The following is a 144,179-nucleotide window of genomic DNA, read 5'->3' on the forward strand; positions in this document are numbered from 1 at the left end:
ACATAAATAAATTTTTTAAAAGCACACACACAAATAAAATTCTTTTCTTGTGACTGTTACAGTTGAACTATTGCAAATTCTTCTTCACATAATCAAATATTATTATTAATTTTTGATGGAAATTTTGGTCTAGTTTCTGTAAAGGCAGGAGTATCAGTCACCAAATTGTTTTACAGGTCCTATTGTATGAATTCCCTTAATATTTGCTCAGATATTTCGCCCACCTTTGTTAACAATTACAGGTTTCCAGATGTCTCTTTTTATTCATTCATTCATGCTTATAAAAAGGTTTAAAATGTATTGATTACCACTACTGCAGTTTTAATTAATGACCTGCTCTCACCATTCTTCTTCCAGTATCATCAACATATCTGCTAACAGTTTTGTTTTATCCAAAGGACTGTATTTGTCCATAGAATTAGATCTGGATGTGCCCTTGTATTTACACACAGATCTGTGCTCGTTGGTAAACTGTGTTATACTTCACTTGCTTGGATTTTTTAACTTCTTTGGATATATTTAAACTCAGGGAACTCAACATGAACTAGTAAATATTGGTGACTTATTTCTCTTTCAAATGGTTTTTGAGATCAAAAATCAAGTTAAAGGGTACAGAAGAAAACCAGCTCAATGTGGTGGTCCCTCATAGCCTTCTTAAATCCAGCTTTAAATCTAAACATGCAATGAACTGCTTTGAGCATCTGGACTGGAGTCTGTCAGTGCAACAGCACAGATCCATTACCTGGGTTAAAGCAGGAGCAGACTATAATTCTCTGCTTAGACCAGCCACTATGGAAAAAACCAGCACACTGGATGCACTGGGCAAAGAGACTTTTTGTGTAACCCAAATCAAAGGATGTGACAGAAAATTCTGGTGGAGAGGCCTCCTCAGCTCCAAGGCAAACTTAGAGTTCAACCTGAAGGCAACTGAGCACCTCAGATAAACGAGGGAAAAATGAATAAAGGCAAATTAGTAGGTAAGAGGATGGATAGCAAAGAGACAGAAAGTGCTGCTAATGCAGCTGTACCAAACAAAGTGATAAAATTAGGATTTAAAAATTATATGACAGTCATTACATATAGCAAGAGGATAACCTAAAATATTCTTTCAGCATTGCATGGATTCTGGAGAACGGGAGGACCCAGAAGTACTGATGCAGAATATGTCAGCTTGCCAAGCCTTGCCTGGGGAAACAATGCTACTGATAGTCCTGAATGGACCTGAGGAAAATAATTATTTATTGGAATAAAGAAAAATAGGAAGCTGAAACAAGCTTGTTTGCTTAGTGTGCAGGTAAGATATTTAGAGCAACCAGTCATAGAAAATCAAACTGTAATGATTTAAAAAAACCCAACAACTTCACACATTTTAAATTAAATTAATGGATAAATAAAAATAGGCTTCCAACTTGGGTTCCTAATGTCTCAGTGCCAAGTGTACTAGGCCTAACTAGATAAAAATTAGCTTAATATTTAAAGATAAGAACAGACCACAAAAAAAAAAGGCAAAATATGGATAATCAAAGCTAGTGTATTTATAAGAGGCCAGAAAGTGTAATAATGTAAGATTCATAAAAAAATCACGTGAAAAAGTACCAAGACTCTTCAACCTCATCCAAAAGTATATGGAAATTAAAAAACCCAAGGCACCCTGTTTTTGGAAAAAAATTAATCTCCCTCAAATAAATTTCCTACTTTAGTTTTCAATATGAATGAAGATTCTGAATATCAGGGTGAATATAACTAATCAAAGGGCAGGAGAAAATGGAAGTGGAAGTTACAACACCCCCAGTAAAATCAAAGGCTGATAGGATCAGACAAGTGTAGATGCAGAAGTGGTGGTGGACAATCTTCACTCCAGAACCCTGAAATAACCAATGTGGTTGGGATATAACCAACTGCAAGTCAGACAGAAGAGATCTGTAAAAAAGCCATAGAATCAGGAATGGTTTATATGAGAACAGCAAATGCAAATCTTATCCCTAAGAATATGAAGAGAAACACAGCATCAGCAAATATGAGCTTTAGAAATATGCAAAGCCACTGAAAGTAAGCTGAAGGAGGAGAAAAAGGCTTGGAAACATGGATAAATAGAAAATGGGATAAATTTATCCGGGTTTTGGTTTAGTTTAAGGGATTTTTTTGAGAAAGGTAGATTATTCCAGGATGGCAAATATTTCATTACCTGCCTTTGATTAGGCTGCTAATTTCCTAGACAAATGAAATAGAGTCTTCTATCAGCACTTCAGTCAAAATGTGATTGTGTGTCGTGCAGGAAAAATAGATAGGCAGGAGAAGGTGACTGGGAAAAAAGTTGTGGAGAGGGTAAGGCATGGTTAAACAGGTTGTGTTCAGGGTCTGGAAAGAAATAACTAATGGGGTTCATCAAAGATTCATCTTGGGGCCACTATTATTCAATAAATTAATTAGCAATTCCAACATTAAATGTAGGACCTTGCTGCTGACACAGAACCAGCAGGCAGACAGTAGTGTGAAGGATCTGCATAACACACTGGAATAACACAGACAAAATATAATTGTGATGTATTCTTGACAAGGAGAATACAGTAACACCCTGTATGAGAGGCTATATTTCAAACACAGATAGATTAGGCATTAATGATGTTCCACATGACTTCCAGCATCTAAATTTGGATGTTCACCCACTTTAAAAAAAATATTCATTCCAATGGGAATAGACAAAAGAGAAGTTTACTAGATAACACAGGAAATGGAGTGCTATTGCCTGAGAGAGACTGTCTGGCTCACATAATTAATAAAATTTGAGAGGGAATGTGTACCTATACAATGTCAGAAGGAGGAATAGGAGCTCATTAAGATATAGCAGTGACTGTAAAAGGGCAAATGAGTATAAAATCAGATATCAAATACAGTAAATCTGAAAATTAGAGGTTAGAAAAAGGTTTTCAAGTGGTAGAGGACTGAATTTTTGGAACAGCTTCCTAATGTAGCATGAAACTCCCCCTAGTCCTAATTTAAAGATGGATTTGCAGAGTTTCCAAAACAAACCTATATTTCACTGTCTGCAGTTAAGGGAGATGGGCTGAATGACACAGGCAGCTCTTTCCAGTCCAGTGTCCCCAGTATTTGGAAACAGAGTGAAGAGTCTGAGGATTAAGGAGAGCAAAGGTTGATGTCAATGTTTTCAAGTAACTCAGAGGAATGAGACTTGAGACTTGAATTGAGCTTGGACAACAGGTTGGTTTGGTGCTAACTAAAGGTTTTACATGTTTGTGCTTACAAATTACTTTATAAAGAAATTAAAAAAGTACTACTGACTTTGTGCACAAGCATTAGAGATCATGTGTTAATTGGATATTTTTCATTGTCTTGTAGCAGCCAAGAAAGTTTAGTAGGACCTTGAGCTCTTAGCTTAGTTTTTCTACAGCTGGGTCATCAATCCATTTCTGGAGAGATTATTTCCTGAAGCAGACAACAATTATTTCCCAAGATTAACCAACTATTTGTTATTGTGCCTTAAAATTAGACCAGAAAATTTTCCTGTCCCCATTTAAATGATGTTTGAAGATCATGCTAACATGACAAAGCAAGGGAATGCAAAGCACAGGGCTCACATTCTGTTCTTACCCAGCACTACAGTGACTTTTTTGGCAAGTAATGCAAATAATAATAATACTTATCACTTGCTCTGCACAGTGCTTCAAAGCGCTTTACAAATATTTATTGCTAGTTAATCTGGAAAAAGTATGATTTAAGGCCAGCTTCTGGTAGCTTGTGTGACAAACTTAACGTCATTTGAATCGACTCCGTTTGTATTTAATAGGATAGAACTGCAGCACTTTAGTTTAAACGCTATTGTTCCATTAAAAGCCAATTACAGAAATTCAGCTTTCCCTGAACTCATAGAGGACGGCTTTTCATTTAGTTAAAAAAAAAAAAAAAAAAAATCTATTAAATGCTTCATCCGAATTTAGCGCTCATAATTCCGACCGAAGCTTTAAGAGCCTTTTCAGGCGCGGCACAAAGCGATTCGCCCCGAGGCGGTGCCGCAGTTCCACCCGCGGGCGGCAGAGGGAGCCCGAGACGCGTCCATTCGCCACGAGGCGCCGGGACCGCAAGAAATGCCAGAGAAAAGTGTCACCTTTCCATGCTGAACACGCGCAGAGAGGCGTTCGGCTGGTTTCCCGCGCAGGCAGATGTGAAAGGCAACTTTTCGGATTTAAATTTTGTGCGGGTAAATCTTGACGTCTTTAATCGTTCTGTATCAAAAGTCAGATCAGATGGTGGCACAGCAGGTTGGAGATCACTAAAATAAACTCGGGGCAAACCCAAGCACAGAGACAAGGTGAGTGAAGAATGGGTTGAGAGCAGCCCCAAGGAGGAGGACTTGTGGGTGTTGGTTGATGGAAAGCTCAACATGACCCAGCAATACGTTTGCAGCCCAGAAACCCAACCATATGCTGGGCTGTATCCTTCTGCCAGCGTGGGCAGAAGGCTGAGGGAGGTGAACCTTCACCCCTTCCATGCTGGTGAGACCCCCACCTGGAGCACTGCATCCAGCTCTGTGTTTTCCCAATATACAAAGGACATGTTGGAGCAAGTCCAGAGGAGTACATGAAGATGCCCAGAGGGCTGGAGATCCTAGTGTGGAGACAGGCTGAGAGCTGGAGCTGTTCAGTCTGGAGAAGAGAAGGCTCTGGGAAGATCTTAAAGCCCCTTCCAATGCCTAAGGGTGCTCCAAGAGAGGGAGAGGGTTTTGGGGCAGGTAGCAATAGGAGCAGGCGGAATGGCCTTAAACCAAAAGAGGACAGGGTTAGAGATTAGGAAGTAATTCTTCCCTGTGAGGGTGGTGAGGCCCTGGCACAGGCTGCCCAGAGAAGCTGTGGCTGCCCCATCCCTGGAAGTGTCCAAGGCAACACTTGGATTAAAGCAACCTGGTCTAGTGGAAGTTGTCCATGCCATTGCCACCGACTTGGAATGGGATGGTCTTCCATGTCCCTTCCAACCCAAACTATTCTACAAATCTCTGATTCCATGAAAAAGAACTTTTGAATACTGCTACAAGAAGTAACCACAGGAATCACATCATAATACGTTGACTCAGTGACCATCACTGCTTCAGTTTTCTCCAAATCTTTGAATGTGCTGCAAATGAGCCCATTTTAGAGTGGTTTCCTCTATATGTAGTTTCCTTTGCTATAGAATAAGCATCTTTTCTGAACCCAAACGAGAGATAGTGATTTGTGGCTCCATCACATCCACACAATACATTTTGCAAGATACCTTGCGACAGAGCTAGGAAAGGAACCAGTGGGATATAACAACTAAACAACTGTAATTATTATCTGGTAAAATCATGGATGCTATCAAGTGCAATGAGGGGGCTTGCAAAGCTGTTTCCATCGACAAGGATTTTAGTGGTTGAAAATACAAAAGTGGTCAAAAGGTAACCTGAATGCAGACCTAGTAAGAAGATGAGACTGAGAATTAAGAGGAAAGTAATCTGCAAATGACAGGCAGGGTTTGGAAACCGAAACCACTACCTGCCAGTGGCAGAGAGCTTGCATGTCACATCACCTCTGAATTACTGATGAGCAAACACAGGCACTGCCAGGCTGGACACAGGTGTACCTGTTATGGTTCATGGTGGTACCACTTCAGCCGTAGGCCATGTGGGAGGCACGTGTGCCAAACATGGGGTCACCCTCCAACCCAGCCTACTGCATTCAAAACTTTATTTCCCTTTTCAAGGTCACCACATTACAAGCTCAAAAGCACAGGGACAAGTGTTTCAGGCTTCTCATGCCCACCTCAAAATTGTGTCCAGACAGTGTTCATTAAATTACATTATAAAATGAATCTAATCTCAGTGACTTCAGTACAGGAGATGGGTCCTGCAGCCCTCTGGGCTCCCAGGAGGCTCATGTGTCATTACCCCAACCCTACTGCCTTGCACAGCTCGAGCCCTACACAAGGAGCCCACTTGGACACAACCCTGTCCCTGTGCCCACTCGAGGGGACGCCATGCCCAGGCGACAGATGCGTGGTATCCCCAGGACACACTGTGTCCCAAGAGCAAACTGAGTGTACTCAGAGCAGACTGAGGGTTCCCAGGATGGGCTGCAGGACCCAGACGTCTTGCAGCGTCTCCTCACAGCTGGGGAGAAGAAACACGTCGGGTTTCCCCACAAGGACAGTGCCTGCCCATCCATGTGTGGGTATCCGGGGGGCCAATCCACCCTAAAGAAAGGGACCTGTGACAGGAGTGTCCTATAAAACCGGGACTGGGGCCGTCGAGTCCGACTCTTCGCCTATCTCCCTTTCCACACCAGCGGTCGGACAGCCCGTGCTTGCTCCGAGAGGCGCATCCCGGCTCGGGCTGGGCGGCTGCGGGCGGAGGAGGGGCCGCCGCCTCTTTAAACTTGCCGGGAGGGCCGGGCTGCCCCGCCCGGGGCAGCGGGGGCTCCTCATCGCCCGGCGGGGACGCGCCGCCCCCCGCCAAGGCTCTGCTCCACTCCGGCCCGGGCGGGCGGTCCCCGGTGCCCGGCAGCGCCATGCGGGGCAGCGGGGCGGCGGGGCCCGGCCGCGGGCTGTGAGGGGACCCCGCTCTGCCCCCGGGGGGAGCCGGGCAGCGCCACCACCTCCCGCCTCCCTCATCCCGCCTCCCTCATCCCGCCCGCCATGGCCGCCCGCGGAGCCGGGCGGCGCGGAGCCGAGAGGAGCGGCAGTGCCGGGGTCTGGCCGCTGCCTGGCAGCGCCCCGTGAGCGGGGACAGCGCCCCGTGAGCGGGGACAGCGCCCCAGGAGCGAGGACAGCGGGCGGCGTGTCCCTGCGCCCGGTCCTGCCCCCCCCCGTCCTCCTCCCGGAGCGGGGATGAGCGAGACCCGCGCCAGGGGAGTCGCCGCCTAGACCGGCAGCCAGGATGGGGCCCCTGCAGCCCCTGCCCCTCGTCGTGGTCCAGGGCGTCCTCCAGCTCGTAAGTCTCCAACCCTGCGGCACCCGGGCTCTCCCGGGGGGGCTTCGGGGGCACCGGTGCCCTTACACCGGGTAGCGCGGTCCCCTCGGGCTGGCTCCGAGCAGCCCCCCAAACCATCCTTCCTGCAGCCCGCGACCGATTCTTATTCTTTTTTTTCCTTTTTATTTTCTTTTTCTCTCTTTTTTTTTTTCTTCTTTTAATTAAGCGAGCTTACTTCTCGCCGGGCCGTTCTGGGATATGGGACGCTCGCGTGCCCGAGCCCAGCGCGGCCGCGGGGACCGGGATGCGCCGGGAGCCGCCGGGTACCGCGGGCAGGGACGGGGGGATGTGTGTGTGTGTGTGTGTGTGCCGAGCATCACCCGAACTGTCCGCTCCCGAAAAGTTTTCTGCTCGCCTCAAGCGCCTCTTTTCGTGTGCGAGACATAGCGGGTTGTGCAGGTAGAGCCACCTGCGCTTAGGAAGCTCCCCCGTTAGTCTCGGCTTGCTGCAGCGCAAGCCAGGTGTTTCTTTAATTTTTATCAGAAACTGTGCGACCTGCCGGTGTTACGCTAAATATTCCTCTGTATGCGGTGGGGGAATGCGGGGACTGACGTGGTGGCAAGGTGAGATGCAGACTGTGAAATTCAGGGCTCTGAAGGGAGGGAGGCAAAACGAGGTGTGCGGCTGGAGGCGGGCGAGGAGCTCAACTTCTCCCACGCCGGCAGTGCCTCGTTCGTGGAGCACTGATGGTGGGAAACATGGATTAATGCTTGTGTTCAGGCGGCAGGAGAGGTTAAAAAGAGGAAAAAAATGTATTTGTAGAAGAGTTTGGCCATCTTCACTTTAATTTCGAAATCCCATTTTAACTTGGGGTGAGTTTTGGTTTTACTGCCATATACCTCCGCTGCAAAGTTATGCCTCTCTTCCCCAGCTGCCTTGGACCCGAAAGTTTGTCACCGTAGTCAATAGGGAGTGTGTAATAAACCTTGAAGGGATTAAACACCCTCCTTAAGAACTGGAGTCTAGTATTACAGCGTGAGGTGATTGATTAGTTTTTGAGGAAGCTTATGTCAAATTCTAATCCGGTTCTGGATTGTGCTTGTCGTGTAATGTTTTTTGCTCCAGCACTTTATCATAGCAATGAAGTAGCGAGCTGCAGCCCTGCGATAAGGCACACATTTCTTTCACACTCCCATCCTTTTGGACAATAAAAGGCTGTTTACATTCTTCACATTCCTGCAGCCCAGTTTCCAGCTAAACAACACGCAGGGGTGAGAGATGGGAAAGCAGAGCAGCAAATGGATTACAAAGTTGCTGAGCAGAAGGGAACTGAATAAAAACGCTCCCTCCTCATACCTGCAACCTCTCTCAACCCCTCTCACACCTTCCTCTTTATTTTTTTTCTTTAAGAGATATCAAAAGGGATCGATTGCAACCTGAATCATCAGGGATCGGGTCTGTTACACAATGTCTTATGGATGATGTTGGGAAGTTTCTTGCTGTGGTTTTACATGCTGTAAGTGAAGGCTGGCTAAAAGAAGCAAAGTTGCTGCCTTGAATCAAACAAAAATCATAGTCACTGAAGGTTCCCAGGTGGATGTGGCACTCAGCTCACCCAGGAAGATTCATTTTTTTCTGCATTCTTTATATACAAACCAACCAGGTTTTGAACTCAATTAGTTATATAGCTTATATAAATTAGCTTAAATAGCAAATTAAAGCAAAATGAGAATGTGTGAGATTTTTTGATGCACTTTAGGCTTACCTTGTAATGTTAACCCACTGCTAAAAAGTTGTGTAAATACCTTTTGGCATGCTCTTACGAGAACATCTGATTAACATCTGGTTAAAGTTTTTGCTTACTATAAATTAAAAAATATTTGATATTGGTGGTAATGCATTGAATACAAATCTCTGCTGTTCTTTTTTCTCTGGCCAGTATTTGTAGGAACTGGTGGCTTCCTGGAGTCTAATTAGGAGCTTTACTAGGCAGGCATTGGTGTTACTGGTTCCTGACTTTTTCTTTCTATTTTTAACCAAAGATCAACATGGTTAATATTATTCAAGAGTAAAGGCTCAGCATTTCAGCCAAGAAATAAAAAAAATCATTGGTTTCAGTGTTGCAGTACAGCAGCATTCTAGTAAGCCATAAATGCTATCAGCAAACCCTTCCTGGTGGGGCAATCTTAGTTTTTTATAAAACATGGAAGAGGTGTCAGAATGTGAAATATTTTGGCACTGTATTTCAGTGAAGATAGAAGTACTTTTTATTTAATAAATTGAATTTCAAATGGTACCTTGCCTTTCAAATACCAAAATGTGCTGTCTGCTTACCTACTTCCTGAAGATGCATAAATTAGGATGAAATCCATGTGAAACTTCATAAATTTGAGGACATTATGGCAGAGAGTCTCACTGAATTTCTGAAAGCAGTGTTAGATGATTTTTTTTATGTGCTATTCTGTCAGAAGTTCGTGTTTAGTACCTTTAATAGAGTGTAGACATATTTTTGTAACATGTTCCTGGATTATTATTTTGATTAATAGTTGGTGTGCCAGTATCCATGCAGCATAAGCACATATATATTTCCTCAAATATTTTGCATATTTGGGCATATGTAACAGTAAGGAAGCCTACTGTAGTCAGGTTAAGGTGCTAACTTGCTCCTGTATAAATGCATTGATTTTAAAAGTCAAGTTTACCTTATGTTGACTGTATGGTGCAAAACAACAATTTGCAATGCACAGCCAGTACATGTCTGGGCTGCTATTGATAAGAAGATGAAGAATTGTTGTGTTGTGTTATCACTAATAGGTACTCTTGCTTTACCATTAATTTTCACTAAGCTTTTCCAATTGTCACGTAATTGCTGAATGCCCTGTTAGTTACCTCTTCACAAATAATAGAGTTCTACATGTTGAATATTGAAGAGAGTGAAGTATTAGGATAATATAGTGTATAGTATGCCTGATAGTGTTTTATTAAGTTAGCTTTAAATACCTTAAAGGAAAGGGGGCTTCTCCTACTTGCCTGGGAATATTACTTGTCATTTTAAAGAAATCTTGTTGAAAAAAAAAATAAAATGCTGTCAGTGTCCATTATTTCCTTTTCATGTTATTAGTTTGCACATTTAATGCGTCATGTTTCATAACATTGTTTAAAATAGCTTAGGGTCTTCAAAATGCATGATATTTCCCTCTTTCCTTTAGGAAAGAAAAGAAATAAAAGCGGTATGCTGGGTTTGAATCGAGCAGCGGAGTTAGTTACTACTTTGTCTTGGCGAGATAGTTACAGACATGCACTCAGGCAGGACCTGTGGTTCTGTAGGGTCGTCAGGCACCGTAACCATTTGCACAGTTTTGCATCTTTGAGGTCTGAAATTAAGGAAGGATCACAGCAGCATTTTCCAGTGCCTACAGTTAAAGTTGCACCAGCATTTCTATCAAGAAACTCCCTTCTAACATTATCATTGGGCAGAGTTGTAGCTGTGTTAGAAATCCAGAAATCAATCATTTTACAAACCCTTAAAAGCAGTTGATTTTTTTTTTCCCCCAGTAGTCTTTGCATAGATAAGAAATAATTGGGAAAAAATGACGAAGGGTGTTATTTTAAGACTTTTCTCCACCAACTTTGAGAGTACAGTGTTTGATATGAGGGAAATTCAATGATAGATTGTTTGTCTTGGAATTTCAAGGGCTGAAATTGTCTAACTGGTTTTTGTTAAAGTTAATGAAACAAAATTTTACAGAAGTTTTTTTTAACAGAATTTAAGGTTCTTAATGACTTTAAGCTGAAAAGAATATTTGCTACAGTAGAAGACATTGCTTCGTAAGAAGAAATTACTTGAAAACTGAGATAACACTGCCTTTCCATTTAAAATATGTATACCCTGTAAGGCGTAGAAATACCAGAGGTATGTTCCTCCTGGCTACTTTAATTTTGTCTTCTAGCCCTGCAAACACATTCCAGGTAATGTGCCCTTGCAGTGAGAATCAGAAATAGGCACCATGCAAAACTCTCAACTCCATTTCAGAAAGGTAAATGCTTCCCTCTGGTCATCTTGAAGCACACGGCTGAAATTCCATCCCCTTTAATTTCAGGGGGAAATTTGTCATGAAATATATTGGGCCCAACCTTTCATTTGGTTTATTTTGTTATTTTTCTCCATGCTGTGGGCATTCTAAGCCTATGTTTCATTTTTGTGTATTAAAGTAATGTGAGTAACCCAAGGAATGCAGGCAGTTTGCAGTTGAAGACAGATCAACAAATGCTGGTTTCGGAAGTTTGAGAATTTATTGCCCTGAATGAGAAGTTGTGTCTTAAGGTGGAGGGGGCCAGGTTTAGTTTACACAGGAGGTTCACAACTCAACCTGTCCTCACATCATGTCTTTTGACCTAGTTCTGTGGAATTGGTGGCTGATGTTTTTCAATTTGACTGAAAATTGTAGGTTGACTGGGGCACAGAAAGGTTAAGGATCCTACTTAAAATCTGTAGAGAAAGTCTGTTTGATGTCCAGTAGACCACAAGACACTCCAGGCTTCCCTAGCACAGGGCAAGTAAAATCCATGTCTCAATCTTTCCACGCGTAATATGCAAGAAGTTTTTCTGCCATTGTAAAGCACTTTGAGAGATGTCAGAGATGTGCTGTAAGTGTAACCGACAGGGAAGTGAAATGGAAAGATCAGTGGAGCCCAAATGCTAAATTGGGGTGCACTGATCACTCCCACCTTCCTGGTTTTCCTCCTGCACCTTGGTTTCTGCAAGAAAGGAACTCAGATGTGGGAGTCAAAAAGGAGCAGCAGAAACCCCTCACTAGAGGGACATTCAGGGCATCAGAGAGATACAATTCTGCTCTAGTTGCACCAATTTTCTCCTGTACTGTTGAAAATTTTACCTTTAATCAGCACTTTATAAGCCAAACTGTATGAGAAGAACCAAGAGTTGCTCAGCATCTCGTGGGAAATGAGCACTGGGATGTCAGCAATGCATGGTCTGTGGATGAGGTGTTAGCCCGTATTTGGCCCAAGTGTTTAAGGCATGGTAGTTCTTGGGCATATCTGGTAAAGAACTGAAATCAGGAAAGATCAGTGCTAGTCCAGAATGGTTTTAAAGCAAAAGCTGCAATTCCATAGCTGTGGGTTGCATCTTGGTCAGAGACAGAGCAAGCCCTCCTGGTGCTGAGGAAAACCTGTCGCTTTGGATCTTTCCCATGTACTTGTCAATGTAGCAAAATCAAAAGCAGTGAGGAAAAAGGAAGATTTTTTTTTTTTCCCTTTTTGTGCCTGCATGCTTCACAGGACAGTACATTTGCTCTGTTAATCCATCTTCTAGTCCTGATTTTTGCCGACTTCTTTAACATACCACTTCACTATACCGATTATAAAGCACAAATAGCAGCCTTAAACTTTTTACCACATCAAATCTTGGAGAACTGAGTGAAATCTAGCAGAACTGGAAAAGAGGAAAGTTCCCCTTCACATGACTATTAAAAATTCATCCTGAACTTGATTTCCAAACATCCTATTTTGAGGCAGCTCTGACCATTCACTTTGAATCTTAAATATGTGTATGTTTATTTGTCCAACCCCATTCTTCATTCCCATTCGGTTTCCATTTGCTCAATTTCCCACTGTGTTTGTAGCTATAGTTCCTCTAGTTTGTTTAGGTAGTTAAAGACTCAGAGTTAAAGAAAATCAGGGTTGGACCTGCTATTTAGGTTCTGCTTCCAGCAGAGCATCACTACTGCAAAGTAAGTCCATGAGAGACACATTTCAGCCTCTTAGAGACCCTTTCCTCAACTGAGGACTGTTTACGCTTGCAGGTTTTATCTGGTACTCTTATCTGTAAAAAAATCCATTTATCAGTTGTTTCCTTGTGGTTCAGAAACTCTTACTGTAGTGTTGTAGCATTGAAAATGTGATAACATCCATGCAGTCACGCAACACAGTTGTGCCTGCAGCTGAGTCACGCACCTGGGTTACACCCTGAGTAATCTGAGCTGATGGAGGACCCTCAATACAAAGATGCACCCCAGGGGTCTGCATCTTGCAGGAGGAACACAGGCTGCAGTCCTAATGTATGTGGAGTCTGGGAGCAGAGGAACAAGGCAGTTGGGATGCTGGAAAACCTACAGGTCCTGTGCAGAAATACGGGAGTTGTCAGCACTCCGCCAGGTGAGCAAGAGATGGAATGGAAGGGGCGGGTGTGGATGAGTTTCTGGGTGAATCTCACACAAAATATGTAAGGTCTGCAGGTCAGGAGTTGGAAAACAATGTTAGTTCCTTTCCTGCAAGGAATCTCCTCGTGGGCTGGTGTTCTGTGTCAGCTTTAAGCTCAGTTGCAGTTAACAAAGAGGTTCAAGGAAACAAGAGTGGGGAGGAAATAAAGGGCTGTGAAGTTGGGTCTGCAGTTCAGACTAAGTAGTTCTGTCCTTGCAGCAGAGATTTCAGTGCTGGTGTGATGCTCTGCTCTTCCTGGAATGGCAGTACTTGCTGTAAATACAGAATTTGAATGATTGACTATAATTTGATGTAGAATTAAAGAGCTGTTAGAGCTGTAGTTCTTGAGATAGGTTTTCTCTTTGTTCCAAATGATTGGTAGTAACAGAAGCTATTATTAGCTGGGAAGTGAAAATGAAAGAATAGGGAGAAATAAAAAAGAAAATGAAGAATCTACTGTCTCTAAAATCGGGGTTTATGTGTATTGGGGGCAATTATGGTTATTGTATCATTGCAGTGCAGATTTGAGGCTACTTTAAAAGCACTAATTCTGCTTTTCCAGATCCAGCATATTTCTTTTATGTTTACAATCAGCTGAGAATTTCTTTACTTGTTTTTTGGTGATGACCAGGTATTTCTAATATCACAAATCATCAGTAGAAACACGACCTTAATTTCATCTGACTTTATCCGTTATCTAGGAAAATAAACCACTTGTGCATAGAAGTGCTTCTGTATTTATTCTGTTATTAAGTAGATTTAAGGGCTTTTTATGGTTTTGATGGAGAAGAAGCTGGCTGTGCTTGAGGGTGACCTGGAGGAAAAAAGCCGTGGGATTTTGCTGAGAGAGAAAGAGATAAATACAAGAAAGAGGAAGATGATGGAAATAAAACAATGCCTTCAGCAGCTGAATTGAGCCTGGGCACTTAATGCAGGAGGAAAAGGACAGACAGACTGACAGTAACCAGGAATATTCCCACAATTACACCGAGTTCTACCTGTGTATGAACCTCAGGAGGGTGAAATATGGGACCTCTAGTGCTGTCTGGTTCTTTTCTCCTTACAAGCACCTGCTGGTTGTGTCTGTTGTTCGCTACATATCTCTGGAAAGTTGGAATTTCTATTTCTTGTGGGGCTTCAAGGGTCTCGTGGCCAGTGCTTTTTTTTCTTGAGTCTTTAGTTGTAACTGTTACTAGTGAGTGTGTTCTTCCACCACTGGGAGCCTAAGACAGATAAAGTATTCCCATGAATACTTTGAGTATGAATTTTCTCCTTACCCCAGGTGATTGTTAGAAGAAGAAACCTCCAAAAATTGTAGTACAGGTATAGGTATATAACAGTAATTTTATAGTGTGCTGTAGTCAGATTTCATGACACTTTTTAGTCAAGGTGTCTTACACGTGTGCCATTATTGTTTTGGGAAATCGAAGAAACAAAATAGAGCCTCAAGGCACATGTCTCAGCTTCGCCTCCAGTAGACTAGAAGAATATTCTGCATAGCTGACCCTTTCCTTCACTGGCCCATCTCCATACAAAGGCAAAAAGCTGCTGAATCTGATCTTAACTGGCTGACAACAGGGGCATTTTCAGAGTGGCATAATATGGATCAAGGCAGGAGGGAAGCCCAGCCCTTCAGTCTCTTGAGCAAAGTGTACCAGGGAGAAGGCTAAAGCCTGTGTTGTTTTCCACTCATTAAACTAATAAAATGCTAATCAGCTCTGTGGAAAGATTCACAGTAGATAATGTTACTTCTGTGGCTGTGGCACCACTGAGTTATCAGGTGTGTTAGCCTCGGCCACTTTAAATTAGGTGATTGAAACACCTCATTTTCTTTTGAAGCCTATTCAATTTTGTCTACTTTTTGGACTCCTTTCAATTCTGTCACTGCTAAAGGCAAGGAAAAGACTGATGTTAAACTCTTTACCAGGTTAGGACAAATCCTATGATACAGCTGCTGTTGTATTCCAGGCTCTGCTTCATCCCACTGCTGAACCTCTGTGTAGTTTACATTAAAGTAGTCTTCCTGTATTGGAAACATTCATTTTTTTAGTTAATTTTGAATCAAATTGCACTCTGTTCTGTGCTGAATGACAAATCCATCAGTCTTCTTTGCATTCCCCTGGCTTGGGTCTGCTCCCTGCTATAAGGAAGTTTCTGGCCCTCCAGGGAGCTTTTCCAAACTGCTGTGAGCTGCCTGCTTGCTAACTCTCTTTCTCCCTCCCTCCATGCTCCATCTTCCTAAAGGTTTTTTTTTTTCCAAGCAGAGAATGCTCAGTTCCTCTGGGAGAAGCAGCAGCTTCCTTGCTTTCCTCTTCCTTCTGGAGATGCTCACCCAATCCAAAGTACAGTAGCCAGCAGCAGGTAGAAAGACTATATTCCTTTCTACTGCTTAGCTTCAATTTTTTTTACTTAAAGATTTTTAAAAATTATTTTTTTTTATAATTGTATTTAATTTTTGTACAGGAAACTGGTAGTTAGAACCACCTTTCCAGAATCTATTAGTGGTCATCATTCAGCCTTCACTGACAGCTTCTGTCCAAGCTCTCTGGTAGCGGATCAATCCAAAGGTTTATTGGCTCTGAGTTGTAGATTGTATAATGTAGTTCCAGAATGTTTCCATTTCAAATGGTCAATTTTTAAACCCATTTGTCATAATTCAAAATCTGAGTGGATATCCACTATTATAACACATGACTGGAATGTGATACTTTTTTTTTTTTCAGAAGAGCAAGTTTTACAGAACTTCAGATCCTGTATACTCTGCCCTCAAAAGCATTTGTCTCTAAAAAGCATATTTTTCCCCTTTGACACCCTTTACCTGTGAAGGTCTTGCTGTGACAGTGAGCTGTGGTGTGTAACATTTAGACTCAGACCAAGAGATACAACAAACTGCATTTCTTTCACATTAACATCCTGGGGGCACAGAAGGTATTTGGTTTCTTTACACTCTCTCTTTTTCCTCCTAGAACCCGAAATCCTGGATATTTTTTTTTCTATAGCAGTTCTGGTGAAATCACAGCTGATGCTTTTCCTTACAGTTCTTAAAAAGTGGGAAAGTCATTCTCATCCATCTCACTCTTCGAGCCTTTTCTTATTTTTCTTCTCACTGGAATTCAGTATCCAGTTCCTGGCACCAAACTGAAGTTAGCTAAAATAATACCAATGTGTTGAGTGTCTGACAGGAGAATAAATGCATTGTGAGTTAGGACCTATTTGATTTAAATTAAATTAAATGCCTCTAAATGTAAGAATGAGAAAACACGACATACCTCATACTCAGATCCATTTTATGGTGTTCACCCTATAATCCTTTTATTCAAACACGCATGACCTATGTGTTATCAGCAATGGACAGCTTAAGACTGCTGTGACTAGGGAATTTAAACTCCATATTTTATTTAATAAAACCTTTTTGTGGATATTGGATGGGATCTGTTACTCTGCTTGCTTAGACTGAAGGTTCAGTGTTGCTGCCTTTAATACTTGATGTTGAATAATGGGGGAAAGAATGAATTTAAAATAGCTAACTTTGTATTTATGATGACTAAGAATACCAATCTGCAGAAATTTGCCTTCTGGAGAGTTTCCAATATTCTTCCAATCAACAGCAGAGTTATATTTTTGGTGGAACAAAAAGATTAATATGGTGGAAAATAGAAATATAATGGCAATTGTATCTTTCTTGTACTTTGACGGATTGAATTGTCTTGTCCAGTTCAGATTTATTTTTATTTTTTTCAATGAAGCTGGTAATTGTAAAGGAGATTCAATTCTTTTTCTGTTTAGGTATTAAAACTGTAGTCCTGATAACACAGCCTACTAGTCACTTAACTGACTTGTCCCATACCAGTGACTTTGACATCCTTCTGTGATTTCAGGGAGTGTTGAGATAAACTGTCTGTGACTAGGGGTTAATAAAGCCTGCTCTTTTATGAACATGTGCCCCATGCCCCAATTTCTGTCTTACCTACTACAGTTATGTAACAGAAATCTAGTTATCCTTGGGATCACCAGCTCTGATCCAACTAAAGTGCACAGAATGGTTGAACAGTTATTTCAGTGGGACTTCCTCGGTTTGAGAATAACATCTTAACTAAATGTGGTTAGGAATTTTTCTATGTTTCTGGAAAATTCAAAATCACTGAAAGATAGCACAGAAGTTATCAATGTCACAGCTTTGAATCACACACCTGCAGAATGGTGCCTGAGAATGAAATTTAGCAAGTTCCCCACACAGAAAGGAGATGCCTGTAAGGTCCAGAACCCTCTCATGGGTCACAAGGATGCCCACTTTCACCTAGACTAGGAGGCTTTTTAGGGGTAGCTGGGCGGGCAGCCTAAGGTAGAACAGCTATTAATGACTAACAAATAAATAGGTGATAATATCTCCATTCTCTCTGAGCAAATAAGGCCGTGCTTATCCCCTAATTAGGATAGCAGAAGTGAAAGTGAGCCTGCATCTCTCAAGGCAGTATCAAATTTATCAAGGGAGACAGGATTCTGCAGGAGGGTGCTCAGTCCCTGCCCTCGACAGGACTAAAAGCTGCTTGGATCTACCTTTTGGAGGAAGAGAGAGAACAGGTACAAATTTGTTCATTTATTTTGGTGGGAGGTCAGATATGAACAAATTCAGTGAGAGCAGGAAGCTGACTCTTCTCACATCTGTCTTGCTTCTGCACAGAGACACTAGAAAATGAACTGTGATGGAGGCATCACTGCAAGCATTCTTACCTCATTCTGTGACCTTAGTCAAAGGTGCATGAAAACCACATCCTGGATTGGATCCTTCAACAGAAATTAATGAAGAAATGCCTGGATTTGTATCCTAAGAGAGCCATACATGGATTAGAAGATCAGGTCCTCAGTGAGGCATGCTCCAAAACAAACTAAATGGAATTTGCAACATTAAAACTCAAGGACTACTTGGGTCATGTGTCTTCCTGTGTCATTTCAGAAATTATAGATTTAAGCATCTGTTACAAACCTGGGGGAAAACTGCACTAGCTCTCTGTCAAGCTCTCCCTGCTTTTGTTGTTATCTTTATCAGATGGATACCAGGAAAAGCTATCCAATATCCTGTGATGTTGGCTTGCTCATGCTGAACACTTCCTAGTTTTCTTCCTTAATGTTTTTTTAGAAGGTCCCATGATAATCCCTAGGAAGTCTCACACCTGATGGTATCATATTGTTCAGTAAGTTTTTTCTAATACTATGCACAAAGTTTCCCTAATTCATTCCCTTTATGCTTAGCTATCTCCTTTTCTATCACTCTTGAGACACTTTGTTCAGGCTGCATTATTTGCCTGTTCCTGGGGACCTTTTTCTCAAAGAACTGCAACATTAGCACTATGAGTCATGAAGAGTTTTGCCTCTTTATTCATCTTTTCTACTGATTCTGAGTGTTTAGAGTAATATACACTTTTTTTCTTCCCTCTTCCCTGTTGGTTTTCACAAAACATCTTAAAGGAAAGATATCCCATGTGCTGAACAAATTTGCTTAGATGATGTCTTTTAACCCGTTAGGGATAATATAGGAGTCTTGGAGAATTTGGCAATTTTTCAGATTAAGACAATGGGCTAGATTCAGGAGGAAGACATTATATATTGCATAATTCTCTTGGAATATTTTTTCTACTTCAAACCGTGATGCTTCCACTACCAATTTTTTTTTTTTTTTTAATGGGCATGTGATCTAGACAGGTTGGATTTTTTTGGGACATCTGCAGCCAGCCCATGAGGATGGGACACTGTGTGTGTTCTGAAGATGTGAACTACGTGACTGTATTAGCACTATGCATGAGTTAACAAGCACAGCACCAAAAAGTAGGATTAGTGTAGGATTCATACAGTTATAAGGTTTTGGTCAGCTCAGAGCTCAGGGGGAACACTCTTGTATCTAGCCAGAAACATTACCAATCTCCCTGATGTGATATTTCCACTGCAAGATCTTCTGGGGTGTCTTCTGCTTTGTGTACAGAGCACACATCAGTGCTCTGAGTAAAAATTAGAGTGTCTGAAAAGAAAAATAACAGCAGGAATTACACATAAACAGATTGTACACATAAACAGATTGTGTACCTAAATGTTTTACTCACTCTAATTTCTGATTAAAGAAATATCCCACAAATTCCCAAGGGACACTTTTCTTTGCAAGCAGCGACAACCTTTATAGTTGTCAGTGTATAAGAAAAGCTTCTGTTGAAGGATGTTATTAAAAGAATCACATGTTTTGTTGATATAAACCTAATACTGCTTCAAATTTCCTATTCCTGAAAGAAATACATTTAGAGTAGTCTGTAAAATAGTTTTTTTGCCTGGAACCACCACCTTTTCTCATACAAGCCATCATCTTTAATAGATAAACTTTCCATTAAGAGCTAGACAAGATGCTAGTTTTTCTTTCAGCAGTTAGAAACAAGAACAATAAATGTGTGGGAGAAATGCATCAATTTGGTTAGGAACATCAAAGTGTGTTCTTATCTGAAATATAGACAAATCAGTTCAGAGAAGGCTCCAAGTATAGAATTATTGACCCTGGAGGATAAGAAACAGAATAACCTTCCTAGGTTGCGCTTTGTCGATTTTAAGTAGTGTTTGCAAGGTGAATAGTTTAAAAGTCTCATCCCCCTCAGCAAAATATTAATAGTAGATGCATCAGGCTTTTTCCTAAAAGTTTTTTCACTTTATAAATTACACTGCTATAAAAGTATATTAATGTTCTGTGCATCTATTAATCTTCTGTACGACAATATGAATAAATCCAACTGATTGATGTAACTCATAAAAGTACATAATTGTGTCTCTCTGATCTGGTTGTTAATTTTCTGATGTGGTCTCAATCTGAGACTAACTGGTTGAGCCCTCTCTGTAGTGTGTCACAATCCTGGAAGCGATGGGGTCTGCAGTCCTACATCCCTGTAGGGTGAAAGATTAACTCAGTAGATCATAATGGATATTTATTTAATAATTGTAAATATAAATACAATTCTCACAAGTTAACTTATGGGATAAATTCTTCTTCCACATGGTGCTAATTGTGATATATTTAAACCTATCAGGCAAAAAAATTATTCTGTTTTATTCAAAATGCTTTTGAGCCATCTATTCAAGAGGTGAACTGTCTTCCAGACAACCCAGATAGGAAGCAGTCCTCGTTACATTATCAAGAAAGAAAACCTCATCCTATGACACATTCTGTGTGTGTGTGCATGTTTGTATAAATATATATATATATATATACGTAAGACAGTGTCCTGGGGAAGTTAGCAGGTGAAAGCTGTCCTTTAAATCAAGCCCACAACACAAATATGACTTTTTTTCAAGGAATATGTAGATTAAAAACAAGGAAAAAAAATTGGTAAACACCTTTGATCCGATATCAACAACTGTCAATGGCATATTTTGAAAATAACTTTATAATGAAATCTGAAGCAAACAAGATTGTTTAAATCATCTTCTTTGGGTAGATTAGTTATCGGGGGTGGTGGTGTTTATACTGTGATTTCTGGCAAACCACGTCAAAACTTTTCGGTAATGATAGCGATTATGAACATTTAAGCCTCCAAAATCCCTCTGTGAATTCAGTCTATAGTCTTAGGGAAGAACAGGACCCATTTGTTACCAATGTCTGGTTAGAGTGTGACACATTAACCGTGGCCTTCTGAGCCTCAGCCCAGCAGCTTTTCACCCACTTTTAGTCCACTCCTCAGGGCACCAATGTTCCAACCTGGAGACAGAAATGCTTGGGAGACTGTGTCAAAAACCTTGACAAAGTAGATGACGCTCCTCTACTCTCTCCTCATTCACAGATCTAGTAATTTGATAAATATTTGGCAACCAGTTTAGTCAAGCATGGTAAATTTAGTAAATCCTTGGTAAATCTATGTTGTTTATTTCCAGTCATCATCTTCCCCTTCATGTGTCCACATATGACTTTAGAAAGGATTTACTCTGTGATTTCCCTGAGGGCTGAAGTGAGTCTGAGCAGCTGATAATCTCCCAGATTGTTTTTAGCCTTTTTAAAAACAGTTGCTACCTCTGGGGTCTTTCATGGTCATCAGGATCCTCCCCCAGTCTTCAAAACCTTTCAAACTAGATAGCAAAGAGCCTCACAATAACATCGACCAGCTCTTTCAGCACATTTGAATGACACCCATGCATCCCTCTGGGCAATGTATGGGTTCAGATTGCTCAGGAGACCCTTGCCTCAATTGTCTCTGTGACTGATAGTAAGGATTTACATAGGGAAAAGAATCAAACTTCAGAGGACTTGAATTAGAGTTACTTAATTGGTGCAAGAGTCAAATGGATCCCTTGGAGTTCAATACAGTATAATTGAGACAGTTTAGTGATGTTGTTTAGTGATGGATGCTAAATGATTGTTAAGCCATAATTTAAATAATCATCTGCAAAGGAATGGTTTTCAATCCAGTTTTGTCTCTAAATCAGCTAGAAGGACATGATGGTTCACTCCAGGTCTCTTTAGGAGATCTAAGCTTTACTTCCAGATCTTAAGTTTGGTCTTCCAGTATCAATGCAAATAGCCTTGTAGAGGCAGAAGTAAATGTTCCTTGTGGATGAGGATGCTCCAGGTGAAGCAGCAATGTGCACTCACTTCATGACTCTGGAGCAGTCCTGTAAGAACTGCCTTCATTTTCCCCCTTCTCTAGGGTTTGAACATGGGATACTTTTGCCTGAAATCTATACTAGCATTGTATAAGATTCAACAAAATTTTCAAGATCATCATTAGTGTGGGTTAGCCCCACTTTCTGGAGCTAAAAACTCAAGACCATCTTGCTTAAAATACTGATTATTATATTCTTTGCTGTGTTACATTTTAGCAATGCCCATAGAAATAATATATGCTTAAGGCAGACACAAGACGATTTGTAATTCTTTGTAAGCCTCATCCTTCTGAATTCAGTGTTTCATGGAGACTAAGCACAGAGGTAGAACTGTCAACCTGTGCTTCAACTCAGACTAACAACTTTTGCTCCTGCAAAAACGATTCACATTTTTAATCATCCGTTAGGTTGTGTTCTACATATTGAGGACTTGTAGATAAATAATTAAATTGAGAAATTCTGGATAGGCAAATGAACCTCGAAGCAATTATAACACCATAGAATTTATCAAGTGTAGTGATATTTTTCAGCTATGGAAAGAAATGATCATTAACCATTGTCAAGCACTTGCAGTTTTCTACCATAGGGGAACTTGGTTCTCCCTCAGTTTGTGAGCTGATGTAGTGACAAGCTGCAGAGAGATGACAGATTTCACTAAGGATTCGGAGTCTGAACACCTGTGCAGTGTCATGCTTTTAAAAATAGAATGTGACAGCAAAACACATCAACCCTCTAATGTCCAAATGGAAACCACAGGGGTTTTTCCTTCAACTTTTATCCGGAGAAATCACTTTCAGTCATCACTGGCCAAGTGAAAACACAAAGCAAAAGCTGTTTTGTTGCGGTCCAAAATTAAGAGCAACAAATCGGGATGGTAGGCACAGGTGCACAGAAAACATTCAGTAATCCCCATTTCTTTCTTCTCAGTGCTGTTCTGACATCCTGCATCTCCAAGGGGTGCAGATTACTAATGGTCAGTAGCATTTTCTTCAGGAAACCCTTGGACGATGGTTAGGAGAGGACCGTCACCCAAAGCTTGGCTTTTGTGTGACTCATTCAACCCTCCAATGAAGCTATCAAAAAACAACCAACACATTTTTTGTTTTCTATAATCTTCTCTCTGGAAGAAAAAAGAAAAAAGAGCATTAACCAAGGGCAGAAGGATAAAGCCAGGCTTGCTTGATTACTGTGTTAGAAGTGTGCAGTATGCTCTTCTCTGGAGGAGCCGATGTCACTGGCAGCATTTGAAGGGAACATCTCCACTGCCCATCTCCTTTAATAGTATCCTTGAAACGTTAATCAAATCTAAAGCATGTAATCTTTTCCTTTTTTTGTTTTTTTTTTACAGAGGGAACTAGGTTTCCCAGTCTGCCAGAGACTCTGAGCCCACTGTCAGCCTGCTCTGCTCTCCTTCAGGGCTGAGCACAATTACTGGGCAGCACTATGGGCTGGCCAGGAACCCACTTCATTACATTTTTCCCATTACACAGTGCTAACCTTTCAGTATATTCTCTTTCTTCAGCAAAAGCTTTGTTTTCAAAGATCATATGTTTTTTCTACACATCTGGTACAATTATTTTGAGATGTGGTTTCGGCCTCTTTTCTGTTGCAATCCTATTAACTGTCTTAAAAAGGACATTTATTCAGTATTTTTTAGACAAGATTTTTATGTGATTGTGTGATGGAGAATTAAGGAGTGTCCATATTTAGCTCTTGTGTGCTCTCATTTATGTATGAGAGAGACAGAAATCTACTTTAAACTCAAATAAGAATTAGCATTTTGGATGACAAAATCTATCACACATGAATGAGTCGCTTCTTAAAATCAACCAAATAAATTAGACTCCCTGTTTAGGAGCATCTGGCACCCTTAGAACCCAGTTCGCATAATGACATCTCTCTTTGTTAAGAAGAATTATGTAACAATATGGTTGATTTATTTCAAGATGATTGGCTTAGCAACTTAATTGGACTATGCAGTATAGCAAACCAAAAAAAAAAAAAAAAATTTAATTAGCTCATTCATTTGTGGATGACTGGAAGCACTGAGCATCATGCTCAGCTTCTTTAGAGGTGTGCAGCCATTTGGTCCTGCAAGGAACCAAACCTTTTCAGCTTCCCCAGAACCCAAGCTGATGTTCAGGCATTGGGCCCCAGACAAAGCCCACAGAAACCAGCAAGAAGTTTCCTCTGAATCCAAAGAGCACTTGGTGACTCCTGGAAGGTAAAGAAACTTTCTTGGAGAAACGTCAAGACAAAAATGTGCCTTGAAGAATAAGGCTCATTTTCTTCCTCCGTGGCCTCCCTTTTCCCTTCAGCTTAAACTCTCACCTTCCAAGCTCCCAAATGCTGTTAACATACCAGAAAATTACCATGCTGTATCCAAGTTTTCTATTCATCCTGGTGCAAAGTTTTATTTCCTCTATTTCCTGGATGATTACTTATATATGAAAAACGTGCATTTGCAACATCATTTGACTGCTTTATGGGGTCACCACCTCTCAGCTGAGACAGAACATTATTATAATTATTATTATTATTGAACATCTTAGTAACACAAAAGTAGCAGTGTTATTTATTGTAATGTGTTCAAATTACTTAATATCCAAATAGTATTTTTAGAATGGTACTTGACAGTTGTTCAAATTTTTAAGATCTCTCCATTTTATTTCAGTTCCAAATGCAGCTTGTGCCAGCCAAGAGACTGCTTTCTTGTGGGCAAATTCCTCTTAAGTGGAGTTAATCACGTCAGCTTGTTTCTACACTCTAGTTTTACACCAATTTAAATAAAATTAGAGGTGTGAGAGCTGATTTCTCTTGTGTTGTTAAGCTAAAATACTCTGAGTCCCCAATGATTTCTTTTTCCATTTCTGTAATTGAGCACCAAACTCCCCACTTCTGTCCCACCCCCCAAAGCACTCAGAAAACAAGACAAAACCCTAAATTAAAATCAGAGTAAGGATTTGACTTACAACATAAAAGAAGAAATAGGGCTGAAATTCCACACTTATCACACCCTGTAGTACCTAGATACTGCTGCACATCTGGTGTGTGAGATAATGTGCTGTTTAGAGACCACAGTATGAACAGAGAAAATTGGAAATGAGTTTCAAGTCTTAACACTACATTTCCTCACTTCTGGGAGCAAGCAAGGCCCTGTTTTTCACTCTTTTTGTAGGTCGTGTGATTTGATTACCCGGAGTTTTTTTTGCTCTGAAAATAATGTAGGCACTAAGGAAATCAGAAAAGGAATAGTTCCGTAAGAAGTATTTTGTGCAGCACAGCTGAGAAGGTTTTTTATACATTCCCAGACCATATAGCAAGGTTTAATTGTAATATTAGCAGCAGCAAAAAAAAATAAGAGATGCTCACATGAAGTCATGGGTGGAGCAATAAAAACCACATGTACCTTGTTCATTCACTTATCACATAATGTAAATAATCAAAGCCAAAGGCAGTGTTTAGCCATTCTCTGCAACACAGCATATTCTCTCAGGACTACCTGGTCTTACAATTGTCACAATCACATGTATCAGTTATTTGCACGTTTTTAGACTGTAGCTATCAGACAGGAGAAGTTAAATCTGCAGCCAAGGTGCTTTCCAGTTATTTCTTACTGGAACCTATGGATGTTTGCATTGGTCTGACTTCTGGCAGGGAATATTTTCCTGGTACAAATCTTGTCATGTAAAAGACAAGATTTTTATTACTAAAAATGACCCAAACATAGTGCATTTAGCTTTGGACTTAACATAGAGGAAATCAAGTATATCTCTTAACGCAGAACATCAGACTTGATCTGACCTTTTAATACTCACATGTTTCCAAACTGAATGCTTTCCCTCAGTTTTGTGTGTGTGTGGCTGAATGCCAGTTCACCTGGGGAAGGAGAGGGTTTCCATGGCAAGCCAGGGCACAGAAGAGGAGACTGGCTGTCTTTAATGCAGAGCCTGGTATTAGTGATGTGCTCCCAGTGTACAGCACTAGGTGGGACGGCATCGGGGAGGAATACAATGAGCAGGGAACCTGCTGGCATGTCATGGACACCCTGTTCCCAAATCTAGACCAGAGCAGGAGCAGTTCTCATACTGAACAGTGGTGGGAGCATCACGGCCTGGCTACAAGGCCAGGAAATCAGCACCCCAATCCAGATAGAGGTGCAAACAAGAAGCGTAGTGACCCTCCTCCTCCCTCCAATCTGTTCTGCATTTTTCCTGTGTGCTGACCATGAAGATAAATGGAGAAGAGCAGCTGAGGGAAGCATGCTGTTGGCACTCCAGAGAAAACATCTCCTGCTGAGTATTGAGCAGCAATGAACTGAACATCAAAATTGTTTAGACATTTCAATCCATATTCAGCTCTAAGAGTTTCTGCTGAAGTTCATCTGAACCCTAAGTGAAGTCGAGCACGAGCCATGTACATCTTATCTACACTTAATGAGGTGTTGCCCTTTGCTGGCTGGAAGGACATCTGCCAAGATTTTCTCTTCTGGAGCTTGTTATGGAAATATTAGCTCTCTGTTCAGTGAAGTAACATATCCAAGCTTCTTGTTCTCTGAACATAGGTGATAGCGATCCTTGTTTCTACTGTGAGTCCATGCCCTCCTCCATGCGTGGCTTGTGAACAGGAGAAGCTGCTATGCCTCCAACAGGAGCTGGAAGGTTCCCAGCTTCAAACCCAGCCAAGAACAGGGAAACCAGACTTATGCACAAATTTCTGAGCCAAAATCTGTAACAGACTACTGTGCATATACTCTAGTGAATTTGATGGTCATGTCCGGTCCAGATTAAGTTTGTACCAGTGGACGATCCAGACACACAAGGAATTGGCACAGGGCTGAGCTCCCTTCATCCTTATCCCTGCAGCATTGCAGGCAGGTAGAACAGACAAACAAACCCTTCCTGAAATGGTTCATCACAAGCAACTGGCTCTTCCATAGGTATCAGAAGTTGTAATGCTATTTGATGTAACAAGTTTGCTGGCCTGAACATGGAGACTCAGAGATTTATAAAATCACATTTTTATTACTGATTCAGTCATGCACATACATATTTATAGGCTTTGTAATTGATCACATAGGGCAACACATTAAATTTTAATACAGGGGATTACTTCCTGTCCCTGTAGAACCACCTTTTGTATCCACAGGAGGCACTTTAAAACATTTACAGCAGAGCTGCTTTTATGTCTGTCACAAGCCTATTACCAGCTTTGGTCTAGGCAGCAGTTACATTTAGATTTGTTTCCTTCTTTGATCTCCACAATCCGTGTGAAAACACACATTAGAGACAAGAAGGATTGTGTGGCTTTTTAAGCCTGGCATCACTTAGGCATCACAAGTTCTTGTAGCTTCTCCTTATCAGCTCACATCTCATATCTCCTGCTCTAAAAGCCTGCTCTTCCTACCCCCAGTGTGTTTGGGTTTTGAGATTACTCAGGGCACCTGTTAACACTCATTCCCAAACCCATTCATGGCCAGTGATTAGGTTTCTCATACAGACTCAGAATTTGGCAATTTGATGAAAAAGATTTTATTTTGTGTTACATCTGTTCAGTCAGTGCATGAATGAAGCAGTGAATACAGGTCTTATTAGCAATCATGAATCCTTCTGAACTGGTTTATTCTGCTTTTTAAAACATAGTGAGTGACTACCCACTACATAGTGACTACTACAGAGTGGATATTTTCAGAGTAAACCTTAAATTAGAAAAGTCTATTTTGGAAGCAGATTCATTACCTGCAAGGGAGGTCAAGACTGTGGTCAACTGAAAAAGAAAAATCTCCAAAGAAATTTGAACACCAAGGTGCATAAGGAACATTTTGGTTTTGTTACCCTGCGTGGTCAAGTCCTGGAGCAGGGAAGTCTAATGAGTTCTTAGTAGAGGAATGTGGACAGTAGTACCCCTGGAACCATCCTGATCCAGCAAAGGTGTCCTTGATCATGGCAAGGGGTTTTGGAACTAGATGATCTTTAAAGTCCTCTCCAACCTCATCAACCATTCTGTGATTCTATGATTATCTAAACTTTTGGGAAAAGAATGTCTGCTGTGAGTAAAGACAAATAAGTCAACGGAGCTGAGATTTCTCACAGAATGCTTATCTAAACCAACCTCATATCAAGGCCTCTGGGGGGGTTTGCAGGTTTGGGATCCAGCTGGCTGTTACAGCCTATGAATCCACTGATACTTGCATTCTAGTTTGCATTATTTGCATTTAAGGGAAGACTTTTCAGGTTATGCTTTTATATAGCCTTTCTTCTAAGACCCCTTTAGTCTGCATCCAAAGAGAACACTTCCTTCTATCTTGTTTCTAGGATTGTACATTTTCTAGGGTGTGTGTTTCAGACGTGTGCCTTAAAACCAACATGCTAAAGTCCCATTTCCCTCATCCCCAGCCCTCCTGCAGGTGATTTATCTGCCATCAGTGCTTGTTTCACCAACTGCAAGCACCCTGCTAGTACAGTTCTTTTCCACAACCTGGAAATGTTATTCTTTATATGCCAATTGGAATGCATCAAATGCATCGTGGAATGAGACCAAATTAATACTTGGGGTTATGTGCAAAGTAATTCACAGTGAAAGAGAGACTGTAAGATGTAAAGATGTGTTGAATGTGCTCCCTTCTTGTTTGATACAGATACAGTGCGTGTGGAGCAAATAGGTTTGAAATTATATTTTTGCATGCAAATGACAGCAATTTGTATTAACTCCTATTGTGCTAGGACATAACATTTTCATCTGATCTGTGCCTTTCTGTCTTCAGATCCTGTTTCTGTTCTTACAGTGCATATACAAAGATCCTAGATATTAAATATCTTGTTAAATTCCTGCAGGGGAACAAACCAGGCCTGTGTTATGACATTCTTCCAGGCAAACTAGATATCAAACTCATCTCTTCTCCCTTTTGTAAACCCAAGTCACAGATTTATTATGTCAGGATAGATGACTGACCAATTTCTAATTAAGCCCTGTTAAAACTTACATGGTGATCGAATTTCAAATTTAAACCTTGTCATTTTTAAAGTGTTTCAAACCTATCATTTCATTTTGGAATTAACATTTCATGTACCACTCACTGGTATTGAATGGGAATAATGGTGGGGGGTTTTTGTTTTAAAAATAAGTCAGAAATCCTGAGTTTTTTAATTGATAAATAGCTAAAAAAAAAAAAAAAAAAAAAAAGCTAAGAAAGATCTTGGTATTTTAGGAAGCTTTGACCAACTAATCTCAAACTGTTCTCCCAATCTTTGAAGTACAACCAAATTCAAGCTGAAAGGAATTCTGTTTTTCCTTTTCTTGGGGACACAAAGATGGCTGAATAAATTAAAAGGGATTAAAACTGGGTTTCAATAGGACCTTACAGTATGAAGTCACTGTTAGTACACCATTATGCAGTACACAATGGCTGCAGGCGTGGCTGGCTGCTGTTAGGCAAAGGCTAATATTGTTTCACCTTAAAACTTAATAATCAGGCAGCTTCAGTCAATGACTTTCTCTTCTTTAAGAGAGTAATTCATTTAGGAAAGCAGCATGCATGCGTTTGTGTAGGCAGCAGTGAAATATCTCCAAGTGCCCCAGTGTGCTACCCCATGCTAAGTAGTTTGAAAAGGAAAAAGATTTTAATTTAATTTAGAAAACTGCCGTGGCCTTCCACACGTAAGGCGGGGAGGGGAGAAGCTGTGAACCAGCATGGCACTGCTCCCCTGGCAGCCATGGGGGGGACAGGCAGCTCCAGCCCAGCCCCAGCTTCCACACTGGCTGGGGAGGAGGACAAACCTCAGCCTTGCCTTCATCCCAAACTGGTGCGATGGTGTCGTCCGGAGCAGGAGGGGAAAGGCAGCGAGAAGGGGCTGCCTGGACCTCCCAGCAAGGGATGGGTTTCGTCACAGTCCTGGGAAGATGCTCACCTCCAGGCTTTTCCCAAAGGGCCTCCACCTCATTGAAAAGGCACAAGTGGAGGAGCTTCTCCCCAGTGTGTGACCCCCACATCTCCAAAGCAGCCTCAGCCCTGGCCCTCCCCAGGCAGCCTGACCCCACGACACAGCACTTCTTGGTGAGGGGTAACTCGCCTCTTCCCTCTGTATCCGCAGCAATCCAGTGTACTCGTGCACTTCCCACGTGTTTCTGTCACAAAGCTTATAAGCAGAAATATTTTTCTTAGTGAGATGCCAAGAATGTACCCAGCAGCTCCCACAGCTTGGGTACATTAACAAAAGCACACGTGGGCAGTAGGATTTCCAGGAAGGAACACTATCCTTGAAGTAAGCTGCAAAATGTGTTTTCTGGAAGAAAGCTTTTAACTTGAGACTACTAGTCAATCCCCCCCCGTCCAGCTGATGGACTCTTGGATACATTCATACACAAAGAGCACGAGGAGTCAGGAGAAATCACCAAGAGCCACTGGATAACCCAGCTAACAGGTTCTTCAGCAGGAACGTGCCCAGGAACTTGGAGTGAGCACAGCTTTCCTGATATGTCAGTGATAATCACTAGGGGCAGCTCTTTTCCAATGGGAGCTTCCCATGCTGAGCTCTGTGGTGACCCTGCCTGAGCCAAGAGTGGTGCCAGGAAAATACCTGCAACTTTAATGCTTTAAACAGAGCATTTCTAACAGCATTTCTAGCATTTTTATTTCATAAATACCATAGGGTTAACAGAGGGTTAGGGAGGAAACATGCCTTCTGACAAGGTGCACTTAACAGTGAAAGCTGAGGCAAAGTTCAGAAACTAGGGATTTGTTTCTGCTCTCTCCCCTTGTTACAGTTGTTTCCCATTAAAGGCAGCGGAGTCTGGAAGCACACACATTGTTCTTCAGGAATGGGCTCTTTATCTCCATCGTGTCACTGGCAGGTTGTTAGGAAATGCAGCCTGCAGTGAAGCAACACAAAAATCTTATGCCTTATTTAAATAATGGTGTTCATTGCCTATTAAAATGTAACTTCCTGCTTTAAAACAGGATTAATTAAAATGTACAAGAATGCAATTCAGTTACATTTTATGCTTCAGCCCAGCACATACTTTTCATCACTCATTCCCAGAAGAAGTATTAAGGGTAGCACAGCATTTTCAGTTCTACCATTAAAATCACAAATGAGTATCAAGCCTGTTCTTTTCAAAATCTTGGCTCGAGTATCACCATTGTTAGATTTTTCATAACATATTACTTTGGCCATTACTGTTTTGCAAGATAATTGTATCAGTGATCTAACTTTTGACAGGATCCAAAGTGGCTGAAAATAGTTCACTGCAGCACCTTTGTCTTTTAAAGGCCATTTGGGGCTTGTTATTTTAATCCTTGTGCAGTCTGATTTATCACTTCAAACATCTGTCAGCTGTGCTTTGTCTTGAAATTGATAGTGATAGTGTTACTGATTTTTCAACAGCAGCTGGTAGAGGTTCATTAGTTAGGCTCTCAAAGGGAGTAGATAACTGTAATATTTTTCTTTGTTAATCATCTCTTACATGTTGTAATAATACTGAGTTTGAAATCTGCTAGAAATGCACAGCCTCTCTCTGTTTGTAACTCGTCAGAAGCATCCTTTTATTCTTTTAATCTGGCTCGATTATTAAAACTCTCCTCTTCATAATGCAGTAAAAAATTGAATAATGGCACGTGAGTAGGAAGAGAGAAAATCCAGCCTTTGCTGTGCCATACTGAGCGAGGAGGGAGGTCATGGGGGTCTCAGAGTCCACATCCAAATATGAATCAACTCCAAAGAGGAGATTAAGGGCTGTTCCGTAATTGATTTTTAGTTTAAACTCTACAAGGCATACAAAACCTCATGACACCTTCAGTAAAATTAGGTTCATTTCTAACAGATACAGCAGTTTTCTGTAAATGCACTTTCCCTGCCACATAAAATAGCCCTAATGGTTAACTATGATTCTTAAAACATTTCCCCCCCAAAAAAAATCCTTGCCAGCCTGCCTCCAGCTGAGCACCACAGTGACTCCTGCTCAGAGCTTCCAGGGACCTGAGCATCTGTGAACTCTCCTGCAGCTGAGAGCGTATCAGTGCTACCGCTGGTTCCACCGGCAGCGCTCACCAACAGATAATTACCGCTTGAAATTAGTATTTTAATGAACTGATCTCAGCAAACGTAAAGTGAAATCTCCCAGGCATTAAAGAAATAAGCAGGAGGGGAAATTATTAACTGTAAAGTTCAACAGACGGCTGGTCAGCAGGCACTGTCTTGGCAAAGGGGTTGAGTGTTCCCGTTTCCATCTGCAGGAAGAGGCTGGTTTGGGTTTTGCCCCTACAAGCTGCCTCAGTTCTTAGGGACAGGGTTTAGTGGGGCTTGGCAGTGCTGGGTTAATGTTTGGACTTGATGATCTTAAAGGTCTTTTCCAACTTAAATGATTCCATGAGCAGCACCTGCAAGTGGAAGAGTGACTTCAGGGGAGATTGAAAACACCTGGGACATCTCACAGGCTTTCCAGGTGAATAGGAATGTCTTCTAAATGTCTGCTAAAAGTAACTAAATGCCAGACCTTCATCCTAAAAGGACAAGTCTCAGTCCCATTAAGATAATGCATGTACTAGATAATAAAAAATAGTAGTGAAGCTCAGTTCAAAATAGATTGCAAGAGCACAGCCTGAATTTCAAGGAAATGTGTAGGGTGACTGAAAAAACACCTGAGAATCAATGGGGTTTATATATGTTAACAGAGCATGAACTGTGTTTTCTTCTTAAATATAGACAAGTAACTTGGGGTGGTCTGCATCAAACACCACGGTCATGCCAGGCCTAGGGAGAGGAGTGTGTGGAGAGCAGGAACAGGCACCTAGAGGTGAAGCCCCCTGCCAAAAGAAATGTGACCCCCACACCAGGCTTAACATGTGCTCAGGCAGCCAGTAGACACAGGCCATCACCTAACAGGAACCCGTATGCTCAGCTCAGGTTTCATCCTCTCCCTCTCAGTTCCCAGTGTCAGAAACTACACTGGAAATAAATGCATAATGATTTTTGAAGTCAGAGTTTCTAAACGTCTCTGTGGAGAAGTCCTTCAGAAGTCCCTCCTGGCTAGAACACTCCATTTGTATGTCACAGATTCGAAGACCTGTTTATTTACTGAAGGACAGTTGATCACTAACATAGTTCAGGACACTGTGTAGCCAGGCAGGTGGATACTCACCCACCCCACCACAGCATTGCCTTGCCTGTCCTGTTAGGAACCAAAAATTCTTCTTGAACATTTCATATAGATTTATATATACATATATTTATATGTACATATATTTTTATTTTTATATATATATATATAATCTAAGCTTTCTGTATCTACCATAACTGAATTAGATATTTTTATACAAGACTTTTTTCAGAATTTCACAGAAAGGTTTACATTTAAATTACTTCCCCACCCTTAAAGAATTAATGTCTCATATATAGTAAAGGAGTAAAACTACTTAGTGATATCAGAAAAAAATTATAAGACTTACTCCTACACAAACATAAAGAAAAGATACCTATTTTTTATCTCAAATATCTCTGTTTTAGATTTAAGGGGGAAAAACCCTAAGAGTTTAAGTCTTCAAGAATAGAACTGGTACACATTTTTTGGCAAGAAACATTTCTCAGAACAAATTTTCTGTTCTCTCAGCAAAAAGGTAGATCAATTCAATTCATGGATATAATTTAAAAGCTATCTATGCTCTAAGCAATTTATCCAATTGAGGCTGGAGGGAACACTTCAGATAACCTAAAACTACTCATCAGGGCTGTGAGAAAGACAGCACATACTTCCCACAAATACATTTTTGAAACAGGAAATCTTTGGACGCTTTATTTTTAATTTTCACTCTTTTCTTCTGCTGCTTCTTCCTCCCAATTTTATTTCTTTACTGAAGTGCTGTTTTAGTAAAATACTATTTTGCTTAGTTGTACAAATTGGAGAATTTTCAAGTGATTTTTTTTTTCTGTAAAATACAATACTGAGTTTGAAGTCTAAGTTTTGTTTAAAAAATATGCAAATAAATTGTATCCAGAATTGGATATTTCTCCCAGCATATCTCTTTTAGATCTGTATGTTTGTCTGTGGGTTATTTGGATGTTATCATCTCATATTCTCATTAAACTAAAGATTTCTACCTGCACCCTCCCCAGCCTTTAGGCGTATATAGATACAGACAGATCTTTCTCTCTCAGATCTTTTGAGGAGCCCCTTTCAGCCATGCACCACAAACTGCCCTTCATCAGCTTCCTGCTCATCTACCTGGAGAGCAGAGGGGAAATTCACCATATTATAGAGTGGGAAAATAGTGCTGAGTCAAACACTGGCTCTCATGCTTCCAGTTTATGTTTTCTGACTTACCTTCTAGGACAGTTTGAATCTCTTGAAAGGCTAAAAGCGAGGGAAAGCTTCAGGCTCACCCTTATTGTCGTGTCTGGCTGAACATGAGCAGCCAGTATGTGCCAGGGTGGCCAAGAAGGCCAGTGGCATCCTGGCCTGGATCAGGAATAGTGTGGCCAGCAGGATTAAGGAAGTGATTCCTCCTCTGTACTTGGCACTGGTGAGGCCACACCTCGAATGCTGTGTCCAGGTCTGGACCTCTCAATTCAGGAAGGACACTGAGGTGCTGGAGAGAGTCCAGAGAAGGGCAATGGAGCTGGTGAAGGGTCTGGAGCACAGGTCCTGTGAGGAGCAGCTGAGGGAACTGGGGGTGTTTAGCCTGGAGAAAAGGAGGCTCAGGAGTGACCTTATCACACTGTAGAACCACCTGAAAGGAGGTTGTAGCCAGGTGGGGGTCAGTCTTTTCTCCCAGGTAACAAGTGGTAGGAAAGAGGACATAGTATTAGGCTGCACCAGGAGAGGTTTAGGTTGGATATTAGGAGGAATTTTTTCAGAGAAAGGGTGATTAGACTTTGGAATGTGCTGCCCAGGGAGATGGTAAATTCACCGTTCCTGGAGGTGTTTTAGGAAAGACTGGATGTGGCACTTGGCACCACGGTCTGGTTGACATTGGTCAAACAAATCAGTGATCAGTGAATGGTCATAGGTTGAACTTGATGATCTCAGAGGGGTTTTCCAACCTAATCGGTTCTGTGATTCTGTGTTACTGTGTTGTGTCTCTCAGGTATTTAATCTGTACTCTTGTTTAGCGGTATTAGTTGACTTTCAGACAACATGTCAGAGAATATTAACACTGATACACAGTTTAGTCTGTCATTTCTTCTCTTTCCATCACTTTCCTGTTGCACCACTTGGACACTTCCCCAGCAACGCTTTGGAGGACACCCTGTCACCAGTCATGGGTAGCAGGACATGGTACAGGAATGATCACTTCCCTTCCATCGGCGGAGATGCCAGTACAGCATCCCTCTGCAGAGGGGGAATTACTTTGTAGGATGCATTAGCAGGATTACTGCTGTGGTTTAGTTGACGTGGTGGTATTGGGTCAAAGGTTGGACTCAATGATCTTGGAGGTCTTTTCCAACCTTAATGATTCTATGATTCTATTTACAAGCAGAAAATTTAATGGGCTGCAAGGTTCAATCATGAAGGCTTTCTTTTCTGCTGAAGCAGCTTGTCATAGTTTTAACTACAGGAGACAGGGCAAAGTTGTTAAAGTAATCCAATTATATTAGTCATTGAACAAGGGGTTTCTGAGTGAAAAAAAAAAAAAGGTAGCAATAGCTGTATGAGCCTTTAAAACTTTTCAAATTACAACCTCACTAATATATTTGGAGGACTTCAAGAAGTCTGAGTACCCTGCCACCATCCGTCCAGAGATCAGCACTCCTGACTCCCTGTTCTGTTTTCCCCCCATATGGATATCTTTGCTCAGTTTGTCATGCTGAACTATACAGTCCCTCTTTATCACCTGTTTCGAAATGAGACAGAAATCAAGCAAGTGGACTCTGAATTTCTGACTTAATTTTATCTTTGCACCAGAGTATTTTAAACAGTCCATCATTGCCCACAGGAGAGAGAAAGCCAGGCACAACAACCTGCTGGTGTTTATTTACAGTTTAGCAAGGGAGAGGTTGTGCAAGTGCAGGAAAGTGTTTCAGTTGCCTGGAGTGAGGGCATCCTTAGTTACAAGGTTCAGTCTCTCTTCTGGATATTCACATCCCACCACCCCCATCAGCATGAATATGACCAGTAGTCATATTCCAATCCCATTTGTGCCTGTGTGCTGCTCACAGCTCTCCTTTCTTCCAGGTTGCAAGCTGGAAGCACTGCTTCCAGAGCCAGGTAGGGCACACAGACCCTGTGCTCAGCCCCCATTTGAGATGTCTTTTGTCATTTCTTTTGTTTTTCAAACTTGATCAAAAGTAAATCCCTGCTCACTCTGTCCTTCCCCACAGCCCAGCTCTCAGTGGATTATGGAATCATAGAATAGTTTGTGTTGGAAGGGATCTTAAAGCTCATCTCATTCCAACCCCCTGCCATGGGCAGGGACACCTTCCACTAGATCAGGTTGCTCAAAGCCCCATGAAACCTGTCCTTTTTGCTTCATTGAAAAGCAGCTTCTTGATATTGGGGCAGGCTGACCCACACAATTTTGTTTTCTCAGGGGAAATCCATAAGCTTCCCAGCAGAATTTTGGGGAGACAGGATCAAAAATTAAAAATTTCCAAGCAAAATCCAGAGGATGTGTTTGGGCAGCTGAAGATTGAGGATTATTAAGGATTTTTCTGCGTGGTAGCCTAAGTTGTTAATTCACAGCTTCTACTCCTAGCAGAAGCAGCAGTGGTAAATGAAAGTTAATCCATCTTTCAATCATGAAAGCACACAGGCTGATAACATCCTGAAAAATAGGGCTGTGACTTGATGGAACAAACATGTTTCTTTTATACAGTTCTGCTGAAAGATGTTGCTTAACTCCCAAATTCCTCGAAGCATCCCTGACAGCAATCACATCTGCTGCCATAAAACCCACCACGGCCTCTGTCTTTGGAAAAAAAAAGTATTTAATAATCAGTAAAGTTCAAGCTCAGCTTTTTGTGATGAATTATTAGAACCTGTCATCATTTTCTTGGGGGAAAAAAAAAAGGCTAAGAGGCTATAATGGAACACAATTTTATGTTTTTTTCCATTTAATTGATGATGGGCTGAGTTTTTATTAATATTTCTGGGCTCCAGCATAAGATGCTGAAAAAGCTAATATGAGATCATTGTATCTGGTTAATGTGTGTGCTTTGCAAAATTGATAAGGCCTGTCAAGACATAAATTATTTAATATTTGATAAATGTGTGGAAATCACTGAATTTTCAAACAGATAAAGCAGAATTATTTCTCTCCCCCTCCGTGCACCTCCTTCAAACTGGGGCTTTTGTGCAGCTGCTTGATGATGCTGCATTATCCTCATGGCCTGTGAGGCTCCAAAATCACCACGGGGAAGCCAGAGAAGGGTCCTCTGCTGCTGCAGAGGGGACACAAGTATAAACCCATGGGACACTCAGGCACAGAAGCAGCAGAGGAATCGTCCCCCAGTATGAATTGTTCACTGGTGTAACTGGGAGCAAGAGGAGGTGACTGAACACCACCTCACTCCCACCACCCCCTTCCTCTCCAGCGGTGGGATAAAAAGCTCCGGGCAGCACCAGTGAGTGGCCAAATGGTGCTTCAGAGCTGTTTATTCCAACAGACTGGTTCATTTCAGCTAATTGCCAAGAGTTTTTAAATGGTTCCTGGCAGGGGTGAAGCCAGAGGAATAATTGCTGGTGATTGATGAATAACCTGGATAAAATTCCCAAAGCATCAAAACTATTAACTCTTGCACAGGGACACCTGCTTTTATTTAGAGCCTTGCCCACAGAGAAGGACATGGGACTGAGTTCCAAATGAACCCAAATTTGGGCAAATAGAGAAAATAGAGCATTTATAGATACCAGTGTCTCAACAATGCAGGCTCATTTCTCAAAAAATATCTCATGGCAAATGTTATTTAACCCTGTGTGGCTTAGCCATGGTCAGGATCATGCATGGAAGAGGGAGGTTTTGAAGAGTAATCACCACCTTTCAGAGAAGGGCACAGCAAGAAACAAAGGTTTAAAGTTTAAAACTCCATAAACATAAACCACATCACAGTGGTTTGAGCTGTTCTCGTGGCTTACATAGCAAAAGAAAACAGCAAGGCACGCTGTGGATACAGTGCATCTGGATGGGTCCCAGAATGTGCTTCTTACTGGAAAACATCTGTGGGCTAATGGAAATTTTAGGGTAACTGGGTACCCTTTTACAGCCTCTGTAATAGGGGAAAAGATTAGGTGATTTCTTCTGTTTGGAAATTGATGGTTTGGAAGGAATGGGAAAATGCAGGTGCAGCAGAGGAGAACTCCAGCAGTAGCCATCTATTTAAATGGACACACTAACCTCCCTGAGCTAGTATTTTTCAAATACCCTACCAGCAATATTTTTCACTATAGAGATGCATTATAGTGAAATGGAAAGATGCTGAGGAAGTATTTTTTTTTCCAGGATGTGCTGCATTCTTTTAATACAGATTTTTTTTTATTGTCCGGAAATTGCTAAAGCAACGTGAATAAACATATGAACAAAGCGCATAGGCCTGTCCTTGCTAGGAGCAAAACCTGACCATCAAGGCCTTTGGGTTCTCTTATACTGCAGAAAGGTTTATTCAAAACAGGGAAAAAAAAAATCTGCACACCACAAAGGTTTTACATCACAAAAGCACAATTATTACTCACATTTCTGAACAATGCCCCCTCCTTCCTGCTCCTGCATCAGTCACTGAGCAGAACAGGGCGGTTCTTTGTTAGGCACCTGTTTACTAAACATTTGCAAAACACAACTAATGTACCACCGGAGCCCACAAGGTCCCTTCCCTGCAGCCCACTGAGCTGACAGCTCTGTCAGCCTCGGAATCTCGCTCCTCTAATGAAATCAGTGAAACAAGACAGCACCAGGATGGATCAGAGTCAAGAATTAAGGCTGCGCAACATTGGAGAATCCCATAGCCTGAAAAGTAGTTCAAAGAGGAGGAGGAAAAAAATACTTAAGTGTAAGATACAACTTTTAGCAGTGGCTGGTGATTGCTGTCTGGGCTTTAAACAGGAGTATTACGTCCTTATAATTCAACTTATCAATGATTTCATGTTCCCCTCTTATGAAAGCTGTTGTATTGCCATGTGAAATAGCCCAGGTCACTGTAGCTCCGGGGGTGTGTTTCATTATCCCATGAGTACACCTCATTTGGTGTAACACATACATAAATAAAAGTAGTAGTAGCCTAGCACAATGCAACTCTGCAATTTCACCATCACGGTTTTGAAATACTTGTGTCCTAATACGTTATTGACGTGGCAAACCCACCTGCTTGTAGCATGCATTGATGTTTCCCACCCTTCCGCCATCCCAGACCTTATACCCACATATTTCTTCTTTTTCTATCAGAGCCTTCAGCAAAGCACCGTCGGGAAAGCAATGCCCTGCTTTCTCATTTGGAGTGAGAGCCCCCTGAAGAGACATACATTGAGCATTAGCCGTAGCACATGACTCAGTATCCTCTAGATCTCCTCATAAAAGGCGAGAGGAGAAAAGCCAAAGAGCCATTGCAGGGATTTCAATAAACATTGCAGAAGACAAGTAGCCCAGAAGGACAACTGAGTGTGTTCCTGTGCCCTTGCCAGAGGACAGTCAGTGCTGGGTACAGACACAAGCAAAGCCAGAACCTCCTGTGAATCAAACAGCTTCATTTCTACATCATTTCACCTTAAAAATTTCCAATCACTTTTCCTATGGCTCAGTTACTAACAGCAATACCAGCTATAGGTGCCCATGGTTTGAATGGCATTTTAAGTAGCACATCATTTAGCTGTGCAAACAAGGAGGAAAGTTTCTGATATTCCAGCACTGCCAGGCCCCTGGTCCCAACTGCAATTTGGAAATGCAGCAGAAAAGTCTCTTTTCTGTGCTTCTCAAGGCCTCAGGTCAGATTTGGGGTGAAGGATGGGTGAATGATGGGTGAAGCACTTCTTTCTTCATCTGAGCAGTCACTGCTTTGCAGCAGAGAAGTGGTTTTCCTAGTAGTGGGGGTGGCCAGCTGTCCTCAGCATCACCAGGCTGATTTTGGGCTTGTGCAGGCTTAAGAGTGGCTGAAAAAACAGAAATAAACACGGCAGAGCTTCACCAGGAGTTTACCATCACAGTGGAAGTGATGCTTCCCCCAGCATCATTATGACAGTGCTATTTGGGCCGGTACAGATCAGCATCTATCACTGTTTCCTTTAGAATCTCCTATTTTCCCAGGTTCATAGCTCAGCCATAAAAAAATATAGGATAGAGGCAGAAAGTTGACATACAAGGTCTCAGGCTGAGAGTGATCACTGTTGTCTTTTCTTCCCTCCTTTTTAATCTGAGGAATGAAATAACATATTTCTGCAGAGACGCACCTGACCGCTGCATTTCCATCCAGCCATGGATTTATTTATAGTGATAAATAAGTGAGAGGACAAGTGGAATAACCTTAAGCTGAAGGAGAACAGGTTTAGATTAGATATTAGGAAGAAATTCTTTACTGTGAGAGTGCTGAGACCGTGGCACAGGTTGCCCAGAGGTGTGGCTGCCCCATCCCTGGAAGTGTCCAAGGCCAGGTTGGATGGGGCTTGGAGCAACCTGGGATAGCAGACTGTGTCCCTGCCCATGGCAGGGGTTCGAATGAGGTATATTTATGATCCCTTCTGGCCCAAACCATTCTGTGATTCTATGATTTAGCAACAGCAATTGCTGCCTTTCAACATTCCAGCTGTGAACGTTGCCACTGTTCTTAATTTAATCTTAATTACTGCATTAGGGGTGATCAGGAAGGACATGTGGTAAGTGGATTGGGGCTCTGGTTTGGAGTCTATTGCTGGAGAACAGGCCCCAGTGAAGATTAAAGGCTTTGGAGTTTCTGATCTTTTCCAGATAACTAAATGAAAAACTGCAATTTATAGAAATAAGAGTTGGATATTATAGAAATGGAACACTTCTAGGAACTAGAGGCGCAGAAGATCCCTTTGGGATCAGGAGCAGAGGGAAAAGCAAGCCCAGCATTGCAGTTTCCCTAGTGAGACAGGAAGCACAAAATCCCACCCCATGTAATTCAGCGTCTGTGCTCAATGCTTCGACTGCTTTAGGCAAACTTCCACCTCGTAATCTTGCTACTGGATACTGAAAACCCCATCCTGTGTGTTACTTATATTGGGATCCACCACCTGGATCCTGGCACTGCCAGATCGATGATGAAGCAAGAGCAGCATTTTGCCGGAGGAAGGGGCAGTAGCAGTTTATCATGAAGGACATGAGCAGGACAACACTGTCCTTTTTTCTTTCCATTTTAAGCATCTCTTTGTTCTGTTCACATATTTTATAATAGTTGCGGATGAAAGAGTTTTTCTTTGTCCATTAGGATGATGGTGTAGGACAGTCCTGAAGACAACAAACCCTGAAAACACATTCTCCAAAGCTTCCATTTCAACCTAAAAAGTTAGATGATTATTTCAAGCCCGTTGAAACACAGATCCTGCTTCTGACCTCTTAAACATATGCTCCAGTTCTGCATTTTCAACAGGACTTCTCTGCCAGAGTGAACAGGAAGAATATACTTGGGAAATGTGCCTCTACATTCAGTTGGGAATTTGTTGTTGCATGTTTAACTCTGAAATCTAAGGCCATTCTGTTGCTACCAGAAGGAATTTTTTGCTTTCTAATTGCAGACTTAGCTTAGCCTAGTCACGGTTCCCAAAACTGAGCTGTTCTGCGCGCCTGGGATTGCTCTGCACCTCTGGAAGGCTGGGCCTTGCTAAACACAGGCAGATGAGCAGCTGAAATCAGCACACCAAAAATATGATTATTTTTATTGTGTCAAGCTGCGAGCACAAACACGCAGGCTAAGTTTGGAAAAAATGGAGAAGGCAACACCAGAAAGACAAATGTACACTAAACAGTTCAGGACACAATTATTCCAGCAGAACAGGATTTTAAGCCTGAAGCAGTTGGGAGATTAAGTGGGGAGAAAAACAAAGGGGAATGGAAAATCCCACTTTTCTATTTCACTCCATCTTTTAGGAGATGGGCCACTTTGCTCTTCAGGTTTTCCACCTTCTTCAGGCATGTTTTCATCTAACAAATCTGTGAGCAGAGGGTGTCTGTCTGCTGTTGCACATCACAGCCATCAGCCTGTCCAGAGGTTTATTCATTTGCCCAAGTGAATGGCTCCTGTTGAGATTTTTGTATCTTCTACAGGCTATTTTGAGTAAGATCCTTGAGCTTTCATAGGGCAGTAGAAATTACTAATTACAGTAAACCACCTGTGACTAGACTGATACAGACCCTGCTGGTGTAAAAATAAATATTAATGGCTCCTTTTCTATCTCGACCATTTTATTTTCACACTTTACACAACTCCCTCTCTCTGTTCTGAAACAGGTATTCTGTGATGTCAATCAGGTTGTACAAGCTGCGGACGTGCTGGACTGGGAAGACAAGGATGCTGCAGAGACACTGGTTGACAACGTGGTCCACTCCAGGATGGTCAACCCCTTACGCCTGTTTGTTAAGCCATCTCCAGTACTGAAACATGGCCAGGTGTCCTACTCAGACAGCATAGAAAACTTTTGGGATTGGTTGTCCAACATCACGGAGGTTCAGGAATCTCTGGCACGAACTAAACGCAGACCTATAGTAAAAACTGGGAAATTCAAGAAAATGTTTGGATGGGGCGATTTCCACTCTAACATCAAAACTGTTAAGCTGAACCTCCTGATCACGGGGAAAATCGTCGATCACGGCAATGGGACCTTCAGTGTTTATTTCCGACATAACTCCACAGGTCTGGGGAATGTTTCTGTCAGCCTGGTGCCACCTTCCAAGGTGGTTGAGTTTGAACCATCTCCACAGTCAACGCTGGAGACCAAGGAATCCAAGTCCTTCAACTGCCGAATCGAGTACGAAAAAACAGACCGCGCTAAAAAAACTGCCTTGTGCAATTTCGACCCTTCAAAGATCTGCTACCAAGAGCAGACCCAAAGCCATGTCTCCTGGTTGTGTTCCAAACCCTTTAAGGTCATCTGCATTTACATCGCTTTCTACAGCGTCGATTACAAACTGGTGCAGAAGGTCTGTCCTGACTACAACTACCACAGTGAGACGCCGTACCTGTCCTCCGGCTGACACAGTGCAGTCAGCATCAGTCATAAAAATAAGCATTTCCACTAACCTTTTGGAGAAGAATATGTTTTTCCTATCAGGTTAAAAAAAAAAAGTCTTTAAAAAACTGTAGCTGTGTTTGTGCTGTATCGTAACTAATCAAACTGTTTATGTAACAATCATTTTCATTTGAGACCGTTGCATTTTAGCTCTTGTCGTCATCCATAAGGGAACTGCCAGGCAGGCACGTGACAAAAATCAAACAGAATTATGTCTGAAATGAACGTTGATCTTGAAAGTCACTTTTTTAAACTACTTCATGGCAGAGAGGTTGTCTTTTACTTAAACTGGACAGCACTTAGCGGGATCCTATTTCTTATTGGGAACTTTAGGTGACAATATAAAGAACAAATGATGAAGCAGCCTCACAGCTACTCATATAGAAACTCCAAATAAACAGCTTTCCCACTGATTTCATAAAGAATGTTACAGAGAGGGCTCAAGTAGTCAAGTCCAAATACTAAGAGGAATTGCTAAATCTAGGACAAAAAAAAAAAAAAAAAGGAAAGGAATCTGCATTTTTATGAGTTGTGGTAGCTGTAGGTACTCATTGAAGTGAAGAGTGAGTAGTTCTTCCTTCAGCCTTCTTACCCATGGATATGCAGTGATGTAATTAGACATCGATGAGCTTTAGTTTTTCAGACCCCTCAGGTGTGCACTTGTGGTGTGCATTCCTTCCTTCTGTGCTCACCACTGGTTTTGATTCTTCTCAAACATTCACATACACACCAGTGCTAGTTTTACAGCAATAGAGAATATATAAATACCTTGGAAAAGGGTGATCTCTGTTTAAGTCAACCTGGTGTAGCAGAAGGTGTCCCGTGGTGCAACAAGATAATCTTTAAGGTCCCTTCCAACCCAAACCATTCTGTGATTCCATGAAGTCTGAGGACTGTAACAGGGGCTGACTTCCAAGCAAAGGAAGCAATTATTTTGCTATCCAGTCTCTTAGCATTATATGTTGCAGCAAGGAAAACACATCACAGCACAAGGATACCTAAATGACAAGCAGCTTTCTGCTTCATGGCACCAATTGTCTTCCTTAGCAGTGCACTGCACACCTTGAGTCAAAATACCAGCCACGACAAAGAGAGAGAGCAACAGAAATCTATGCATCTTCACCTCAGAAAGCAGGTTTCAAACTATTAATATAAATATTCAGCCAGGCTTTCCCCTAGTGCAGAACAGAATCCCTCCAGTGCAGTTAGAACAAGGGCTGGTCCAGCTGTGGTTGTGCTTCAACAGGACAGGTGTTGTCCCACCACAGTCAACAGCAGTTGGCTCTGGCAGTGCAGGTTCCAGCATCATCCCCCGCGCTTTCTCTGGGTATTGATCCTGCTGCTGCTGCCAATTTGCTCTCATGGCCCTTTGTGACAGTTTGATGTCACAGGTACTGTGGAAGAAGCTGGCTGAGGAAGTGCTTTTTATTGCCTCCAATCAGACCTGCATGAAGGGTTCAAGAAGTTACACATGGCTTAAATAAAGCACTATTAAAGTACTCTGTTTGAGTGATGTGCACATAGACAAGTGACTATGGCAGCTTGGAAGGACTCACTCATGAGATTAATTCTGATTTCCTTGGTAGAGACTCACAGGAAAATTACTCTGTTAAAAATATACGACTAACTGGCTGATTTGTTTTTCTCTTTAGGTGACAAATTTAAATGTGTGGTTTAGTTTGATCAATAATCTAAATGTTTTCCTTCATCTTACTTCATACAGAGTCTCTCCTGGTCTATAATGATGTTTTTTTAGTTGGCCTATTCCTGTCAATTCCTACAAGTTGGTCTACTTTGTATTCTGTATAGCGTGTCCTCGCTCCAGCTGTACATGAGCTTGGATTTATTGCTACGAGTTCAGTGGTTGGTGCTTTTGTAACTTAGCTGTAAGCCATGATTTTATTGCCATGTATTTTTACTCAGCACTGTAGGCAATTAAAAGAAAACCCTACATGCTATTTATTGTAGAGTATGTGGAAACCATGTATGTATATACACTTAAATATGTGTACATATACAGCACATATGTGTACATGTATTTGTATGTAAATAAAGAGAGTTTACTAAATCTGGCACTTGCTTCTGGCCTATTTGATTTTTTTTTTTTTAAATGTTGCATATATAAAGACACAAAGGCACAGCAACACGTCACTGAACATTTTTCCCCAGCTGGAATTTGTTTTTCTAGGAGGTATTTAAATATGTGCTATGGTGAACTGTGTGCAGGCCTGGGCAGAGTTCAACAGTGTTCAGGTGATATTTGAGAAATGAAGTGCATGTTTTGACGAAGACAATCATGAACTGTTTAATAATTGTGCAAGTGAAGGGGTTAGTTTAAATTAGACAACATTCCCAAGCGGGAACATGCTGGGAGACACAGCAGGCCACTGCTGATTCAGCCCTTGCTCAGTTTCACATGGAAACAGGAGCTGGATTCTCCTCCTCCACAGACATCCTCTGGCTGCAGCACAGACACCTCCCAGGCTGAGGTTTCCAGGCCTCAGGAAAACAAAGGATGGAAGAAACTCACACTGCTCTCCTGCCTTGGCTCAAGGAGTCAGCCTGGCAGCCAGAGCAGGAGCAGAGGGAGGGAGCCTTGGTACCAAACTCCATCACACCCGAGAACTTCCCACCACGCTTTTTCCAACCGCAATACTGTACAAATCAACTTCAAAGCAATATTTTTTTTGAGATCAGTTTTGAGAAAGTCACTGCAAAAAAAAGCACTTACAATCTTATTGCAGTCAAAATCTGATTAAGAAGAAATTATTCACACCAAGCAAAGTAAGCAAAACACAGTCCAACAATGACAGATTTGATTGGGTCAAATTTCACACTTCCCATATAAACAGAACTAACTTTGATTTCATTTCACACAGAACAGGCCAAATTTTTAAAACATTTTTCTGTATAACAGGTGATTACTTCAGGCAAGTTTCAAATCTCAGTGACTGTTCCTCTTATGGCTCTTATTCAAAGGATTTTAAATCAAAACCTTCAAAGATTAAATACCATTTTTGGAAAGAGTTTCAAGTGGGCAATGACAACTTATGACAGCAGCAACTTAATCTAGAAGCTTTTAATATACATCCCATATTCAATACAAATCTCAACAGGATAGTTTTGCACACATTTATATCAATGCAAATATCATAGAATCATAGAATATCTGAGGTGGAAGAGACTCACAGAGATCATCAAGTCCAAGTCCTGACCCTGCACAAGACAATTTCAAAAATCCCACCACGTGCACGAGAACATTGTCCAAGCACTCCTTGAAGTCTGGCAGGCTTGGTGCTGTGACCACTTCCCTGGGGAGCCCATATTAAATCCATTAAATAAGTATTTAAACTTCTTCGTAAATACATATCCCTACTCTTCTCACCATCCATGGATATTCATAAAAAAAATCCCAATAAAAAGCTCATTCATGACATGCATACAAGCATCAACTTTTTTATTTTGGCCAGCATTCTGTACAGAGCTGCAGGGACTGTGCAAATCCATATTTTTAAAATCATTTCACCTTGAACAAGGAAGTAATTTAGTTTGGTTTTCCTTTTCCCCTGAAAGATTTTGTCCTTTGTGCCTTTGAATCTCCCTGCAGCTCTCACCAGTGGTCAGATCCTGCCATGAATTCCTCGGCCTTGGTCACTGGATCCCCGGCACTGAGGGCTCTCTGCCCACATGGCACTCCCTGAGCCCTTACACGAGGTGCCCATGCTGTACCACAGAACCCAGCAAGGCAGCAAACAGCAGAGCTGAGTGTTGTGTGCTCTTTTTAGGGAGAATTTACTGGGCAGTGCTGAACAAGCAAATCCCTGAATTATCCTGATGCAACTGGAAAAACTCTCACAGCAACTAGGAAAGGTGTTCCATGCAAATCAGCATCCAGTGCTGCTTTCCTTTTTAAATTGTAATTCAAGGACATTAGAATTTGCTATTTGTTTTATGCTCTGTTGACCAGCATAATCTGGATAATGTTTTATTTATAGTATAATAATGATTTGTCATTAGCACTGTCTCTATTCAAATATGCACAGTGGAAAAGACAATAACAAGCTGCAATACACTAAGTAGCTCAATGAAACACACATCAATCAAGTAGATTTTTAGCTGTAGGGTGTCTCATTTGAAAAACTAGACTTTGCCATTCCCATCCCTCCCTCATAAACACCTCTTGCAAGCACCCATCAGAAGCAGCATTCTTCTCTCAGAACTGGCAAATAAATTGGGTTTACGAAAGAGGAGTTGAATTGTCATGAAACAACCCACTTCATGTCAAAACACACTTCCCTTGGTGGGTTGTTGAGCTCAGGGCTTCAAAACCTGTTCAGATCTGCAGTCAGGAGTGACGGGAAACGAAGGCCTCCAGCTGTTGGTACTCTCAAGCAAGAACACCAGCCATCCAGACTGAATTTTGAAGGGGGGGAGGGACAAAAAAAACCCACAAAAATTGCTTTTTCTAAAGATGTAATTCGGTCTCCAGCTCAGCACAAATCCAGCACCAGCTGCAGCCCAATTAAAAAGCCATCACGGTCATAGGAAAACAGTTTACTCCAGGAAGAAAAAATTCTACCTGCATAAACAGTGGTAGGACTCTAAAACAGATTCCAAAGAAAACATCAGCATCTTCCTATTCAACAGTAATGGAACAGCCAACAACGTCAGTCTCTTACACTGCTCTCTGGTTTTGTCCTCAAGTCAGAACAGAGGAAAAAGAATTCCACTCCTTCAGGGACATTTTAATGTATTTTCTTCATTTTATGGAAAATCCACACCCATGATTCCTCGCCCAGACACAGGAAGCTGACTAATTCTGAGGGTTCAGAGGTGATGAGCATTCCTCTGTGCGAATCAAAAGGTTCAGCCACCTTTCCTAGCTGGATACCAGGAAAGGAGCGATGTGGGAAGCACACAGGGAGACCGTGGTCTCTTTTAGCTTTTCAGCAGGCAGGACTCACGGCTCTCACCCAGAACTGGGCCATTGGAGCAGGGCACAAGGCACACAGGACACAGTCTGAGGGCAGCAGTGGAGTACAACCATAATGAAGGAGCAACTGTGCAACAGCTGCCCCTGGAACACCTTCCCACACATCCCACTGCTCACCTTGCCTCTCTCACGTTAACTGTCCTTGGAAAACAAGACAGCTTTATTACCAGCCTGATCCCAGATCAGCACCTCACATTCAGTCATCATGCTGCTCATCTGCCCTTGCCAGCTCTGCACTGCAGCCCCCTCGGATGCAAATCCCATTTCTTTATTCTCCTGCCTCATTCTCAGACAGTATGTGGCTCTTTCATCATTAGCAGTCAAATAAGCTTTGGCTACCTTATCTTAACAGCTCCATATAAGCTGGTGATCTTCTTGAAAGATGATACATGATAATTGGTTCCAAACTGGCAAGAAAGAGAAGGATGAGACTTGGAGGTTGTTTGAATTAGCCCTGAAGTTAAAAATGGCCAAAAAAACCCCTCCACCTAAAGCTATCTGGGTGTTTGCTTTGAATTTCTAGTATTTATCAGGTTTGTATCATCTGTTACAGTTGCTGTTACTTCCCAGGACACAAGAGTCAGGATCTTTTGTTCTGGAGATCCTACAGACAGCAGCAATGCTGCCAGCTCCCAAAAGCAGGCAAAGAGCTCTGCTGTGCTCACTAAGCACCCAGCCACCTCGAGGAGAGGGGGAAGGGAGGAGAGGGGGAAGGGCACAGAGCCCAGCATAGGGCACAGTTCAGGTGCCCACACTCTGTGCGTGTCCCTGGCACGTCAACAATTTTTCAGAGCCCATAGCTCAGACAGTCCCAGGCAAGCTCAAACAAACTCTCACTTCTGAACTGCAACATCACAGTATGTTTTTTGCATTGCTGTGATCCCTGCTTTCATCCCTGTGATACTCCCTTGTGAGGGTGGTGAGGCCCTGGCACAGGTTGCCCAGAGAAGCTGTGGCTGCCCCATCCCTGGAAGTGTTCAAGGCCAGGTTGGACAGGGCTTGGAGCAACCTGTTTCAGTGGAAGGTGTCTCTGCCCATGGCAGGGGTTGGAATGAGATATCTTTAAGATCCTTTCTAGCCCAAACCATCCTATGATTCTATGACTGAAGTAATAAACAACTAAGTAGTCATAAGAAAATCATCCCAATGATGAGGTTTTCAGATGGGTGGACAGCAATTACACCACCTTCCATCTCCATTCCAAAAGGTCCTGATGAAATGCAGCTCACACTGAGCTCTTCTAGAGCATGACAAAGGTATTTAAAAAAAATCAGTTCAGATTTTCAAAACATGCCAAGCTGATTTAACTTGAACATGAGCCCGTGTGTTCTGGCTTAGCAGGAGAACTGCTCTGAGAGGAGACATCAGTCTATTCTAAACCAAAAGTACTTAATCCTAAAAGAAGAGGTGGTGGTGGAAAAGTGCATCTGAAGCAGGTGATGCTGAGCAGATGTGCACTGCTGTCCTGGGAGTACAGAATATTTAACACAGATTTCTGAGCAGGTAAACCGAAGGATTAAAAAATATTTCAAGTTGCCTTATTGCAGATGATAAGCAAGCCTATTTATTAGATAGCACTTAGAGCTACTTAATTCCAATCCACTTCTCATGTCAGATATATTTAACTGCGATGTTTCTGACTTCAATCACTGAAGATTTGGATTAGCCAAAGTACTCTGGGAAAACAAGATGCCTGCTCACACCAGCTTCTTGGAGGGAGATTGCTCTGTCCCAGAGGACAAACCTCTCTTTTCCACCTTTTTCTCCTGGTTTTAAAGCAATTATATGATAAATACCAGGCCCACAGTGTTTGGTCACAGCCAAGTACAACCTGACTGCTCACAAGCAAAAACAGCCCCACAGATGAATGGTGTGCAAGGCAGCCCAGACCCATGAGGTCAGCCAAGCTCATCAGTGGGTCCAGACATTAAGGGATACTTATATTTGGCTAAAAGTGGAGAGGGAAATCTATTTTGATTCACTACCCCAGTTATCTTTTAAAACAAGCACAGCCCCTTATTTAAAATATGAGTACTGAATTGTGTTGCCAGAAGCAGATTAATTGCAGCTTCCAGGAAAAAACTCTGAGTTTATTTCACACGGACTTTATTCCCACTTGAATTAAGTTCCTTATGTTACACCAGCTCATTTGAATTTTTTGAATTGGTTTTGCATAGTATCATTTACTGATGTACTATCTTTAATTACATAACACACATACACTCTCCAACTGCATTATTAATGAAAGTGTTTTTAATTAAATGGCTCTCAGCATAATATTCAGTCATTAATTTCACATGCTCAGGGTGTGGAGAGATTCTATTCCGATGGTCTGGGGAAACTCTGTACTTTAGATGAGGGATACTTGCGAAGTGATAGTTTTAGAGAGAAGTTGAAATCATTATGAGCACTGAATTACCCTCTCAGCAGCTGGTGCCGCAGTTCTGCTCTACTGGGTATTATCTGTTCTTCAGCTCAAGTGCTCCTTTTGCTCTGACACGCTTCACCACTGGTAATCTGAAAATGCCTCTCGCTGGATTCACGTATATTCCAGGGTGGATAATAGCAGAGCTATCTTTTAGGAACAATTTACACTTAGACAATGGCACTAAGGCTGCACCCTCTACAATAAAAAGCTCTGCACCCTCCTCCCCAATTATGGTCACACACCTGCCTCCACTCTTAACCTTTCAGTGCTGTTAGAAGTGACAAAGAGCATTCAGCGCTCTTGGGACTGGATTTTTTGCCCATGCACCACATGGAGGCACAGCACACACTGGAACATTACACAGCCACTGCTGGGAGCATACTTAATGCTCACCTGCTGCAAAGGTGCCAATTAAGGGCAAGAAGCAAAAGAAAAGTACCAAAAATTTTTTTTCCCTCCAAACTAGCACAAAGTTACCACTGCCTCATACAGAGATGGCAGGCAGGCCTCTTCTCCAGTCTAGCTTGGGAAGGAAGGCCAATCCAAGCAGTCCTGTACAAGCTTTTCCTTTCAATAAAGTCTGCAGAAAGGATTAATTTTCACCTCAGTTTATGCTTTTTATTTACTGATGAAAAAGACATTCCTGTTTTAAAAAAAAAACGTTCTAGGACAGCATTTTTCAGGAATACTTTGGAAGTCTTGGAATTAATTCTTTTGTTTTTCTAGCAGAGTCTAAAAGGGTCTTGAGAGGAACAAGACTGCACAGAATAGTACCTGTTTGACCTCTGAATTTTGTGGTAAGTTTGTCCATACTCCCCAAAGGCAACTGCATATAAAACTGTATTTGTATTTGTTCCTGGGACTTGTCATCTAATTAGTCGCCAGTCTAAATAGTCCTGGACTTTTGTTTTTGAGTAACAAAGTCCTTGCCAAAAAAAGTCCTCTAACTTCTCTGGCTTAAAAGCCTTTTTCTCAGTGCTAATGCATGTGAGGAAGGGAGCAGCTCTTGCCCATCCCATTCTCCTGAAAGCAAAATATCCTGGATTACATCTCCCTTAGCAGACCCCTCTGCTTCAGCTCAATCTCCTGCTGTCAGGCTCACCCCTTGGACTCCTCTCTCTGCTATGCTGCCCTACAGCTCTGTCCTCTCTGAGCTCAAGGCTGGCCCTTCCAGCTCCTCCAAAAGAAAAAGGGGTGAACACAAAAAACTTTATTAGATAAAGACCTACTCCATCAAAAAGATACTATACGTGGACCTCCAGTGCATTTACAGTGAATTTTTGAGAAGAGAAATAACTAATATTTTTATATGACAAGACTAATAATAATACATGCCCACGTTCCCAGCACTTCATGTCTACATAGAACATTGCACCATAATGAAGATAATTGAGAGTATGACTTCCATCAATATTTAATTAGCATTTGGTGCTAACTCATTATTTCAGTACAATTAATTTGACATCTTGCTGTACAGCCTGCACAGATTTCCTTCTAGAGGACTGTTTTATTGGTGGGACATAAGTAACATAAGACATGTGCACCTTCCCCGGGGCTTCTAGGAGACTATGAAATATGGAGAATATGACTGACATTTTAATCTACTGCAGGATACAAAAGGATATTAAAGCTCAAAATATGCAAGTGTATTTGCCTGACGTATTTTTGTAATAAGGGAAGTATTCTACCAAACTAACATTTTCAGAAAACTGTACCATCATCACGACGGCCTTTGCCTTTTCCTCCCTGAATCGTCTAGTTTGGGTACCCAGGAACAATTCAGTAATCCAAAAGTTCCCACATATTAAATGAAGGGCTCCATTGGATCCCGAGTGTGTTGCAAGTGGGGATTTTCTGAGCCACCTTGAGTCAACACGGAGTCGTTTCCAGAAGCAGAAAGCAGTAAACACCAAATCCAGCATTTTCCAAAGACAAGGGACTACCCTCGTAATAAATACACAACAGTACTTTAAAAACTGTGGTGACACATTCAGAATTGTCATTTATTGGAATTTTCACCAGTTTTAGGCACCTCAAAAGTTGGCCCCATCCCCAAAATTTGAGATTGCTCAAATCATTACTTTCCTACACTTGAGGCATTTGAATGAAGTGTTCAACAACGCTTTAGTGAGTGTTACACATTATGTACAGGTATTAACAGCTGTAAGTGGGAAGTTTTAGGAGCTGCTTTAAGAGCTGCTTTCCTTCTCTTGGCACATACTCACATTTTTTATTAAACACAGTCTCCTCAGGCTGATTGAATTTTGGAATTTTCTTCACCTCTCGATTTTCAAACATGTACTACTTGAAATTTTTAAGGAAAAATGGTTCTTTAAAAATTATTTTCAAGTGAAGGTGAATCTAATGAACAGATTCTACAACTTTGTTAATTTTGGAAACTAAAAGGACAATAATATTCATGCCTAGCATGGTAATTAGCAATATATTTAGGAAGAAATTCTTTACTGTGAGGTTGGTGAAGTCCTGGCACAGGTTGTTGAGAGAAGTTGTGGCTGCCCCATCCCTGGAAGTGTTCAAGGCCAGGTTGGACAGGGCTTGGAGTAATCTCTTCTAGTGGAAAGTGTTCCTGTCCATGGCAGGGGGGTGCAATGAGATGACCTTTGAAGTGCCTTCCAACCCAAGCCAGCCTATGATATTTAAAGAACAACAAGTAATTGCTCATTAATATTGAAAAGTGTTTCTCAGCTGGCTTGGCAAATACCATTTTTGATACGCAGGCTCTCCCACGTGTTTTTGTTCAAATCCCTTTACTGGGTTGCAGAAGGACAAACATCATGTCAACACACAGTTCTGGGCAAGGAGCAAAGAAAGATCATGTTTTCTCTGAATTCTTCCTGCATAACTTCCCAAGGGTAATTCCAGTAGCTCTGCCACACACCTACTCAGGAACAGGCTCCTGAGCATGGCACTCACTGCAGAGCCAGAATCTATTTCTTACTGTCATTTCTCTTCACCTACTTCCAGCAGCTGTTACCTGGGAAGGGGGGAGAAAAATTCTGCAAGGTGTAAATGAGAAAGAAGAATACTTGGCCTGTCATGTGAAAGGGGCAATGAGTCCTTTCAGCTCAAACTCACTGGAAATAAAAGCACTCATCATCCTCTGCTTATCAATTATTTGATGAATCCTCTGTTTTGAATATTTGACAAAGACAAAAAAGGAAAAACAAAAATCACAACATTATCAAGCTCCAATTGCCTTGTTCCTCTTTTGGCTGCTCCACTGCTAATTCCTCCTGCCCTGCTGAAGAGCACTGCTGTGGGCAACACAGCCGCCCTCCTTCATTTCACCCCCAGCTTCACTATTTAAGCCAAACTTGCTGAAGCAACAGCTTCTGACCACCCCATAACAGGGATATCAGCTGTTTAGCAGGTGAGCAGTGGTGCCTCAGCTCCACCCAGCCAGCCACACCCTTATCCTTCCTCCAAGGGGAACTGGCATTTCCCTTACAGATGCTTAAACCCTGTGTATCTGCAGGCATAGAAGCCAGTTCTGACAAAGTTTAGTCTTATAAGAAGGAAGTAAAGATCACAAAACTACGCCAGCAGCATTGATGGTTCTGTGATAAGAATCTCTACATACAGGTAAATAAAGTTTATTTTTATTAAAGATGCTGTCCTTGTGGCACTGAACGTTGCTGAGCCAGCCCTGGGCTTTGTGCTCATCTTTAAAGCACGAAAAAAAGCCATTGATGCCAGGAAAAGCTTCTTTCCATCTTTGTAATTCATGCTAAAACACTAACAAGGATTATTGTTAAGGATGGTCTCAGTGCAACACCACCGTCCTCTACATATTTTTATCCAGAGGAATCAGGAACAAATGTTTAGTTTGCTCTCAGCAAACAAGCAACGAGGGAAGATTATGGACTTGCTGATAGCACTGACTCAAAGTAAATACAGCAACTGTTCATAGCATGACTACCACCAAGAGTGTAGATGTGATTATTTACTACACAAAATGTGCCCAAATTCTAGATGCTCTTGGATTTATACTACATGGGGCGTTTTTAATAGTCAGCTGTTGAGGATACTCCAAAATCGTCCTTTAGCATCCCTCTTCTTAACACTGAGTCACAAAATACCTACACTTTTTACCTCTATGTTTTTAACTGCCCAGAATACCACCTTATTGGAAAACTGCAGCCTCCTAAGTGTGCACCTTGGTTACCATCTCAGCACCTCTTGGACACCCATATTATTTTTTGGGAGGATAATTCTTCCAGAAAGCCAGTTTCTGCTTAAGTACTTTGATTAAAATTTGTACAGAATATTCAGAAGTGGATATAACCAGGGCATGCTGCCCCAGCAAACACCACATATTTAACTAAATGAGTGGCAAGAAAACTAGAATAAAGTATTTATTGATTAAAAAAGTAGTTGAAACTGCAAGCACTCCATGTCTTTGATAAAGTGTGTCTAAAGAAGAAGCCTTTGTAGAGCTACCTGAAGAAATGTTACTTCAGACATACAGAGCCTGCCACTCTTGCAGACTTCCAACCATGAGTTATCCTAACAAGCACCTGAAATACATGTCCTGTGGGCAGGAGAGCTGCAGAGTCACAGCTGCCCCAGGAACAGCCCCAAAGGCATTTTTCTGCATTAGTAGCTTTACAGCATCTCCCTCACACAAAATCTGTTTCAGCTAATTGTCCTGTCAAATATGAAGTTCTATTTCTTCAAGTTGAATCTTTATGTCCTCCTGCCAATGAAACAGAGTTTTACCCTACTGTGCCCCTTTTTCTGCTACTGAAAAAATACTTTTGTTTGATCTCAGTTCTTTCCTCTGGATGAGCATTTGTATGAAAAGGCAAAAGACTAATTAAGCAGAAGCCAAAATTACTGGGGTTTTTTTTGTTTGTTTGTTTTTTTCTAAGAGTCAAACATTAGATACCTGCAGAACGGCATGGAAAGCTTGAGGTCCTATGCAGGCAAAAAAACAATGGCTTTCAAAACTTCATGCTGCTCTACTGATTTCAAACACAAAATTCAGATCATGGATAAATCCATACATGTGTGCATGTCAGGAGTAGAACAAAACTGAATGACAACATAAAGGAAGCACACAGAAACTCTAAAAATAAAATAAAAATAAACAAACCAAAACCAACTGCTGAAGAACACATGTCCTCTATTGCAGATGTAGATGTTTTCAGATGCTGACTCAAGGATGAGTTAAGCTCCTGACAATAACTTTGCATCCCTACATTCCCTACCTATCCACTAAAGAGTACCTGGGAAAACATCTTTACAGGGAAGATTGGAGACCTCGGTTATGCCCAAATTATTTATGTGGAAAGAGTATATTAAAGTCCGTAATGCATCCACCATATTCTCCCTGTTCAATTGGAAGTACAAAACCAAAAATCTGGAAAACTCCAACACCCCAAAGAAATAACAGACAAACGTGCCTCATCCACATACACAAATCTGTATTTTTTAGTAACACTGGAGATTGAATATGCAAATTAAAAGAATGTATTAATTATCATTAATCATTCTTTCACAAAGACTAGAACTAATTGGAGAAATAATTTGAGAAAATTGAAGTACATGACAGAAAGCATTAAGATTCATTAAGTTTCAATTCTCTGGTCTGTCAGCTTGTCAAAAGTAGATGCATGCTATTCTAGCATTACTGGTAAAATACTGCATTTTCCTAATTTAGTACACAATTTAACCCCTTTTACAGTTTGTTCTGAGATTAACTAAATCTGACACCATACATTTTTGTTAAAAGGCACTGGCACAAGGAAATTCACATCTCTATTTCTTTAAATCAGGAAAACTGAACTTGATGACATTTCATTATAAAGCATTTGCAGGTTCACTAGGTATTTTGTATTTATTTATATTATTTGAGTGGTGTCAGCACACATTCCAAAAAACCACCACAGCAGATAAACAAGGCATTTCGAGAATCCAAAAAGACACCCACACTTCTCCATACCTGTGTCTCCAATTCACCTTGACCAAAAAAGCCAATAAATACACAAAAAAAATATTTTATGTTCCTCTCTTGACTGCCCTGCAATAACCCCCCCCCAGGGAAGTTGTGTTGGTACAGACTCTTTGATCCAGCGTAGTAAACCCCAGTCCTGCTGTAAGGGAGGAATGAAGGCTTGGTAGTGTAAGAACTCCCTCATGTGTGTGTCTGACAGGAACAGCCCATCTGCGAGACGTGACAGGGAGAAGATGCACAATCTAACAGACTTTTTTTTCTCCATTCAAAAACATATGGTGTGGGCTTCACAGAGAGCACAACACCACAGCTCTTCATCTGGGGATAGCACAACTACCCGAGTAAGATTTAGTCTTTGCTGACCACAGAAGGTAAACATGTCAGTTGAACACTTCAGTAGCAAGGAGGTGGTTTGTTTTAAAATTTCAAGACTCGATAAACACAGCTGGGTTAGAAAATTGTGTACATAACACATGAAATTAATTTCAAAGCTTACAGAAAGCCACCAACTTGAAAATGGAATATTTAAAATAGTTTACGTGGCAATTCCTGTTAAAATAGGTCGGCCTGCAGTTAAAGCTTCTATGCTTTAAGATGTCACACTATTAGAATCGTTTTTGCATATGCTTCAAAATTTACCTTTTGTAACTGAAATGGCTCAGTCAACTATGCAGTGAGAAACGTGGGAAGTCAAAAACTGTAACTGCTTAAAATGCAGCACCAGCCACCTCCATCCTGATCAGCAGCTCGGAGTCTGACATGGTGCAATTTATTTTCTACACGACTATCACTGCCAACGCATGAAACATGCATAAGTTTGGTAAAGCAGAGATTTCCACTCATTATATACAAACCCTTGATTGAAATACAGTACCTGCACAAAAATATTGTTATGCTCCAAACCCTGCTAAAGAATGCAAGACAAAAATGTCGGTGTCAGGCAACGCTTTCAAAGAAGTCCAATCTGCTCCCTGCTTGACAGGATGATAATCACCACTAGCTCTAAGGCTCCTTCAAAATACTTTAACTGAGAACTCAAAACACTCTTGGTTGTTTCTCCATAAGAAGGCCAAGGCCAAGCAAAGTCTGCAAAGTTATTTTTCCCTCCTGAGTCTTGAGTCACAAGCTCATTTCTGTTATTTATACTTGACTCATGAGAAACCCAATTTTGCACTTGAGCATCAACTTCACATACTGTTTAAAATATAACTTATTTGACACCCTCTGGAATGCCATTTCCAAAGCACTCAGGAATTCTCACAGCTGAGAATATCTCACAGTCGATATTTTTTGCAGTGTTTGTAATGGAAAAAGCAAGTTCTTTTCATCATACATCAGAAATGCTTCATTCCACTCCTGTACTTGTATTTTTTCCAGCTTTCTCTGAGAGTACAAAGAAGGAATCTTCAAAATTGACAACAAAACCCATGTTCCTCTAGTGGAAAATTACCAAGAAGTTTGTAGAAAGACAAAGTGTTCAAAACTACTCTAATTTTCAATGGCAATTAACAGCATTTCCTGTTACCACACTATCACAACGTTAAGTGCAAAGTTATTTGTGTATAATGGAAGCAGTTTGTTAATCTAATTTACTTAATAAACATGGCAAGTTAAAGTTGTAATGGAATGGGTAATACTCTGACTTAAATAGTAACAGAAGTTATCTTAAAACATAGAAAACCATTAATGCTGTGAGGTTTGGAGAAGTGGCACAAAGACACACTTTAATCAACATTTCTCACCTTTGACTGCTCAGGCTGCACTCTGAAATAACTTCTCTTCTCATGGCAGTAACAGAGACTGGTTAAGCTGGCACTACTCTGTAGGACATCAAACTGTCCCTTCAGTGTATGGCAGGATGGGCAGTTCTGTATGGCAAGAGATGGTTTTTAATCTAACAGCATATATTACCAACTTGTTATTTGAGTTTTCCCTTTTTAATAAAAGAGGGAAAACACTCAGAAGCATTCACCTCAAAAGAGAAAAGCTTTCTTTTAGTGCCCAGTTTCCTCACAAAACACTATTAGAATTAATTTTAGAAAGAAAATAGGTGCTTTTTTTTTTAATCAATGCTCATTGAATCCATTTTGCTGAATAACAAAGAAAACTTTTGTACGATGACAAGATAAACACTTTGGAAGAAAAATTACTTCAGAAAGACTAAGGATAAAAATACAGCCTTCTAAAAAAAGAAATAATGAAGTTTAATATTTTTTTACCTAAAAGACGAAGCTCATTTCAAAAAGGTTGACTTGCACAAATAATTCATATTACCACTCACAGCAGTAACAGTCCTGTTTCCCTTGCAGGTTACTGGAGTTGCCTGTGAAGGTGTGAGTTATGCCATTGTTAAACCTTGAGAATTTTGCACGTACCTACACGCAAACACTTTTAGTGAAATAACTTACCTTGACATCCATTGTTTTCTGGAGTTCAGTGCATCCAAAGTCAAATACACAGAAGGCACCTCTCAATATCAACAGTCCTACATATGATTGCAAAATATTTACAACCATATTAAACCCCATGAACTCCTCATAGAGATTACTCTTACAAACCACTTCTTCTGTAACAAATGCAAACAGCATTCCTGTTGGATGTGGTCATTATAAGCCTATACTCTTTGACAGGACAAAAGATGACAGTTTTTGATGGCAGGTGGACAAAGAAATCTTCATTACCACAGCACCAACCCTTCTTCCCACCAAGCATCAGTCCTGACAGAGTCTGTGTAAAGGCAGTCACTTCTCAGGTAGGCAAGTTAAGCTGTTCAGAGCTCTAAGATATTTGAAAGTGTCAAAATGGAAAAATAACTAAGTTAGTGGAGATCAAAGTAAGGCTGCAAGATGATCCTCCCCAGAAGAGGTTTCCAAAAGCACAGCAGTATATTTTTCACTAGACTCACAGTGCTGGTAAAATACTTTTCTCAAAGCAAAGGCAGCCATTGGGAACAGATACAGGGGGAAAAAAAAAGGCAAACAAATACAAGCCAGACAGACACATTCTGTATAAGTAACAACTTTATTGTAACTTGATGTGCTGAAACGCAAAAATATTTTCAGCAACAAGGTACAAAAAGTATTTCACCATTAACATCAGCTGATAAAAAAAGGCTGGATGGTTTGATACAACTGTTTACATATCTGAATTCTCTTAATCATTTCCACCCCAAAACAGGTCTAAGTCATTTCACTGGTTTAATTTCTAAAATAGGACTCATTGATCTTAAGCCTTCAAAAACCAGGTTACAAATACAGTGAAGTTCCTTGCAAAACACTTGAAATAGTGAATTCCCTTTACAAACATAGTCCATTTACTGTAAGCAGAAGCCAAGTTATGAGACTAAGTGTCTTGCTAGCTAAGGAGCTAAGCTCTGCACTAAATACACTATTAACACCAGACAAAGAGGACAGGTAACATTCCACTTGTCAATTAAAAAAAAATCCAAAATCAATTAAGCTTAGGAATTTTAACCAGCTGTAAAATTCAACATTTCAGGTAGCAACACCTCACATTTTCAATTCACTGTCTTCCATGAAACACAGTTTCAAATACTGCACATCATTTTATACTCCCAAGGGAGAAAACTTGCTGTGAGGATTTAACATAATCTCCATATAGGTCTTCTACTGATCTTCTGTGCAAAGGTGAATTTTATACTAAATACTCAATGTTTAGAAAAACATCAGAACTAGAGTAACTCTGTGTCCATGATTATCACGTTTTGACATACACTTATCTTGTAACAGCAAATATTATCACAATTTCACAAAATGATACCATTACTCAACTTGTATCTGTAATACTTATTCCACTTGTTTGTGTAGTTTCTACCTCGGTGAAACTGAATTTAGGAAGAAGAATCAACATGCAACTTTTCCATCTCAATTGAGTATCAAATAGCATTCTCCTTCATCTTTAAAAATACCTTTCACATAGACCTTGTATCCTGTTAAACCTTCCCTTCACTGCAACAGTTTCCTAAAAAGGCACAATGTGTTCATACTTCTGCATGCAGTAAATGGACTAGGAAATAAGGATTATTTATTGAAGCAACTTCCACCCAAAGCATCTCCTTAGGAGAGGCTCGAATGGAAAAAAAAAAAATATATATATATATAATACATAATAGCATTTTAACAGCAAATTGAGTCCTTGTTTTTAGAAAGTCATTCTTGACAAAAAAACACCGCACAGTCATACACACACGCGCACGCACACACAGGACACATGCAGGGTTCTCCCCAGAAAAGTATGGAAGCGGTGGTTCACATCTATCTGAGAGGGTAGTGTTGGCAAGCCAAAACATGGCACCTTCATACGTCATAGTCCTAATCTGGATAGAAAACTAAGGGGAAAAAAAAAAAAACAAAACACAAACCTCAGGTTTCAGCCTGAAAAAAATCTCTCCGTTGATTTAGATAGCTTTTTTTCAATCTGCTGCACTTTGAACTGACAACTGAGGCTTTGAAGGGCAAGTTCTTGAGGTGCGGGGAATGAAACGAAGCTACTGAAACCAAAGAAGAAGGTTGTAATTACCAGCTGTCCCGTTTCAGTGAGAACACTGCATGTAGGTAATTAAAGAGGTGAATAATTAGTGCATTCACTTAAGAATACAGCAATTGTTTTACCTTTTTCTTAAGAGCTGACAAAACTTGAAAATATACATAATAAATAAAATCAAATCTAAACAGATCAATCATCATAGGGCTTTCTCCTGTTAGTGTAACATATGGTTTACACTGCCTGACTGGAGAAGGGGACACTCTACGATGTAGAGGATATCACAGCACAGTGTCTGACATTTTTTGGTACCAAGTGTGCTATTAAGCTTCTTAAAATAAAAAATTCACAGAAATCCTTAAGCTTTCCATCTGATTACTGTATGTTGTTACTTCAGAACAGGCTGACCTGGGCAATCATTACACCATTAACTATTCAAGTCACTTTGCACGTGAGAGCTGCGAGTTTTACAGTGATCAGCAGGAGGATCTGTAGCCCCAATGCATTACACAGTGCAGCAAAAAAATCACGGTTTTGGAATAATTGCCTTTACTCTCTTATTGTGGAGAACGCCTATGAGACCTTATTTCAGATAAATACCTAAAAACTGGTAAAAGGATAAATCTCTACAAATATATAATTTGATGCCTTCTGTACTAATTAAGTTTCTGATTTTACACTTTATCCATCATAAAGACTTAGTCAGAAGTCAAGAAGAAAACACATGTTTAGAGGTTTTAGTCTTCAAAATTGGACTGGGTATTTTTTCCTATTTACCTTTGCTAGTGCCTTACAAGAAGCCAAAGTATAAAACTATATATTCTTTCCTCCAAAAATTTTGTTCAGAGCAATTCAGATGAACCTCAATGAAATGAGGATGGAGATAGATTTCAAGACAGTAAACAATTCAAAATTCTTCCTCTTTCCCCCCTGCATAACTTTTTTTAATAGGTCAACTCAAACCCTTATGCAAATATGTTTATAAATTAGGTGAGATCTCCTCTCATTCCCCACTGCTAAACCCAAGTCTTCCCAAATAAAAAGAAATACAGCATATTATGACTATTACAGTAAACTCAATGCAATAACTCAGGGAACATTTAGAGTGTGCACTACTGCAGACTTTTCCTCCCAATTGTAAACAAAGCTATCAAACACTGAGGATGTTGATATTAAAGCTAAGGTTCATATAATAAAGAACTGGCCCGTGACAAGCAGTTTACAAATGTTTCATCCTTTTCACATTATGCAGAATTTCAATACCATCCACAATGCTAGTACAATAACTGAAATGCAAGACTGAGCAAGCCTCTGCTTGCAAATACCATCTGACATTTCAGGGAAATACTCCTCGATGTGTACACAGCCTCCTCAGGTGTTAATGGAAGCTGTGCACATAAGTCAAGATGGGAAAAATCCCTTCAAAGTTTTTACCATTCACATGCCTTTTTCAAATAAGCGAAAATATTCTGTTACTTAAATATGAAAGCTTGCAATAGCCACCTTCAATTGAGTCTTAAAAAGACATGCCTTTCTTTTCTAACAAAACTAAATCCCATGTGGCTGTGGGCATCTTAAAATGTATCTAAAAAGTTAAGCCACAATTACCTGTACCTCATTAATTCATCAAAAGCAAAATATATATGTACCACACAACATATAAAAGTTACACATTAAAAGTGCATATTCGGAATCCATTTGGCCCATTTCCTCAATTTACATTTGGTCATTCTATGCATCCTTTACTTTTCTATGTAACCATACACGTGGGATATAATTTTTCCATATACAACATTATTCCTTTTCACACTGAACTCTTTACCTCTCGTTCAGTTCTGCATTAAATGTAAACTAATGATGGACCGTAAAGAAACACAAGCAAGAGGTTTATTCTGTGTTTCTTTTCACCGCTTGGACAGCTTTGACACACACACAGTAAGCATTACAAACTGTAATGAAAATACATTTTTGGGCCAAACCATTGCATATTTGCCCCCACAATGAAAAATAAATTACGTTCAAAGCAGTATATTGCCATAAATAGCCTGTAGGCATTCGCTGAAGGTAAACAGGCTCTCCCTATATTTAGCACTTGTCTAGGGTACATGATGTGCCTCTGGTTCAAGTGCTTTTAATGAGAGGCCAGTCAAAACCTTCCAGTTAGCACAGGACCAAACTATAATCTTTTTTTTTTTTCTTCTGAAAATAATGGAAGATCCCTTTCAAAAATTAATCTTCAGTTTTCAACTTTACTGCATTATGGAGCTAGTGCAATCCTGCAGAGCCTAGTCAAAAAGACAAGGCACATTAAAAATAATAATAAAAAAATCAAGATACATTAGACTATATGGACTAGAGAGTCATTGAAGATAATTTAAGGCCTTTCAGTGAATTAATCAGTCTAATTTAAAGCTGAGGATTAAACCATAAATTATCCATCTGAAAAGCAAACAATAGGCTTTTTCAGCTTCTGTTCTGTGGACAAGGATAACAAAAACTCTTGTTATGCTTTGTGAAAACACCTCTGGACATGGAGGAGTAGAGTCAGTCCAATTTCTCTAAAGTTCATGGAAGATTTCATGACTGTTTTAGCCGTTTGCGTGGAATGCCAAACTGTGGACACTGTGCAGACGCCAGTGCGCGAAAGGCCTCTGCTACTAAGTGAGGGTGGGAGTGGATCATGGACTTCCAGCCTGCTGTTTCCATTATGTCTGTTGCTTGGCTGAAAACAGAAGCATTAAGAACAGTCACACAATTTTACAAACCAAATGCACAGCGGAGAAGAGCAGGCAAGGCAGGGCTAGTGCAGAAGAGCCATTGTAAAATGACAGACGATGAAAGCCAGTAAGGATGCCGATGGACAGATGCAGCAAATTGCAATATGGGTTTATCATCATAATCATGTAGGACTATTCAGCACCAGCAAGACCTCAGCTACAGAACTACATCCATTACTGCACACTGTTTTAGGATAACCACCTTGAAATTGCTCAGGAAAAACACTAAAATAAAGAGGAAAACTAGAGGAAAATGAGTTCCAGAGCAGAGACAAAAAGCAAGGCGAGACGTGATAATCTCATTACACAAAAGGGCATGCTCAATTTGGGGAGAGAGAAGGATGACAAAATGAATCAGCTGAAACTGCAGCAAAAATTATGTAGTTCATCTACTATAAAGAGCCATGAAGACAGATTAGCTGGCTGGCTACAAAACCCTTCCCTGGGAGTCTGCAGTCTCGGTACCAGTGGAGCATACTTGAGAACATTCACCCTTTTTTTCAGTACAGATGATGGACTACATTCAAAATGGCTTTCAATGGCCACTGTTGATTTTTAACTAACATAGAAACAACAACAGATTTCAGCAAGTATAACACTGACATCCTGGAGATTAAAAACTATGCATTTACTCAATGTATGTATTTACTTTTTGGTGAAATACTATAGATGAAAGTAAAAAAATTCACTCTGCACATGAAGAATATTACACTGGTTGGGATGAATACCACATTGACACAGGATAAATCTGTAATTTGGAACTAATATCTTATGCATCAATCCCAAGTTTCTGTTGCTCTGCATTTTCAGAAGCCTTTCATGAGCACCCTCATACTGTTTCAGGAACACAATCAAGCATAAAGTTAGCAGTTGACCTCTGTACCATATGATCTCTAAAACGCCTTTGGCAGATTTCTAATGCAAGTCTTTAATCTTCTGCTGCAAGTCAGTAAAGGTAAGTGCCTTGAGAAACAAAACCAAAGTTCAGACTTCCTGGTGCCCAGAGTCAGTAAATTAAGCCAGGCCCTCTCACATTATTTCTCTGATTTACTGTGGATGCTTTGGCCGAAGCAAAGATGGCCAGCATGTTAGCTGGCAATTACTCAAGACTGAAGTCAACTCAGGAACTTCCAAATCACTTGAGGAGGAATAAATACATCAACTAGTTTACATAGTCACAATTCTGACTTAGCCTTATTACTGGTATTTTACTATTTACTTTCCACCAGCCCCTTCTTTTCCACATCGTGCTCAATCATTAGGCCTGTGAAGCCTTTTTTATTCAAAGGAGAAACACTCTAATTTAAACTAACTGGCACAACCCAGCCTTTAACTTCTCTAGAGATCCTGACAGTAAGAAATAAATGCTCTACTCCCCTTTTACTGTCTGACCCCACCACTGGCTATTCCTGTCTTCTACCCCATGACTCACTTGAGCTGCTGCTGCAATCAGTCCCACGGTCTGAGCCACACAGTCTCAACCTATTTCCAGTGTAGGCAGGAGCACTGAGAGACAGCCAGATCAGAGGGACCTGCCTGACTAGTTGTGTGGCCTCCAGAGCACCAGTGCTGGCATGTGGGAAGGTGCACAAACATGTCCCCAAAGGCAAAAAAGAGCAACTGCCCTCCTGTCTTTGGAAATACTGCAGGCTCAGGCAACACTGTGGGCTCACACTGACCTAAGCAAGTCTTGAAACCACACTGGGGTTATCACTCCTCCAGGCACAAACCTGGTTAGTGAAGAGAATGCTTTCCTTTATAAAGGCTGCTGCCACCATCTCACAGCACTATGTCCCTAGGAGTAGGAATAAAAGCCAGCTATTGTTAGGTTCTCACACTGGAAGGCAGTTAACGCTCCCTATCATTTAAAGGGGAAGTCACAATCATAACTGGGGTAGCATCTGCTGATTCCTACTTTACTTACAGTCAGTGACAGGCCTCAGTAGTGTGGAAATGAAGCAACAGTTCTTAAGATCTGCAGTCTATTTAGCAGTGTTTGTACAGAACATCGTGGGGCAGGGAAACTTACTTGCTATTCCAGTTTTTCCCATCTTTACACCCAAGTTGTCTAAGAACACTGCACCTGTAAGAGACAATTGTGCCAATATTGAAAAGGTACACAAAGCATAAATACAAAGGTATTTAGAGTCCCATAAACAGTACTTGCCTGTTAATAAAGTCTATTGCTTGTGCTTTTAACTGTTCAGCGCTGTGCAAATCTGCGAGGATAAGAATGTCAGCAACGTTTTCTACCGAGAGGTTACTGCAGAGTGCTTCCTCACACATCACCTTCAGCCTTTCCAGTGCATACTGGTGAAAGAGAAAAACTACACTAATCATTCTCCAAAATCATTCCTTCTGCCCTTATCTCCGCAGCTCTTAAGACAGTTCCAGTCATGAACGACTTGGTGCCTCTCAAGATTAACATCAAACCTCCTCGAAACATGTACTTCAAAACACAACATGCTGCACTGAAGAGTTCTCAAACGTAAGACATGCACTAGGCTTGACCAACTGATCAAACACTTGACCCACAGAACTTTTATTAAAACAACAAAAATAATTAATTCAGAAGTTTTCATCTCCTTTCAGTTTGGTAAGGGAAGAAGAGCAAGGAACACACATGGGCTCTTTATCAAAAATCAGAATTAGACATGTTCTTATCTCAAAGCAAGAGGCAAGATAATATGTAATGGAGAGTTTCATCAAACTGTCCAAGGCAAAATACATTAGCCTATTTAAAACTAGCCTGGTTCAAGTTTAGCCCCAACCCATCTTTGAATTTCTTAATTTCTGTCATACCTTTGACACAGCCTACCAGAAATCTGATACAAAACAAATGCATTCTCATAATATATTTTGCATGAATAAACTGTGCTTCTTTTTCTGAAGGATGACACATAATGAACAGGCTGCATTTTTATTTTCTTGTAATGCAGACGTACAACTGTACCTTATAATAGTTTCTATATTTATCAATTATTCCCTAAATAAAGGCCATCATTCATAAAATAACTTTAATTGCTGAGCTGCTATAAGTCCCTTTATCTCAAAAATCACAGCAGAAAGAGCATTTTTCTACTGAGCAACAGTTTAAAGAGTAGACAAGATCCCAAGACGGAAGAGATAAAAGATTAGAACTATTATGTTTGTAGGGAAGACAAAACGATGAAAGTTCTAGAGTAGCAATACTTTAGGGAGCACAGTTAATTCAGGAATTTGTATAAATCTTCTTGAAGAACACAAAGATCTAGGATACATTTTATTCGAGACCAATTTTCCAAATCATATTAATAATCCTCAAATTCTAAAAAAAAAATTGATAGTAAATAAATATCTGAAACTCTTCTGTTTAAGAAAGATTTACCAGCCTTCCACCTCTAAAAAAAAAAAATCTACTCTTTCCCGTCTTTCTCCATTTCTGATGAGAGCTGGTTCTCATATTTAAAAAATCAAAGTATGTATCAATCTGAACCTAAGATTTTTTTTTTTTACACAAATATTCCACAAGCAAACATGAGGTTTGAGAACGTCAGAGTCAACTACTTACTTTGTCTGCAGCTGCCAACAAATTGTCAGCCATTTTTTCAAGGTTTGGTGCTTTTCCTGTGTAAATGAATCTCATCATTTCTTTAAAAACTTCAGGGTCTACATCATTTATTTCTACACGATTCTGGGAAAGAAGAAGAATCAATAGAAGTCTTTTAAATTTAAAGTGAATATCCATTATCATCTGCATGCACACTACAAGTTTTCATTTGCCATCCATCATACAAAATCCTTACAAAATTAAGTTAACATTCAACAAAGTTAAGCAGAAAGCAATCGAAAAAGCTCTTAAAAAGTCAGGTGGAAATCAGTTGGAAAAGCTTCAGCAATAAAAGTAATTGCAACTTTTTTTCTAGAAATGTATAACTCTGGAATCTATCATACAGGTTGTACATAAAAATCAAGACACAGTTTCAGGAATATTTAAAAATGCTTTTAAGTTTCCAACCCAACAGCAACGTGTTTGGAATATCAGAAGTCAGAGCAGCAGAGAGAACAAATTGAGGCATTTTTCGCTTGACTTCAACTAAGTCCACACAACCTACATTTTGTTCTCAGAATCCAAAAAAGCAAACAAGGTAGCACATTGAACAGACATCATGTAGCTGAAGACCATCCTAATACAACAGTGGTATTGCATGTTTGACCCAACCCTACAATAGTGTTCCCCAGAAGCAACTGAGGAAGTAGGAAATTATGTCAGATGTAGAAGGAAGCACCAGACTTTTGAATGGAGTACAAAACTCACAGTGTTCTGGTTCCCTATCACACTGTTTAGGAGTTGGGTTGTGCTGGACATTTACTACTAACAAGAAGACCAAGGCCTGGCATGGCACATTACTGAAGCTGTAACATGGCTGTGCTTCTTTCAGCCCAAAAATCTCAATAAAATGCTCCAAATATTCCAATTCCACCTGTGAAAGTTTCCAAGCTGGAGAAGTGCAGGGAAGCAAAGTGCCATGCCTGTGAAACTCAATTGTACTACAGCACCATATCCCTCTGCTATATTTGCTCACACAGTGGCATCCTGCAGCCTTCAAGAACAAGTGATGATCATCTATTCCTATTTTTCATATTCTTTTTCATGAAAGACACAAACAGCTCCTCACTGTGGGAGGTAACAAGTGCATAAAAGCAGAAGCAGCTCTCTGCTGATTAACTATCCATCCAAAACACTTACACAGGTCAAGTGCCTGCAGAAGCTGTGAATGAAAAGCAGTGTTTCACTGCCTCAGGGCTTAATTCGAGTCATAATTCACCCCTTGTTTCTTGGCTACCATAAAAAAATGCTTTAATACACAACAGTAGGACCTTAGTCAAGTCAATCAGCTTATGTGAAGATAAAAACTAAAGCAGAAAGGGGTAGAGATTACCAGGCCAATTACAGCAGTAGCTAATGTTTAGAAACATTATCTAGGGCAGACACAAGTACCTGAAAAAACAAATCCTGCAGCACCTCTCTGTTCTATGTGTACAAACTCCCTCAGAACTCACCAGGAGAGAATTCAGGAGTAGTCCCTCCTCCCCTCATGCACCCTCATCACACAGTTCTCATCTTCCTCAATCTGCAATACCTCGAGTTTTCTCAAGTTTTCCCTTTTTCACAAAGTTATAGGTAATATTTTCAGTAAAGCTTACCTTTTTGCTTTCCTCCATTTCATGTTCAAACATTGCATTAAAAACTGGAGATCGTGCTGCATCAAGAAAAGTTAAGTATTAAATATAATCAAATTTTAAACTTTAAGCAATTTAAATTACAAAATAATAGCAAGACAAAAGTAGAAAGTACCTGCAAGAACAGATTTATGAGCTTTGAATTCTTGTCCTCCTACATAAAAACTGCAATCTGTAAATCTTGTGGTTTCCCAGAGATTCCCTAAATCTTCTGCTAGTCGACATTCAGGTACCTTCAAAGTGTTTGTATTAGACTGTCCTGATATATTTACTGAGTCTTGGACCACGCTTACCTAACAGAAAATCACAGCAAGACAACTCTTTCATAACTGAATGCCAATAATTATCATATTTAAATTACAGTACCTATTGCTAGAATTTCAGTAATTCCAAAGAAAAGCAAAAAAACAGTGATGTTTCTGGCATTAAACCAGAACCATATACTAATGCTTTACAGTTTACTTTTAAGTAAAATACAACAAATAGGGCTTTACTTAGAGACTCTAATATTATTTACTTATCCAACCAAAACAAAAAGAAAGAGCACAATAGCACATGCTACCTGAAAGACATGCCAAAGTAAATAAGTCGAGGAGAGATATGGTTCTTAGGATACCAGTGGGATCAAAAAAACCCTTAAATTAACAGTTTAACTATTTCAGAGTTAAATTACCAGTTCGACACTTTACACTTAAATAAAATATATACAAAATTTTATACATATCATCAGGATCACAAGGTCACAGAAACTTTTCATAAGAATAACCCACAGAAATTTTTAATCAGATAGCCCTTATTTTAATGACAGTAAGTTCATACTTAACCTGCAATGTGATAATGGAAACTAAGTGCAAGTAACAGTTCCTTCCTTATTTCCTTTTACTGCGTCCAGCTGAGGCAGGAATCACAAGTGATTGTTTTCCAAACAAGATTAAAAGCCATTGTTTTCATAAAACGAGATGTAGTAGGTAACTTCAGTAATGAAATGCATGCTCACAGGATGTAATTTCTGTACAGAACTACTGATGAAAATGGTGAAATATGTGTATTTGAAGTGAATATATTGCCATTATGCTCCATGTTTAAGTCTTTCACATAAGAAGTAAACAGGTCAGTAGCACTCCTACTTGCTTTTTTCAGGGATCTTCATATGCTAAATCCTTTTAATGAGGGAAAACAGAAGAGCTCAGCAGGTTTTGCTTCTCTTGTCTGAGAGCACACACATGAGAATAAAACCTTTGTAAAGAGCCATGCTACAAGACCTTGATCACTCCATCTCCCAAATACAGAAAATTAGGGTTATATGTTAAGAGAAAATGCTGATACTGCCAGGATCAGGGCTTTGATTGATTTCCAGAGGCAAAGCATCTGGAATAAATCTGGCATAAAGCAAAAATAGCACAGCTAAGCTTCACAGAAAGTTGGAGCACTGCAAACCAAACTCCAGACCAGAGGAGGAGGAGGATGATCCAATTATGACAGCAGCTTGGGGATTTGAGTCATTGCATAATTCCCTGTATCAACCCATTCCCCCTTGTGAATATAAGAAATTCCTTTACATTCTTCTACCTTTTAAAGAGGAAAAAAAAAAAGAAACCCAAAGCACTGCAAATATAAAACTGAAAAAATTTATAGAGCTGTTGTGTTCTCTATTTCACAGTTTTCACACAGTGATTTCAGGAGATAAACCTACACAAAAAGGAAGTTTCAGCTTAGCCAAGCTCATCTTCTGTTGCCAGAGGAGAGCTGTGCTTCTCCAGAGCCTTGACTCAAAGTTCATGATCCCCGTTGTCCACTCAGAATCCTCTTGGGAGCTACGGACAGTGCCTAAGAAGGTCATCTACACACTCTTCATGTGCACCTAAACTGATCACTGACCTTCCAAGCTTCCATTTTAGAATGCTTTCCAGTATATATCGAAAGTTGTGCAACACAACAATTTATTATGGTTTTAACATATAACCCGAGCAAAATTTTAATTCAAGGCTCCTCCACCTGAGCGGCCTGGCATGTATTGTCTATAAATAGCAAGAACTTTTAAATATTCTAAATACAAAGGCTTGCAGGGGTCTGATGTTTCATATCTCACTTGTCCAGATGATATGCTTAAAATCAACTGCATTTTCCTTTTTTAATTTATTTAAATCAAGCTGAAATCCCACCAAGATAATCCCATATAACGACTGAAAATTCATCAACTTGAACAAGTTCTGTGTGTGAGACATTATTGTGTTAACTTGTATAATTTTCTTGATTTTGAATCTGTGGTGACCTAATAGTAAAGATATAAGTGATTCCCTAAATTACTCTCATCCTAAACCAGGTAAGAGATCCGTGAAAGCACTCATGAGGAAAAACATCCCTGCAGAGAATATACTATTCCATTAGTAAATGAAAACACTTGTAAGGCTTCAGTACTTTGAGATTATACAGAAAGGGAGAATTGAGTGAAACAGAGATCAGTTCACTTAAAAAAAAAAACCACAAAACAACCAAAATTGAGGTTGTATTTAATCACAAGGCCACTTTTCCGTGGCAGCACCAGACTTTACGAAGCATTTAAACTTAACAACCCTTCAGGTTCCAATCCAAGGGCATATCCAGCTGATCTTAGGAACCTCTGGCAACACAGAATATCTTTGCTGCCAAAGGTGACCAAATAATCTTCCTGCAACCCAACAGGAGGAAGAGCCAACCAACACGGTCAGCCTTTACTAAATACCTGCTGTGTCTGACAAGTCTCATGCAATATAGTTTTAAGTGGTAAGTCAGTTTTCAAACCAAGATACAAGTAGGAAGGCAAACACAGAAATTAGTACTTAAAGTTAAGTTTTAAAAGTTCAAAAACTTTGGACTTGTCTACAGAAAGAGGTCCTTCAAACAACACCTGTTATTTCTAATGGCAGCTGAAGAGCTAGAATCACATCTCTAAATAAATTCTTAAAATATTCAGATTGCCATTTTTTCCTCTATCCTGAAATAAGCCAGAAGTTATTTTAACATGTTCACTATGCACAACTGCATGTTTTACTTCCTTCAGCATTTATAATCAGAGTAGGTCAATCACTTCACAAAAGTCACTCACATTAAAAACATCAAAAATTTTGTAGGGAAATACAGTTATATGCAACAATTAGCATCAAAATTTAAATAACAGTATTTCTCTGTGGAAAATTCAGTATTTCTTCTACTTTTTTTTTACTTCATTTCTAAAATTAGAGAGTGATCTATTTCCAAAACCAAACACTACTTTTAAGAGCTGTTCATTTACATCAAAGTGTTCATTAAGAAGACAACTTAAAATGAGAAAACACTCAGAAGTATCTTTATAAAACCATAAAACACTTGTTTTATCTGCTTTTATCACCCAAATAATTGTATTCATAACAAATTTATCATGCAGCTAATTTAACTTGTCTAAATGAAAATAAGATGCACTATATTTGCAATATCTAGTCTCAAGGGCCACATTTCAATTATTCTTCCTACCCAGCATAATGACATATAATTAAATTGTAATCTTGCCAAGACAATTTTACACATTTCCTGTAAATACACAGATCAAAGCAAACTTATTAGCAGTTAGAGCATCTATCATCCTCCTAAGTCACTAATCACTTTATGGCAGCCCAGATAACTGGCCAATGTATATTTAACATACACTCTACTAACACTGCTACTTTCTCTAGTTTCCATTTTTAACACTAAGTAAGCTTTTTACTGAATTTTAATATGATAATTTAGGTTACCAACATAACTGATATTACAGAAGTGAACCATAATACTCCATGAATTTAAATTTATACCACAGCTCTCAATACTAATTTTCAGTATCAAGCACACCTTCTACAGGATACTTGCATTTGCTCAGAAAACAAAATGAAACAATTAGTAGAAAAATCAAGTGTTTAATTTACTGGAAAGACCTGCTAATTGGTTAAAGCCATCAATTAGGATATTAAAGGAACAAAGATTCTGGCAATTAGCTGGGGGGTTTTTATAACATGAACCAGCACATAAACATTTCCTTTTGCTTATCCAGAGAAAAACAATCCTCTAATTCCAAAGAGAGCTTCTTTAAATAAAAGTGACCTCGGTAAAACAGCACTTCTATAGACAGCATATATGCACATGCATAAATAATTCTACAGTTGATTCTAACATAAAGATTCATGGAGAAGTCCAACAGTTTCCAAGTGATCAGTGCAGACATTTCACATTTCAGCACACACGCATCAAAAAAGAAAACAAAATGCAATGCAGACAAAGCAAGTAAATGTGTATTTTACACGTTTACAGTTTACAGAAGACAACTTCTAGAGTATGTTACTGTTTAAGTCAACATACATCTCTAGTTCTTAGAATATAAACCACTTTATTTAAAAGTTTACCACTTAAAACCTCGCAAATATCAACTTACCTCACAAAATAACGTAAGCTTGTCATCTGGTAGAAGACCATTAGCTTCATCTAGCAAAAAGTCTCTTCGGATAAATTTCTTAAACCCCCAGTCCTTGCCTTGCACAAATCGATAGGCTCTTTGGCTTTCTGATAACAAACAGTTATGGACAAACAGAGCAAGTTAAAGGCAAATATTAACAAATAGCAACACCTCATTCTACATCATTCTACATCAAGGCTAAGTGTTAATAAAAAACCCCGAATCAATATCACACATTTGGATCGTGTGTCATATTTCTAGAAAACCCACAACTGATTAAAAGCTTTTTAATATTGTAAAACACTTGACAGAACTTAGTAGAGCACAATTTGCAATTCAAACCATTTCAACTCCTTAGATCTATCTTAGGCACCTCCCAGCATGAGGAGTCTTTCAGTTCATGTTTAAGAATGCCAATGTGTCAAAACACAAATTGTTCACAGGGAAGTACCATTACAATGAATTTGTCACCACAAACACATCCTGACAACGTTCTGCAGTTGTCATAACAATCTGTTTTGACTTCTTCCTGAAATGGAAAATCTTGTTTCACAGGTTGAAATCAGTTTGAAATACAGTAGAAGCATTAAAATAGCCAAGCAGAAATATAAGTTTTCAAGTAGCAAACTAATTTTTGGTCATAAAAAGATATTATTTACTTTTACATTTACCTTTTAGCCATAGTTCTATGAATTTTTTTTTTAAATCCATTAGATTTGCTGTGACCACACAACTCTTATTTTCCAGTTCTAATGTTCACAGCCCGAAAACACAGTTTCCACAGTCATCTCAGTGCAAACACATATAATTCAGTAAGATCAGGTATGGCTTGTTTACTGTAAAGTGTCACTTGTTTCCCAAATTGAACCACAGAAAAAAGCACCATATACTTTTATGTAGAACTAAAACATGGGAAAGAAGTTCTTTGAGAAAGGCTCTAAGAATACATATAGAATAAAGCATATTCTGGATTATATTTAGAAAGATCATTCAAAATGAAGACAGCAAGAATACTTCTGAAATAAGACCAAAGGGGAAGCAGGGAGGGATCTCATGAAGAATTCTCCAAGATAGAACTTTCCTTTCATTCCAAAAAAGCCGGGCAAGAAATGCATCACCATCTGATTTGCTGGATGGGGAGATGCTTTAGCCTTCTGGAGAGCAATTCAGAAGTTTAAGTCAGAAGTTTGTATTAAAAGGAAAGTATTTTTCATGACAGAATCTATTAAAATACCAATTCCTTCTACAACCTCCAAAATAAAGCCATGAGGAAAGTCACACTTCTCTAGACTAATTAAGTTGGTAGCATCACTGGAACACACTTGACCACATACTACACTGTGTATGTTAGAAAACATACATATCATACTTTGTCCTCACCATCAGTAGTTGGAAAAATGATATTCAGAACAGTCTTTCACTAGAATTATATCAAGAAAAATGCAGTGTAGAGGTTTTGATTGTATTTTCAGAATGCAATGAAGAACCACTCAGGAACTGACACTGCAAGAGGTGTGGTGTCCCTGTCACCTTATCACATTGGTATATGAACTACAACTCCTTACTTGTGCAGAGCACAGAGGGAAATGCAACTCACTGAAGTGCAGTGTGGGCTTTGAGGGTGACACAGCAAACACAAACCACTGTTCACATGTTTAAATCTGGACACCAAGGAAGAAAATCACATTTTAAAAAATATCGTATAGATTTTTAGGCATCTGGATTAGTGTTTTCACATACTGGCCAACTTTCAACCTCATTAAATTGAATAAAAGAAAAAATTAGAAAATCACATTCCAAAAGGGTTCAAAACTTTCTTCTCTAGATTCAGTCCAATTTTTAATCTGCAGACTTAGATTTTACTCTTACCAGCAACAACCAGTGTTAACCCCCTGAAATTAAGTCATCAGTAGCACTTTACGTATAAAAAACCACAAAAATAAAGCAGCATATAAGTATAAATGTACTTTTCTTTCAATAAAGTTAAAATCTTAGTTTGCTATCTATTTTGCACACAGCTTCATCACTTGAAGGCAGCAGTCTGTGCATGAATTATCAATTTAAAAAGGACATCTGAAGTGGGGCATAATTTCACTGTATAAATAAAAACATGGCATCTCCAGCAGACAGCAAATGGCTGGAAAGTCCAAGGAAAAAGATTTCTGTTGCTAATTTCCCAAAGTGAAAAGATATTTACATTTCCTGCGGTGCCAAATGCAGCACAGCTACTATTGCAGAAACTGAAGACACACCTACTCACAGGATTTTGAGGTTTTGACACCTCGTGATTTTTAGCATTGCAATGGATAATGAACCAGCTAAGAGCTTTTAAGTCAGAATTAGAGGGCAGGCCAATGTCAGCAATGCTGTGCTCAGTGTCTGCTCAGAGCTACTGATCAGGAAGAAACAGGTCACTGGAGATTGGGGTCCTGGTAGACAACAAATGAATGCCTGCAGTGAACCCCTAAGGCAAAAAAGGAGCAGCAGCATCTAGTTAAACACTAAAACAGGCTGCTCAGATAAGGTGTGGAGTCTATATCCTTGGAGATATCCAAAACATGACAGGTCCCAAGAAAACTGCCCTAGTTCACTGTGCTTTCAGCAGGGGGTTTGGGGTAGACAAACTCCAGAGGTCACCTGCAACCTTAACAGTTCTGTGATTCTATGATTATCTCAAAATATTTTTTGATGCACACACTGCAGTTTCACATTTTATCACACACACCAATCCACTACTGGACTAGAAGACTGTCTCAAGCCAAAAGATTCACCAAATGTATACAAGTGTATCTTTGCTCACATGAGCTCCAGAACCAAGAGGCTTGCAGGGAACCGAACCATCTCCATTAGTGAAAGAGATGAAGGAGAGTGAAACATACACATGAAACACAAACATTTACTTTCCTTCCAAAAAACCCCACAATTTAATTTTGAGATTTGCACTCAATTCTGTGGATTTACTTAAAGATTACAAATGGGCCTAGTTACATAAGGAGAAAGAGCATCAACTTTGGGTACAAGCACTGTAGAACTTTTTAGAAGAAATTCAGAACTCCCAACAGAACAGACCCTGCAAGATCTCTTAAATCCTGGAGTAGAAGGGATGATTCATATACTGGACTTGCAGCAGCACAAATCCAGTGCAGATCAGCAATAAACTACACATTTTCACAAGAATTCCAGCTTTCCCAAAAAGCATTTCCAATGAAGGTGGGGCTTCCATATGACCCTTCCATACATTTTTCATATCGACACAACAATTAAAACAAATCACCAGTTATTCCAAAGTCTTCTAATTCCCTGGGTACATGGTTCATGTTTTTAAACCAGTTCCAGTGTAAATCAGATGAAACAGGCCAAAACATTGTAAAGGAGTATCTAAAAAAAAAAACCAGCCATGTATGTTTATCTAATTAACTATGGAAATCAAACACTTCCAACTTTAGCTACAAACAGGCAAATACACCTCTACTAACAGGAAGCAAGAATAATCTGCTAGAAAAAGTAGGTGACAAGAATCTGGAGTGACAGCAGTTTGCAATGTGCTGTAATTTATACTGCTCAGGATAAAATTAACATAGCTCAGTGATCAGAAACGTGCGAAACATGAACAGGATTTTTTAATTAAGTTTCTAAAAGGATATTAAAAAGATATTTTTAAAGTTTATCTCAATATTAAATTCTGTTCTCAACTGAAAAAAATTACATTGCTGATATTCTCCAGGATGTTCTTACAAATCCACATGCAACACACTCATATTTCCTTACCCATTGCTTTTGTTTCTTCTCTTTTAGCATTCAGCAGGGAAAATTTGAATTTTGCTCTGACTTCACTTTTTGGACAACTGACTAGAAGCAAATATAATGACAGATAGTCTTTGCTTTCATCATCTAATCCCTTTGGATTCACTCTCAGGCACCTGAAAAAAATGGACAAATTGTAATTTTTAAATGGTATCCACAATAAATTCAGAAATATTTCTACAAGACACAATGATACATGTTACCAAAACAAATGTTCCCCTTGTGACTGCTGAAACTTTGAAATAAGAACCAATTCAAACATATAGTAAAATTCCAAGAAATGTCCAAGTTTTAAAATTTATTTGTAATTTAACTTCATATTTTTGTAAATAAAATAAATAAATAAAAATAAAATTAAAAAAAACAAACAAAAAACAACAACAAAAAAAAAAAAAAAAAAAAAAAAAACACAAAAAAAACAAAACAAAACAAAAAAAAGCAGTTGCTAGAATAAAGACCTTACCACTTCATTTTGTCATTTGGCCCTGATGAAAAGGTAGAACTTTTTAGAACTTCACCCATTTCTTCTCGGCAAAAACTGAAGTTATTAATGGTCCACATGTAGGAAAATTTTACTACTTTAACCTGAACAAAAGATGTAGAAAATATTAAGAAAATTTAATTTACATATCAAGCATTAACTATGAGAGCTAGTTAGACTGTCAGCTATAATCTTTCAACATGTCAATAACTTTAGATTTTTTTTTTTAAACAATAACTTCGACTAGAAAATAAAGCCATTGCAATTTATGTAGATTACCTGTGTGTAACACCAGCTTTCTGCCACAGGTCCACTGGACATCTCCCCAGGAGGAGGTGGGGTGGGAACCCTTGACATTGCCACTTATTGCAGGTTTATAGAATCAAGACAGCAATCCAAACTTCAGTAATTCTCCTAAAAAAGTAATTAATAGATTTTGTTCACCCTTTTTAAAGTGTGGGAAATACGGAAATCAACATTACTGTGTTCACTAAATGATGCATCTGAAAATTAAACCTGAAAAGAGGACAATGGCTCTGCTGGGTGTCACACTTTTAACAACTCTTGGTGCTCAAAACCTGCAGGCTGAACCCTCATGCAATGCTTTACAAAAGTAAGCACCTATGTATGCATCACACAACACCACTAATGACCATATTTCAACATCCCCTTTGCAAATTACCAGCTTGACCACTCCAGTCATGTTACAACTTTCTTTAGAATCTTCTCCTTTGATTTGCAGAATAACCAGGGCCTTGTGAACACTCAGTTATTAGTACCAAAGCCTTAGTGTTCCACACAGGCATCATTCAGCCCTAGAAGAGCACCCAGCCACCTGGGAGAAGAACAGGTTCACACAACCCTGAGATTTCTAAAGGTAAATTAAGAAATTAAACTTGCATTAAAAGTAGTATTTCCTTCACACGTCTTTCATGGATGCCTTGTATCTTTAACTCCAAGAGCTTCTACTCAAGAACTAAAATCACCACAACCATGTGCTGGTTCCCTATCGAAGTACAAAGCTGAAAAACAGTTTGAAGTCAACTCATCAACTCTCCAGAACTTTCTAACTGCAAATGAAGCAATTTTGTTATGAATTACCACCTAACAGAGCACTACAGTTTCTCCTGCCCATCAGGAATTGAGTCACATGCCCAGATCCATCACATAATACCTAAAGACACATCATTAGTCAGCCTACTCGCCTTTGAACCTGGCTAATGAGAGAAGGTGGGCCCATCAGAGGGTAGCTCTGGGTTACTGGGCTGACTCTGCTCTAGGGAGGGTTTGCTCTCACCTGCAGACAGGTTCCTGCCAGAAGCACAGCCTCTCACTTAAGCCGCTCCATTAAGCTGCTAAAAAGTGAAATGAACCCTGATCAAACCAGATGAAAGTCAATTATTTCTGCCACAAAACATTTTCTCTTAGTACAGAAAGTTTCTTTAAACATACCCTGCTATCACTTAGGGCAACAATCTTCCTGCAACATTTGCCATAAAGGCCTTTTTAGTTGTGATAGAACAGCATTAATTGCCCTACTCAAAAGACCTGATTGCACATCACCAGTGCTGTTGGAACTCTTAGAACTCTTCCTTCAGGGATGGGCAACACTTACAAACAAGGTTTCATGCAAACATTGGTAAGAAGACACTGCAAGACCACATGTAACTCACTCATGAGGTAAAGGAGTTTATTATTCCTACAGGAAGAATTCTCCTTTGTGAATGGCTGTGATCCTCAGTGGATGTTTTCCCACCCACCTTTCTGGTACTGCTTCTCACTCAGTTGTGGTATGAAGTAGCCCTTCCACATTAAAGCCTGCTGTCATGGGGATCTGAGTCACAAAAGTATAAAACCCTGAAAACAAAGCTAATTCCCAATTTTTACCAGATGAGGAAGCAGATGATATATAATCACTCTACTAACAGATCTGCTAAGACAAGATGAAAACAAAATATTGAATAGGTCTCCTGCAAGATATGGATCACTGAGACACTGAAGACTAATCATAACTACAGTTCAGCTGTCTCTCATAAATAACTTTTTCCCAAATAAAACTTGCATTTATTTACAACAATATTTAGTACTTACTTAGTACTTGTCAGAAATGAAAACTAGTAACAAATAGCACCCCTAAATTTAATATAATAGAACTTGTTTGCCCCATATTTTAAGCAGGAAACATATATATTATTGTGTTTACACAGATTTTCCTTACAGGTTTATAACTGGCGTTGATCCTCTGTACAGAACCATCCAGAGTGAAATTCCTGAGAAGGATACACATGAACATCTCTCTTTCATAAAGCAAATATTAGCACTTATATTACCATTATTTCAGGAAGCACATCCTAGTCAGTGATAACAACTGAAGCTGTTCCCCAAACACATGATTGATTTTACACAGAACCATATCCTGAAAGGGTTAGAACAGCTTAACTCAGCTTTACTGAACCTGTTTGCTGCTCTTCAATTCTTCAAAGCTAAAACCAAGAAGAAATACAGCCCATTCCTTATTCTGTCATTTGCATGAGATGCACAGGACTGTCTCATCTCTCATCTGTACCTCAATTCTTCAGTCCATTGGACCAGTCAGCTCCCTGTAACCATGAAGGAGCAGCAGATCTGAGACAAATTTGCTCTGAAGGGGTTTCTAAATTGAAAAAGCCTGAAAATAACTGCTGTACAGGATCTCTTTAAGAAAGTGTTCAGTGACCTCATGCCAGCTACCAGTAGCTACCTGTCCCCTCCTGTCTCACAGTTAAATCAGTTTGATTCAATAGGAATTTAACTCTAAGTAAAGGTAGTTATTTTCAATTATTTTCAGGTCCATCTGCTGCCTTGTCTCTGTACCACCTCTACCCAGGGCATCCATACTTTAGAGGATGCTTTCACCTGGTGCTTTTAATTCATTCAGGTCCTAAAAGAAGGTCTGATTTTACATAAGGACACTTTTCAGGTCTTTCAAAATAGCTTCAGCTTTTTGTAAAGCTTCCAATTACAGCATTAGGATGAGACAGCCGATTTTCATGACCTCCTGATATGTCTCTGAGAAGCAGATTTACATCTCACTTTTTTTCACATGGATGTACTAAGCAAATCAAACTTTTTGATTGTGAAAACTGGGAGAAAGCAATAACTTTAAATACGTGATATTATCCCAGGAGTCTGTGCTGAGGAGCTGTTTGTATTCTTTAGTATGCCTGGATGCACAGTTTTAAAAAGTCTTACCCACTTTGAGTAGCCACTGATGGTCACCAGGGCAAAGTGGACGCAGCATGGGCAGCCTGAAGGTGAGGACAGAGGTGCAACTACACACCCACCCTTTGTTCTGCTGAGCTCTGCGTGGGGAGAAGACTAAATACTACTTTGAAGAAATTGTTTATGAATCATTGATTAGCCACTGTCATCAGCTCTGACAAAAAGGTTTTTCAAGCACCAACCCCTCATCACAGCCCATTAGAGCAAATGGTTGGGAACAGAGAGAGCTGCAGTTCACAAAACCAGTTGGAGAGCGACTGGGCGGAATTAAATTAGTGAAGTGCAGGACGACAGGCCTGCTGTCTGCAGGATGAAACAACTTAGAGGGACAATTTTCATGCTACAACCTGCATTTATTTCTCTGCAGGCTATCCTGAACAAAGCACCAGAAGTGACAGGACATTATCAGGCTATAGCTCCAAGAGTTTTCAGGCAATGTCATACCTGTCTGGACAGGGCTCAGCAAACCAGTCAGTGTGGCCATTCTGCCAGGCAGGAATCTCTGGCCATCTGAGGAACTTGCACTGGGAACAGCAAAACAAGTTTTAGCAGATGAGGGCACAACAAGTTTCTGGTTTTCAAAAGGAAAGCAAGATGTATTTTTGAAGGGTGTCAAGTACCTTTGCTGTTTGTTTGGGTTTTTTTTTTAATGAAGTGATATACTCATACTGAATGGGGTGCAGCAGTCAGTGCTGATTTTACTCTCTGAGAGTTTGAGTTTATTGTCTTAGAGAAAAAAAAAAAAAAAAAAAGAAAAGCTCAAAGATACTTTGCTTCACCTGTACTCCCTGACCCCAAACATGATGGGCTTGACAATTCTTCTACTGGTCTCTTAGGGAAGGTATTGGCTTCACCTGATAATCACTCTGCTCTCTGATACTCTCACCAGTCTCTGATAAATGAGGACCTTTGCAGAGCTCAGTAGTACTTGGAGAACAGTGGGCAAGTAGGCACATACATAAAAAAAGAGGAATTCTCAAAGTACATTTTACTTAGGATTCAACTGAAGTGCTCTTCTAGTCAAACAAATATTTGTGTTTAACTTCAAGCCATCTGAAGTTGATTATTGCTAATTTATTACCTGCACATACAGCGTAAAGAAAGCATGGGCTACCTTCCATAAAATGTATTTATATGGAATTTCATTAAAAGCTGTATTAGCTTTCTATTTTCTTAACTTAGGATGAGATCTTAAGATTCAAACCTACTTCCTACATCAATAACGTGAATTTCGAAAATATTTTGTTTACCCTCTCTGAAATTGAGTATTTATCAACATTATTCTAAACAAAGTTACTTTTCAACCTCTCAGAGCTAGACAAGAACACATTCCCAGTCTCTTACATCTTGCACTGGAATTATCTCAACTTTTTCACTGCAAAAACGACTAGCTCATTAAGAAAGCACCACATACATATGAACACACACAAAGAAGAATTCTCTACTCCCCCAATAATAAACCCACAGAACACTTCACAAACTTATTTGAAGAACTGCCCCATTAGCAGGATCTTGGGCCAGCTCTCACACCTGGGAGCAGAAGCTCAGTTTAACCAGATCCTAGGAGATCCTTCAGAGCACTGACAGTGTAACAGGGGCACAGGAGCAGGTGCTGCACCTTAAGCAGTGACCATGGCAAGGGTTTATCTTTGCATTTCAATGAGGATTACAGTCAGCAAATTACCGGCAGGAATGGCAAAACCAACTGCCTTCTGCAGGGTATCCAACATACCCTGAAAGTCAAATCCAGCCTAGCAGAACCCAACCCACAGATCAGTTCACCAAGCAAATCAGTGACCCTGTCCTGTTCCCACAGGAACGAGAGGAAAAGCACATTGTGAACTGGCTGATCAGTCCCTGCTGAGGCTCTTCTCTCCAATTTCCATTCCTTCCAGGGCTTGAGCCTCCAGGATCAAAGTGTTTCCCTCCTGGGCCATACCAGCAAATCCCACTTGAGTGTACTGCATATTCCCTTTGAATGGTGATAGTCTTCTCCTGAGCAGGGCTGAACATTTCGAGAAATGCAATGCTGTTGTGAATTAACTTCTTTCCCCTTGTCGTGGTTTAACCCCAGCCAGCAACCAAATTAACTCTACCCCAGCCAAAACCAGCACACACCCCTCCCTTTGGAAATATTGATATTTCATCACTGGTTGAAATAAAAGATCACTCTCTGAGGGTTAACTGGCAAATAACACCCCGTTCCTCCAACTTTTTATTCCTAGTAAATACACGATTCAGAACCCAAACACAGTTTGTCTAACTGTACAGACAAAAGTTTTAATTTTGTTTTCTTTTTTTAAATCTGAACTGAATAACCCTTTCATTCAATAAAATCAGCTTCCAATAACCCATTCAAAATAAACACACTCTACTTACAGAGATATTGATTTTATTTCCTCTCATTAAATGACCACCAGTGAATAAAGTGTTATGTAGTATTATATAAGTAATATGTGTTACATATAATACTATCTATCAGTATTTGTTATTCAAGGAATTAGTTTTGTTTTTCAAATGACTGAGGAGGAAAATTCTTGGGAAAAACATTTAAGTGCTTTAAGGTTCACCATCTTATCACTTCTTGGGTGAGCAAGAGCACATTTCTGAAGCTAAAGATGGGAGAAACAAACAAACCAGACCAAACAGTCACTTCTCAGGTGAAAGGCACTCTAAGGCCCAAGAAAAAGTCACTTATCACTCCCCCATCTGAAGCAATATTCCACTGTGCTCACCAGTTCCAGGTAGCATCAACTTATGGAGGCCGAACTATCTAAAAGTGAGGAAAGCCATGTCCCTTTCTCCTTGGTCACAGAAGGATTTGTGTAACAGCCACTCTCACCTGGGTCATGCTTATCCAGTGGCACAAAACTCCTGTGGCTGGAATGCTGCTCAAATCCACAGAGGAGACATTATCTTCCTCATTGAATCTCAGAGACTAAAAAAATATCCAGTTGAAGAAACTGGGATGTTTTTCCTATTTAAGGATTTGTCTTATAAGCAGTTATGCTTACAAAAATTCATAAGATTTCTACTTGTAAGTAGAAAAAAACCCAAGTTTGTGAAAGATAAGGTTGTTTATTAATTAGCAAGATTTGCATCTCTTCACAATTGATCTTTCTGAAAGAATCACTAAAAACTAAGTTTCCTGATGGATGATCCACAGCACAACAACAGACATTTGAAAGGTCTATTAAGCTCAGATAGTTATCCAGTTTGTTCAGTATCATCATTGGCTTCTCTGAAAACAAGACTCAGGATACACTTAAGAAAATTTAAATACAGTGTTTAGTATTTATTGAATTAAAAACCTATCTATCGCTGCATCGTTTTAGTGAACAGAATTACTGATACTTGGACAATTGCAATCACACATATCCACCCCCTAAGTTAGAAAACCTACAGCTTAAGGATAAACTACATTACCTATAGTACTTCTAACATACAAAATGTTTCTTTTTCAGGGCTAGAGAAGGGAAGAGAAGTTGAGAAGATCCTGTGACATTTACTGAAGTAGTCGTCTGTAACAGTTAAGAGTTTGAGGCTTTTTTAGAACATAATATTAAAAAATGCTTATTTAAGTATATGTTTTCCCTGGAACTGCACAACAGGAACCAAGTTTACACAAACCTAAACCAGCTGTGGGGCTTAAATCATAAGCTCTGGCTACTCCCATGTGCTTCACGGTTAAAATCTCAGCCTTACCATCCCCCAGCTCTGCTGGAAGCCTGTGCCCAGCCAGGAGACACACACACACACACATCAGCACCCACACCACAGGCCAATTCCTGACCCTCTCCACACTTCTCCAGTGAGAAAAAATACTACCTTGGACTGGACCGTGACAGCTGAGAAACTACATATACACCCCGTCACCCCTGCCCAGGGGACAGCAAACTCCAGCAGGGAGGGCAGGCAGCTGGGGTCAGAGACAACCTAAAATAGCTGCAACTAAGACTACAGAATTCAAAAGCAAATCCTCATGGTAGTTCCAGCAGAAGAGCCCCAGCAAAGCAAAACCCAGCACATTTGAAACGCCCAACTTTTCAGGAGGACGGGGCTCCACCTGTAACTGATAACACTGAAGTCAGCAGCTCAAAATTAGCAAGGTGATGATGATATTAGCTGTAAAAACTGTGGAGCTGAGTACATGTAACTTTCAGGCTTTTCTCTGAATTTTCTTTCCTATCCTAAGCCTTTGAAAAATAAAGTTGAATTTTACCTCAGCTGAGAGAAAACCCTAGTGGCTCAGCAGAGCTTCAGCTGTAACCATCTAGTTTACATCAGCCAAGCATATTGATAAAAATCCCTCAGCATTAGCCTCACATTATTGTTCTGTAGTATAGGAAACCCATTGTGCTCTGTATCAGATATCCCAGACCATTCCCTACAGCAGTCATCTATGTATTTCCCTGGAGAAGAAATGCAAGATTATTTCTTACAGCATTTTTCATTTTCATTGCCCAGTCTAGTTTTATGGCACCCAAAAGATGGGTATTTCCACCACAACTTCTCTTGGGAAACTATTCTATTTAAATAAACTATTGCTGTTGGGTTTTTGTTCCTGGTATACAGCCAAAGTGATCTTTTCCCCTCCTTAGCTGCACTCCATTACTCTTACTCCAACAAATCAGTGACATGTGAAAGTATATTAAATAAAGACATTTTTTCCCTAAATACTCCAGTTACACACAATGAAGAGTTCACCAAGTCAAAAATGCTAATCTTGACTTTATTCTTTGCACTTGAAACAGAAGCTTGAATTAGCCAGAAGAAAGTTGACTTCAAATGTAACAAAAAAAAAAAAAATCTTTCTCTAGCAGATTCACAGCTAGTTTGGGGTGTTTTGCTTTGTTTTGTTTCTCTTTTCGTTTAAAATTCATAAGAGTTGTGAAAAGCACTGGACTACGCTCTCCAGAGACTGGTGCTTTCATTTGCTGCAGAGAAGCTGTTCAGAGCAGCAGAATGCCCTGCCCATTAACCTCTGCAGACTGGTATCACCTGCAAAGCTCACATTGAAGTGGTACAACTGCTTCCAGCAGCCAAAAGCTCGTACTCACAGATGTTATCAAGAGGGGGGTTGATCATTCATTTGTTGCCCTGTTACCTCTCATGGCAAACAGTGGACACGTTTGTTCACACAGCTGCATCCTGGAAATGTTGAGAGCTACAGCTCATTTCAGGCCTGTTCCATGCCTGAGGATCAGACTTTGTGCAAAAAACAACTCATAAGCTAGGAAATTGAGAAAAAAAAAACCCAAAGTCATTTCTGTCAGAGGACCAAAGTGCATTTTGTGCTAGTTCACCCAAATACTCTTGTAACTGAACTAATTTCAATGGACTGGGTATTAAATTTCATTCACAACAGTTGATTAGACACATCCTAGGAAAGACAGGTGGGTCAAGAGGTAAAGCTGCACACTCACTTGCTTTGGTGAAAATGAAGCTGGAATATCTGAAAGCCATCAAGGCAAGCAAAACTTGACATCTCAGTATTGGACTGCAGCTAGATAGGTTTACACCCACAGAGGTAAAGAAGAAAATCCTAAAAGTTCATAGAATCACAGAATATCTTGAGTTGGAAGTGACTCATAAGAACGATTGAGTCCAGCTGCCAAATTCAGTCCAAGAGAAACTAGTTTCTGAAGTTCAAAGACAAATACACAATTTCTATCATTCTACTGTTTAAAAAACATCCAGATACCGTTTTGCTTATACTTTTGGATTTAAGAACAACTCAAATGTAATCTGTTTAAGATCCCTTTTTCCACAACTAAAGCAATTTCAAACCTTTGCAGTTCCCTGTAAGTTTTCCCACTTACAGCACAGCCTTAGCTGCTCAACACAGAAGAAAATTCCCCAAGCTTGGAAAGTACAGTAAGGCAAAGAGGCTGGTGCAAGGTTGTCAGGGTGGCCTGGTTATTGGGCACAGTTAAGCAGATTTCAGTCTGACAGAAGCAACGGGGTTGATAAAGAGCAGCAAAGTTCTATCACACCAAACTGTCTTTTCATGAGCTGCCTCAGTTGCTTTCAAGAGGCTCTTTCTGGCAACACACTCCACAAGCCACCACGTGGGTGTCTGTCACCAGAAGCTGTGCCTGCACAGGCTGCATCACCCCGGCAATCGCCCACTGACAGCTACACTTCAATAAGCCAAATATCCCTCCCAGTTTTGCTGAAGCACAGTCGGGCTTGCAAAGTCCTCCACTGGCTGTGGCAAGTAAACAGATTTGGTTTCATCTTCGGTGCTGTCAAACAAGGCAGACCAGAAGCAGATGCTCTTTGCCTCCATCCACAGACGACACAGCCCCGGTGTGAATCATCCCGACGAGGCCGCCTCGTCAAATGCAGTGCAGCGCCTGCAGTGCCGCCACAGAAAAGTGCTCTCCCAAAGCAGGAAAAGAAACAGAAGGAAAAAATGCAATTTCATACCAGGAAATCAAGAAGTCAGGCAACATCAAGACATGAGCCTGTCTTTACAAGTGCCTCTGAAAACCTCTGTGAAGGCCCAGACACTCTAATTTATTACTTGCCCAGACTAACACTTGATGATGCTACTGCCATATATCTTTCCTCTCACCACTCAGTGAGTGGAGTCTCACAGCTGTTGGAAGGGATGGCACATTTCCAAACACAACTGCTATTTAAATCATTAAAAATGATGCCTGGCCTGTAAAACAATATTCAAAACCACTGACTACAGAAAAAAGGTTGATTTTGTTTGATAATCTTATTAATATAAGTAATCATAGCAACTAACTCCGGATATAAAGTTTACCACACATGAATTTTGATTGGCCTACTGCCTATGGAAGCTTTTCTTCTGCTTCTGCTTGTATCATGCTTTACTTCCCTCCCCCCAGCCTTTTTTTTTCTTAAAGATTACAACCCACTTTAGGAGAACATTACTGATAGAGCATCTTCTGCTATAAGCAAGACAGGAACTTCCCTAATCAGAAGCCTCTCTTGGGATGTAACAGTTGTCATTCAAGACTAACATATCTGTTTACTGTATTTTTTCCCCTAGATCAACCACCTGATCAGTGTATTTTGCAAAACTTGCAAAAAGTGTATTTATGCAAACTTCTTCAGTAAAAGGATTTTCAGTTTCTTATAAACTATATCACCCCATATTGCAACACAAATATCATTCTCCTATCACGCACACAAGTAACCAAAAAAATCTACCTTGACATGTTCTGCAAAGATCAAAAAAACATTGAAAGTACATTTCATATATTCTATTCCTCCAAAACCACCATATGCCAAGCACAGTCCCAGACCCAAGAGTGAGATCACACCCACTTGGACAGTCAGTACAGCAATGGATTACATTAACCTACAATTACCCTAATCAGCTAAAGATTTTGGACAACTTGGTTTCCAGTATAACGTTTCCAGAACTGAAGTAGTATGACTTAAGTCTTTAAATGAGTTCATACAGGCTCTAAGAACTTTGCAAATGCATGAAAAAAACACCTAAAAATAGGTACAAATTCAGATGAACAAAAACAATTGCTGCAGTTAACTTCGCACACAGCACAGACACATCAGTTAAAATGACTGTATTTTGTCCTGTTACAAGAACAGTTATTCCACTTGATACATAAATATCAGTGTGCCCATACATCTGATGCTGACAAAAAGGAGCTAAAATTTACTATTTCCATTATACATTGCAGCATCCCCAAAGCTGAAACAAACTATATTAAGCACTTATTATCTAAATCAATTACAAAACAGTTCTGGTTTCATCTTCAAGAGTTTTGTTTATAAGCAAACAAGTAACTCCGAAATCAATCTCGGTTAACAAGGAATCCATCTGTTTTAAAATTTAAGAAAAGCTGCCACCAAAGAGTACTGGTTTTGTTGCTGAGGTAATGTCTACAGATTAATTCAGAGCCCTATTGTGTTCAATGCTGAAGGCAGTACACATGTGCCTCCTCTAAAGAATTTTAAAAAAATTATTAGCTAACTAATCTGAATCATTAGGTTAATACATTAAGCTCTCAAAACAACAAATTACATGTATTTAGATTTTATTTCAACTTAAACCAGTGATTTTTAACTTAAATTCTGCATATTGAAACTGTCTGTCCTTCACAGGCTACAGGCCGTGCTGATGGAAAAAACAGATTCATCAATTAGAAACTGAATATGAACAAAGAAAGCCAGGAAAATTAGAACTTTTGTGAAAAGAAGTTTTCCGAAGAAAAAGGCAACATGGAACAGAGAGCTAGAAAGTAGGACACCACAGGAGAAAGTTATACCAGCTCTTCCTCGGGCCAGAGTTCTGCACCTGCACATCATTTCAGTTGTTCAGGAAGCAACTGTTGAAGCAACTACCCCAAACTCTTTTAGAGTCACCCAAGTCTAATTAATTTGCTGAACATTTAATACGCAAGAAAACAAATAGTTTGAAGGAAATCAAGAACAAGTCATTGCTTCCCCCATGCCCTTCATCTGCACTCATAACTCTACCTCTGAATTGATTTTGCAAAAGACTTGACCAACTGGTAAGCGAGCTCTTGGGAGGGGACACACATTAAAGGAACAATCAGGAAGGAGGCTGAGAGAAAGCTTGGCTCCCAAGTTTCACCCAGTGATCCTTTCCACTGCACAACAATAAGAGGTTCCCACCCCATGAACTTTGGAAGTTTCCCAACTGCTGGAGACATTTACTCCACCAGCAGCAGCACTGCCTACGCCAAGAGCTACTCTGTTGCATTCTCCCTGGCACACAATTGCTTTTCCTTTCTATAAAGCAGCCAGGCAAATTACACATCAAATGATAATTCACCTTTGAACTACTTAAGCAGTCAAGTCACAATACAGTGCAAAGAGCAAATGTCACACGAAGGAAGGCGGATGAACTGGCACAGGCTGTTCCCTTCTCAACTGCTGAGGTACCACCAACTACAGGCTCAGCAGCTGCCTGTGCCAAAGCAATCCTACAGCGTGAGTACAATCAAACTGCAGCTTCCAATAATGCCTTGTCAGCTAGAAGAGCTGAGATCTGAAGTTTGTTCCATTAAAAATAATTGTCTCAAAAAAAAAAAAAACCAACGAAATCAAAACAAAACAAAACCTTCACAGGCACACAAGAAGTAAATTGCCATCTTGGAAGTGCTCACACAACCCACCAGCTCCATTCCTTGTATTTAGCAATGAAATCACAGGAAAGCACACGGACATTTATAATGCTTTAAAAAAGAGGTTACGAGTACATACAGCAGCCTCTTTCACAGAGGTGAAAACTCAACACCAATACTTCTTCCCATTCATCCAGCACTGAACTTTATGTGAAGTCTACTTTGAAATCACCTAGTCCATCTTCAACCTCTGAAGAAGCAGTCTGACAAGGAAATTAGCTTTTTCCACTAAAGCAACATATTACATTCGGTTTATATCACCTATTTTTGATGATTTCCACAGAGAGAAAGAGACAAGTAACCAATTAAAAGTGGCAAGTGTAATATTTTTCACCAAAAAAAAGTTATAAATCAAGTGATAAATGGCTTCTGAGAGATACAAGGCAGTATCAAGGATAAGTAATCTAATTCAGGGAATTTGGACATGTGAGCTCTTTGGATTATTCCATGCCAATGAGTTTCTGAACCAGCTGAAAGAGTATCTCACTTTCCACTACATTTCCCAAATGCTATATGCAAACACTGATCACAACAACGCTGACAGACACATATATGCTTGCAAAGTGATTCCATAAAAAACCTTTATAGCTGACAAAGAATAATTTTAAACCAGGTTACAAAAAAACACATTGGAAAGCTATTAAACTTGGGTAAAATGGAACAAGAGAGTTGAGGTTTTTCAGGTTAAGCTCTTTCCAATATTCAACATATACTCCTGCCAAAATTCCACCACACAAGTTGAATAGCTAAAACATTACAGAAAGGAGAAAAAAAATTTATGCGAAATACACACTCTGTAACATACTTATACACACTACCTAAAAAAACCCACTGAACTAAGGCAAGTGTCCATTTTCTCTCAGTTAAAAACTACTACAACATCTAAATTACCACTATTAAAACACCTCCATTTCTCACACAGTTGCAACAATTCTCCTCTAAGTACTGAGCACAAACAGAAGCAGAGATTTCCTACTTCCAATAGGAAGACTTTTGGTATCAGTGGGACAAGAAGAAACAGAAACAAAGCTTGCTAAGGACATAAACTGGATAGTTTCTCAAGTATTCAAAGGAAGGAAGAAGTCTCTTGCGAATGTGCACATATTTTGCAGAGGGGAAAGGGAATTATGGAAACATAGAATGGGTTGGGTTGGAAGGTACTTTAAAAACCATCTCGTTCCAACCCCCCTGCCATGGCAGGGACACCTTCCACTAAACCAGGCTGCTCCAAGCCCCATCCAACACGGCCTTGAAGAATTCCAGGGATGGGGCATCCGCAGCTTCTCTGGGCAACCTGTGCCAGCGCCAAGAGCCAAAGGCACAAGAGCCTCTTGGAGAGCACAGTCTCTGATGTGATGGCTCAGGTATTAGACAAGCACTGAGGCAAGTGCCTCCTATTCTATCCTAAAAATGCAAGGCCCAGGATATACACAACAAAATGCACAGTCCATGCTTTGATCCAGGGCATAGTGTTTTGAAGACCTCAGGATTTTACTACAACGAGTATCTGGTTACTGTTTCTAGGGAGTGTAACAACCTCATTTACACTTCCTTAGTCTTAACCATGTTTTGCTAAGTACACAGGAAGCAGAAAGGGCAGCACGCTGTCAACTGCTTTTTACAACGAGACAGAAATGCCCATAAGGAACATATGAACCTGTCACAAAAACTGTGAGAAAAAGAACACCAAAAATATCCACTTGTCATCAACGGGAAAACACACGGAAAAAGAACAAAACAGGATGGGGTAGTTTTGCAATGCAAGACGCACAGAAGCCTATGCCTGAGCATGTACCAGAGCCTGGAAACGAATTCAACAGGACACATTTCTAACTATGATTAGAATCACTTCTACAAGGGCATGAGATGTAAAGGGAAAAACGTGAACAGATAAGGTAGAGATGTGAAGGGATTGTATATGAAAGGCTGGAAAAACGACAAATGCAGATAGAAAACCTGGGAAGAATGAAGAGAGAAGTTAGTGAGATCGATGTGTGGGTCGATCAATGCTACCTATTGGGTGTCCTCGGCTATTTCTTCTCCACTCTAACTTGTGTTGATAATGACAACTGGTTTCATTTTCTCTCCTGTATATTTACATTCAGGTGCTTTCAAAGGCACAAAGAGAGAAACATAACACAGAAAAAAAGAGGAAAAAAGTAGTTTTAGAATATGTGATTTCAACTGAACATCTGAAAACTGTAAAGAGCATGCACTGACAGTTGAAATCAGTGATTAGGGCCAGAAAAAAACCTGGTGGCTTTTCAAATTCATTTTATACTTGTCTATAGTATATACAAGTTTTTAATAGCAACAAGTAGCTCGCATTGCCTATGCAAGCACAGAATGTAATTCTTTATTTTCACTGACAGTTTAAAAGCAGACTGCAAAGTACTAAAGTTAAAAGTTTGGCAGAAAGCTGTTTCAAGGCAATATAACACCAAGGATATTTCTGGATATATAAAATCTCAGGTTTCCAGAAGAGAGTTAAAAGCAGTTTCTGCTGATGTACCAAAGCCTATATAAAGTTAGCAGCTTTATATACAAAAGACACATTGTTTAAAAATCATTTTGCCTTTCCTGAGTAAATATCCACTTACAGAGTGGGGGGAAGACACCATGCAGTAGACACACACACTGGAAATCCTTCACAAACATTTACATTTGTCCTCACATCCCAGAAGGCCCAGAGAGAGAGAAGCCAGGTAAAACTTTCAGAAGTAACAGTGAGTACTACCTGTCCCTCTAAAGAGGGATATTTATTTCCAGAAATAAAGGTTTTAGTAAAAACAGAAAAAGGAACAAAGCCTTTTTTCAACAGTTAAAACAAAATGCCTTGGCAGTCATACAAATGGCTCAGCTCAGAACCACTGTGGTAAAAATTCCTGTAACCATATGGGATATCTATCAAAATAATGCATTCTGCAGAACTGATAAGAATAAGGAATGACCCAGCTTGACTGTCACAGATTGTTCGTCTTGGCAGGAGGCTCGAAACAATCCTTTTTGTTTAAACACTATTTTTATAACTCTTAACACCATTTTAGAAAACAAGTTAAGAACATATCCAAAAAGCAAAGCTAGGTTTTAAAACAGACTGGTTTTATATCCTGCAGTTAAAAAAAAAAAAAAACAACAAAAAAAACCAAAACCAGGAACTCAGCGATATGGCTTGTGTTGCCTCCTTTGTTTTGCTGTTTTCCATTCTTTACGTTCTTTCTCACCTACTTGTGCTCTCAAAGAGGCTCAAAGTGATGCAAATTCCCCCGGACTCCCGGGAATTTCAGCAGGCGACATCATCAGGTAAAACCCAGCCTTAGTCAACTCCACTTCCTGACCACGTCTAAGATGGAGCGCGCAGCCCCGATGAATCAACCAGGAGCTGTTTTACACATTATTCACTCGCCCCTACAACCTCCCTCAAAGTTCTCCGCAGCCCCGAAGGGAGAAAAACCCCCTCCACTTCCCTTCCTTCTTTTACTTCCTTACGAGACGCGAACTTCCCAAAACAAACTGCGCTTGGGGATAACGAGGGCACAGGCGGAACACAACGCGCTGCCTGGCTGGGCTCTCCGCGGCTGGAAGCGCTCATCCCAGGGCCTGCGGGAACCCAAGGCAGGGATCCTGGATCGCTGGACCAGTGGATCGCTGGACCAGTGGATCCCATCCCTGCGAGCACCGCCCGCCCCAGCGCCGGGCAGGGCCGCTCCCGCCCTGCCCTCCCCGCAGCACCGACAGGCCGCTGCCCGGGGCAGGGGCACCCGGGCGCACCACAAAGGCTTTTCCATCCCCATTCCCAGCCCCGCACGCACACAGACCCGCGCGGGTCCCCCGGCACGTACCGGATCGCGGCGCTGGCGGGGTCGCGGCGGGGCTCATTCCGCCGGGGCGCGCAGGGTGTGACGGTCACCGGCGCCCCGCGGGGGGCGAAGGCGGCGAGCCCGAGCGGCGGCGGAGCCGCATCGCTGCCCTGCCCGCTCCCCGCCGCTCCCGCTGGCCCCGTCCCGTCCCTGCCCCGCGCTCGGCACCTCCCGGCTCCCGCACGGCCCCGCTCCCGCCGCACTTCCGGGAGGGAGCGGTCACGCGGCGCCGCTTCCATCCGGGAACGCGCGCGGGGCGGGGCGGGATGAGCCGGGCGGGGCAGGGCGGGGTGTTGGGTGGGCGCTCCCGGCATGGGACCGCGGCCGGTGCGACTGACCCTTCGCTCAAGAGCATGGCACAGGATTGAGTCCAGACGGTTCTGGAATATCTCCAGTGAGGGAGATTCCGCACCCTCCCTGGGCAGTCTGTTCCTGTGCACGGTCACTCGCACGTTCACTCCACCCCATGTTCAGGTGGAATTCCCGTGCGTCAGTTTCCGCCTCTTGTCCATCCAGAGGGATGGAGCACCTCTCTGAGGTGCTGAGGGAAAGGGATTGTTCAGCCCAGAAGAGAGAAGGCTTTGGAGTAGGTGACCTAGCTGTGGCCTTTCAGTACCTGAAGGGAACTTCAGGAAAGGCTGAGAGAAAGGGATTTTTCAGCCCAGAAAAGAGAAGGCTTTGGGGGTGACCTAATTGCGGTGTTCCAGTACCTAAAGGGAACTTAGAGGAAAGACTGAGAGAAAGGGATAGCCTGGAAAAGAGAAAGCTTTGGGGTGAACTTATTATAGCCTTCCAGTACCTGAAGGGAACCCGTCCAGTACCCCTTGAGGAAAGGCTGAGAGAAAAGGATTGTTCAGCCTGGAAAAGAGAAGACTTTGGAGTGACCTAATTGTGGCCTTCCAGCACCTGAAGGGAACTTACAGGAAAGATGGGGCAAGGCTATTTATAAGAGCATGGTGTGAGAGGACAAGGGGGAATGATTTAAACTGAAAGAGAGTAGGTTTAGATCAAATATTAGGAAAAAATTCTTTACTGTGAGGGTGGTGAGGCTCTGGCAGAGGTTACCCAAAGAAGATGTGGCTGCCCCATCCCTGGAAGTGTTCAAGGCCAGGTTGGATTGGGCCTGGTGGTCTGGTGGAAGGTGTCCCTGCCCATGGCAGGGGGGTTGGAATGAGATTATCTTCAAGGTCCCCTTCCAACCCAAGCCATTCTATGACTTTATTGCTTGGCATCACCAAGAAGAGCCTGGCTCCATCTTCTTGGCACCCCCCCTTTAAATATTTATACATGTTAATGAGGTCCCCTTCAGTCATCTCTTCTTGAGGCTGAACAGACCCAGCTCCCTCAGCCTTTCCTTGTAAGAGAGATGCTCCAGTCCTCTAATCATCCTCATTGTCCTCTTCTGTACCTCCCCTCAGAGTGGTCAGGGGGGCTCCCCTGAAGCAGCTGCCTGGTCATTACCCCAGCTGCCAGAAAGGTTCACGATGTGGGGCAGATTTGGGGCTTCTGAGGACTTTTTAGTCAGTTAATTATAATTTTGTTTTTCAGATGATGTCATCCTAAAATTGACACTTGTGAGCTCCATCTGCTCCCTGGTATTTGGCTTAACAAGAACCAGCCTTTGGTGGCTGCTCCGTGACTTGCAGGGCTGATGTTGGGTTCTCAGCCTCTCACCTGGTGCACAGATCTGCTCCTGGCTGGCACAGCCGTGGGCTTCGAGCCCTTCACCCCACAGCCCCTGACCAGGGTTCTTCTGCTGTCTTACCACACGTGTTCACTACCCAGCAGTTCTGAGAGCTGTCAGTCAGATTGGTTTCCTTTAGACACAGGTGAATTTCTCTACATCATTGACATATCTTCCTAATTGCTTCTAAAAATAAATGGTGTGATAATTTGTAAATTGCATGTACAGTACTGCAAACTTCCCTGTGGGGGGTTGGAAATAAAGCTCAAGCAGTATGTTTTACTTTGTTTTTCAAACAAATGGGGCTTTAAAGAAAACATCCTCTATGGAGACAATTAAGACTCAGTGACACCTTAATTGCTTCTCTTGAGAACGAGCACTAAGAATACATACACACAGCATTGTGCTGTGTAAGGATACCCAGGCTAGCAAGGTCTCAAGATCGATACAACTGCATTAGTGAGGCACAGAGCCCTGGATAATTCATCCTGCAGAGAAAAACTGCACTGACAGGGCCATACTGCTTTTGGTAGTACTAGTTCTCAGAACTATTTCAGGAAGCTGTCTAGCATTGCACTGTATTTTCAGATGTCTCAGCATTTTTTGTTCTCTTGGAGCCTTTTTCTTACCAGGAAATAGTTTTACTGCCACGGCCAGAACTTACTCCATTTAGAAAGCCAGATGAGTGCCAGGAGGACCAGGCTGTTACCTTTCATAGGGCCCATTACTTAGAGGAAAACACAATATACATTTGTTGTTTGTATCAGACACAGGTAGAACACAGCCTATAGGAATTTTTGGTCTTATGAGTGCTTGGAGACACTGTTGCAACTGGGAAGTGAAAGATGTCCACTCTTTCACAGGGCAGAATTCAGTCACTGCTACTGGAAATCAGGAGTGGATTCCTAGTAGCTGAGAAGTCTGCCATGGAAATCTTAGGATTTAACTAGACTAATTTAGCACATAGGAAGAACAGTAAACCAAGTGAATCTTTGTATGTAATAACCATAATTTCCCTTAAATCCTGCTTTAGAGAATGTCTGCAAAGATGAATCATTAACAGAACTTGTGGAAAACTCCATATTTGTCAGCAGACAAAAGGTGAGATTACAGCTCACACACCCCTTGGGCTGAAAAGTCCTTTTGCTCACCCTCACCTATACAATATTCTGGTGTGGGTGGGCACATGCCACAGAACGGTGTGTAAATGGTTGTCAAGCAAAGCAACTACCACTTTCCAGATCTGGAGTCTCCAGTTAGTTTTAACCAAAGTTTAACTCATTTTCCTGTGCTTTTCATCCACTGTTCAGTCCTATTCCCTGCTATTCCCCCTTAGATTCCCGTTTTTGTCACCTCTCAGTGCTGAATTAAAGCACACCATATAGTACTGGCCCCTTGTGTAGTGTTAAGGCAAAATGGTGTAGTGTCAGGATGCACTGGTGTTATTTGCATTATGGCAGCACTTAGTGGGTCAATTGAGATAAGTAACCTTTCATGCCAGACATTTCACAAAACACAGTTTGTAATCTAATAAGTCAGGACAGAAAATTGTAGCAAAAAACAAGGCAGGGTGAAATGATTAAGCACACTTCCAGAACACAGATTCTGCCAGAGATGAGGAGGAGGACAAAACTTTCCTGGGTCCAGAGTGAGTGCCTTAGATCATACTTCCTCAGACCAGACAGGAGATCCCATAGGACTATGCTCCTACAATACACACCACTTTCTGGCAGAAACTTGGTGGCATTTATACTATTCAAAGCTTTTCATAGAAAGAGCCTATGTTAGTTTATTGTCCTAAATAAAGCGTAATACTAAATATATTTAGTTATCAAGTTGTAGCAAGGGAAACTATATTTCCAAAGAAACCTTGGCATAGCACAGTGACTGTTGTAGTTGTTGTTTTTAATTGTACACACAGCCAGTAGTCCTGACTCCTCTATTTAGACTGTTTATCACTTCTCATTATGAAAAAGATCTCATTGCACACATATGTGTAGGGGGAAGGGTTGTTTAATATGTGAGACCTGTAAACATGTCGTGATTGCAGCAGGGAACGTGAACTTGGAAGCAGTAGCAGCTGTCAGGTATTAAAGTCAAAAGAAGAAATCCACTGTTGTAGAAGTTCTTTCCTCCCAGCTTCCACTGGGACAGAGCAATGTTTCCACTGCACTGTGGTGGTACCATCCTTCATTATTAAGTCCTTATATTTAGAATAGAATAGAATAAATGTTTCAGTTGGAAAGGTACCTACAGTGATTATCTAGTCCGACTGATGATATTCCTTTACTACAATCAGTCTGGATCCCTTCTTAAAGGCTGTTTCAAACATGTTACCTAACAGTTCTTAGGGGTTTCGTTATAGAATAATTTTGCTTAAGAGTGCTCCTGAAAAGATTAAGTAAGCATGTTAACATAGAGTTATACAAGGATTAGTATTTGGAGATTTTAAGTCTGGGCAGCCAACACAGTGATCCCAGTGTGATCAAGTTTGAGACTGTTGGGACTTTCACCTTAGATAAACCCTTCAAAATACAAATTCTGTCTGCTGTCATATTAAACATCATATTTCCTGTGTTTCTGTTTGAAATAGAGAATGTATTCTAGGTTATTGATAAGATTTCTTCATCCTTGTTTTGTGATATGAGGTGAACTGAATTAAGCTGCTGCACATGATGATATTAACCCTCAAAGCATGTAAAATAGATTGTTTTCAGTATTAATACCACAGATTTAAGGGAGGTAGTTGCATATGTAAATATGAAATGAAGTTACGAGTAGAAGCTATTCTCTACCCAATAAGTAGTCACATTTAAATTAAATTATATATCCTAATTAAAGATTCATTATAAGCCTCTTTGTGATCTCTTTGGTGAAAGGAGGCATTATACACACACATGTAAGCACATTCCTGCAGGATGTTTTCAAGAATCACAACAGGATTATATCAATAAAATAAAAATTTTGAAAGAAATTAAAGACAAGAATATTAATTTCATCTATTTTCCTAATCAGTGTGATTATTTTTATTGACATATTCTAGAAAAAATGGTGGCAAATAACTCAAGAGTGTTAGTGTCACATGCTTTCTGTTTCCTTTTCTTGTCTGTTGTCCAAATGAGAGCACCTTCTGGAGGAATAATGATAAATGTGTAACATTTTATTTTACCCTATTTACTTTTAACAGAGCCAGCAGACAACATTGCAAATGTACTACCAAGATGTATGGGTGACTTTGCATTAAGTAAATGCAGAGGCAGATCTGACTGATATGAGTCACAATTTCATGGGCAGTTTTAAAAGAATATAAAATTTCAGCAGGGAAGTCTTTAGTCTTTTTATAGTATAGTGGCTTCAGAATTTGACTTGCTTTTTGGAATTTAAAGTTCCAGGGTATTAGGGCATACATAATTTAGATTGAATTTTCCCCTTAACTTCTTTTTGTATTTTCCTTCTAGATTTTCTTTCTGAAAAGAAAAACAATAAAACATGCTAAGTTGCGACAAACAACTAATTCCTGATAAGGTAAAGATACAGCTCTGAAGTTGTTCAGTAATGTTTCAACAGAATGGGTCTTCACTTGAAAAGGTCAGTGTTTTGAAACCAGCACTCTTCACTGTGAAATACATGCTAGTTTTGGCAGAAAGGTTTTAGTAAAGATACAGTTTCTTCTGAGAGAGGAGGACGAGTTTATTGTAGGAAAAAACAGTGTTCCAGTGGCTGCAGCACAGAGCCTACCAGTGGTGGGTGAGTCAGTCAAGTCTGTTTTTCCTGATTCAGTGTGAGTTTTGATATGTCTTTCACACCACAGATAAAAACCACCAAGCTGATATGCAATTAGAGTCTTCTCTGTTTACACGTTGTATAAACAAACACTAGTTTTAGCAGATACTTGAACTTGGGAATTCCAAACTTTGCCTGAGCTCAGCAGCTGTTGGGTGTGATCTTCTCTTTCTTCTTTCATTAAAAACAAATAAATAAACACTGAAAAGATTTTCATGCAAAAGGTGAAAACATTTGAGTTTTCTAACTTTCACGAAGACAGGCAAATATTTCCCACATAGTTTTAGTCAGTTTTTCAACATATTTTATTTCAAGGGATGCTTATATGTTATTAGTGTTAAAAAAGAATATTAAATTGAATTTACTTTGTCTTGTCATGTTCCTTTCTCTCAGTTTTTCTGTGTTTATTCACTGTTATGCCCTAAAATAGACAGTAAGGACTTCAAAGCAGGTATCCTATCTTCCTGTGGATATTTCTTTGATGCATAATGGCAGAAAACTTACTGGAGACTGTTTGCAGCACTGAATGACAATAATTTTTCTGCAGAATGTCGAGCTGCAAATTACTGACCATCTTTGTTTACTACCTCCTCAGTGTTCTTTAATGTGTTATCACCAGTTTCTTGTCAAAAAAATTCCCACATTTCTTTCAGTCATTCATCCAGATAAATCTGCTGATTTTTCACTTATTTTTCCATCCTGCACACGTAAGTTGTTGAATTCATTCATATTTGCTAGAACTCCACAACCGTGACTGTATAACCATGTGATGTGTCCCAGGGTCTTTCTCCTTTCTTCTCCCTTTGTTGTCATTGCAGGGTCACAAATGATATGGCAAACCAGAGGGGGATTATTTGACGTACTTAATAAGATACAAACCTGACAGGCACTACTGCTAACACTGGATGTGGTCAATTTTTTGTAGTAGTTTCATGTAGAAAAGATGATTTTATTTTTTTTTTAATAAATTTAATAGGTCGTTTTTGGATCTTGAGAAAGGATGAAACCCCCACTTTTTAAGTTTTTTGCAAATCAGCATTCCTCTCCTTTCCCCTGAAGAAAGTGAAATGAAAGCCTGTTTTTTTGAATGTAATGCCAAATCTTTCCTTGTCTACTCCCTTCTGCTCTCCAAAAAGCACTGAAACACAAAGGACCTTCTTTTTCATAGACTTCAGAGAGTGTGAAATCTTTTTTTTATACCAGAAAGCAACAATAAAGAGCAAATTTTGCTTTGTGGCTTGTACTCATAAATTTGATAGTGACGCCCAATGTATACTCTTTTCCTCATTTCAATACCAAGTAGCTTTTAAAATGCCTTTAAAAGTAATTTTCAGAGAGTGAAGAACAAGCATGAAGTTCTGAATTTTATGTAGCCCCAAACATCATTTATAAAGGGGGATAAACCCAGCATCTGAACACAATTTGGTTGGCTCAGAGAGCACGCAAATAGACTCTCAGAAGCATCAACAAATTCTTCACTGAATGAAGATCAAGTTGCTAAGGCACATTTAGAGAAGGAAAAGACACACCTCAATTCAGTCTGTGAGGAAGACAAGTTGTTTTGAGCTTTATTACCCTTTTCTGCTTTGAGATGCTGTGATATTGCCTCTTGAAACATCCTCCTGCTTCCTAACTGATAAACAAAATCCTTAATTATGCTACTCACAAGAGTACTTTTTAACATTAATATTCCCCCAGTTCTCTTGAGTTTCATGACAGGACTTGGCTCAATTGTCTCTGTGCATATTGAGAAAACCAATATTCCTTCTAACGTAGCATTTTACAGGACTGAGCTCTTTTGTCATACTTTGCAAACCTAACATATTTAGCATGGGACAGTAAATACATAACTTTTAATAATTCCAATAAACCAGCGCTGTCATTTCAGTAAATGCCTATTTTTATACCTGCCAAATATGCAGAACAGGTAACTGGATATTTACTGGTTGTTACACAGTTGGTATAATTTAGCCATGGATTTATGAGTCGCACATGCAATTGCCTATTTTGTTTGGTTCTGCATATTGCACAAAAAATGTTGTATTTTTTTCCCCATATTTTGCAGGTTTTTTGTAGGAAATAATGGAAAAAAATGATTTGGTGAGAAATATTAAATTGAAAGCTCATCCTTTTATGTTTTATACATGGGTTGACCTCTGTTAATTCAGAAGGTTAATTAACCCCTAATGACACACGTTTTTACTGTGTGTATCAAACAGCATTTTTGTTTGACCATACATTGTTTTTCTTCTTTTTTTTTGTTTTCCCTGAGAAGTGAAAGCATTCTACTGCCTTGGTTTTTTCTAATTTTTCAATTTCAGCATTCCCCCCCCCCAAACCCATAATTTACCCAGATTTATTCACCACCTTTATCTATAATTGATCTGGTCATATGGTCTTAATAAAGTTTAAGTAGTTAAAATGTAAGAACACAGCTATCCTCCAAAAAAGTTACTTTTAAACTGTGCTGAACCCCGTACACTAGATAATAAACAATATTGGAGATATATGCATGTAACAATATACCTGTATAATAGTAATCCAAATAACATAAGTACAATAAGTATGACTTCCTATTGGAAAATCTCTTAAACAGAATGACTTCTGAATTTTGCTGAAAAAACACAGGCTCACTGAATCTCATCTCTAAGAAATATTGGATATTTGTATAAGACATTCACCATTCATTATGAATAGAAGTGAGGATAAATAGCATATTCTAAATACCAGGAAAAAACCCCAAACACCTTTCAGGATTATTGGAAGGATCCCAACACAAATGTTAAATACTAAGCTGAGAACACAGAACAACCACATGATAATTTCTAACAGAGTTATGCTTGATATTTGAAATTTTCATGAAGCAAACCTTTTCATTTTGAGAGAATACAGGTGTTTCTTACCCATTTTTTATTTCTTTTGACATCTATTTAGATTTCACACCTTTTTACATAGCAGTATGTGCTATAAGTACGGTAGTTCTCGTTAGCAAAGATTTTTTTACTGTTGATGTTTTCATCTAGTTCATTTCTCCTTGCTGGCAAGAATTTAATGTCTCCAGACATATTATGATTCATAAGATGAATAACTTCCTCTTGCTCTGGGATTCAGGAGACCAGCATGGAAGTGTCCTATTCCTAGAGCAAAAGCTTAGATGAATAATGTAGTATGACGACAGTATCACTCAGTGAGGGAGTTGTTCTGGGGAGTCTCTTCAGCAGCTTAAAACTGTTGGTCAGGAAAACATAGATTAAGACAGATAGTGGTCTTCTGAGTCAGATTTTTTCTGACATAAGAAATATATGGTGGTGAAACAGTGTTAGAATCATTTTGCAATACTGTATTTGGATGCAAACTTCATATGAGATTTTAGCTTTCAACTGCTTTACCAAATTTATGTAACACAAGTGTTAATTAGGGTAGAAAATTATACAACAAGCTCTTATGCACATTACACTTAGTCAAGGTCAAAATCCCATTTTTATCAAAAGGTTAATGTAACTTTTTTTTTTAAATAGTCTATTGACACCATTGATTTGGAAAGCTGTGATATTTTCAGTAGTTATTACATCATGATGCAGTATATTTGCATATGGGTTCATTCTGTATCTCTTCATTAAAAAAGATTTTCCATAGTTTTCCCATATATATGTTAAAAGCTCAATTTTATTGTAACCCAAATTTGAGCTACCTAGTTGCTTTCAACTCTTTCTTGTTTTATACTTTGAATACCTAAAGTTAAATACTTGAGGTTTAGAATCTGATCTTTCAGTATAGCTGTTTTATACCTGTTTTATCTCTATTGAATTCAACAGAATTATTCATAGTGGTAAAGAAGCTGATTCAGTAATGGTTATAACCAAAAATCAGGAATTCACTTTAGAACAACTTCAACATATTGTGTTTAAATTCATAAAACATAAATAGTAGCTCCCTAGCGAGTCTTGGTGAAAAAGACCAGATAGGTACCAAAGCAGAGAGATATCTTGCATTTCAGTTGTTCAATAGTTAAGAATTGGAATGTCCTTTGAATTTTAGTATTTCAGGGTGTTTATATAAGCATATAAAGTAGCTAATTAAAAAGGAAGAAGTTAAATATGATCATCCTGGTTATCTACCTTGAACTGCCCTTAAGTGCCAGCAAAAACTTGAAGTGTGTTATCCCAAAGTCATTGGCAATCATGGCTGCAACTCTAAAAAATGTCCTTTAAGAACACCAGTGTCAGATTTGTCATCTAAAACACTCGTTTGGCTCTGCAAGTTTTAAGATAACGGAAGATGACAGCAGCATCTCCTCAGAATGAAGAGATTCACAGGAAGCCATGATCTCATAGACATAGACATAGAATAGCTTGAGGCTTTGCTCTGAGTCATCTCTCCCTAATGGCAATTTTAAGGTCACTCCTGAACATGGTCAGTTTATTTTGGAGATGAGAAACAATACTTGGCAAGAAAGAAACAGAGATCAATTGGCACAATACATATAGCTCAGTTAATCAAAGTGCCTTTGAAATACTTTTAATTTGTAGCTTTGGTGTTCTGTTGTTCCAGAAATCTGTTCTAAGTTTTCATCCGGTACTTTAGAAAGGAGTCTGAATTCCATAACATCTGGATAGGTTGTGATTTAGTTTTAGTACTTCAAGAAGTCTTCATTGACAAAGCTGCATTACTGAGATTCATTTCTTAGTCTTTATTTCAAAAATTTTATGCAAGGAAGAGACCTATCACACGTGTTAATTCCTTGGAGTTACAGGCTAACTCAGAGACCAGAACAGAGAGGGATATTTTGTGTTCATATGATAGCTTTGTCAGAACAGCTGCATAGAAAGTGAGGGAAAATAAATGTTGTTGAAATAACTTCCACAGATGTGGCTGAGAAAGCAGAAAGCCTAAAGGAGACCTAAAGCTCATGGCAAGACTTTTTCGCCAGGTGTACTCTATGTGTCCACACATGCAGATAAAGAACATTTTCAGGCAGTGAAGGCAAACCATTGGTTTAGGAGGAAGTTCAGTATCAAGAGAATTTTGAGTTGGTGCCAGAATGAATACTATAATATTCTTTAATGTTTTAAGTAAAGGTTTGCCACACCGTTTGAAGAAACATGCACGTATCCATCTGCAAAAAGCCAGCTGTCCAGGAAGCAGTTCTATTGTAAAGAGTCTACTCCTGCCTTTCAGGGAAATATGTAAATTCTCACTTTCTGATGTGGAACAGAAGGATTCACACCCTCTGAATACTTCCAGCTACTAGTTTTCTAGACATGTGATCCTATCTAAATTCACTGTATGACATCCTTACCTTCTGCCCCTGATTGCTCAGAGCGCCCTTCTTCAGGCCAAGGAGCGACTGTTAGCCCTGAAGTTAACAGAGAACTCACGGTGCTTTTACTCCATTAGTACTGTCTGCTTCGGGTAAACTGACTTTCTAAATGTCTGACATGAAAGATAATTCTAGGCAAACTTTAAATATTCATTCAAGATATGATGAAGACAAATAACTTCAAAGACTTGTTTTCATTAGCAAATCACAGCTATTAATAGCATGATTTCTTTTCCAGTGAAGGGAAAGAAATCCCTTCTACTTTCCAGCTGTTTATCTCAGTTAATATTACCTTGCACTTGCTTTTAGTTCCTTGATTACTCATGTGCAAGGAGGTGGATAGGTCTTATCTCATAACTGTGTGCACCTTATCTCAAATGCTTTTACCAGAGCTTGGGAATTTGGCTCTTTTCTGCCTAAATGAACAACCACAGAAGAAGCTTAAAAAACTAGTTCATGAGAGTTCCTTATCAGTAACAAATATATTTACTTCCAAGAAATATTGATAGTGATACTATGTTTCCCTTCCTATTTAAAAAAGTCTATCATTATTTTTATTTTAAATAAATGGAAAACTGTTTTCCATTCAGTCATTCATTAGTTATTGAATGGTCCATATTACTTGCTCTTCTCCCTGTACACTGAATAATAGAATACAGATATACAACAGGGCTTTCAGAAAAAGTATGCAAGAAGAGAGGGGGTTTGTGCAAAACACATTTGCATAGGTGAAGGAGGAACTTGACCCCAGGGCTTCGGAGTACAGAACTCTCATAGAGAACTGGTTCCTGGGAGCAGTCAGAGACAATGCTGAAATAGAAAAATCTGTGCTCCTGATGCTACATTTTATTCATAGAAAAGTTGCAGTTATATAGTATGGCATGCTGGTTAATGAAGCTTTAGTTAGCTCTTTTTAGACTCAATAAACCTTGGAAGTGTAGGCCCTGTTTGTACACTATTGCTGACCTTCATGTCTTACCTGAAAGAGAGCAAATAACAAATGGTGTTAGTGCTACCCGTGAAGATAAGGCTGAAGTTAAGCAGCAATTATGGCTGAAAACCTGCAACATTTGAAGCCTTTTCAATTCTTATGCTATAGGGAGTCTTTCATGCAAGTAATAAATTGGGTGGCACTTAGATGAGGAGTACAAGTTGAAAGAGAGAAAAGTGAAGACCAGACAGTGCAAATCTATGTGCACGACTCAGACATTTGCCACAGTTCTGGGATTTCTGTAAGTGGCAGATAAAGAACAATTTGACTGTAGAGCTCAAGCTGTTACTATTCAGCATTCCCAAGATGAAATTTGATGTCACTGAGCAGATTCATGGCACCCACAGCATGGCAGGAAATGCAAATAAGAAGGAAAAAAATGCAACACCTACAGAAAATGATGATGAAAAAAATGAAGGTAAAATTGGATGTTACTTTTTTCATTTTTCTTTTTTTTTTTTTCTCTCTCTACTTTCCCATTGTGAAGCAAGGACATAAAATGATTGACATTGTTACCAGGAATAATTCCCGAAATATTGAAATAAGTAATAAGTGTCTGATGAGAACTGTGACCTGAGACAGAGAGAGGCTGTAGAGTGAAAAGGATCAAAGCATTAATAGCCATTAATGCAGAACAAATACAAAAGTTCAAGGTAAAGGAAGGGGGAAGCAGAATAGGCAGACACTAACTGAGAGAGCAGACATTGCTGCTTAAGGTAGAGAAAACACACAGAAGAGACAGGAAGCAAAATGCTCAGTCTAAAATATTACTGAGTGCTGTGTAGGCAAAGCAAATATCCTAGTGTTTGTTCCCTAAAGGAAATGGAAGCTGAAGCACATGCAAGCACACAGAGAGACTACCAAGAAGCACAGGTTGTATGACCAGATTGTCTCCAAGGTTCTCCATATGCACACTCCTTATCCAGACAAAGCTGACTGCTGTTCTTTCCACTTTGCCATAGGACCAGGGTTCTGACTGACCAGCAGAGCTATAATCTTATTCCAGCAACACCAATAAGCAACTGGTACATGACCATGAGAAGAGAACTTCAGCATTGCAAGACTAGAACACTGTCTATCAAAAACATTAATCACAAGGGGATATATTGTTGCCTGAATATTTTAACAACTGGCATGGAAATACTCTGACTTCCAAGAAAACACCCTCCCAGAACAGCTGAGTAAATCTCAGATGAGCTATCAACTTGACCCACCACCAAAACGTTTAATTTTTTCCAAAATCAAATTAAATGAGTTAATTCTTTTTTCTACTTCTCTCTTTAATTTTAAAGTGACTTCTAAAATGTTTCCTAATAAAAACCCAATTATTATATAACCTAAACCTAGCAGAATGTTTCCGCTATTCCAAAATGCGTTGACTTCTCTTATTGCTTGCTATTTTTGACACTTACCTGGACAAAATTTCACTTGAAATCACAAATAACTTCGGTTCTCTTCAGTATTTTGAAGAGAAATAAGGAAGTACTTGGCCAAGGGAATCAAGAAACATGTGCCACAATAAGGAAAAAAATGTGCCTCGATAGTAAGTATAAGGCAGAATTCACTGCTCTGGAATAAGGAAATGGTTCCACTTTCCACATGAGAGATAGGACAAAGCCTGAGTTGACTGAGCTGTCTGGGAGTACCAGAGGGTTTGCAAGTCCTCTGTTTTGGATTGTTTGTGAAAACAAAGCTCTCTGTGAATTACTGTGTTATGTTCACACCTCACATTTTCACAAACCCCAGTCTCTGTTCTAACAAAATCTCACAAGTGACACAATTATAAAAGTAGACTAACATTAAAACTGACAGGATATAAAATGTTCTCAGTTCAGTAGCTTGGATATAAGCTAAAAGCGAAGACAGCACATTTCTGCACTTGAAAAACTTCCCCCAGAATCTTCTTTCAGGGACAGCTTGAAAAGACAAATTGTACTGGAGTTTTCCAATCTGTCACAGTAGAGAAAATCTTCTGAGCTGTAGAGAGATGGCTTCAAATGAATAATATATCATTTTATTTGTGAATTTATAAACAAATTTATAATTTTTCTAGTTCAGTTGGGTTTTTTCTCGCTTCAGATATCAGAAATACACCTTCCAACTCTAATCCAAATACATACTACCAAATCAACTCTATTAGTCCAAACCAAGTGTTGGAGTACCTCATTAGTTGAAATTTGTGTGTATTTGTAATGTTAATTTGCTCTTCAAAATTAAAATGTCAATGTAGAGCAAAGTGATCAAGTATTTTAGTGGGAACTCTGGGCTAAAGATGATCTCCCATACTGCATGAAGTTGGAATTCAGGATCAGTGTATCTCACTGAAAAATAACAGTACAAGTGAGAGGTTATTGTCTCTCGTGCAAGAAGAGAGATTATGTATAAGACCCTAAACAGCAAGTTAGTTTTAAGGCTAATGAAAAACTCTACCAATCTCTGACTTAAAATATGTGAATTTAACCAGTTTATGAGAAATCTGCCTCAGTGCACAGGAGTTGGTGAAATCTCATCATGCTCTGACATGACACACGTGAAACTGAAAAAAGAACAGTGTTTTCTGATCAAATTATTCATAGAAACATAACTTCCTCAGTGGCTGCTTATTCAGTGCTCATCTATGATCATCTGTAGGGTTACACTTTCATATGAACTCTGTTCTAGCATGCTATCATGGGTGATAGCCTTTATAGTTTGCTGAAGTTCTTAAAAATGAGCATTTTACAACTCATTTTCTACTTGTTCTGATTTCTCTTTTTGTGAACTATGTTAACTCCAAGTTTATTTTCTTTTCCTCAAGGAAGGTTCATATATATTTTTTCAGTTAAGCATTTTGATTAAATGAATCACTAAGATTTTCTGTGAAATGAGTAAGTAATGATTTTCATGTTTTATAAATGGGGAAGCTGAGGAACAGAGAAGGAAAGTGACTTTCTGTTCTGTAAGTGGCAAGGCTGGGAATAGAAACCTGCCTGTTCCACTCTAGTTGATGGAGACCACTGTTCCACGGGTGACATTCCCACAGCTCCCCTCAGAGCTACATAAAAAAAATTCTATACAGTCTCAATAGCTTAATAGCACTGGCTGAAGCAGGGTCCCACCATATCCTTCCTTACTCCTCCTCCTTTTTCCTAATTTCCTTTTTAAAGTGATTTTCCTTGTGGCTTTGCAGATCATATGATAAGTGATACACTAAGTCACCTGTCGCAGTTTCATGCAATTTTATTACAAAATAGTAGAAGGTGATGCTCTGGAAGTGTTTTGGAGAAAATAAACTAAAAAAAAAAAAAAAGTAGCAGATCTTAATTCTGATTCTTTTGAATTTTCAAAAATTAGAAGTAAGTTCAAGAAATGGACACATAAAATTCGGCAAATTATCAAAAATATTCAAAGAAATGGTTATAAAAGTGAAAGTGTAGAAAGCCTATAATGCCTTAAGGGAAAGGAAAACTGTAGTGGAGTTGTTGTGATGGTATGTAACTCAACACCTTTCATTTGGTGTAATAATTTGAGGGTGTAGTAAGTTAGGATTTTGAACTCCTATTGCCAGATCAGAAAAAAATCTTGTGTTCCCTCTGCAAACCATCATCTCAACATAAATTGCATTTGCTAATTAAGATGTTGTCTGTCTTCACGTCATGGTAAAAACTTTCATAAACATCATAATTAGTCTGGATATTCAACAGAAGTGCAGTTTGCATCCATGGTTGATGTGGATCAGATTTATATGGCAAAGGGACTTGATCCTGTGCAGATCTGGTGTTAGTGAGTCATGACCTGAGTCAGAATGAACAGTATGGACCAATCTGGAAAGAACCCCTGTGTTATCACTTCTTTTGCCATAGTAAAAGTCTCAACCAGACATGGTTCTGTCTCCATTGTCTTTCTGGCTCATTTCTATGACCTGTCCATGAACAGTTTTTTGAGCTGTCTGTTCCCAGCTGTTGGGCTGTTCTTGCTCCTCTGTTCTCAGCCTCATTCTCAATGGACATACTGTGTTTTTTTCTTCTGCCTCCAGTATAAGACCACCCCCACCCAAAAACCTGTGTGCCAAAAGGATCCTTACTCAAGGTGACAGGAAGATTCAAATTCCTTATACTGGTGATAGGCAAATAAGAAGTCAGTAAATTGCTAGGGTGATTCTCTGATTGTGTTAAAAGATTTCGTTAAAAGGCCTAATTCCTGAGCTCCTACCTCATCTCTTCTTGGGCAGACCCAGGTGTTTCTTTTAAAAATACACTCTTACAAACTTTACATCAGACAGCAACAGAGCTTGCTGACTCCTTACCAGCAGGTTAGGTTGGGGAACCCCATAGAGCAGCTTCTGTTGGTGGGAAGTGAGCTGGGTTGTGCAGAAAAGCTACATGAAATGAGCTAAGACATTAAATAACAACTTTCAGCCAAGAGTAAAAATTTTATGCCTGAATTATGAGCCTCCTGTAATAGAAAGTGTAAGGGAAATTCAAACAGGCTATTAATTGTAGCAGTGCCAATATATTAAGATGAATAAGATTTTCTAAAGGTATATACTAAGCAATTTCAGTTCCTTTTACTTGCTTCATTAGGATGAAATTCTTCGCAGATGCATTTTCAATAAATGTGTGTTATGATTTAAGAGCTCCTGCGTTGGAGTCAGTCGCCTCTGCCAAGGCTCAGAAAACACCACGTTCCTAATGCCATCAGGGTTTATTCTGTGGTTACATGCTCCTCTCTGCCTTTGGCTTTCTATAATCTTCATTTGACCTGTGGTAAATTCATGCTGACGGTTCTCACCCTCAAGGAAATGAAGTAAGATTAAGTCTTCTAAGAGTATAAAGTTTTGAAAATTAATCCCATAGTCCCAAAGCCTCTTGGCTGTTTTCGAAAATGGTACAAGTCCACTGGTCGTGATATTTTGTTCAGTTGACAAAACTGTTCTGTGGAAAGGCTGAAACTCCTTTGAGAAGGGCAGTTTTGGTTGTTCTTGGTCAATTAAGGTTTCCCTGAAATTCTGCCTGAAATTTCAAACACTGAGAGAGACAGTCTATCCAGTGTTATCCGTGGCATGGTGGCTCTGTCACACAGCAAGACAAGAAAACTGGCTTAATTCCCTTCTCTGCCTGATTCAGGTCAAGGATTTTAGTCTCAGTTGAGATCTTTTGTCAAAGCGCTCACTTCACCTAGTCCAATTTTTTTTTTGAATATTCATGCACTTGAACATTTCTTAGGAAAGACACTGAAAAAAGGAAATGGGAAATGACTTTTAACCTGATCTTATTATGCAGGAGTGGATTGAGTGAAGTTCACAGTACACATGCATAAATATGTCAGCCAGCAAATCAAGGAGAAAACCAGAGAAGGCTTAACTTAAAAGTGATAACCCTAAACACATTTACAAAGGACACAGAGCAGAGTTCTAGGCTGAAGTAAGAACTGTGTCTATAAAAGTGATTCTTGTCACTGGAAGAAGAGAACAATTTTGTTTCCATAAAGGATCATCTGCATTAAGTTCTTTCTAATTGTGCATGAGATAATAAGGTTTTTTTATCCTGTGTTCTTCCTGTGCCAAGCTTCTCCTGTGTATGTATGTATGTATGTATGTATGTATGTGTGCTACTGTGAACACAAATTTGTGTTACATCACTGTAGAAGTGCTTGCCATTGTATATCTACCTGCTTACATATATTTGGGGAACAGACAATTCTGCCAGAAACAACTGAGTAAAAAAATATGCATCAGCATAAATGGTTCCCTTTTTTTTCCTGAATATTCATATTCTCAGGACTTCCTTTAAAGGAATGAAGTGTTTGCAAAGCTTAAAGAGACCAAAAATATTTCCTCTGACTAAGCATCCCTAAAATGTTAAACATAATTTTCAGAATACACAAAAATATCTGTTACTTCATTTGACTTGCTCCATAAAGAATTGGTTTTCTGTCAACTTCTTCTTTCCTTCTCTGAAAAAGATTTTTCCATCTGAGGCCAGTTGCAAAAAACAATTAAGGAAACTATCAATGGAATAAAAGAAATATCAACTTTATCACAGATGAGATTGGACTGTCATTGAAATTGGACTATCACAAAATAAAGAAAATTATTTCTTTCTCACATTTATTGGTGTTTGATGTCTATTGTCATTATGATAAGTCCAGAACAATGCTTATTTCTGTCTGTCCAGGAGCACATGCAAGACAGTAACTTCTCACTGTTTCCAACTGCAAGGTACCTATCACACCATATTTAGCACTTTGAGCTACAGGTGAATTTTCTCAAGAGATCCAAAGACTGAAAATAAAAACTCTGTTTTATAGTTACTAGAGTCAGTGAAGCTATTGCAGTATATACCATCTGAGGGTCTGGCCCGTAAGAGGCAGTGGTGGCCATTGGTACAAGAGCATTGTCAGGAGGCTTTTATGCTGCCACCAGTATGAAGCACCTCTGCTTTATTTCTTGCTCATTTTCTCTGCTCTGAAATCATGCAGCTTCTTTCCTTAACTGCTATTCATTACGGTTCTCTCTGGAAAAATACCAGTAATTTAAAGGTTAATAGAATGCTGATGTCACTGTAATTAGAGCAGAGGAAAAACATTTCTGTAATTACTGTTAATGCTTTCTTGCTGTTCAACCAATAAGATATGGCCCCCAGACTGAGATGGAAGGTGGGTGTAGAGATCTGTGTGAGTGAGAACTTGTGACAGGGTGATCAGACCAGTGCAGAAATGATGCCTGAGTCACTGGGAGCAGGTTGGAAATTGGTCGTTAAGCAATCCACCTAGGAAAAATAGAAGTCAGAATGTCAAGAATGAGAATGTCATGAAAGTGCAGTACATGGAACTGGCTAGCTAAAGAAATTCAGGACATGCAGTTAATCAAAATTCACATTTTGATTTTCACTACACTGCATTACAAACAAACCTGTTAGCGTAGGAGTTTTACATTTTCAAAAACAACTGGTGATGCTGCAGAGCTGCCCATCCATACCTGTGCCCATACTGCCTCTGGGAGTGACCCTGGATCATTACTCCTTAACCTGCTGGTTTTTGCTGTGCCTGGTCACTTCCCACGGAGTGAGTTAGAGCCCTGAAGTGCACAGTGGGGTCTCTGTTCTGCCTCCTCAGGTGGGAAGTGGCGTTTCAGAGCTCAGTGGAATAGCTGTGAGCAAACAGAGTAGCTGAGCTTGGGAGGTTTTCTGTTCTGCCAATGGGAGACCTTTCCAAATTAAATGTATGGTATCTATAACGTCAAAAGACCATAAAAAGAATAATTTCTGCACTGTAGTTGTTTCACGAAATACCAAGTAAATTATTTCTTTGTTTTCCAAATGGCTGGTTCATACACACACACCTGAAATCACCCGCTTCTGGGTGACCAACCCCCTTGATTTCCTTCAGCGTTGTATTTTTTTTTCTTCACACACAAACAAACCTTTATCTTTTATATAGGTACATGTATGTATATATTTAATGGACAGAAGTTCAAAATTGGTGGTTTTTTACTAGAAAAATGTTTGTTTGCTTGCACCTAAGACCTTAAGAAAAACCTACATACAAATAAGTCATCATATGGGTTTTGCTCGTTTCAATGGAGTTGCATTTGCCCAAATGCTAATGAAATCCTACACTCTGATGAATACTCTGGTGAAGGCACACTAACTTCCCTCTCCAAAGCAGTGTAACCCTGCTGGCATGGCACTGTGCTCAGGCTGATTATCTCTGTCCCCAAGAGCTGGCCCATTCAGTAGTAGCTCAGGCACCCTGTGAACTGTAATATTCTACATTACAGACATACCCTGAGAAACTCATCAATGAAGAGCAGAAAAGAAGAATGAATTTTGCTATTGGTATTTTACCATCATATATTTCCCAGGCTCCCTTTGGTAAGTCGTTTGTCACCTCATAGTTTCCATGTGTCAGAGTGGTTGCGGATTTTTAAAAAAGAGTTTGCAAAAAAATAGCTACATGTTTCAGTTCAGAGCTGGCATCCCCCAGAGGAGCTTGGAATGAGAGAAGAACACTTGCAGGGGGAAGGCCAGAAACACCAGACAAGTTGAAGGATGTGATGATAGACAGGAGCAGGTAACAGTAAGAGTTTCATTGCAAGGGGAACAAGCTTGCTAGACTAGGGGGAAGATAAATAGCACTTCAAATCTTCCTCTTTCCAGTTAATATATGAAAGTGAATTATATCTGAATTCTTATGGGCATATAAAGCTGAAAAATAGCCAAGATTCTTTCTGACTTACTTTTAATGTTCCAGTAGCTCAATTTTCACTTTGAAACACAAGTGGTAACCAAAATTCTCAGAATGTGATCTGTACATTTCAGAAAGGCATGTCCTCAGAGATGATTATTACAGCAAGAGTTCCTTTCTTATATCATCACTGCAGTGATCAGGACTCTTGTACAGACTCAGAATGTTGTACCAAACTGCTCCTAAGTGACTTTAATGATTTGGAATTGCAAATAAGTTATAGTTTAACTGTAGTAAGTCAAATGTAACACTGAAACTACATCCTTGAGTACATATTTCCGTACTACTTCAGAGACAACTTAACTGTGATTTTTACCTGGTACTGTGTATGGAGTCTGCATTAAATGGTTTAAATTCTGAGACACCTGAGATGATCATGGTCTCTGGCTTAGAACAGTCCTGTTTCATACAGGCCAAACTCGTTAACAAAAATTGTAACATCTGAAGACTTACTGCAAATTCATTATCTATAATTATTTTTAATCTGTTTTAACTGAGCATGGCATCAAATATGGACAAAATACCTTAGACATTTCAAACAAAACCAGAAACTGAAGGAATTGTCTCTCTTCTATAGATCCAAAAGTTCTTGACAATTCAGGTAAAAATGCAATAATAAAAGAACAAAGGATATTCTTTTACATCTTGGATCTTCAGAAAACAGAAATCCTCCCCTTCAGTTAATTGTAATTGCTGTAATTCAGTGCAAATATTAAATTAATCACTTTAGTACAGGTGGAAGGTCACTGTTCAAACAGTGGTTTATCCTCTCCCTTTTAGGTTCAGTCTCCAGCTCCAGCTTTTTCTATCTGTCACTTCTGTTTAAATTACATCAGGCTAAACTGAAACTAATCATAGACATGCAATGTGGCAAATCTGCTTGACCAGAAATTTCACTCCCTCTTCTCTTAGGATTACATCCTAACACTGTGTTCACTCAGCCAGACTTTTCCTCTGGTCAACAGGGTGACTAATGGTCCTGACCTTCATGTTTGTCTCAAGGGCAAAGCATAACCTGGCAGCCAGGAACTGGACCTGTTGTGTTGGACCATCAGCAGTGTTTCCATTGCTGTAAAACTTAGGGAAGCTGTGGCCACGCAGAGATATTCCTGGCTGGGAGCATTTTCAGAGAACCTATGGTTTGCTCAGACTCATGGAAAGGAGTTGGCTTCTTCAAACTGCAGGGGAGCAACCCTTGGACATGGAGAATGCTTATTTTAGATTGTGGATTGACCTCCAGAGAAAGGTTATGATCTCTGTGAAGGCCATCTCTCTACAAGTGAGAATGGTAGCAAGCTGCCTGACTAACAGTAGTAGTTATCAAGAGAATAAATTCGCAGCCTCAGAAGTATCCATGCATATTTCTGAGGGACAGTTTGCCAGTGAGTTAGAAGCCATGTTATTGGTGTCAAAGAGCTCTTATGCCTTCTCACATTCTTACTTCTATTCCCCTCTGCTTCTTGTTCCTATTATTCCCCTGACCTGAGTGACCTGAGCTTGGTGAAGACATGGTGATAATATGCAGCAAACAGTTCTTTGTCAGGTCCTCAAAACCCACATGCACATATTTTATCCTCTTTACAAGATATTTGATTTTAATTTGGTACAGTACAGAAGACAGTAGTATATAGAAACCATACTGACTGACATAAGCTTCTCAAAGGAAAATCTGGTGTGGATTTCATACACATGTTGATGGAAAACAGCATTTAATTTTCTCAAATAGCTAACGGCATGGAACTCTCAGAGACAAATAAAACAATGAGATAGTTTTATAAAAAAAAAACCTGTGAGTTAGTTCACCAAATACCTTTGAAACCAGTAAATGTTCATTCTGGCTTGTCCTGGTTTTGGCTGGGATGGAGTTAATTTTTTTCATCACTCCTCTTGTGAAACTGCGAATAACATTTTTACTTCATTTTTAAATGCCAATACTGCAAGATTATTTCAGCAACTTCATGTGCAGGTTTTATCTAGGGGCAATTTGCCCACAGCAGCTTTGGCAGTTGCAAGGTGAGTAAGAACAGTAATAAGGTAATAGCTTTACTATTGCAATTAAAAGTGAAAATCATTTTTTTTAAGTCTGTAAATACTTTCAGTAGATACTGGGCATAAACTTACAGAGAGCTATATAATCACCTCAAGAATCTACACTGATTTTCAAAGGTCAAAGCAGTTGCATAAAGAAGGTAAATGAGATGTAGTACCTACCTGGTTTCTGTAATACCTACTTTCATAAGACTGCTATCAACAGCTCTGCTATTGTAACACAGTTAAAAAGATTCTGTCTTTTATTATAATATGAAGTTTATCTTCATAAATATTTTTACATGCACATTTGTTAAACACAGTAGTCAATCCAGCTGCAATGATTTTCACTTTTACCTTTTCCTATATGTCTAAGCACTCAAGGAAAGATGTGTTTTCATTTGTTTCTAGTTGGCACAATAGTTACACAATATTTTTCATGGTGGAAACTCACAAGACTCTTAGTAATATATTAAAAAGCCCCCCCAAAACCCCAGAAAACCAGGAACATAGTAAAAAGGAGAGAAAAATTTAGCAAACACCAGGGAGAAAGACCTGTTAATAATATTTCTGCTATTAAGTAGTGCCTTCTGTGCCTTTAAACTCACACTATTTCCATTGCCAAATGGCTGCTCTTTTTTCATGTGCTGGCTTTTGCCTCTCTAGATAAAAAATATTGCTGTGGTAGTATTAATAGTGCAGGCAAATGGTTTAATCACAGGAAGGGACAAGAAGTTTTCTTGTAATTGGATAAGAATATCTTCCCCTGGTTGAAAGTTTAGCTTGTGACCATTTATAACCTTTCTATTTCCAGCTGAAACCTGAATCCTTGCTCTTTACATGGAGAATGCTGCTTTCTGATAATATTCCCCCATAACCAAGGGGTTGGGTGTTGAGTGTGTGTTTGTGGGTCAATATTAGACCCCTAAATTTCTTGGGGATACATTTGCTTCTATCAAATTCTTTACTGAAAATACTGAGTACGTAGTTCTGTGGATCCCCTGTCATGACTTAGCTGAGTAACAGTGATCCATAGACCACACTTCAGGAACCACTACCCAAACCCATAAAATTATATGAAATGCAAACAATAGTAAGAATTTCTATTACAGCTGTGTTATGTTATTCAGCACTGCAGGATCATGCTGTTTCTTGAACCCAGTTTAAGAGAATTTTCTTACCTATAAAATAGTAGTGGAAATGGTAAGTACAACCACTGTACTTGGAAGAAGAGTTTTTCTCCATGGTGTGACTGTTACACTGAGAAAAAGAAATGAAGAGCCATTTCATGTTTTTCTGGGTACCAGTGGATGTTTATTTCCAAACTTTTCACTGCAGAGAAATTATTGTTTCCTACTGTACACGAGCTAGTATCTGATTATTACAAAATATTTTTTGAATTTGATTATGATGAAATACTTTTTGAGTTTGTGTTCCTAGTGCGCTTAATTATTGTATAACCAAGGTTCAGTCTATGTCATGAAATTGCAGCCTTTTTCTCTCTTCAGTTTAGTGCAGCTAAGAAAGGGCAATTAAGTTGAGAAAATAAGTGTGTGTTTCACATAAACTGCAGCAGCCTGAAAAGCTCTCTGTTCACAATCTCTTAACTAATAAGTTTTTATTTAGGGAGGCTGTATTAGGTGAATAGCTTGAGCTTATATCATACTGAAATGTCCTTGTTGGTAGAGATAGCTGTTTGTAAATATTCTTCGGTTTCAAGACAGGGACAAAATTATGAATATGGGATCAAATCCTGTTAAATGACTTCATGTTGTATTTAAGGCTTGAGGACTGTAGCTAGTACAGATTTCGATGGTTGCAGTGCATTATCTGTATTTTGCCTGTAGCTACACATGAAACTGGCTGGTCCTTTATTCTAGTAGCAATTCTGTCTTTACTTTTCCTGTGAAAAACTGTACTCTTTCACATAAAATGAGTTTTAACTTGAATGGAAACCGTTTGTTTCTCATGTAGAGATTTGCTTTAACTGTCTCTTTCATTCTCTTCTTGTGTGTGTGGTTGGCTGTGGTTTTTTTCAGTGGCACTTGGCTACCTCTCTCACTAGGCATTTCACCTTTTTTTTTTTTTTAAATAGTTGTATGAGAAGGCCTTTTGGGAGCTACCAGAGCTTGCTTTCAAAACTCAGTGAGTTCCCAGTTGAAAGAGCCCTCTGCAAGATTAATTCAAGTCAATAGAGGATTTAGAAGTGAAAGGGGAGAAAAATCAGGTCAGCAAGAAATATGAATAGACTGATATAAATCAGTGGGAAATGCTGTGGTAAAAGACAGAGGAGGCCAACTCCATTTACTACAGACTGGGAGTCTGAGATATTTAATAGCAAGGAAGGAGAGTATTGCTTGAGAATTGGATTGAATTGGCAGAGTACATCCAATCATTCTCCTTCTAATAGAAGGATTGAATATGTAATATAACGTGGTACAAGTGTTTGGTGTCTCTGCTTTTTAATAGGAGTACTGTGAACGCAGCTCCTGAGGAAAAGATCATTTGTGTTTCTTTCTACCAAAAGAATGAAGTATCTAAGCATGCATTTGATGCTGTGTGATTCTGTGGTTTCTGTTCTAAAAGTGATGACAAAATCTGGGTAGACCTAATTCACTGTGTCCTATTCAGGAAGGTCAAGCTGAAGTCCTGATCTGATGGTCAGTTCCAGAGTCCTTACTACTGCTCACACATAGGTATCAATACCTTCCAGAGGATAGTTTGCTGTGTTTTAAGTCCTAGCTTTTACAGTAGTAAAAACATGAAAATGGATGCAGGCAGGCAGGAGTGTGATTTGGATACTCTAGGAAGAGTTAAAGTTGAATTAAAATTCCTAGCTTCTCTTAAAACCTCTTTATGAGAGAAGTATCTAGTCTTGCTAGAACGTGCTGTCATGTGGGTTTTGGATCATAAGAAGCAGATGCTCCCTGGGGTTTTGTCATCTCCAAATGAGATAAATATTTTAGGCCTGTGATTGACTTGTTACAGACATGCAAAAAATTACAAACGCATCAGAACCCTAAACTTCATTGGGGAATCCGGTCACCACTTCTGTATAAATATTCAACGGTAGGAGATGAGACAGACTTTCTCACTATGGCATTATGTATGCACCCAGCATGAAGGCATTTTAATTCCCTTCTTAGATGGTACAGTACTGTCACCCCATAGAAACTAGAAATTAAAAAGTCTGTGCCAGCCTGCACATTCCCCATGCTACATGGAGGAAAAGCCTTCTGAAGTAACTGAGGGAGCCTGGATTAAAGTTTCATGACAAAGGTACACATACCCTGAAGATCTGACTTTTATCACTGCCATCTGACACTTCAGAGTGCTGTTCAGCAGAGTGTGAATGCGTGGCATGCTGTTTACTTCTGCTTATGCTAACTCTCTGTGTGGGCAGGGGTTTTGTGGGTATGCATATGTATATACACATATATATATATGTGAGGACTCAGCTACCATCATTGCATGGGGAGTGAGCGTACAGCCACCAGAAATGCAGAAATTTGTAGCCCAGATTTTTGTACACTAATTCCTTATGTAGAGAGACCCTCCCCTAAGCAAATTCAAATCACTAATTATAAGTGCCCAGAGAGAGGTTTCATGCAGTTAAATAAAGTGCAATAAAATGTGTTAACTTGCCCATTTGTCCCTCTGTAAGTGAGCTCTAAATATCTTCGTCATGTTTTCTAGCAGCCTTCACAAATCCTTCAGTCCAGTTTCCTGATGTCAGAACAGGACTGGGATCTGCAACCACATCAAAGTTAACTTGTGGGATTTTACTTTGCTTTTCATAGTTATGGATGCTAAGCTTCAATAATGTGCTTAGTGCTGTAAGAGGCAGCAAAAATGACACTTCCTGGCCCAAGGAGCTGCAATCTAACAACAGACAGACACTGCAAACTGGGCTGGGAGACCTGGGTAATGTACTTCTGAGAGAAATGTTATGTTTTAAAATAATGATTGTATGTTTGATAACATTTACATTAAAATTGGTGAGTATTCATGGCTTCAAGAGTGACAAGAGTCTAAGGACGGGATTTGGCTTCTGCAGCTTTTATTCTGCCACATGCAGAGGGATTGGATCAGTTGGCCATTGATGCTGTAGGCATATACTTTCTTTCCTTACTTTTTTTTTCCATGTGGTATTTGGGCTTTCTTTTTGATCTGTGCCCCTTACATTTTGCACCTCAACTAACAGGCTGCTCACAAATGCAGAGGAGTTTATGTCCTGCCAAATGTGTAATTACTGAAGTACTCCAGGCACTTCATTGCATACTAAGGAAGTTTTCAGTGGCCTTACATTGATGTCAGATATTGCTGTGCCAAAAAATCATCTCCAAGAAAATAAGCTTCTTTAGCCTATGATTTTTTAGTAAGTCCTTCAAAGTAAAATTGATATATTTGGGCTCTTACTTCCTTTTTCTTAGTTATGTGGATATATGTAGGATTAAAACTTCTTTCTCTACTAGTGATCTTCTCTCTTCTAGTTAAATAAGTGTCTTTATTTTTTGAAGAGACAAATCTATTAGTAGCAAAAGCTGTCTAAAGTGAGAAACTTTCAAGCATAATAACAGTGCAAACTGATAAGCTGTTTTGGGGCTGGTTTTGAAACAGAATACACATGAGGAAACAATTTGTCATGTGCTTAACTTCTATTTGGAATACATTAATGAGCATGATATCTGGGTCATGCAGTAAAAGTGAAAAAAATTGACATACAGTCCAAGTCAATGAAATTCTTGTGTTGGAAACTGGAATAAGCCTAAAGAGAAAACAAGAGGGTCTTTGGGGTAAAGCAGTTGATTATGACACACTTCCCTTTGCTCTAATTCTTTTACCCTGTTGGAGTTTTTGTTTCAGGTAGGGATCCTGTATCTTGCTACACTTTCCTGTATTCTAGCTTTGATTCTAGAAGCAGCTGAAAACTCATCGTTTCCCATTGAAGACATGTGAGAAGCAATTGTTTGTTTTGATTACCCTAAAGCAATTGGATCTCCCCTTTAAAGTAGTGATTCAATCTTTTAGTAAGCTTGAGGGACTCGTCCAGTCCAGGATAACACCAAAATGAGTTGTTGTGTAAGTGGAAAATTAGCAGATCTATATCTTTACTCAGATGGCAACAATTACCGTAGTCATTTGTCATGAGTAGTTTGAGAATATTAATTATCAATTTCTCTCAATCTATTTACTCTGAAATAGGCATTAACCACTGATAGTAACCAAATTTGGGGGACTGGTTTGTGTCACCACTCTTTCCTATGTTACTTCTGTTGCCTCAAGCCTCACCTGCACTGAGTGGCTTCAACAGTAACACTGGCTATTTCACAAGAGCTCCTGTAACTCATCTGCTCTGAGTTCAGAGAGTCTTCATAGAGACTGGTTTTACCTGTAGACATTATGCCACGTTGTAAACGAGTGTTTTCTTGCCTCCTCTACAGTGGTTGAGTGGGAGCTCATTTAAAATGTGCCATGGGATGCTTCCCTGGGATTGTGAAATCCTTAGCATCAGTTCAGTTGGTCTTCTGCACCTCATCAAACTTTGTTTCACAAACTTGGTGTTTGTTTTAAACTTGTGTGTCAGTTTCTCTTTAAAAGAAAAAAGTAGTGTCTGTACAGTTATCTTTTTTTTTTTTTCATACTTTAAACTACACTTTCTTGTGACCGTTTACTTGTTTTTTTCAGCAGAGATGGTAATTCCGGGGAGGCTGTGTTACTAACTATTAGCTCCAGAAGCAGATAATTGAATTTAATTAAAGATGAGTGTGTTCTGTGACATGCAGGCTTTGCCCAGCACCACTGGCAGCACACACTGCCACAGCTCTGCACCTGCCTGGTCTGAAATGGTTCAAACTGCAGGTTAGAGCACCCTTTTTGACCAAATCATAGCTCCAACATTAACAAGTCTCAACTTGTTGGGTTTCACCTTGGCATGCCTGTGAGTATCTCAGCACAGGTTTGCAGGCTCTGACTTGCCAGTGGCTGGAGCTCTCCCTGTCCTTCAGGCAGCACAGAATGCTCAGCAGGTTTTTCATGGGTTGCACACTGAGCCAGCACCAGCAGCCCCTTCTCATGAGTGGGTGACAAAGCTTTGTCAACAGAGGCCAGAGAGAAAATATTTATATAATGTGGGAACAGAACTGGTGGCTCAGCTGTGCAGAAATGAATCACCAAGTTCAGGCCTTCATATTCAAGCTGGCAGGGGCTGTGTGTGCTGATAAGGCAACATCCTCAGCTGGTGCAAACGTGCCTTGTGTCACTGTGGCTCAGCTGCTCTCCAGTGTGAGGAACATCCAGCTTCCTGTGACTGGACTGGTGATTCAGTATGGGCTGTGTGGAAAGGGGCAGTCCAAGGATAGAAGAGGAGGAATCTTTGGTTTTGGAAAGGGTCAGGGAGGTCAGGTTTGGATATGTGGTAATAGAAAACAAAAGGAAAAAAGCAATTTGTTGTGACAAAATGTTACTCTTCACTGTTCTTCATTTCTGAGCTTTCATTTGAGAAAAAAATTGAGAGATGGGATTTGCAAAATGGTTTATATATAGATTGTGTTTTTACTAAATATATGCTCTTGTTAACCAAGCTTTCTTATTTCATCTGATAAAAACCCAACAATTTTCAATCTGTAACAAGCCAAATTCAGCATGAGATCAGATCACTGCAGCTTCTAGAACTTTACCACTTATATCCACAGAGTCAAGAGCTAGTGTTTTTAAAAAATGCATATTAAGTGGTTTTCTTTTATGTTGAAAATTGACAGGATAATAAAGACAGCAAGCATTTTTCTAAAGTAATTGTTGAAGTCTAAATGACACAGTGGCAGTTAGGTATTACATAATTAGCTAGAGAAACACATATATCTTTATGTATTGACTTTTTAAAGTGTTTTGTTAGCAGTTTAACAATCGTTTTGGGATGCTGGGTAAAGGTGTTTACACCCCCAGCCTTCGTGGCCATACCAAAGCAGAAACCAGCAGGAGGTTAGAGAGCTTACAGTATTGCAAGTGAAGGCAAATGGTTTACAGCTGAGGGTTTTGTTGCAGTGAGAATTTCATTTTCCTTAATTCACAGACCATAAAATGGTACAACAGATAAAACATTTAATGTGTATAAAAGATTAAATTAGATGCTGCAGTGTGGGTCAGTCTGAAATGCTCATAAAAGGCATGGTTGAAGATAGCAGAAATCAGTTTTTCCTCTCTGATTTCAGTGATCCTTACAAATTTGCCTGGACATTTTGTGCGAGAAGAGAGCGCTCTGTTGATGTGGAACCCCTAGAAATGTGTCTCAGAGCTTTCCAGATCACATAGAGCTGTGGTGGCTAATAGGTTGTCATCTTCTCCTCCTCCCTCGTCTTTGACTTGCAGCCTCTGCCTGTCCCTACAAAAAACATCAACCTCACAGTCTCAAATTGCTTGCAAAGCCTACCAGGTTTTGCTTCTTACTCTACCCCAGAGTGGTTTCAGTGGAGCAAAGTGGTCAGTGCAGGTTGTTATCCGAGTGTGCTTTATTTTAACCAGTTGACATTAGAGGAGATTCAAATAGTTCAGTACAGCTTCCAGCAGACCACCCCTCATAGTTTAAGAAATCACATTTAAATGATTCATAAGCTATCTCCATGCTGTATGATTTTCAGTAACAAGTAAGTAGAACTGTTAGCATGGCTGCTTTTTCATTATATAATCTACTGGGCAGCTGGTCTCTCAAATTTTTGGAGGTCCACTGTGCAGATGGACCCAGAGAAGTTGGAACAGCTTCTGTGTCCAGAGGAACAGCCAAACTTTTGATGTCCGAAAACTCTCTGTCTCCTCAAATAAATTTCTATAGTCATTTCCAGGATCCCATATTGAACACTCAGACTCTCTGCTACATAATTGCCTCCACTGAAAATCCAGTTGATACCGGAAAGCTTGTGTGTGCATGTGTACATGTGCTATGTACCTGAAAGACGTGTCTAGAAGAGAGATGGTTGTGAGATTTGCCTTTTTAGAAGCAGATGCCATTATCAGGAGAAATTAAGGGTGCTGATTTTCCAACATTAACCTATCCTGCTGAACGGAGGGAAAGAAACATGGCATGAACCTGTGAAAAGCTGGAAAGTTTACAAAGGAATGATCCTGCAGCTTCTAGCGACAGCAGCTGTGCTGTGACATACAGACTGATGTACCAGTTGTCTGATCCATAGGTTTTACTTCTAGGACTATTATTTCTTGGCAGCCAACCTAATGTAATTATGTATGTTTTCCTGCAAAAAGCAAACACTTTACGTGATTGAGGAAACAGCTGCAGTACACTGAAGAGCTCACTTGCATAAATGTGAAAGTATAGTCATAGAAATTGCATGTTGGGTAGGGTTACATGCTAATGGCAAGGATTATAAATACCTATAGGGATTATAAATACCTATAATTCCCTTTTATTTAAAAGGAACTAATATTTAGACATTTTGAACATTGAAAGGCAGCTTATTATCTGACTATTTAAAAGTGTGACTATTTAGTCTAAAAATAACTATGAATATGATTGTGAACTGGAGATCTTTGCATCTTTCTTTATTTTCTATTTTGAGTTACTCTTCAGAGCTGCAGAGGACACCTTCAAAAAGGACTGCCAAACCAGATAAAATTTGCCCTTTTTCTTTCAAACTTAAATTGGACTTCTTGTTTGTAAATTCTGAAGCAACCTATTGGAACTTCTTGTATATGAACCACGTAACACAGAAACTAGATTCCAGGTTGCAGGTGACATGCAGGCTGTTAATACATGACCAGGGATACTTACTGAGTCATTACATGAAGTCTTTCCAGAAAAGACCTGGTGACAGCACAAGCATTTGTGCAGATGTGTGTCAAAAAGAACTAATTTGGGGGAGCAAAACTTAGTTTGTTTCAGTCCCTCATCTGCTTCACTTTGTGACTAGACAAGTGCTTGTACCATGCAAGAAAGATGTACACACCAGAAAAGGGAGGCTAAACATGTGGAGGATATGAACACAGCATCAACCTATACTGCCCTAAATGATATGTGGAATTAAAGCATCACACTGGGACAGCTGAACTCCTGCAGAAGTTGCAGCTTAAGACGTCTTTAGCCCAATGTTTTAAAAGAGACTTGGCACCCATTCTGGGTTACCATAAGACAAGGAGGCTGTAAACTGACAGAAACCCTTCAGAACAGAGCACCACAGACTGCTGGGGTGGCAACCATGAGCTCAGCCCTCTCCTCTGCCCCCAGAGCCCTGTGTGCTCACAGCACAGTCAGCACATGAGAATGCTGACACAGCGAAATGGGTCCAGCTGAAGATTTTGGTGCTGTCCCCATAGTAATGTGTTTGGATTTCTTGAGTGGTTTTTGCAGATTTGATTGACGTGGTTGGTTTCAGCTGATAGATTCAGTTGTGCAATTTGTTCAGCTTTTCATGAAGCAAAAACAGAGGAATGCTCCAAGTGTCATGACAGCATGATGAGATGAGCTCTAACTCATCTTCTCATGATATTTCAAAATACGTTGCCACGTTTTCCTCCACCAGTTTATTCTGCCCATCTGCTGGATGCTGCATTTCTTGCTGACAACAGTAAAACCAGTGCCCAGAGGAAGATGGTTTTTTTCTGAGTTGGTTTTTGCTCATAGTTTTAACCTGTATCTATGCTTGGCATTGAAGCATCTCAGGAGCATGAACATGAACTTTTGAATGATACTGCATTTCTGAGAACCTGCTGATCTCCAAAAGGAAGTCCTGCTTCTGCTCCTACCTCTTGATTTCATCCTTTTCCTTCCACCAGCCTTTAGAAACAGATCTAATATTAACTAGAAATCAAATTAGCATTGTTTTGACTGAAGCAGTGTGGGCTTCGTGCCTTGAGGAGACAGTGAGAAGCAGAGGAAGAAGAAGGAAGAGGGAGGGTACCAGCCCTCCTGTAGACGAGCTGTCAAACTCGCCTATTTGGATTACTGATTCTGCACCATGACCCCACTGTCACCTCCAGCAAGAAGATGGTAACCCAAATCCAGAGGGAGGAGGTGTCTAAAGCTCTCAGAGTCCTCTTTAGGTTTCCTGACAGCAGATTATTGTAGCTGTTCAGTGATACGTTTGCATCAGCATTTTGGGCCTGGAGAAGATAAACTATTACCAGTCAGCAGATACGTCCTTGCTACCTTGGGAAGAAGGTTCTGGGCCTCATCAGAGTACACACTCCATTTTGGGCAGGGCAAAGGGAATCACAGGAATTCTTCTGTGGGGGGATAACAGTAGAGAGAAAATGGCATGTTTGGGGGCTGAGGCTGTTTTCTGTGCTTCCACACTAGCTAGCACACTGGATGCATGCCTGAGGATGCTGTGGTCACAGATGAGTTCTGTCTGCCATCTGAAGTGCTGGGATACCAGCTGATTTGATTTGGAAGGTGTCTAGATGTGTTAGGGTGGATGTGCAAGACTTTGAGAAAATTGAGTCCACTGTCTTTGTGCAGAGGCTGCTGAAGTGGCTGATGAGCCCATTCATGCAATGTTTGAGAGGCTTGTCAGTCACCTCCGTAAAGGGTTATACACAGCATGAAAGGCAATGGGAAAAAGTAGTGGTGAGACCAGTCTGAAAGGAGAGACTGGAAGGAGCTCAGATCCTACTGCCAGTGAGCTGCAAATTGCCCTGGAAGGGCAGGGTGCACGAGGAGAGGTTTGGTAGTAAAGCTCTCGCAATGAAAGCTTCCACTTCTTGTTTCAGAACAGCTGGAGGGACTCTTCTTGCTCTGTGTCTGCACCTGAACAAATGAAGATGGTAGGTTGGCAAAAAAAAAAAAAAAAAAAATTTCTTGGGTCAGTTTGTTTGTTTTCATTTCAAAATTTTAAATCTGCCTTTCTTATGACACCACAAATATAAAGTATTACAATGGTGCTTAATCCCACTGAAGTAAATGAGATTTTAATACTGAGATTTAGTGGGAGTAGAGTCAGGCTTCAAGAGAAATCCAACGTAAGACTTAAACATTAGCAGTGATTGAAAGGATAGTTAGATGAGGTCAATCTTTCTGCTGAGGGACAACGTGAGAGGTAGAATTATATAGGAAGTGCTGAAAGGAAGACTCACCATCAGGGTAATAAAGAAAATATTTGAATACAAAGCTTACTGACCACAAATCTTGATCAGTGAAGATATTTCAGTCATGCGAGTTGTGTCATTATCAAAGTCTTGTATTTATTAGCAAAATTATTTGAAAAGCCTTTTAAAGACATATTTAGGGAAAATGTTTTCTGTGGAGGCAGAACTGTCTTAGGACATTCATAGAATGCCTGTCCTTTTGGGCACAGACATCACACAGTTGCAAGAACACAACAGAGGCGAAGGAATGCGTGGGGTAGGGGGAAGTAGGAACTTTTTAAACTGGCTTTGCTACTAAGAAGGAGTAAGGGTGAACATCTACATCAGCTGACATTCATCAGCTCTGGGGCATACCCTCCCATCCATATTCCTCATCTCTTTCTTTGTGGTATCAGTGATGCATAGGAAGTTGATTCATCTAAAATTTCCTCTGGCAATAAAAAAAAAGAACTAAAGATACCTCCTTACTAGCATGCAAATATGTGATGAAAAAACATTTCCTCAAAACACTGCTGATACCCCTGAAACAACTGCAGCCTGCTGAGACAATCCATGGAGCTTTTACTATTTTCTTAGACCCAAAATGACTCTTTCTTATCATGTGGTTTAGAAAGGCAAGGTACTGAGATGAGTTGGAAACCTACAGAAGAGTCCAGGTTTGGTTGTGTGCTGAAGCAGATAGACTAGAACCAGTATTATTTCTAATATTTACTATTTTTAGTAAGATAAAAAGAACTATTCTAGGAAAGTAAGAGCCCAATCAAAGATGTGGAATTAAAGAAAAGAGAACTAGTGGTAAATATGAAAAATGTGAGTTGGAATCATACTTATGGAAGGTATATGAAATAGCATTACTTAGCATAATACCAGTAAGTTAGTGCAGACAAATCAAATGTACATATAATGAGGAAAGATGAGTGAAGTAGCAGCAATTCTCTTGTTGCTCAAAAAGGGGAGCAGAAATCTGTATATGTATTCAAAGAGCATTAATCTGTTCAATATGCCTCCTGGGTACTCTTACAGCTCTTACAAGCTGCAGGAAAGTCTATCCAGCTTCAGAAGAGGATGTTTGTGCTTTTCAGACATCCTGGTCGAGACAAATAAACAAATAGGGCCAGGAAATAGTCCTTTTGGTATTTAAACAGGTGTGTTACTCAGTATGGAAAGACTGAGAATTGATGGAACCCTGTGGAATTACTATAAAGATTGGATGATAAAAGTCTGCTAACACGTGTGAGATCTGAAGCTGAAAAGGCATGTCAGTTAAAAGTGAGGCTGGAAATGCAACAGGATTGTATCTTGTTCTCCAAGTTGTTTGAAATTCTCAAGGATAAGCTTCTTAACACTTACTGGAAGAAGACATGCTAAAGATTACCAGCCTGAAGGTATTAGGGTATGCAAGGCATTAGGAATGGTAATTATCATGACCTCATACATAAATAACCATTTAATAACACAGCTGATTTCTGGAGACTTATCAGTGTGCTGTCAGTGTAGAAAACACAAGAAGAAAATTTCTTGGAGCAGGAAATCCTTCAATCTAAGAACTCTAAAGGAAAGAAACAGAAAAACACACAAACAAACAAAAAGCACAAGCATTGTCATGCTCCATAAAAAGGCAGTGAAGTTGAGCAAAAGATGCTGAACAAGAACCTGCAGGCAGGTTTTCAGACTTTGCCAATGGGAAATGCTAATGGAAAGTTCCTAAACAGAGCAGGCCAGGCTTGGATGATATTGGAAAATATCAGCTCCCACTAGACCAGCATATTTTTGGTACCTTTTCAGATCAGCTGTTTTCCAATTAGCTGAAATATGAACGCAAAGTCTAATTTTAAACATATTTGTGTTGGAAAAGTGGGACTTTATATGTCCAGTTATTTAAAATGTCTGTTTTGTTATCTTGTTTATCACTCTGTCACTTGAAATCTCAGCAATTTTGTGGTTAGCATCAACTCTGGCAGTGTTTCCAGAGCCAAACAAACTGCACAACATCTCTGTGGTATAACATGTGTAGTAACTTGTAATTCACTGTGCAGTTTGACAGTAATTATTCATAGCTTTAGCATTTGCAACTTGATAACCTATTTTAACAATACTGTAAAAAATGTTCTCAAATAAACAATTCTGTAACTAAGCAATCCTGATGTATTTACATAAGGTGTTGTAAGTGCATTTAATTTTTGATTTAAATGTAACTCCAGTTGGAATATCTCTGAAATCATTAATGGAAATTCAACAAAAAGTCATGAATGCTATTAATTGAGAGTAGGAGACTATTTTTAGTCTCTGTTCCCCCTGATCACAGAAGTCATGCTTTTAAAAAAACTTGGGTTTGAGAATGAGTCCTAGATTCTTAGTTCAGATTTCTACAGGCAGGCATATTTTTAAAGAGGCAGGTCATAAGGTTGTAAAGACAACTATAAAATGGAAAACTTTAACACAATTACAATATGTAGATTTTACTTTTTAATATATAAATTTTCTCAGTTGCATAGGAAGAGTCAAAAAGAGACATATTGAGTACAACAAACGTTTTCATGTTTCTTCTTTTCTCACCTAACATTTAAGAAGTGTCCTTCTGAGGGCAGTACTAAGCTAGAAATGAACTACCCAAAGCTGTGGGTTAGTTTGTGGGGAGAGTTGCTTTTGTTATTTTTACAAAGGACAAGGTTTATACAAACACATTTGCATGTTATTCTGTGATGAGTTGCAATTAAATGAATTAAGTTAGTTGGATACAGAATTATGAAATTTAGGCCAAATCTAGTGATAATAATTAAAGAATTTCTTTTCCACAACCTTTTAACTGAGAGGCCACCAGGAGGGTTGAAGAATGTACTGTTTAAATCATTTTGTTTCAGAACTCAAGCCATTCATGTCTGCTTAACATTATACATGAATTCCCCTGTGTTTCCTTGCAGGATAGCAAGCTTTTTGAGGTGCTTACATTGCACTGTAGGAGTATTTTTTATTTTTTTTCTGAGGACATTATTTCGTATGTTGAAATGTAACTTCTTTATAGTTCCCTTTGTTCACTGAATTTTCCAATTAGTGTCCACATCATCTGAAGCCTGTGAGAATTCTCTGTGAATTACAATGTCGTGTCAAACTGCAGCAGTTATGAAGGTGTTGTGTCAGAAGATATGAAGCACTTTTCCCAAGTATACATCTGCAATTGCATTTATTTTAAAACTTGAAATAGAAGTTGAAATTGAGGTTTTCTTACAGCTTTTTTTTTCTAATCAGTGTTTTTCAATCTCCTCTCTTTTTGCTTGAGGATCGATAATATGTATTGTGCCCAGAGGGTACATTTGTTTGTTACAGAACATCTCATGAGCCGTCATTTCCAAGCTGCTGGACTGCAAAGCCAAGCTGAATAGATTCTCTAGTTTTCTTTTTAAATGTCACTGACTTCATTTCAGGTTTGTGGAGTTTTTTCCCCTACTATCTTGACAGCTAGCTTTCTCTTTGTAAGTGTCTCTTCATTCATTTACTATTTCAGTATAACTTACAGCTTTCCACATAACAATTGAAGGGCTCTAGTCCTCTCACTCCTTCCAGACAGAAAATTCCTGTGCTATGATTTGGGGTATTAGAAGGTAGGCTGTTAATAAATGACTGAAGGGGTTGGATGACTTTGGATGTGATCAGTGGCTTATGAGTGCCTCTGAAAATTATTACATCTGATCATTGCTTCAACTCCCACTGAAGGGACACTGGTTCAGAGTCTGCATAAAGCAGCAGGATGAAGCTCTGCATTCCTTCAGGACATGGCAGGGCCACCATTGTAGGTGTTCAGTAGAAAGTGGGCAGTTGGATAGTCCTCACAGTCCTCAGAACCCATGAGACATCTGGAAGACCTTAAGGTGAGGAAGACTCAGCTTTGTCTGATTGCATGTGAGCCTTCCATTCCAGGATAACTGACACACCTCAAGGGAGGACAGAGGAGTCCCTAGGGGCCATCAGCAGTAACTCACTGGCATTTCTGCAGCCTGATTTAGGTGAGTCACACCAAATAGTTCCCAAAGCAGGTACTGCATTCAGAGGTCTCACCTTTATCTGCAGATGCCTATCACGGTCATGCAAGTAGTCTATGAACTTAGTTCATAGTTACACCAGACTCTTCATCCTGTGATTCACTGGGGCAGCAAGAGGTCAGAGGCACCTACAAGGAGTAGAGAGCAGCAGAGGGAGTTCCAACTCCCTTTAGAAAAGAGCAGAAGGCCTCCTCCCCCTTTTCCTTCTCCTTCTTGAGCAGAGAGTCACCTACACCAGGTATCAGGCAGGCACAGTACAAGAACTGCTTAAATGGTATTTGATGGTGGTTACTACTAAATCAGTCACCACTGTCATTTAATCAGTTTCTAAAGTCATGAATGAGGCTGCTGATGTCAATAATGGATCATTAACTCATTTCACAAGTAATAAATCAATTTTTCTAGTATTAAGCCTGCAGAGGAAAAAATGCTAAATCAACCATAAAATACATTATTACAGAGCATTAATTGGAATCCTAACTAGAATCCTTTGTTTTAACTTCTATTAGTAATTGTTTACAGGGAAAATTTAATAGCATTCTTGACTCTAATCCAAATTCTCCTCAACTGGAGATGGCTGTAGGACTTGACACAGATGGGAGAGGAAAGGAAGAGGGGTAAGTGATAAAAGGTGGAAAACTCTGACAGCTGATCCACTTACTGTTCTTTCAGATCTGTTTTAGAAGGTCCTGTACCCAGCTGTTTGCATGGGCCTGTTCTAACCACGGAGGGCGGAATCCTTCCATGGTGGGTGAAGGAAAGGCTTGTGACAGTGAGAAATTCTTGCAAGGCTAATACAAAGCTAAACTGATTCTTCTCCTGAAAATAGTAATAGAGGCAATACACAAACCCTCTTATCCTTTCCATCCTGGATAATGAATCCTTTTTGAGAAATATCTTAACTTTGAATCCAGCTAAATTTAAACTGCAAGCTGTATTAAACCTTTGTAAAATACCACTCGAGACAGCTGGATTTTGTTGATGGGTGAGGGAAGAGAGAGTTGCCTCATCTGAAGACAAGGTCTTAATACAAACTGCTGTTTGTGTGAAGCGAGTGGGGCTGAGTAGATCACACTAGTTATCAAGTCTAGTTATCAATTTCCTGTACCACTTCCTTAGCCTGAGAGCACTCTTGTATTCTTTCATTCCACCCTGAAATCATAATAACCGTTTGACACCTGGTATAAAATAGTTGTTAATTACCAGAGGCTGGAAAACCACTTCTCTTTATAAACAGAATGAGTGCTGAAATAGCTGATACACTCTTTTTTTCCTCTGGCATCTGAACTTGAATTCCTATAGTATTCAATGGCAGCAGACTAAGACTGTGGAGTTCACTCCAGTCAGGTCTTGGGCTATAGTGTAAACAAAGTTTAATCTTTAATTTTTAAATTGAGTTTGTGTTTAAAAGGCGGAAAATCGCAATTGAATTCTGGCATTCAGGCTTCTCCAGTAAAGTGCTTTCTAATGTCTATACATCATATTTGCTATACTTATAGTATTTATCTATTTCTGAACTTGAAATCCCAAATAGTTCTTTCTTGTAAGTTCGATTTCTTGTAAGTTCAGAAATTACTTGAGATACTGTTGTGGCATTTAGTCTTTTTTTCTTAGCTTTAAATAGCAGCAGTTGATGAAAAAACATTGAAAATAAGAAGAGCAAAAAATGATCAGCACCATTTCAATTCAAGGTGATGTTTGATCACTATCACTTGTGATTGTGACCTGTTTTAATAGAAATAAGAAGAGAAACTAAGAGATATGGTAATTTTACCCAGTGATATTTTTTAAAGAATATTTGGAAAAAGATATTGAAGCAAACAGGATTATCTCTGTGCTCAAATAACTTCTGTGGAAATGAGGTAAAACTACTTTAGGGTATTTAGCATTTAAAAGAGTTTTTGGTCTTGTAGGAATGTTAAAAATACAGCCAGTTTCATGTTCCTGTTTGGCAAGTTTTTGACCTCAATGTGTTAATTAGATGCAAAAACTCTTCTGTAACCTTGCATCTGAAACAGTCTTCTTTCAAACATGTGTTGCAGTGTAACAACCCAAGAGTATGTGAGGAGGGAGCAAGATAAGCAAGACATTAATTTCATGGAATGGTCATAGAATAACTTGAATAATTAGCTAGATAGAAAAATTACTATTGATTTGAGCAGGTCAGGCAGCTGCCTGGGGCAGAAAATTACAGCTTTAAGCTGCAGAAATGAATTTTGCTGTAGGCCTGTCTAGGGTTGGTTCAGCAGTGGTAGGAGGATAGCTCCTTGTGTTGGGTTTGCCTGGCAAGGGTTTGGTAGCAGGAAGCTACAGGGATGCCTGTTGTGAGAAGCTGCCGGGATTTTCCCCCGTGTCCGATCCAGGCAATGCCAGATGGCTCCAGGACAGATCTGGCCTTGCCCATCAGCCACAGAGGTAATGCCTCAGGGATAATGGATTTAGGAAGAGGGACAAGAAGCTTTGCAACTGCAGCCTGAGAGAGAGAGAAGAGTGAGAACAAACTTTTTCCAAAACAAACTGCATGTGCTGCCTCTTGACTTGTCTGTCTCTTTTAACGATCAGATCACGAGTTCTAGCAAGGACCCAGAAGAAATATCCATTCTTTACAATTTTTCAGTCTTAAGGAAACTCTTCCTCCATACTACACAGAAAACTTACCAAAAATGAGTAACGTAAGATTTGAGAGTACAAAAACCTTGGTATCCATGAGTGAGAAGCCTATCTGCTATGAATTAGGATAGGGATTTTAAGCCTGGATCTATTTTGTTGCATATCTGTTTTTATAGCTAAGATCACACAGAGACCTTGTTCCAGTAGGTCATTCTCTTTGTTAACATCTCTAGTCTTGTTCTGTTGTACAAGTCTCCACAATTCAGAATTGCTTTTTTTTATTATTGTAGGTGAGGAATGAAATAAGCTCACATCAAAGCTGTTCTTCCCTCTGTCTATTTTGACTCTCCAAGATGAGTCAGAGGACACCGACACATATACTTAAATCAGTTCCACTGTTGTGAATGCATTTGGACCATCCATTAGAGATAAAGACTCCATAAAAGAGGCTGACAAAATAGCCAGGCATCTGATTAGGCACAGAATAATTTCAATGGCTAATCAAACGAATGAATCCTTACTTGATTACGTTTCAGTTTTGTATCAGCTAATCATGAAACCAGAAAATACACTAATGGATGCTGGTTTCTAACAGCACCAGTACTCACAGGTACAATTGCTGTAATTTGGGAAGAAGAAGGGAGGGGGCAGCACTAATTTCCTAATCAAGAGCTGAGGCAAGCAGCAAGCTCTAATATTCTTAATGCAATAGGTCGTTTTTTTCTCTAGAAGAAAACAGGAACTTTTCCAGGACTTGAAGATGTCAGCAGTGGGATGTTTGGATCAGTCCCCCACAACTCCCAGCACCCATTTTTTTACATGTATATGTTGTTCCTCAGGACACTCTCTGTGTAACATGGTGAAAAGAGACCTTTCTTAAGAAAATGGGACAAAATGACCTTTCTCTCACTCATCAGGTCTCTTTTCATACTGACTCCTCAGCAGACATTATCAGGGACAAGGAAGGTCCCTGCAAAAAAACAGAATGTTTGCTGTATATGTGTTTGCACATGTCCATGTTCTTTTTGTACTCCTGGTGTCTCAGAAGATTTGGTCTCAGATGTAAAAGCCACAAGCTGTCAGATGGGGGAGATGCTTCCAAATGCTCTCCACCAGGGTCTCTAACTGAAGATATAATAAAAAAACATAGGAATCATTGCAGTCTACGGAGGAAATCTCATTGTACTGCATGATAATACAGAAAGCAGAAGTCCCTGTCCCAGCAAGCCTACTATAGAAAACTGTACATTTTATTTTCATAAAAAAGGCAACAGAATAGAAATACTGAAGGAAGAAAGGGAGGTAAAGAACACTGCCTTCTGCTTTGAATATAGCCTAGAATTGACAGTCCTTAGTTGTATGCAGAGAAGAGTTTTCGTGCTAAGTTATGAACAAGGTCTGACATCTGCTCTCACAATGAATCTCAGAGAGCTAAGCCAGTCTTGAAGCTTTTATTTTGCACTTCCTACAGTAAAGTATCTCATGAGGGACAGACTGAAATAAAGGCAGAGCCCTGACTCCTGAAAAATGGGTCCTACCTTACAGAAGCCATCCTTCTGCCGCTGTGTAACCTCACGGTGTCAGCAGTGTCAGGAGAGCTACAGAAATTTGGGCTTGTATACATTGTTCTGAAACTATTGCTAACAGAGCACAGGAATGGCTTTAAAACATCTGCCAATCAATACTGTCCAGTTCTTTGAAGAACTCTTAGTTTAATGCTGCTTACCTATGCAGGAAATGTCTCTGAAGTGTAAGTAGAGAAAATACAGAGACCAAGGGCAGCTGGATTAACAGCACTAAGCCACGGTCAATCTACTGCCTCCATTTTAATAGCTTTTGCAAAAGTGGAACACTAGATTCTCTGCTATGTAAATCAGCACAGAGCCATTAAAATTGCCAGAACTGTGCTGATTTATACAGGCTGAGAACTGTGCCCGAGACTTTCAGCAACAACTGTTTTAAATAGTTGAGTTGGATCTGTCTTTTGAAATACTAAGCCAACAGACAGATTGCCTCTAAATTATCATTGCTGATTAATATAGGAGATACAACAAACCTTTCCTAAACACAACTCAGCCTAATTTCCTTACTGACTTAAAATACACTCATCCTGAATCTTCTTTAACTTTTCATATAAGCTCCTAAGTTGTAGAAAAAAAAAGTCTTTGGAAAGACAAACATAGATAAACACTTCATTAAAAAGGTATGGTGTTACCATTTGTCATTTCATAGCTCATATATCGCTATTTAAAAATAATAGTAAAAAAAAAATCCCAAACAACAAATCAAAAATGCACCATCTGAAGTGCCTAAAGTTATTTGAGGGTAAAAACTAAGTTGCTAGAATCACATCTGGTGTTGTGTTTAGGATTTTTTCCTACATCTGAGCTTAAAAGAAGGGAATGAAGGGTCCATCCTACAGTGAACTGAGCACTTTTTCAGAGCTGCTAAGTAAAAATCTGACTCTTTTCAGAGGCATTAAAGATTTCCGGAGTAGATGCTTGGTGTTACTCAGGATCTCATGAGCAGAACAATAGCTGTGTTAGCCATCATAAACGTGTTTTTTATTTGTGACATGAGTTAGAATTTAAGAAAATATGGTAGATTTCTGCTGTAGAAACAGTAGTGGTGTTCTGGAGGATTTTCAGATGTCTAGGAGGGAAAAATATTTATTTCCATGCTGCCATAAATCATAGTCTTCCCTTCATATTTCTGGCCTTCTTATTCCTCAAGTGTGGTCTTTTGCCTCTTTTCTCACCTGTGCACCTGTACACTGTGTTCTGTTCTGTGTAGATCATGGCTTCATGCATCCTGAACCCCATGCTTTTTCTCTGCTCTTCTCCCTGTCCTTTTATCTCTGGATGTCTCTTATCACGGTGCTCTGGACATTGTGCTAACACTCACCATTTAATTTCTTCCAGAACTCTCTCATTCTTTGTCAATACCAGAAATATTTTCCCGGGCATGATTTTTGAGGTCGTTGCTGTCACTCTGTTTCAATTAATCTCCTCCATTTCCTTCATGAGGAGCTGAAAAAATAATTTTTGAGCTTGCTTTCCTAGAGATTCTTGAAAAAGCAAAGGAAGGAAAGGAGTAAAGCAATGGATTGACGACTGACTTTGTTTACCTTCTCTCTCCTTCATGTTCTTGTACATTAACAGAGAAACAGGAAGCAACAGGAGAAGGGAATGACTGCTGGTTACAGATTCAAAAGGAATATGGTGTCCACGAGCACCCTCTGTTCCATACTTGCTCCATGCAGAGCAAATAGTCCACTGGCATGCTGACTGAATAATTGGTTTTTACACAGTATCTTGCAAATGGCAGTCATGGACCAGAACCCCCTGTGCTTGTTACTCTGTTAACAGAAGGAAAAAAATTTAGAAGACAGTCACCACAACCAGAGCTTAAATCCAAACTATAAGACTGGAGACACCAGATGGAGATGGACAGATGGTGAAGTGCAAAGAAACTCCTAAACAGTTGATAAGCATGAAGGCAAACAGTATCAGCATACCAGCTGCCTAACATTTGTCCATTAGAGATGTCAAGCCAAGGAATGGTATAAGAATGGTTTTGAAGGATAATGGGATAGCTCTATGAGTGGCTGGGGGAAAAACCATCCCAAGTGGAGATGGCAGCAGGAAATAGTTTATCTGGCAACCCTGCTAAGACACAGTGGAGGCAGGAGTTGTAATTTCTGGTGAGGGGATGGCTGTGAAGGGTATGAGGGTGAGAACAAGTAACTTACCTTTAATGCGACCAAGAAGTGGGACTCGTGAAGGGGCAAAAAGAGAGGGGTACCAGGGTCACACTTATTGTGTAGTTACAAATGAGGCAAGACTTACACTTGCAAGAACAAAAAATGCTGAAAATGGTAAGTCTGCATGATTTTTAGCATCTTATTAGAAGGAAAAAGCAGTTTCACAGTTCTCATGTAGAAAGAATCGAGGCTTTGACACATCTTAGGCTCCCTTTTCAGTGTTTGAGTGACAGGCAAAATACATCACAAGGGGAAAGAAAAGGAGTAGCAGGGTCACATGAGATGGAGTAAAGGGGCTAACAGGAACATTTTAGTTATCTTTATTGTGACATAATAGCTAAATATTTGTAAGGAGATGCCAGGGAGAAAGGCCAAGATACTGCTGAGGGCTTGTAGAGACAAGCACAAGCTGGAGAGGTGGATATCTGTGCTACGTGGATGGCTGTCTATGTAAAGAGATGCTTGAATTTTGCTTACAAATCTAGGCAGAGAAAACAAAAAAGAGACCAAGGCTGGGTGTTAGGGCAACCTCTTGAAAAATCTGGGGTCCCAAAAAGCACAACCCTGAGTAACCAGAAGGCAGTGATGGATTTCATGAAATGTGGTAACTTTCATTGTAATTGATTAAGAAGTCAGGAAACCTCCTGGTGTTTAAATGACTCCATTGGGAGAATCTGGCCTTTCACAGATGATGTGGGTTGGCTTTTGTTGATTTTTAATCCTCTGTGGTATTTTCCTTTTTTTATGAGTGACTGCATAGCAGTTAGTCCATTTAACTGCAGCTGCTCACCCTTCTGAGAGGTGTTTTGAGAGTGGAATAGATTAAGGATTTAAATACAGGTGATAGCAGCATTGCTTGGAATGAGCAGAAATGTAATATTTATAACACAAACATATTGGTCTTTGGGTGGGTAAGTGGTTCATAAAATTCAGTACAGCATGATGTGAAGTAATGTAGTCAATTACTAAAAGAATAAGCATGAAGATTGCAGTCTAAATAGGAACACAACAAGGAATTCATAGTAAAGAAAGAACCTAGAAGGGACTGCAGATAATAGAGTAAACCATTAGCACTGTTTCCTGGTAACAATGACAAAAATGAAGAAGAGCAAACAAGTTTTTGAAATACACTCTGCAGGAATTATCTTGGCCTGCCACTGGTCTCATTAGAAAACAGTGCTCAACTTTAGCCACTTCCTTAAAGGAAGACATTGAGAAGGTGCAGCAGGGGCATCCAAGATGATTTAGCAATCAAGACATGATTTATGACGAAAGTTTTGACTTACTTCTCCTCTGTAACTAAGGAAAGGGAGATTAGGGGAGGATTCTTACACAAGTATGCAAGATCCTGAACAAGGGGGGATGGATCATTGCTAAAGTACAGTTGTTATGGTCATACACAAACTTTGAAGAAGAGATATTGGATCAATGTTAGGGAACAAAATACAAGCAGATTTTCAAAGAGAAGATAGAGCTTTATGCAAATGATGGAAAAGAAAATAATTTTATCTCAGGTCACACGTGAAATGTTTGAGGAACTGACTATAATTATTTAGAAGAGATTATTAAAATTCTTCATCTTATTTTTTAAAAGAATAAGTCATGAGCCAAAATTAGTTCTTATATTTGTTACATACTGATGAAGAAACCCTCATACAATAGACAGATACAAACAGATCTCTGTCAACTGAGCACTTAAGACTGCAATTTCCCAGAGAAAGAGTTTTGCTCTCAGCTATCTAAAAGAAAGAGTTGGCCTATCTCTCAAAGGAGATGATAATATAAAAATCTACAACAAAACATCAGTTTCCAAATTCACTACAACTATATGTGTTCCCACTATAAGCACCTGTATTTCCTTGTATGGATTTCTTTTTTAAAAATGAATCGGGTTGGAGCTCTTCTTTTGAGTTTTAATAGGGAAAATTGTCCAGAACGCAGAACAAGAAAATCAGAATAAATTTAAATATACATGGCACTTTTGATCATCGAAATGTCATTTCCTCAGTTTATTCCCTCAGATAATACTGGTAGGCTTGTACAAATACCTTCAGCTGACCAGAGGAATTAGGTTTTGTTTGTTCCCAGACCTGCACTTTACTTAGATTACCTTCTTTACCGATTTACATTGGACCTGAGCATCCTCTGGCAACAAGAAGGGGTTTCCATCTTGAAGAGTGGTGCAGCTCCATCCATACCACTGCTCTACCCCTGCCCCTGTCCAGCTCCCAGCTTTTTTCCTTATTAAGTGAATTTACAGGAAGGTGTTCTGCAAAAGGTGTAGGAAAGTGTTGGGGGCAGTGATATGTACCCCCTCAGAATTTCCCAGGGAACCAGTACAGTCAGACTTCCCTATATTCCTTCAGCAAATGGGTGACTGGCTCTTCTTCCTCCTTGCCAAAGGTACTGCTAGGTAAATACAGTGACAAACCAGTGACATACAGACCCTACTACGAGTGAGGACAGAAAAGCCAGTAGTGTGAATAAATGTTAGGAGAAATTATACAAGACTATTTTGAGTAAAATGTGTAACAGAGAGTCAATATTTTTTTAAAGGACAGGTTTGGGCAGAATACCACCAAAATATTCTAGATCTTAATTTAATAACTGGTATCAAAAGTCTACATATGGATGGTTTGCATCTGTTGAACTGAATTCAGGGCGAATGTAATACAATCAAAAGTATTTCTCTGTAGTGAATTCTCCTGAGAGAGCACACGCTGATTCTTGCTGATATGATATGTCCCAGTCAATTCAATGGGATGGATAAGCCTCATGAATAAAGGTCTGAAGGAATTATCCCAACAGACTTCCTTACGTGCTTTCGAGCTTTTCCTCTCAAGCTGGTGAAAGTTTTCTTTGAGTTACTGACTGCACTATTTAGCCTGTGGGTTTAGATGCAGCTATATAAACAGATTTCGGGGCATGTATTGGAATTATGGTGAAATGTGCATTTGCTCATCAAACTCTAGAACATTAGAACATTAGAACATTAGACTGTGCTTTATGCACTCAGGGTTTTGTACAGGTAGTTGTGGTGACAGTGATTTTCATGGAAATACTTGTAATGCTTGTGTATAAGTCTTCACAACAGTCTCATAGGCTTGCAACCTGTTGCCATTTATTATATTGGTAATTGGGAAGACAATAGGAATGGGTTGTTGAAGACTAAAATTTATGTTAAGATGCTCTATTATAACAAGCAAAGTAGGATCTCTATTTATGGAAGAAAAATGTTGGGTAGGTGTCTGCATCTTTATGTCTGGGTTTTTTTGTCTGGTTGTCTGGATTTGGACAGTCATGTCTGCAGAACAAGAACAAGTCAACTACCAGGAGGAGATTCTCCAATCACATCCACAAAGGTGTGATTTTAAATGAATCTAGAGGTCTCTAAATATTTTTGTAGCATATATTCTTGTGCATAGAAGCACCACCATAAATATTTAATTTAAAAACAAACAAACAAACAAACAAAAAATAACAACCCTATGTCCCCTTTGCAACTGTTGGTAGCTGTGGAGACTGAAGTTTTTTACAGACACGAGTGAAATAAAATGCTTTAGCTTTTGGCTTCTACTCAGCCCTGAAGGGCTCCCTCACAATCCTCTCTTCTTTGTTGACACTGCCAAGAGTTGGAGGATTTACACCTATACTTTTGTTTACCAGAAGTGGTTGCATTTCCCAGCCAAGTGCTTCAACAAGCAGCCAAATCAGGCTCCTGCTGTTGAGGGGAGCTCCCTTACCTCCTTGGCAGGAATGCTGTTTGGAGCTGGCTCCAAAGAGCAAGGCACACAACCTGTGTGTGTGTTATCCCAAAGGTCTACCAGTGAATCAGGTGCTGCCTCTGGTGCCTGAGGTTTACACAGACTTGGCCAGTGCTGTTTCATTGTCCCTTGGGATCAGGGTCTTGACATGGACATTCAGGTCTCAAGTCCTTGTGACACTGAACAGGTCAAGTTAGCTTTTCAGTGTGATTATCAATCAAATGCATTTAGTGACAACTACTTACATCACATGCTCTTAGAGTACATTTTTTGTTCACAGATTTATATCAAAAAAGAGCTTTGACATTTTTGGGGGGTTGTTACAAAACAGCTGTGATATGCTGTGTACTCATAACATTATGGCATCTTTATAATCTCCAGATCTTTTAACAGCTTTATGAAGGATATGGAGCTTAACGAAATGTGAAATATACACTAAAACTATTTTTTCCTGTGCAGTAAGATAATAAGATGTTACATTACTCATAGGTCCAATTTTAAATTTAAATATAATTTCATTTAATTTTACTTTGCAATCAGGTAAATTAATGAGAGAGAATCAAAACAATATGCTGTAATTACACTTGAAAATTATTCCTTCTGTCCTTCAAGAGTGTTCTTTCTCTTTAAGATATTGAAATTTAGTGTCTAAATATAAAACGCAGTAACATCTGGTAGTAATTGCTGGTTTAAATAATATAGACATTTAGACAGATATTTCATGCTTTTGAAAGGAGGCTTTTAGTAGGATGTTCTGAGTCAAAGGTTATAAAAAATTTCGTACCACTAAAAATAAGTAATATTCCATTTGTGTTCTAGATCTAAGGGATCTTTTACATAAAAGATTTTTCTTACTAAAATATAGTTAACTTACTTTATTTGAAAAGAACAACCAGCTTCCATGACTTTTACATCTGCTCTTCTTTTGTACACGTGAACATAGTGCAGGGAAATGTTGGAACAGTTTATTTTTAGACTCAAATATTGTTACATTGTCCTCAAGATCTCTGATTTTCAGCACAGAACCTTTTCCTTCCAAAATTATGTATTTGAAGTCTTCTATTTGCTTGCACTTTGCCAATTATTTTCCCAACAAAGGAAGTCATTTAGGCAGGTAGATTGACATCAATGCTAAAGTGAATTTGGCGTCAAGCAAAGGAGCCATGGTCCAAAACTTATTTCTCTTTGATGCAAACTCTTTGGTGTACTGATAAAAACATTAGATGTATTTGAGGAAAATAATCAGTGGCCCTACTGCTTCCCAGTTTAGTGCATTTTCTTACCAAAATGCCTTCTTATATTTTAGAATAAGCTGTCCGATCCCTGGCCTGTCTCCTTTCGTCCCTGACTGGGCTCCCTGGATGAACCCTAGACCTGGTTCATTGTTTACCTTGTCTTGGGCTTGTTATGGACCCTGTGACCAGCTCCTGGCTCTGACACTGTGGTCAGACCCTGATGAGGAGGTCAATAAATCTCAGATGATCCCAGCTTGGGGGCAAGAAGCTGGAATGCTTTATTGGACTTACAAGTTCATATTTAAAGGGTTTAGGGTCTACATATTCATCAGGGGGTTGCACCTATTACAATTATTACAATTAAGGGGTTTCAGGGGTAAGGGGAAGACCTGGCTTACACATTTTGGGGTTTTCACAGAGATGACATTAGAGGAAAATCCAAGTTACACTTCTTGGGGTCTTAGGAATTACCTCATGGGGAAAACCCTATTTATCTTTGGGGATTTCCATGGGGGAAAGACATTCAAATTTACAGATGACATAGGGCACAGAGAGCATCTACAGGACATGTGATATCATCATGCAAAGAGTCTCTTCACATCCTGCCGGAGAAGGCAGGAAAATTCTACAGGTCAATGAAGAGGGTTTTTCCCAACTAGTGTGACTCGAGGTTTCTGTTTAAACTCAGTAGTTCCTTTCCCTGATATCCGAATTTTGGAATCCAACACCCTGAAATGCTGTGTCCCTGTAGGACAGGTGTGGCAAGAAGAGTGTTACTGATAACTGAATCCCCTGTGACTGTGAGCACAGCATTCTTCAGCAGCAGGAGGGGTTCAGCCAACTCTGTACCTTGTTGACTGCCACTGATAATTGATGCTAATCAAGGAATGTAGCAACTAGGTGACACTACATACTGAAGGTTTGTCATCAGTGGTAATTTCCTTTGTCAGAAGACAATAATTTTGCCCATTTATCCTCTCCCACTTCAGGAATCTATCTAATCCATTTTTACTGTGGAAGTCCACAGATTTATGTAATGGTGAGAGGTAACATCTTTGGTTATGTCAGCCTGACATCTGCTACTTTCATCTGATGTTCCCTGGATATTCCACTGGGGAACACAGACAAAACCCATTTCCTTCTCCCCTCAAATATCTCTGTTTGTCTCCTCACTCTTCTGAAGCAGAATCCAATGGGTCTTACTCTCACTCCGGATTTATGCTACCCAACCATACCGACTGACTGCAAAGCTGCTTCAGGTTTGGATTTTAATACAGAAATTAATTTAAGCATATGTAGAACTCTAAAAACATTTGTAACTGCCCCAATTTTGAGAACTCTCAAAACTGAATTGGTCCCACCTATATAACCTGTTTCCCTAGTTTTAGCATAGGAGGGCTTGGATGAAAAACTGGGTTTATATTTTGCTGTGAAGGGATTGAGTTTTGTGGCCATTCTGACCTTTCTAAGGAAGGAGATACCTTGCTTGCAATCTGTTCAGCCACCTGTATAAAAAAGCTACAAATTCAACCTCATAGAGCCCACACGACCTACAAATGATTCATTGTCCCAGTCAGCAACATTTATTAGTATTCTTGAAAGAATCTCCCCTCTCCCCATCCCACTGACCCCAGGCCACCTTCATGCAAGCCTGCACTTCATTTATTGTCAGAAATTCTGAGAAACAAATCTAAGCAAAACAAGTTATGACCTGATCTCTCCCTGGTCTTGTGCATATCTTTTCCATTCAGGGACAGGAATAAATTAAAAAACTAGAGGGAATTATGAAATGCAGTAGTAGTGC

At 39.8% G+C, this 144,179-nt stretch overlaps 2 protein-coding genes and 1 long non-coding RNA gene across 8 annotated transcripts; 2 read left to right on the plus strand and 1 right to left on the minus strand.

Annotated features, from left to right (window-relative positions):
* The first annotated feature begins 6,725 nt into the window (after window positions 1-6,725).
* On the plus strand, window positions 6,726-45,012 carry NXPH2 (neurexophilin 2). Of its 2 annotated transcripts, none has more exons than XM_027656228.1 (2): window positions 6,726-6,958; window positions 42,162-45,012. In XM_027656228.1, the coding sequence occupies exons 1-2, from the start codon at window positions 6,905-6,907 to the stop codon at window positions 42,903-42,905; spliced, it is 798 nt and encodes a 265-aa protein (XP_027512029.1). In that variant the 5' UTR covers window positions 6,726-6,904; the 3' UTR covers window positions 42,906-45,012. The 2 variants fall into 2 exon arrangements, with proteins under 2 accessions (XP_027512029.1, XP_027512030.1); XM_027656229.1 differs by lacking the exon at window positions 6,726-6,958 and adding an exon at window positions 7,481-7,560.
* SPOPL (speckle type BTB/POZ protein like) lies at window positions 30,586-93,926 on the minus strand. 4 transcript variants are annotated; one of them, XM_027656227.1, is made up of 11 exons: window positions 93,823-93,926; window positions 77,847-77,981; window positions 77,550-77,671; window positions 77,051-77,202; window positions 73,262-73,389; window positions 68,957-69,134; window positions 68,806-68,861; window positions 67,169-67,291; window positions 65,786-65,928; window positions 65,648-65,701; window positions 30,586-30,649 (listed from the first exon to the last, which is right to left on the minus strand). In XM_027656227.1, the coding sequence occupies exons 2-11, from the start codon at window positions 77,922-77,924 to the stop codon at window positions 30,622-30,624; spliced, it is 1,062 nt and encodes a 353-aa protein (XP_027512028.1). In that variant the 5' UTR covers window positions 77,925-77,981; window positions 93,823-93,926; the 3' UTR covers window positions 30,586-30,621. The 4 variants fall into 4 exon arrangements, 3 of the variants coding, with proteins under 3 accessions (XP_027512028.1, XP_027512026.1, XP_027512027.1); XR_003529811.1 differs by lacking the exon at window positions 30,586-30,649 and adding an exon at window positions 59,345-63,563 and having other exon boundaries at window positions 65,543-65,701; XM_027656225.1 differs by lacking the exon at window positions 30,586-30,649 and adding an exon at window positions 59,346-63,563.
* Window positions 93,927-103,657: 9,731 nt separating this feature from the next.
* On the plus strand, window positions 103,658-106,849 carry LOC113953311. 2 transcript variants are annotated; one of them, XR_003529838.1, is made up of 3 exons: window positions 103,658-103,720; window positions 104,381-104,493; window positions 106,581-106,849. It is a non-coding gene; the product is annotated as an uncharacterized LOC113953311 (long non-coding RNA). The 2 variants fall into 2 exon arrangements; XR_003529837.1 differs by having other exon boundaries at window positions 103,666-103,720; window positions 104,386-104,493.
* Window positions 106,850-144,179: the final 37,330 nt, after the last annotated feature.

The sequence above is a fragment of the Corapipo altera genome, unplaced genomic scaffold (genome assembly GCF_003945725.1).
Source record: "Corapipo altera isolate COAL_440 unplaced genomic scaffold, ASM394572v1 68, whole genome shotgun sequence".
Taxonomy (NCBI): Eukaryota; Metazoa; Chordata; class Aves; order Passeriformes; family Pipridae; genus Corapipo; species Corapipo altera.

What these genes read in the sequence shown, in the direction of transcription:
- NXPH2 (XM_027656228.1), top strand. Translation starts at nt 6,905, where the DNA reads ATGGGGCCCCTGCAGCCCCTGCCCCTCGTCGTGGTCCAGGGCGTCCTC. An exon ending in TCCAGGGCGTCCTCCAGCTC is followed by an intron (nt 6,959 to 42,161) that starts GTAAGTCTCCAA and finishes GTTCTGAAACAG; the next exon opens with GTATTCTGTGATGTCAATCA.
- SPOPL (XM_027656225.1), bottom strand. Translation starts at nt 77,924, where the DNA reads ATGTCAAGGGTTCCCACCCCACCTCCTCCTGGGGAGATGTCCAGTGGA. An exon ending in AGAAGAAACAAAAGCAATGG is followed by an intron (nt 73,390 to 77,050) that starts GTAAGGAAATAT and finishes GTTTGTTATCAG; the next exon opens with AAAGCCAAAGAGCCTATCGA. An exon ending in GGGAAAAACTGGAATAGCAA is followed by an intron (nt 63,564 to 65,647) that starts GTAAGTTTCCCT and finishes TTCTGTTTTCAG; the next exon opens with CCAAGCAACAGACATAATGG.